At 43.1% G+C, this 143,534-nt stretch overlaps 4 protein-coding genes across 7 annotated transcripts; 1 reads left to right on the top strand and 3 right to left on the bottom strand.

The window, feature by feature from the left end:
* Window positions 1-48,226: 48,226 nt before the first annotated feature.
* On the bottom strand, window positions 48,227-93,433 carry LOC139172354 (mitotic spindle assembly checkpoint protein MAD1-like). 2 transcript variants are annotated; one of them, XM_070761392.1, is made up of 10 exons: window positions 93,357-93,433; window positions 89,427-89,586; window positions 86,439-86,579; window positions 80,465-80,644; window positions 77,796-77,920; window positions 76,931-77,012; window positions 75,175-75,305; window positions 74,142-74,256; window positions 73,365-73,426; window positions 48,227-48,705 (listed from the first exon to the last, which is right to left on the bottom strand). In XM_070761392.1, the coding sequence occupies exons 1-10, from the start codon at window positions 93,377-93,379 to the stop codon at window positions 48,615-48,617; spliced, it is 1,110 nt and encodes a 369-aa protein (XP_070617493.1). In that variant the 5' UTR covers window positions 93,380-93,433; the 3' UTR covers window positions 48,227-48,614. The 2 variants fall into 2 exon arrangements, with proteins under 2 accessions (XP_070617493.1, XP_070617492.1); XM_070761391.1 differs by having other exon boundaries at window positions 48,596-48,705; window positions 73,365-73,447.
* A 1,356-nt stretch (window positions 93,434-94,789) lies between these two features.
* Window positions 94,790-101,172, bottom strand: MRM2 (mitochondrial rRNA methyltransferase 2). The gene is made up of 3 exons (XM_070761363.1): window positions 101,057-101,172; window positions 100,174-100,463; window positions 94,790-95,943 (listed from the first exon to the last, which is right to left on the bottom strand). The coding sequence occupies exons 1-3, from the start codon at window positions 101,062-101,064 to the stop codon at window positions 95,492-95,494; spliced, it is 750 nt and encodes a 249-aa protein (XP_070617464.1). The 5' UTR covers window positions 101,065-101,172; the 3' UTR covers window positions 94,790-95,491.
* NUDT1 (nudix hydrolase 1) lies at window positions 98,835-105,557 on the top strand. Of its 3 annotated transcripts, none has more exons than XM_070761360.1 (4): window positions 98,835-98,949; window positions 102,227-102,386; window positions 104,853-104,998; window positions 105,088-105,417. In XM_070761360.1, exons 2-4 carry the CDS (start codon window positions 102,235-102,237, stop codon window positions 105,327-105,329), a joined length of 540 nt encoding a protein of 179 aa, XP_070617461.1. In that variant the 5' UTR covers window positions 98,835-98,949; window positions 102,227-102,234; the 3' UTR covers window positions 105,330-105,417. The 3 variants fall into 3 exon arrangements, with proteins under 3 accessions (XP_070617461.1, XP_070617462.1, XP_070617463.1); XM_070761361.1 differs by lacking the exon at window positions 98,835-98,949 and adding an exon at window positions 101,126-101,239 and having other exon boundaries at window positions 105,088-105,557; XM_070761362.1 differs by lacking the exon at window positions 98,835-98,949 and adding an exon at window positions 101,399-101,417.
* A 477-nt stretch (window positions 105,558-106,034) lies between these two features.
* On the bottom strand, window positions 106,035-140,391 carry SNX8 (sorting nexin 8). The gene is made up of 11 exons (XM_070761359.1): window positions 139,785-140,391; window positions 127,534-127,724; window positions 121,872-121,989; window positions 120,321-120,442; window positions 119,041-119,121; window positions 117,266-117,426; window positions 115,689-115,821; window positions 113,251-113,319; window positions 111,896-112,045; window positions 110,945-111,094; window positions 106,035-109,532 (listed from the first exon to the last, which is right to left on the bottom strand). Exons 1-11 carry the CDS (start codon window positions 139,828-139,830, stop codon window positions 109,419-109,421), a joined length of 1,335 nt encoding a protein of 444 aa, XP_070617460.1. The 5' UTR covers window positions 139,831-140,391; the 3' UTR covers window positions 106,035-109,418.
* Between the last annotated feature and the right edge of the window lie 3,143 nt (window positions 140,392-143,534).

Raw genomic sequence — 143,534 nt, 5'->3', positions numbered from 1 at the left:
TCTTTGATCTGACCGTCTCTGTCGCATGTCAATGACGGCTTGAGCTTCATCACCTAAGGACTCCAAACTACTGGCTGGGGAGAGCCCCCCCCCCCCCCCCCCCCCGGGCTCTCATGCTGTTCTCCTTCATCCCATTCCCTGACTTTCCTCTCCCCCGTCCGACTGTTCAGCCCCCTCCTCTTCGCTGTCATCCTCCCTCCAGGCATGGAGCCAGCAGAGACACAGCCGGCTGAACCACAACAAGAACATATTTAAAGGTGAAGGGACTCATTTCGGGAACCCAAGAACGTCAGGCTCACATTCCTCTTTTTGATATCAAAATAAAAGAAGACAGCTCTCCAATTAAGTGGCTCGGCCAAAACACACCCCAGGAGTTTGAGTTGCGATCCATCTCCTTAACCTGCTCGCTTTTTAACATTTCCATCCTGCCGTGTAGGGTTTCTTTCAATGTGCCTCTGTCCTGACATGATGTAAAATGCCAGGCTACAGCACGGACAACCAGGTGGGCAAATATTTTTTAAAAAAATAAAATTAAGATTTGCCAACCCAGCGTGAACTTACGATAAACAAATGGGAAGCTTTCTGCGATGCTGGCAGCCCGCTTGAAGGAGGCGTCGAAAGGCAGTTTAATGAAGGTAAACTTCAAAAAGAAGTTACCGATGATCCAAAGTTATGAATTAGGAGTGGGGGCATTCCTCCTCCTCACACCGGAATTTCTGCGAAAATGGGGCGATTTATTAAGAGAAGAGAGAAAGCAGAAATGGCGAGACCAGCGGGGAACGGATGTAGCTGCTATTTCTTTACGAGACAAGGGGGATTAATTTGCATCCGTCTGATCCACCACCAGAGCAATTATTCTGGATGGACAAGAACGCCATCCCATTACAGTGGTGCCTCTACCTACAAACGCCTCTACTTACGAACTTTTCTAGATAAGAACCGGGTGTTCAAGAACTTTTTGCCTCTTCTCAAGAACCGTTTTCCCAATTACAAACCCGAACCTCCAAAATTGTAAACGGAAAAGGCAGGGAGAAGCCACGTGGGGCCTCTCTAGGAATCTCCTGGGAGGAAATGGGGCCGGAAAAGGCGGGGAGGAGCCACCGTGGGGAGGGAGGGAGGAGCCTCTGTGGGGAGGCGGGGAGGAGCCTCCCATGGGGAAGCGGAAAGGAGCCTCCGTGGGGAAGCCGGGGGGAAGCCTCCATGGGGCCTCTCTAGGAATCTCCTGGGAGGAAACGGGGCTGGAAAAGACGGGGAGGAGCCTCCGTGGGGCCTCTCTAGGAATCTCCCTGGAGGAAACAGGGCCGGAAAAGGCGGGGAGGAGCTACGTGGGGCCTCTCTAGGAATCTCCTGGGAGGAAACGGGGCCGGAAAAGGTGGGGAGAAGCCTCCATGGGGCTTCTCTTAGGAATCTCCAGGGAGGAAACAGGGCCGGAAAAGGTGGGGAGAAGCCTCCATGGGGCCTCTCTAGGAATCTCCTGGGAGGAAACAGGGCCGGAAAAGGCGGGGAGGAGCTACGTGGGGCCTCTCTAGGAATCTCCAGGGAGGGAAACGGGGCCGGAAAAGGTGGGGAGAAGCCTCCATGGGGCTTCTCTTAGGAATCTCCAGGGAGGAAACAGGGCCGGAAAAGGTGGGGAGAAGCCTCCATGGGGCCTCTCTAGGAATCTCCTGGGAGGAAATGGGGCCGGAAAAGGCACGGAGAAGCCTGTCACTCATGTCTTCTTGGTCAGAGGAGCCTTCATCAGCAGATTCCACTGGGGGCAAAACAGGTCTGCAGCATGTGGCTATCTCCCCCACATCCACAGTCCTTGGGGCAGGAGCTGGGCCAGAGCTAACCACAACATTTCCCATGTAAAAAAGTCTGTTTCATTTAAAATTTGGCTCGTGGACACAAAGGTATCGGAAAGCAAAGCGAGCGATGGATCTGTTTTGGAAATAAAACTGAAAGCTTTTAATAAAACTGAGAAATCATATGGATAAAAGGTAGAATAAAAATTACCCCATGCCCTTACAGGGGATACATAACGGATATTCTTTATGGGTAACAATATAAGCAAATAGATTGATGAACGAAGAGCCAGCCGAGCTAAAACAAAATGAAATTCGCATTTGCATGTCATTACTGGAAACCTACCAGCTACCCAGGGGTGATAACTATTAAACAGTGCAGAAATTTTATTGCTTTTTTTTTTTTCCATCGCTCCTCAGGGATTTTTTTGGTTTTGGTTTTTAATGGCAATAACAATTCCCCCCCCCCTCCTTTTACATATAAACAGTGTGAGCTGTAAAAGATTCATTTTAATTGAAGACGCTCGCTGAAAGTTTAACATACAGGCCGTTAAGCTCTGCAGTCGCTTTGAAGGATGACAGACGGTTTGTGAATTCAACAAGTCCGCATTAGAGGGATAAACGGGAAAGAGGCAGCTTGGTCTAGTGGTTAAGGCACCAAGCAAGAAAGAGGGGGGGGGTGCTGAGACCATGAGTTCAAGTCCTGCCTTAGCCATAGAACCAGCTAAGTGATTTTGGGCCAATCACCAGGAGTCTGTGAGTTGTAGTCCCGCCTTAGCCATAAAACCAGCAAAGTGACTTTGGGCCAATCACCAGGAGACAGTGAGTTTTAGTCCCGCCTTAGCCATGAAAGCCAGCTGGGTGACTTTGGGGCCAATCACCAGGAGTCTGTGAGTTGTAGTCCCGCCTTTGCCATAAAACCAGCAAAGTGACTTTGGGCCAATCACCAGGAGACAGTGAGTTTTAGTCCCGCCTTAGCCATGAAAGCCAGCTAGGAGACTTTGGGCCAATCACCAGGAGTCTGTGAGTTGTAGTCCCGCCTTTGCCATAAAACCAGCAAAGTGACTTTGGGCCAATCACCAGGAGACAGTGAGTTTTAGTCCCCGCCTTAGCCATGAAAGCCAGCTAGGAGACTTTGGGCCAATCACCAGGAGTCTATGAGTTCTAGACCTGCTTTAATCATGAAAGCCAGCTGGGTGACTTTGGGCCAATCACCAGAAGTCTGTGAGTTCTAGTCCCGCCTCAGTCATGGAAATCAGCTAGGTAACTTTGGGCCAATCACCAGGAGTCTGTGAGTTCTAGTCCCGCCTCAGTCATGGAAATCAGCTAGGTAACTTTGGGCCAATCGCCAGGAGTCTGTGAGTTCTAGTCCCGCCTCAGTCATGAAAGCCAGCTGGGCGACTCTGGGCCAATAACTAGGAATCTGTGAGTTCTAGTCCCGCCTTAGTCATGGAAGTCAAGGTGGGTGACTTTGGGCCAATCACCAGGAGTCTGTGAGTTCTAGTCCCGCCTTAGATACAAAGCCAACTCACTGACTTTGGCCCAGACCCTCTCTTTCAGCCCAACCCCCCCCTCTCAGATGCTCCAGAAGGATGCTACGTCTTTCTCTTATTTCCCCCTCCATGAAAAACCGCAACTGTCAGAAGCCGTCTCACCAAATAGTTGTTGAGTAAACTCCCATGAAATACCACGCAAATTCAAATTAGCGTCTAAAGGCTAAGGAGCGGTAATGTGGGAAGAAAGTCCCCGCGGATAATTTCACGTCTCCCGTTGGGTTGCTGATTTATGGCAAAGGCCCTCCGTGGGAATGTGTGTGTGTGTCTCTCCCTGTGTGTGTGTGTACACACACAGACACGCTTTCCTGTGGAATGCCATAAATCAGTGACCCAACGGGGAGTCGTGAAATTAGCCAAAGGGACCCTCTCCCCACATGACTGCTCCTTCTTCGCCTTTGGAGCAATTCCAGCCGACGTCTCCAGGGAGCCCCCTTCACTCTCAACGGCCTTGACAAGTGGACTCCCTTTGCTTTTAATTTTTTTTATCACGGATGTTACAGCTGTGTTATAACCGATTCTCATTTACACTTGTCAGAGGGAGAGAAAAATCGCCTAATTAACTGCTTTGCCCATAAGAAGGAGGAGGAGGAGTTGGGGGGAGGAGGAGGAGGAAAAGAAGGAAAAGGAGGAGGAGGTGGTGGTGGAGGAGGAAGTGGTGGTGGAGGAGGAGGAGGAAAAGGAGGAGGAGGAAAAGGAGGAAGAGGAAAAGGAGGAGGAGGAAGTGGTGGAGGAGGAGGAGGAGGAAGAAGAAAAGGAGGAGGAGGAAAAGGAGGAGGAAGTGGTGGTGGAGGAAGAGGAGGAAAAGGAGGAGGAGGGGGAGGAGGAGGAGGGGGAGGAGGAGGAGGGGGGAAGAAAAAGAGGAAAAGGAGGAGGAGGAAAAGGAGGAGGAGGAGGGAAAAGAGGAGGAAGAGGAGGAGGAAAAGGAGGGTGGAGGAAAAGGAGGAGGAGAAAAGGAGGTGGAGGAAAAGGAGGAGGAGGGAAAAGAGGAGAAAGAGGAGAGGAAGGAGGAGGAAAAAGAGAGGGAGAGGAGAAAAGAGGACGGAGAGGAGGAAAAGAGGGGAGGAGGAGGAAAAGGAGAGGAGGGAGAGGTAAGAGAAGGAAGAGGAGAAAAGGAGGGTGGAGGAAAAGGAGGAGGAGGAAAAGAGGAGGAAGAGGAAGAGGAAGAAAAGGAGGAGTTGGAGGAAAAGGAGGAGGGGGAGGAGGAAGAAAAAGAGGAGGAAGAGGAGGAAAAGGAGGGGGAGGAGGAGGAAAAGGAGGAGGAGGGAGGAGGAGGAGGGGGGAGGAGGGTAAAGAGAAGGAAGAGGAGGAAAAGGAGGTGGAGGAAAAGGAGGAGGAGGGAAAAGAGGAGGAAGAGGAAGAAAAGGAGGAGGTGTTGGAGGAGGAGGGGGAGGAGGAGGAAAGGAAGGAGGGTGGGCTGCTGATGTATCCCCCTCCCCTTCTTTTCCAACGCTTCCCCTTTAAAGGTGGGAGATTTACAGCCCCCTGTCCGAGATGAGCTGTGTAAGAATCATTTTCTAATTACCCCGTTCTCTACCAGGTGGACTTGGAATCATCCAGTGGGGTTGTTTATTATTATTTTTTCTCTCACCCTCCCTTTCCTGCTCTTCTTTTAAAAATTAGGAAACGATTCCGTTTAAAGGCCCGGCTTGGCTTTGCAGCCGCTCGGGCAGAGAGTTGCATCTTTTCGCTCTCGAGTAATTGATATTCGATATCGGTTTATTAATGGCCCCGGCTGCGAGAACTCCTGGCAAAGCCAACAAGTAAACACACTAATTTTGGTCACCGAACAACAGTCACAGGGACGAGGGGAATTGCAGTAATAACCGCCTGTTTCCCAGGTTGCAATATTGAAGTTGTTTGTCTTCCAAAGCTAGTTTTTCATCGAGCGGCGAGAATTTTTTTTTTTGGGGGGGGGGGGGGGTTGTTCTTGTTGCTTTCCTTTTCTCTTCGGAAAGTCAAAGATTGCTAGACGAGTTCTTTACAGCTGTCTGTCCTGGCTATCCAAAGGTTCTCACTGGTACTGAATTGGGAACTCCAACTCTCAAGTTCTCCCCATCAGATCCTCATCATAAATGGCCAAAAAAAGGACTCTTGGGGAGGAGGGGAGGGGAGAGGAAACAAAGGGGGAGGAGGGGAGGATTGGAGGGGGGAGAGGAGAAGAAAGGAGAGGAGAGGAAGGAAAGAGAGGGGGGGAAGAGTGGGGAGGAGGAGGGAGAGTAAGTGAGTGACTGAAGGTTCAGACTGGTTCTACAGAACTAGTAGCGGGAATTTCACCCGCCCGCCGAATTCGGAGCAATCGCTGGCTGGCCATGCCCCCAAACTGTTGCTCTCAGTGGCGCCGTAGGAGCCGCCATCTTGGTTTCTGGCACTGGGCATGCACGCGCGCGCCCACATCGTGGGGGACAAAATGAACCAGGGGCAAAGTAAGTTAGAACCTGTTGTGGTTGGCTCGCATCCGGCTGCTTTGATCATGGACTTTGAGGAGAATGAACCTGATTCCTCTGGGTATCATAGGCCAGAGCAATCGGAAAGTGAGAGTGAGGGAGCTAGGGCCTGGGGAACCTCCAGAGACTACAGAACCCCTAGCTGTGCTAATGGTGGAGTCAGATGACGAGGGGGATATTGTGGACCCAATATTAGACGCTAGGGTAAGAAGAATGCGAGGGAGACAAGAATATCTCCAGCGATGTAGATCTAGGAATTGAATACTTCTATGCACAGCTTGTCATTACTGATAGCATAAAAGGGAGGATGGTGGGAAAGCTTGGTGTAGAAGTTCAAAGTAACTATGTGGAGAAAGAGAGAGAACCAGCAGCCAAAGAGTCTCTCTCTTAAATTCTTCTGCAATCCTGAAATCCTGTTTTTTTAAGCCATTTGTGAGTACTCGTCAATGCCGAAAACTAATGACTTGAATGTTTTACCTTGTGCTGGATGCTTGTTATGAACTGTGCTGATAACGGTCAACTTTTGGCAGTCGAACTGACATTCCTATGATTTCATTGCTGTTTCCAGCACGTTTCTTTGTAAATAGACAAAGTGACTTGGCTTTCGTGTCTTCATTGAGGATTAATTACTGACAATTAACTGGGCCAGATAGAACAAAACCCATCCCTGGTCCTAGTGCAAATGGGTGTGTAACCTTCTTGGAACTGCTGAAAGGATGTGAACTGGAGAGGGGTGGTGTCCTATCCGTCACAGTCACTCATGCCCTCATCACCTCGAGGCTTGACTACTGTAATGCTCTCTACATGGGGCTACCTTTGAAAAGTGTTCGGAAACTTCAGATCGTGCAGAATGCAGCTGCGAGAGCAGTCATGGGCTTTCCCAAATATGCCCATGGATCAGTTTCCGGTCACAATTCAAAGTGTTGGTTATGACCTATAAAGCCCTTCATGGCACCGGACCAGATTATCTCAGGGACCGCCTTCTGCTGCACGAATCCCAGCGGCCAGTTAGGTCCCACAGAGTGGGTCTTCTCCGGGTCCTGTCAACCAAACAATATCGCTTGGCGGGAGCCAGAGGAAGAGCCTTCTCTGTGGTGGCCCCGACCCTCTGGAACCAACTCCCCCCAGAGATTAGAATTGCCCCCACCCTCCTTGCCTTTTGTAAGCTACTTAAAACCTACCTCTGCCGCCAGGCATGGGGGAATTGAGATACCCTTTCCCCCTAGGCCTTTACAATTTTATGCATGGTATGTCTGTATGTATGTTTGGTTTTTTATTATAATGGGTTTTAATTGTTTTTAGTATTTGATTATTGTTATACGCTGTCTTATTATTGCTGTTAGCCGCCCCGAGTCTCCGGAGAGGGGCGGCATACAAATCCAATCAATCAATAGAAACATAGAAACATAGAAGACTGACGGCAGAAAAAGACCTCATGGTTCATCTAGTCTGCCCTTATACTATTTCCTGTATTTTATCTTACAATGGATATATGTTTATCCCAGGCATGTTTACATTCAGTTACTGTGGATTTACCAACCACGTCTGCTGGAAGTTTGTTCAGTAAAATAATATTTTCTCATGTTGCCTTTGATCTTTCCCCCAACAAACTTCAGATTGTGTCCCCTTGTTCTTGTGTTCACTTTCCTATTAAAAACACTTCCCTCCTGAACCTTATTTAACCCTTTAACATATTTAAATGTTTCGATCATGTCCCCCCTTTTCCTTCTGTCCTCCAGACTATACAGATTGAGTTCATTAAGTCTTTCCTGATACGTTTTATGCTTAAGACCTTCCACCATTCTTGTAGCCCGTCTTTGGACCACAAGAATCAATCAATCAATAAAAATAAATAAATAAATAAATATAAATAAATAAATAAATATAAATAAATAAATAAAAATATAAATAAATAAATATAAATAAATAAATAAATAAATATAAATCAATATAAATCAATCAATCGTCCTATGTCAAGGACTATCTGTGTTTTATTTCCAGTCAGTTTCAACTCTGGAACTGGAAGTCGCTAAAAGAGACGGGCTTGAAATGATCGGCTAACGTTTAAAAGGGGTTTCAGGGCCGATTTGTCTCCGTTCTGCTTTGCAATGTTCTGTCTGCCTCAACGAACATGCCAGGACCGGGGAGAATGGCAATTAATTATTTCTGACGCACGGACTTATCTGCTGTAAATGTGGCAGGATGTGTGCCGCTAATGAGCAATTTGAAATTAATTGTTTGTTGCTTCCGTGAAAAGTCGCTGGGCAGGCGCCGTAATCCCGTTTCTAAGGTGCCGAATACCGTCAAAGAAAAATAATAATAATAAAAATATAAATAAAAGTCTAATAAAAGTATTTAAACTCCATGGGAGGGCTCAGGGACGTCCGCGGACTCCCGCCAGGATCACAGCACCAAGGAGTGGTGCCTCCACTGAATAAATTACACAAATGCTGTATTTTAAAATGCAATTACCATCCGTGCGTCGTCTCGCTTAGCAAGCATATTCCCCTGGATGAGGAACAGGAGAAGCGGACAGGGGGAGATTTTGGCGCGAAAGCATTCAAGGGGACCTTTTTAATGAGCGGATGACAAGCAGGTTCGGCCAGCGATTCAAAACCTTCCTCCCCAAAGGAAGGACGTCAAGGAGGATAAATACGCGCATCCAATTTAAATCTCGTTTCCTCTACAGCGGAAAGCTGGAAAGTTTTAATGTCAGGCCAATCCACGGAGTTTTGTTTGCTTTACAGGAAGTCCTCAACATAGCCGCCCTGAGTCTACGGAGAGGGGCGGCATACAAATCTAATAAATAAATAAATAGGAACCACCACTGAGACCTGTTGTGGTTAGCTCTGGCCCAGCTCCTGCCCCAAGGACTGTGGATGTGGAGGAGACATCCACATGCTGCAGGCCTGTTTTGCCCCCGGTGGAATCTGCTGATGAAGGCTCCTCTGACCAAGAAGACATGAGTGACAGGGAGGAGGAGAGTGGGGCAGACAGCTCAGAAGGAGATCAATTATCTAGCTCCTCCTTGGATTCCGAACAAGAGTTCATGATACAGCCACGCATGCGGAGAGCGATGCATAGGCAGCAACAACTGAGAGATTATTATCAAAGAAAATGAGGCCACCTGTGGTTGGGTGGGGCTGTGGTCATTAGTGAGGCTGCTATAAAGAGCAGCCTGTGGGTTTGGCCATTGTGGAGGATTATCTGATCCTTGTGTTTCGTGACTGCTTTACTGACTTTGACCTTTTGTGTGCTGATTTTTCGCGCTTTGAAACTAAACCAGAGCAAAGTGTGTTTCACTTTGTGAAAGAAGGACTGTGAATTGCCTCACAGCTGCAAGCTAAGTATCTCAGAACTGATAAGGGACTTGTACAAATTACCAGTTTGTTTGGAGATGAGTGCTCTTTGCTATCCCAAAAGAGGGTTTGGTGTAAGTGAATTTTCATTATAAACAACATTGTTTTGAATTTTCAAACGTGTGTGTGTGTCTGACATTTGTACCTGCGAATTTTTGGTAGGAGTCTACCTGAGAGCCCGACAGAACAAGACCCAATGTTGTTGCTAAGTGAGACGGTTGATAAGAGAGTTTTGGGCCCTATTTTACAACCTCTCTTCTTATCACGATTGGTAAGTGAATCACTGCAGCTGTTTTAATAAGCTAGTTGGATGGTTAGTAAGGGAATGTGACTTCCCCGTTGGCTTTACTTATCGCATTGTTCACAAATGGGGATTGCCTTTGTTGTGAGTGCTCTTTGTCCAGCTTAGGTCATGCCTGATTCTGGAGACGATGAGCCAGGACCCTCAGGATACCCTGGGCCAGGGAGGCTTTCAGAGGAAGCTGAGGCCGAGAGTGAGGCAGACAGTGATTTGGGAGAGACAGAGGGGGCTGATGTTACAATGGGAGATTGGTCTCTGTCAGGTAGTCGGGAAGATTTATTAGGAGATGGTTCTTGGATTGACCCACGCTATAGAAGGATGGCAAAAAGGCAAGAGGATTAAAGTAAAAGGTATTAATCCACAGCCGTAGCTCTTTGGTGTCTGATGACCCTTCCAGGATACATATAGAAGGGTGGTTGGGAAATGGGAGGTGTGGTCTGACAACGTTGTTACATGGAACGGCCGAGAACTTTTGGCATCCCTGAACAGAAATGCTAAAATCATGGGCTTTTGTCTCCCAGAGATGTGAAAAACGGCCACAAGACCCTTTTAACATAGAAACATAGAAGTCTGACGGCAGAAAAAGACCTCATGATCCATCTAGTCTGCCCCTATACTATTTTCTGTATTTTATCTTAGGATGGATATATGTTTATCCCAGGCATGTTTAAATTCAGTTCCTGTGGATTTACCAACCACGTCTGCTGGAAGTTTGTTCCAAGGATCTACTACTCTTTCAGTAAAATAATATTTTCTCATGTTGCTTTTGATCTTTCCCCCAACTAACTTCAGATTGTGTCCCCTTGTTCTTGTGTTCACTTTCCTATTAAAAACACTTCCCTCCTGGACCTTATTTAACCCTTCAACATATTTAAATGTTTCGATAACGTCCCCCCTTTTCCTTCTGTCCTCCAGACTATACATGTTGAGTTCATGAAGTCTTTCCTGACATGTTTTATGCTTAAGACCTTCCACCATTCTTGTAGCCCGTCTTTGGACCCGTTCAATTCTGTCAATATCTTTTTTTCGGTGGCTTGTTTGAATGGTCACTAAAGGAAATGCTGTTAAGTGAGGATGACCTATCATTTGATTTGATTTGATTTATTGGATTTGTATGCCGCCCCTCTCCGGAGACTCGGGGCGGCTAACAACAATAATAGAACAGTATACACAATAATCCAATAGTAAAAACAATTAAAAACCCATTAAAGTAAAAACCAAACATACATTCAGACATACCATGCATAAAATTGTAAAGGCCTAGGGGGAAAGAGAATCTCAGTTCCCCCATGCCTGGCGGTAGAGGTGGGTTTTAAGAAGCTTACGAAAGGCAAGTAGGGTGGGGGCAATTCTAATCTCTGGGGAGAGTTGGTTCCAGAGGGCCGGGGCCGCCACAGAGAAGGCTCTTCCCCTGGGTCCCGCCATTTATCTGTTTCAATGCCAAGTGTTTCCTGCCTGTGCAGGATGTTCGACTAGAAGACCTCTATGGTCCTTCCCAACTGGTCCATTACTCCGTTCAAGTGGAAGCCAACAGTGGGGAATCATTTCTAACAAACTGGCATCACTTTCTTACGAAATCAGGAAGCGGCTTCCAGGGATTCATACCCAATCCATGCCGGTTTGGATTCCGTGTCTCATTAACATATCCGCCTTAATTGGCATTTCATCCTAGCATTGTCTCCCCCAGAAGGAACAAGGTGTAATTATGTTAAAGAGAGCAGCTCGGTTGGTTTGGAGTTTTAATTCATAGTCATTCATTGCCATCAGAATGAGCGCAGATGTTCCATTGCGCGCGACACGGAAAGAACCTACTTTTTTTTTTTCCTTTGAGTTGGGAAAACTTTTTTTTAAAAGTAAAAGTTATTTAAGCGAAGCGCGCCACGCGCCGTGGTTTTTTTTCTCCCTTTTGTTTTTCTCGCTGGCTCTACATCGCTCCCCTTTTCAAAAAACCCCCAGCTTTCTGTTTAATTGGATTTCTCGTGTTATTTTTTTTCCCCCAAAACCGAACAGCTGTGTTTAAAAATCTAAAGATCTTTGTTGAAGCACACAGAGGCACAGGAAACCGGTTCCAACAAAGCATCTTTTTGTAAACATTTGATTACCAGGAAAGACGGTTTTCGGAGGGATCTGTCACTTTTGTGTGTTGGTGAAAAATCTTCTCACCATTTAAAATTCCACTTAAAAATGGACACCCAAACATGTATCTTCTTTCTTTCCTTCTGTCTCTCTTTCTTTCATTCCTTCCTTTGCTTCCTTGCTTTTTTCCTTCCTTCCTTTAATTTCTTTCCTTCCTTCCTTTCCTTCCTCTTCCCTTCCTTCCTCTTCCTTTCCTTTCTTTCTCTCCCCTTCCTTTCTTCCTTTTTTCAGATGTCCCATAACAAAACTAATATACATTTGGATAACTGCACTGGTTGGAGTTTAAAGTGACCTATTGTTCTGTCGAGCTCTCTGGTAGAATCCTCCCAAAAATGCACAGATACAATTTCAGACACACACACGTTTGAAAATTCAAAACAATGTTCTTTATAATGAAAATTCACTTAAGCCAAGCCCTCTTTTGGGATAGCAAAGAGCACTGGTCTCCAAACAAACTGATAATTTATACACGTCCCTTATCAATTCTGAGATACTTAGCTTGCAGCTGTGAGGCAATTCACAGTCCTTCTTCTTTCACAAAGTGAAACACACTTTGCCCTGGTTTAGTTTCAAAGCGCGGGAAAATCAGCACACAAAGGTCAAAGTCAATAAAGCGGTCACGAAACACAAGGATCAGATAATCCTCCTCAATGGCCAAACCCACAGGCTGCTCTTTATAGCAGCCTCACTAATGATCACAGCCCCACCCAACCACAGGTGGCCTCGTTTTCTTTGATAATAATCTCTCAGTTGTTGCTGCCTATGCATCGCTCTCCGCATGCGTGGCTGTATCATTAACTCTTGTTCCGAATCCAAGGAGGAGCTAGATAATTGATCTCCTTCTGAGCTGTCTGCCCCACTCTCCTCCTCCCTGTCACTCATGTCTTCTTGGTCAGAGGAGCCTTCATCAGCAGATTCCACCGGGGGCAAAACAGGCCTGCAGCATGTGGATGCCTCCCCCACATCCACAGTCCTTGGGGCAGGAGCTGGGCCAGAGCTAACCACAACAGTAGCACCTTCGTATAATAAAAGCAAAAGTCCCTTGAATGACTCACTTAACAACAGAAATTTTGGAGGCCCCATTGTGGTCTTAAGGAAAGCCTGCATATACTTCCTTAGGGATGGGGATGTTTCCGGTTGCTGCATTAGTAACATTTAAGTCTGTTTATAACCAAATAAAAAACGACGAATAAATAAAGATTAGGCTCGTAACTTAGAACAGGCAGGGAGGACTTTTGAAGAAATTCCTTTGCGAGCAATTCCCGATGAAAAATGCTTCTTCATAAGCAGAGGGACAACTTTTTTTTCAGACCTCTGCATCACGCGTGGAGAAGAAATAGTGTCGTATCTATTATTCTGTCATCATAAAAGCATGCAATATTTCATTTTCTCTATCCTAATCGTTCTCGCACTCACGCTTCCCGCATTCAAAAAAACCCCAAAGCACCTGAAATACATATAAATATCTTTCAAAGCAAAAAAATCAGGCCGTGAAGTGTTTTCTTTTAATGTATGACATTATAATGTAATCTGTGATCACCGGACATAAACTTAATATTGTATTCCGAGTAAACCTCCTTTTTCCAAGAACAAACGAACTGTTTCCTGCCTTTACAAGGAGCACAAGTGTTTTCTAGATGTGAGATAACATTCTGGCTGAAATTAATCACACATCTTCAGACGTGAGAACGCTGAGATATGAAACGGTGCCTCAATTCCTTATTCTACGCCCTTCGGCTTTTAAAGGAGTAGTTTTCTAAAAACCGTTAAGAAAAGGATTATTTCTCTGTAAAAAAAAGATGAGTTGAATTCTCTAACTTTTATGATACGATTACCGTTCTGCACTTTTAAACAGATAATATAACATATTGCAACTCCTTAAATAGGCAAACGAAGGAGGTTCCTGAATTATGACGGCAGTAGGAACCACAATATATCCTGCCTGTCTGTCTGTGTCTATTCTATCTATCATCTATATGCTATCTATCTATCTATCAATCCATCCATCCACCCGTCCGTCCGTCCGTCCATCCATCCATCCATCCTCTATCATCTTAGCTATATATATCCAGCCATCCAACATATATATTATCCTACCTATCTTATCGATCTATCTATCTTATCTATCTATCTATCTATCTATCTATCTATCTATCTATCTATCTATCTATCTATCTATCTATCATCTTAGCTATCTATATCCATCCATCCATCTCTATCATCTATGTATCTACCTACCTACTATTTCTAATCTTTTTAATCTCTTATCTCTGTCCTATCATCTATCACCCATCTATCATGTATTCATCCATCATCTATCATCTTAGCTATCTATATCCATCCATCCATCATATATGTTATCTATCCTATCTCTATCTATCTATCTATTTCTAATCTCATCTATCTCTCTGTCCTATCTTCTATCACCTATCTATCATCTATCCATCCATCCCTTTCTATCAATCTATCATCATCATCATCATAATTAATAATAATAATAATAATAATAATAATAATAATAATAATAATAATAATAATAATAATTTATTAGATTTATATGCAGCCCCTCTCCGAAGACTCGGGGCAGCTCACAACAATAATAAAAATAATATAATATAGTAGAACAAATCTAATATTAAAAAACATATAAAACCCTATCATTATTTAAAAAACCAAACAACACATTCATACCAAACATAAAACAAAGTCCATTTATCATCTACCTACCTACCTACCTATCATCTATCATCTCCATCTATCATCTATCTACCTACCTACCTACCTACCTACCTACCTACCTATCATCTATCATCTCCATCTATCATCTATCTATCTACCTACCTACCTATCATCTATCATCTCCATCTATCATCTATCTACCTACCTACCTATCATCTATCATCTCCATCTATCATCTACCTACCTACCTATCATCTATCATCTCCATCTATCTATCTACCTACCTATCATCTATCATCTCCATCTATCATCTATCTACCTACCTACCTATCATCTATCATCTCCATCTATCATCTACCTACCTACCTATCATCTATCATCTCCATCCATCATCTATCTATCTACCTACCTATCATCTATCATCTCCATCTATCATCTACCTACCTACCTATCATCCATCATCTCCATCTATCATCTACCTACCTACCTACCTATCATCTATCATCTCCATCTATCATCTATCTACCTACCTACCTATCATCTATCATCTCCATCTATCATCTACCTACCTATCATCTATCATCTCCATCTATCATCTATCTACCTACCTACCTATCATCTATCATCTCCATCTATCATCTACCTACCTACCTACCTATCATCTATCATCTCCATCTATCATCTATCTACCTACCTACCTATCATCTATCATCTCCATCTATCATCTACCTACCTACCTACCTATCATCTATCATCTCCATCTATCATCTATCTACCTACCTACCTATCATCTATCATCTCCATCTATCATCTACCTACCTACCTACCTATCATCTATCATCTCCATCTATCATCTATCTATCTACCTACCTACCTATCATCTCCATCTATCATCTACCTACCTACCTATCATCTATCATCTCCATCTATCATCTATCTATCTACCTACCTACCTATCATCTATCATCTCCATCTATCATCTACCTACCTACCTACCTACCATCTATCATCTCCATCTATCATCTACCTACCTACCTACCTAGCTACCTATCATCTATCATCTCCATCTATCATCTACCTACCTACCTACCTACCTATCATCTATCATCTCCATCTATCATCTACCTACCTACCTACCTACCTAAAGCAAAAAACCCAATTCTTGGAAATACATGTTAAAGTCATCAAAGGCTGTTTGTCACATAAGGTACAAATAACCCACAGGAATAGTGATGCTCTTAATGAAGAGTTTTCACCATGTATATTGCTCAGTCTGAAGAAATAACCAAGTGGCTACAGGACAAATAGTCTGAAAATCAATGAGTTGGCGGACTATGGCAGTCACTTACTCAGGGCAAAGAATATTGACTAAGCCTTTCAAGAATAAAGCGACTTAAACCCAGCAAGCTCCGGGCACTTTAAAAACATGAGTAATAAGGGAATAAGTGAAGGTGATCTACAAAAGTTCCTTTGGTAAAAGGGGGGAAAAAAGCATCAAGCTGTTTGCACTACATTTCTTTTGTAACGCAACGCACTCAACTAGCACTTGATTCCCACAATCAACCAGCCGTTAATTAAATCAACCGCCGTCCACACAATTTTAGAATGCCGTGCAATCGGTGGGAGCCTTTATCTCTGACTTAACAGAGTTGGAAGGGACCTTGTAGGTCATCTAGTCCAGCCCTCAGCCCAAGCAGGAAACCATACACTCTTTCTGACATTGCTTTTACATTGATTCCTATGGGAAAAATTGCTTCTTTTTACAAACTTTTGGACTTAAGAACCTGGTCATGGAATGAATTACGTTCCTATGTAGAGGTACCACTGAATTTTCCAAAGCACCAGAGAGCCAGACAAGGAGCAACAGTTGGAAGCTGGCCAAGGAGATATTCAAGCTGGAAATAAGGAGAAACTTTCTGACAGTGAGAGCGATCCACCAGTGGAACGGCTTGCCCGCAGAGGTGGTGAACGCTCCAACACTTGTGACCTTCAAGAAAAGACTGGACTGCTATTGGACTAGCGTGGTGTAAAGTCTCCTGCACCAACAGGGGGTTGGACTAGATGACCTGCAAGGTCCCTTCCAATGCTAATAATAAATAAAATAAAAGTTTCCAGTCCATTATTCCTTGTCTGACCTTCAGGTGCTGTGGAAAATAGTTTGATCCCCATGTCTCCGTGGCAGTCCCTCAAATATTGGAACTGTTATCATGTCTGTTTTGCTCCTGATGGAATCTGCCGACGAAGCCTCCTCTGACCAAGGAAGCGTGAGGGACAGGGAAGAGGGGAGTTTGGCAGACAGTCCAGGAGGAGATCAATCATCTGTATCATCCCTAGATTCTGAACAAGAATTAATGACACATCCACGCATGCGTAGAGTAATGCATAGGAGACAACAACTGAAGGATTATTACAAGAGAAAATGAGGCCACCTGTGGTTGGGTGGGGCTGCTGTAATTAGTGCTACAGATAAAAGTGCAACCTGGTGTTTTAGCCTCATGGCAGTTTATCTGATTCATTGTTTCGTCAAGATCGTGGTTTTTGTGCTGTTCAAGATTGTGTGTGGACTCTCTGGACTTTAGAATTGGACTCAATTTCCCAGTTATTGGGTGAGCAATTGGATTGCATTTAACCTGTGCCTTGTGTGTACCAGAAAATCCCTTTGACATTTAAAAAGGGAGCTGTTTCTGTTTTTCTGTTTATAAAAACTTTTGGGTTTTCCTTTTATTGTGTGGTGTGTGTCTTCCTGGACTAATTACCCTGTAATTACGGGCGGCTGAAACACGCCGGCAGAACATATGTTAGGGTCCTTCTTTTCATTAAACTAGACATGTCCGGTCCCTGCAACCGTTCATTGTCAGCTGAAGTAGCCTGCAGTGCTGAGCTCTAACCACTGCACCATCCCGGCTCTTAACCATGACCTGAATGATGGAGAACCTCCGTTGGCATTCAGTGGGGGGAGGAGGGGCAGAATGCAGCTGCGAGAGCAATCATGGGCTTTCCCAAATATGCCCATGTTACACCAACACTCCGCAGTCTGCATTGGTTGCCGATCAGTTTCCGGTCACAATTCAAAGTGTTGATCATTACCTATAAAGCCCTTCATGGCACCGGACCAGAATATCTGCCAGACCACCTTCTGCCGCACAAATCCCAGCGGCCGGTTAGGTCCCACAGAGTGGGTCTTCTCCGGGTCCCGTCGGCTAAACAATGTCGGCTGGCGGGACCCAGGGGAAGAGCCTTCTCTGTGGCAGCCCCGGCCCTTTGGAACCAACTCCCCCCCAGAGATTAGAATTGCCCCCACCCACCTTGCCTTTCGCAAGCTCCTTAAAACCCACCTCTGTCGTCAGGCATGGGGGAATTGAAATTTTCCCTTCCCCCTAGGCTTATAGAATTTATACATGGTATGCTTGTATGTAAGATTGGTTCTTTAAATTGGGGTTTTTAAGATTATTTTTAATATTAGATTTGTTCACATTGTCTTTTTTATTGTTGTTAGTCTTCGGAGAGGGGCGGCATACAAATCTAATAAATACAAATACAAATACAAAGATGATTAAAATCAGATCCAATCGCATGCTGACCCGCTGTAGGAACCTGGTGACTTACGACCGTAATTGCCAGGCTCGGTGACTATCGTAACTCAAGGATGGGACATTATCTGTTCTGTTTATCAGATTGATTTTTTCAGGGCAGAATGAAATGTTGCACAGGTATCGATTCGGAAAATATATTCTGCAACGGTCCCCTGGTGTTAACCTCGCTAAATGCGTCAATAAAGCGATGGTTGCGGGAAAAGGGATACCCAGAAAGAAAAACGATGCCGCTGCTTCGAAGGATCAATGAGGACCACCCACCCTACGGAGGTGGTCCTCAACGGAGGACCAGAATTGCTGAGTGAGGTTTTGATTCCAACCTGTGATATGGGTGGAAGCAATGGGTGGAAACTAAACAAGGAGAGAAACAACTTAGAACTAAGGAGAAATTTCCTGACAGTCAGAACCATTGATCAGTGGAACAGAAGTTGCCTCCAGAAGTTGTGAATGCCCCAACACTGGAAGTTTTTAAGATGCTGGAGGCTGTTGGGGTCTGGATGGGTGTCAACAGACTCAAACTTAACCCTGATAAGACGGAGTGGCTGTGGGTTTTGCCTCCCAAGGACAATTATATCTGTCCATCCATCACCCTGGGGGGGGGGGGGCGAATTATTGACCCCGTCAGAGAGGGTCCACAATTTGGGTGTCCTGCTCGATCCACAGCTCACATTAGAGAAACATCTTTCAGCTGTGGCAAGGGGGGGCGTTTGCCCAGGTTCGCCTGGTGCACCAGTTGCGGCCCTATTTGGATCGGGACTCACTGCTCACAGTCACTCATGCCCTCATCACCTCGAGGTTTGACTACTACAATGCTCTCTACATGGGGCTACCTTTGAAAAGTGTTCGGAAACTTCAGATCGTGTAAAATGCAGTTGCGAGAGCAATCGTGGGCCTTCCTAAATATGCCCATGTCACACCAACACTCCGTGGCCTGCAATGGCTGCCGATCAGTTTCCGGTCACAATTCAAAGTGTTGGTTATGACCTATAAAGCCCTTCATGGCACCGGACCAGATTATCTCAGGGACCGTCTTCTGCTGCACAAATCCCAACGACCAGTTAGGTCCCACAGAGTGGGCCTTCTCCGGGTCCCGTCAACTAAACAATGTCGTTTGGCAGGACCCAGGGGAAGAGCCTTCTCTGTGGCGGCCCTGGCCCTTTGGAACCAACTCCCCCCAGAGATTAGAATTGCCCCCACCCTCCTTGCCTTTCGTAAACTTCTTAAAACCCACCTCTGCCGTCAGGCATGAGGGAATTAAGATATTCTTTCCCCCTAGGCCTTTACAATTTACGCATGGTATTTATTTATTTATTTATTTATTTATTTATTTATTTATTTATTTATTTATTTATTTTATTTATTTATTTATTTATTTATTATTTAGATTTGTATGCCGCCCCTCTCCGAAGACTCGGGGCGGCTCACAACAAGATAGAACAAATCATAAATAATTCAAATAACTTTAAAATATTTAAAGATTTAAAAGAACCCCATATACTAACAGACACACATACAAGCATACCATGTATAAAATTGAACATGCCCGGGGGAGGTGTTTCAATTCCCCCATGCCTGACGGTAAAGGTGGGTTTTAAGGAGTTTACGGAAGGCAGGGAGAGTAGGGGCAGTTCTAATCTCCGGGGGGAGTTGGTTCCAGAGGGCCGGTGCCGCCACAGAGAAGGCTCTTCCCCTGGGGCCCGCCAACCGACATTGTTTAGTTGACGGGACCCGGAGAAGGCCCACTCTGTGGGACCTAATCGGTCGCTGGGATTCGTGCGGCAGGAGGCGGTCTCGGAGATATTCTGGTCCAGTGCCATGAAGGGCTTTAAAGGTCATAACCATGTATGTCTGTATGTATGTTTGGTTTTTATAATAAGGGGTTTTTTTTTTAGTTATTTTAGTATTGGATTGGATTGTTACATGCTGTTTTTATCATTGTTGTTAGCCGCCCTGAGTCTACGGAGAGGGGCGGTATACAAATCCAATAAATAAATAAATAAATACAGAAATCTGTCTGAATTAGTGTTGGGTTTCCTGCCTAAGCAGGGGGTTGGGCTAGAGGACCTCCAAGATCCCTTCCTACTCTGTTATTATTATTATTATTATAATTAAATCTTCAATGGGCATCTACTTTTTAGAACAGCCGATGCTAAAAGAAAGACAGACAGACAGACAGATAGATGGTCAGGAATATTTGGCAGGCTGGGAAGATCTACGAAAGATCGGCCGCAACAAGAACCCCAAGAAATGCGGACGTTTTCAGAGTTGAATTTTGAGACAATCCAGCCTAGCTCCGAAATTCAAACACAATACGCTTTTGAGAAACAAACGGGAGGGAACTCTTAGAAATTTTGCAGAGGAAGGTGAGCGTCCAAACCCAACGTCTGCCGGCTAAAATCAAAGCCGCTGAAAAGGGCAAGACAGATCAATGCAGCTGAATTGATAGGCAAATAATATCCAGACTGGGGGGAAAAAACACCAATAAATATAAGGAAAGAGGTCATAAAACAATTGGTTTTTCAAGCAATGGATTGGGGAAAAATATGACGTCCAACAATTCTTAAGGGCTCCGGTTTCAAACAGGAAGTTTCCTTCTCAAGTTTCCTTCGACTCGCGGGATCTTCGGCGTAGAGTAGAGTAGAGTAGAACAGAATATAATTCTTTATTGGCCAAGTGTGATTGGACCTACAAGGAATTTGTCTTTGCTCTCAATGTACATAAAATAAAATACAGTGGTACCTCATGATACGAACCCCTCGCCATACGAACAATCCGAGATACGAACCCGGGGTTTGGAAATTTTTTGCCTCTTCTTCCGAACTTTTTCCGACTTACGAACCCGCTGCCCGAACCCGCTACCCGGAAGTTTGGCAAAAGTTCGGGTTCGGGTGGCCGCCGAGAAGCCCCGCCGCCCGGATGTCGCTTTTTGAAACAGCCGGGGGGCTTCGCACCGCTACTTCGCGAAAAACCGATCATCGCGAGGGGTCCTGGAACGGAACCCTCGCGATAATCGGGGGGACCACTGTATTGCTTTTATTGATACTGCAAACTGTCATAACTAGATTATTAATTGAGTTTTTAGATTATTTAATATTGGACTTTTGGAAGCTATTTTTGTATTTTGTACTTTAATATGTTGTAAGCCGCTGTGAGTCCTCGGAGAAGGACGGTGCATAATTCCAATCAATCAATCAATCAATAAGCAAGCAAGCAAGCATTTGAATTTCGATCATGCAACCACAGGGGCTGCATGGGTTGTTAAGTGTGGGAAAACAGTCATAAGTTGCTTCTTCTCAGCAGTGTTGTGCCTTCCAATGGTCACCAAAGAAATCACTGTAGGTTAGCATTTTAGCATTTAGCACTTAGATTTATATACTGCTTCCCAGTGCTTTTACAGCCCTCTCTAAGTGATTTACAGAATGTCAGCCTCTAGCCCCCCAACAATCTGGGGCCTTATTTTACCCACCTTAGAAGGATGAAAGGTTGAGTCAACCTTGAGCCAGTCAGGATCAAACTGCTGGCAGTGGGGCAGAATTAGCCTGCAATACTGCATTCTACCATTTTGCACAGGAAGGAAGGAGGGAGGGAGAAGGAAAGAAAGAAGGAAGGAAGGAAGGAGGGAAGGAAGGAAGGAAGGAAGGAAGGAAGGGCAATAGCATTTAGACTTATATTTCCTCTTTACTGTGCTTTCCGGTCCTCTCTAAGCGGTTTACAGGGAGTCAGCCTCTTGCCCCCAACAATCTGGATCCTCATTTTACTGGCCTCGCAAGGACGGAAGGCTGAGTCAACCTTGAGCCTACTGAGATTCGATCTGCCAAACTGCTGGCAGCCGGTGATGCGCAGAAGTCGCTTGCAGTACCGCACTCTAACCACTGAGCCACCGAGGCTCTCTTGTTGAGAATGAACCTATTTATTTATTTATTTATTTATTTATTTATTCATTCATTCATTCATTCATTCATTCATTCATTCATTCATTTATTTATTTGTCAAACAATTATAGGGTGATAATTTGTACATATAAAACATTAGATAAGTAATGATAAAAAGTAGACAATAGGACATGCCCAAAGCCACCAACTTCCACACCAAAAAGCAGGGGGGGAGGGAAACCTTATGGTCAATAAGAGGGGATTTTTATTTCATTGTCTTATCGATTTATTTTTGCAAAGCAACTTGGCTGGGTGCTGCTGACTAAGCAATTCACCAATTCCTGCAGCATTTCATTGACTCAGGTCAATCCAGTACCAACTTATTGGGGGGGGGGGGGGAGAGAGACCGGGGGGGAGGGAGAATTAAAGGAAGAAAGCAGGAAGAAACCTCTCCAGTATTTTTATTGTATGCCACATTTTCAAACATAATTTACACCCTCTGTTTGCGGCCGTCTTCATTAAAGGCTGATTCAAAGGAAGAGGTATGCGCGGAATAACTAATGCGCCGCTTGCTGGCTTGCTGGTCACCCACTGTATGTCTGTGTGTGTGTATGTGTGTGTATGTGGCTTTTATCAGCAGGCAGCAACCAACAATGTGGCAAAGATGCCCGCGAGGAGATAATTTCTCTGTCTTCCTGACTTAATAAGACTCCGAGTGGAACGGACAGGTGGAAATGTTTCGTTTAATATTTGGGCCTCTTCAGAGCCCAAATACAGTGCATGCATTTCAAGGGGGGTTATTATTATTATTATTATTATTATTATTATTATTATTGCTATTATTATTTATTAGATTTGTATGCTGCCTTTCTCCAAAGACTCGGAGCGGCTCACAACATACGTAACGACCAATGTGGAGCGGGACATTTCTGTTGCTAAGAGAAGGAGGAGGCATCTGTAATATGGCAAATCATTTAGCTTTACTAGATAAGTGGTCAAAGCAATGGAAACTGCAGTTTAATGTTTCCAAATGGAAAATAATGCACTTGGGGAAAAGGAATCTTCAATCTGAGTATTGCATTGGCAGTTCTGTGTTAGCAAATACTTCAAAAGAAAAGGATTTAGGGGTAGTGATTTCTGACAGTCTCAAAATGGGTGAACAGTGCAGTCAGGCAGCAGGGAAAGCAAGTAGGATGCTTGGCTGCATAGCTAGAGGTATAACAAGCAGGAAGAGGGAGATTGTGACCCCACTATACAGAGCGCTGATGAGACCACATTTGGAATACTGGGTTCAGTTCTGGAGACCTCACCTACAAAAAGATATGGATCCAATTGAACGGGTCCAAAGACGGGCTACAAAAATGGTGGAAGGTCTTAAGCATAAAAATTATCAGAAAAGACTCAATGAACTCAATCTGCATAGTCTGATCGCAAGCGGGCACCGGTTTGCTCCCAGCCAATCGACAGATCACCCGGTTCGCCCGAAGCAGGCTGAACTGGTAGAATCCCACCTGTATATTTCATTCTTAAACTATGAGACTATTCACACTTCACTTTCAGCTCCATACCAGAACTGGAAAGAGGTGGATGTGGAGAAGAACTCCTCGGGCAGCCCACTCCCCCAAAGCATCCTTCGCAGGGGGACTTCTGCCAAAGAACGGCCTGTGGTTTTTTTTAAACAAAAATTTAAATCATCCCTCCAGAAAAGTGTCCTTGGGTTGCTTTCGCAAGAATGGAAAAATCGATTCCTTGCAGAGAGAGAGAGAGAGAGCAAGAGCTGATTTAACTTTAGATGGATTTTTTTTTTTTGCCGTAAAAAGGGGAGGAAAACTCCAAGTGTATATGCTTTAACTTGCCTTCTCCTAAAAGAGAGAAGGAGGAGGAAAGGGCGCTGCGGAGAAGGAACAATTAAGAGGGTTACGGAATAGTCCAGGTGGCCGTGTACAATCATGTTGTCCCTGAAACTGTCATCTCTTTCTCTCTTTTTTTCTTCGCTCCCTCCCTTCATTTCTCCCTCTCTCCCCCTCTCTCCCCTCCTATCCTCTCCCTCCATCTCTCCTCGCTCTCCTTTTCCTCTCCCTCCCTCTCCTCTTTCCCTCCCTCTCTCCATTTTTCTCCCTCGTTTCCTTGCCTCTCCTTCACTCCCTTTCTCTCCCTCCCTCTCCTTCTTTTCTTCCCTTTTCCTATCCCTCCCTCTAACCCTCATCCCCCTTTTCCTCTCCCTCAGTTTCTCCCTCCCTCCCTCTCCTCCTTCCTGCCCTCTGTCTCTGTCTGTCCATCCTTTCTTCTCCTTCACTCCCTTTCTCTCCCTCCTTCTCCCCCTTTTGTCCTACTTTCTTTTCCTCGCTCCTTTCCTCTCCCCCTTCCCTCCTTCTCTCCTCCTTCCCGCCCTCTCTCTCCCCAAATTCCTCCCTCCTTTCCTTTCCCTCCCTCCCTCCCTCTCTCCCTCTTTCTTCCTCCCCCGTTTCCTCTCTCTCTTTCTCCCTTTTTCTCCCTCCCTCTCCCCATCTCTTCTCTCTTGCACAAGAACTTTCTCCCCCGCTTCTTTCCACAGAGGAAGCAAATCCATTTGTAGTTTTTGGGGGGGGAGAAAGAAAGAAAAAGAACCCTGAATTTGGGGTCTCTTTTTTGTTACCAAAGTCAGCACAAGGCACAGCAAGCAACCCAGCAGTCACATCCCATTGAAAAGCTAATTTATAACATCTTTATGGAGCTAAAGAGCCAGGGTGGCGCAGCAGGTAGAGTGCTGTACTGCAGGCTACCGAAGCTGACTGCAGATCTGAAGGTCAGCGGTTCAAATCTCATCAGCGGCTCAAGGTTGACTCAGCCTTCCATCCTTCCAAGGTGGGACAAATGAGGACCCGGATTGTGGGGGCAATAGGCTGGCTCTGTTTTTAAAAAGCGCTATTGCTAACATGTTGTAAGCCGCCCTGAGTCTAAGGAGAAGGGTGGCATAAAAATCGAATGAATGAATGAATGAATGAATGAATGAATGAATGAATGAATGAATGAACAGAAATCAGCATTGTGCCTTACGAGCAATGTGCCATCCAGTTCGCTACCTGAAAAGCTGCTCTCGGAGGCCACGAAGTGGAGAGGCTGGACATACGCTTTTGGGACGGAGTTTTGACCCCTGCCCATCACATATTACTATCCCCTCACCTCCAAAAATGAGGGCCTTTTTCAGGGTGGGTCTCTGTGTCTAGGCCTCCGGACCCTGGGAGCGAGCCTTCCATGCCTCTCCCCGCACCCCGTTATCTGAATGGCCCCCAACTCTGCTGTGGTTTAGAAGAGCTACGAAGACGGGGCTTGGCCCCCAGACCCCTCACTAAACTCCCCTTGTCCTTTTTAAAAATGTTTCACTCTAATTGTTTTGTTGTGAGCTGTCCAAGGTTCTGAAGAGATTGGGGATATGTAAGTTTAATGCAGCTCTTCTTCTTCCTTTCCCTTCTACTCTCCTTCTTCCTTTCCTTCCTTTTTCTCTCCACTGCCCTTTCCTTTCCTCCTTTCCTTTCTCCTCCTTTCCTTTCCTCCTTTCCTTTCCTTTCTTTTCCACCTTTCCTTTCCTTTCTTTTCCGCCTTTCCTTTCCCCTTCTTTCCTTTCCTTCATCCCTTTCCCCTTTTCCTTTCTCCTTTCCTTTTCTTTCTCCTTCTTTCCTTTCCTTCTTCCCTTTCTCATTTCCTTTCCTTCTTTCCTTTCCTTTCTTTCTTCCCTTTCCCATTTCCTTTCCTTCTTTCCTTTCTTTTCCTCCTTTCCTTTCTCCTTTTTCCTGTCCTTTTTCCTTTCCTTTCCCTTCCCCTCCTTCTTCCCTTCCTTTCCACCTCTTAATAAACAAACCGTGCTTACAACCGGTTCTTGGAGTGGTGGCAGTCCCACCATTCACCTGACTGCAGCCTGTGTGCTTGGCAATCAGTTCACCCCCTACAACCCATTGCAATGCTCCACAATAAACATGGTTTCCCCATCTGCAATCAGAAACCCAACGGGGAAGCCAGCAGCAAAAAAACCTCAAAGATAACTTAGGAAGATGCAACGAAAGACAGCTGGCTGGAGAATTCTGGGAGTTAAAGTCCACAAGTCTTAAAGTTGCCAAGTTTGGGGACCTCTGGACTAAATTATGTTCTCCGTTTGCTCCATCGCCTTGGGGAAAAAATCTCAGCGTTATAGCGTTTTCTGTGGACTCGGATAGCAAATCAGGAAATACAGTACTTACTTCTGTTTGATTATTAGTTTTTAAAAACACACACAGAACAAAGAAAAGAATTGTTGGCCTTGGAAGAAGAGTTGCGTGAGACAAACCAAAAGGTCGGGGAAACGTCCTTTAAGCGTTGTGCAAATAAACCGAAAGCCGGGAAATATATACTGGCGGAGCCTCGTCATTTGAAGTAGAGAAATGAGCCAGAGAGAAAGAAGATTAGAAGTGCTAATAATAGAAAAAGAGAGTGGGAAGGGACTTTGGAGGTCTTCTAGACCCACCCCCAGCTCAGGTAGGAATTTTTTTTTGTAGTATTCCTTGTGTAGGTAAAGGTCATACGGTTGGGCAAGCCCAGATAGGACCCGCATATGGATGCTCAGTTCACATTATGCTGTTAGCATAAGTTAGCATGGTTTTTTGCCCAGACCTTGCCAACACGGAATTTCTGGGCCTGGAAAGCTGAACTTTCCAGGGCAAGTTGTTCCAGGAGGGATGGGCTAGCTGGTGCCATCAAAACACATTCTTTGCCTGCCTTAAAATCACTCGACCAAAACAGTGGACTTGTCGTCTGGCAATGAGAACATGTAAATGATTTTGATGTCCCCCAGAGCTCAAATTTGTGGCTGCTTCTTTCTATCTTTACAAATTAACCGATGTTGGACAGGAGACTTGAGGGCTCCAAAGACAAGAAATTAATTATTGGATGTTTATCTAAGAGCCAAATAGGTTGGACGTCAACCTTCACCATGTGGTTGGAACAGGTCTTCTAAATCCATCCAGAAATAACTTACTTGTTCCTCCCTCTCCATAGTTTTCCATAGTCTTCAGAACATAAGAACCTAAGAAGAGCCCTGCTGAATCAGGCCAAAGCCCATCGAGTCCAGCATTCTGTGTCATACAGTGACCCACCAATTGTCCATGGGGATCTTGAGCAGAAAGAGAAGGCCAAACCTTCCCTTTCCCTTGACCCCCAACAAATGGGACCCAAGGGACTCCTACCTGCTTCAACCAACAAAGAGGCAGCACTTGGACATCCCTTTCAATAACCACCTATGATACCCTTGGCATCCATGAATCTGTCTAATCCTGCCTTGAAGCTCTCCAGGCTGACAGCTGTCACGACCTCTTCTGGAAGTGAATTCCATAAACCAATGACCCTCTGGGTGAAGAAATATTTCCCTTGATTTGTCCTCACTTTCTTACCTATGAGCTTTAGGGAGGGCCCCCTTGTCCTAGCATTGTGTGATAGAGAAAAGGATTTTTCTCCATCCACCTTTTCTATCCCATGCATGATTTTATACACTTGGATCAGGTCACCCCTTAAACGCCGTCTTTCAAGGCTGAAGAGACCAAGGCGTTGCAACCTGGTTTCCTAAGGGAGGGGCTCCATTTCCTTGATCATTCTTGTGGCCCTTTTTTGCACCTTTTCCAGTTTCAGTCTTACTCTACACCTTACTCCTTCTTCCATAGTCTTACGCATACTTACAAGTTATGCATGGTATGTTTGTGTGTATGCTTGGTTTTATAAATAAGGGGTTTTAGTTGTTTTATTATTGGATTGTCACATGTTGTTTTATCATTCTTGTTAGCCGCCCCGAGTCTCCGGAGAGGGGCGGCATACAAATCCAATAAATTATTATTATTATTATCATTATCATTATCATTATTATTATTATTACCCGACACAGATAGGATGTAAACACCCAGGATTGGATTAAGAACCATTTGATTTGATTTGATTTATTGGATTTGTATGCCGCCCCTCTCCGGAGACTCGGGGCGGCTAACAACAATAATAGAACAGTATACACAATAATCCAATAGTAAAAACAATTAAAAACCCATTAAAGTAAAAACCAAACATACATTCAGACATACCATGCATAAAATTGTAAAGGCCTAGGGGGAAAGAGTATCTCAGTTCCCCCATGCCTGACAGCAGAGGTGGGTTTTAAGTAGCTTACGAAACGCAAGGAGGGTGGGGGCAATTCTAATCTCTGGGGGGAGCTGGTTCCAGAGGGTCGGGGCCGCCACAGAGAAGGCTCTTCTCCTGGGTCCCACCAAATGACATTGTTTAGTTGACGGGACCCGGAGAAGGCCCATTCTGTGGGACCTAATCGGTCGCTGGGATTCGTGCGGCAGAAGGCGGTCTCGGAGATAGTCTGGTCCGGTGCCATGAAGGGCTTTATAGGTCATAACCAACACTTTGAATTGTGACCGGAAACTGATCGGCAACCAATGCAGACTGCGGAGTGTTGGTGTAACATGGGCATATTTGGAAAAGCCCATGATTGTTCTCGCAGCTGCATTCTGCACGATCTGAAGTTTGTGCTCCTGACCCTTTGAAATCCACTGTGAGCAGACTTGATTATCCAACAAATTCCTTCTTAATTTAAAAAAAAAATCACCTAAAGGGATGAATAATCAATTTTTAAAAGCCTTGCTATTTCCTTTCCCTTCCTCGTCTGAATCGTAACGCATTCCGCTTTGGAGAATTCTGGATAACACACAGGCCATGGCACATTCAAGCATGTAACATTATTAATCACTTTAAGGTTTTCTATCTCAAGTTCCCTTCATCAGATTTACAGTATCTTGGCATAGCTTATCTCACTGTACGCTGCATTTCATCTTTCGGAAAATTATTCTACGGTCCTCCAAGTCCTTCCGCTCTCCTCAATTCCCTTTATAGGGTTTTTCTTTTTTTTTGCTCAAGCAGACATAGAAACATAGAAGATTGACGGCAGAAAAAGACCTCCTGGTCCATCTAGTCTGTCCTTATACTATTTCCTGTATTTTTATCTTAGGATGGATCTATGTTTATCCCAGGCATGTTTAAATTCAGTTTCTGTGGACTTACCAACCACGTCTGCTGGAAGTTTGTTCCAAGGATCTACTACTCTTTCAGTCAAATAATATTTTCTCATGTTGCTTTTGATCTTTCCCCCAACTAACTTCAGATTGTGTCCCCTTGTTCTTGTGTTCACTTTCCTATTAAAAACACTTCCCTCCTGAACCTTATTTAACCCTTTAACATATTTAAATGTTTCGATCATGTCCCCCCTTTTCCTTCTGTCCTCCAGACTAGACAGATTGAGTTCATGAAGTCTTTCCTGATACGTTTTATGCTAAAGACCTTCCACCATTCTTGGAGCCCGTCTTTGGACCCCCTTCAATTTTGTCAATATCTTTTTGTAGGTGAGGTCTCCAGAACTGAACACAGTATTCCAAATGTGGCCTCACCAGCATTCTATATAGCGGGATCATAATCTCCCTCTTCCTGCTTGTTATACCTCTAGCTATGCAGCCAAGCATCCTACTTGCTTTCCCTACCGCCTGACTGCACTGTTCACCCATTTTGAGACTGTCAGAAATCACGACCCCTAAATCCTTCTCCTCTGAAGTTTTTGCTAACACAGAACTGCCAATACAATACTCAGATTGAGGATTCCTTTTCCCCAAGTGCATTACATTTGGAAACATTAAACTGCAGTTTCCATTGCTTTGACCATTTATCTAGTAAAGCTAGACATGAGAAAATTCTCCACCACTGGGTTTCCAGCGTGTTTCGGTGTTCAAATCCCTCCACCTTCTATTTATCAAGATATGCTACTCTCCTAATTATATAGAATAATGCTTCCTTTGCAGGTTAACAATATCTCACGGGCTGTTTTATGCATTGTCGCTTTAAGATTATCCATAGACTTTGGTATTTTTTTTTATTTAGGGCTTTTTTTACCCGGCCTTTATTATTGTTTCTAAAAAAATTCAAGGTGGAGAATATAACTAATACACCTCCCTCCTTCTATTTCCAGAGGGCCGGGGTCGCCTTCTCTGTGGTGGCCCCGGATATCCGGAATCAACCCTCCCTAGAGATTCGAATTGCTCCCACCCTCCTCGCCTTCCACAAGACATTGAAGACCTATCTATGTCGCCAAGCATGGGACAATTAATGTATCTGACCATTAAGAGTTATGTGTGGTTGTGATTGTATAGTATTGATTGTTTTTTAAGAGAGCAGGTTTTTAGTCATAGTTTTAACTATTAGATTTGTATTGTACTGTTTTATTGCTGTTGTGAGCCGCCCCGAGTCTTCGGAGAGGGGTGGCATACGAGTCTAATAAATTATTATTATTATTATTATTATTATTATTATTATTATTATTATTATTATTTTCCCCACAACACCCCTGTGAGGTGGATTTGGTCTGAGCGGGAGGGAACGGTTACCCTGCTGGTTTTTGTGCCTAAGGTGGAACTGGAAGGGGGCACGATCTGAGGTTAGTTGGGGGGAAAGATCAGAAGCCACGTGAGAAAATATTATTTGACTGAAAGAGTAGTAGATGCTTGGAACAAACTCCCAGCAGACGTGGTTGCTAAATAAACAGGAACTGAATGTAAACCTGCCTGGGATAAACATCGATCCATCCTATGATAAAATACAGGAAATAGCATAAGGGCAGACTAGATGGACCAGGAGGTCTTTTTCTGCCCTCAATCTTCTATGTTTCTATGTAATGTGATTGTGGAATACTGGCAAACGGTCAGAAACGTAGATGTGTGGATGTCAGAACGATGATGTGATCATTGCGGTCCAACAGAATTTTGGATCCACTAGTAAGTCCCCTTTCCAGGTAGGTCGTAACGTTGAACATTCGCTAAGCAACCTGTCGTAAATTAGAGGTTACGAGAAGAGGATAAGTGGACGCTGGCATTTTGAGATCCAAAGATCTGTATTAAAAACTCAAGGTGTCATTTATAGTGTCTGGGTCTATGTAAGAAGGGGATAATACATCCCATTTTATATTATTATTATTATTGCGCCTTCTTTTTATTTTTCTTTATTTATTAAATTTGCCTGCTGCACATTCTCACACCCAAGGCGACTCTGGACGGCTTGCAATATTTAGATTTAGCTTAGAGGCTTTCAAAGGATCTTGACGTAAAGCTGAAACCCCACAAAACCTGACATGGGCGCCAATTATTCCTAATGAAATGCAAAGAATCTTGATACACAGATGCTATGCATTTAATTGCCGGCTGTTGTGTTTCCTTTTTCTTCATCTGCATAACCATTTTTCCTCTCTTTCTTTATTTCTTTCTTTTTTTCTTTCTTTTTTTCTTTCCTTCCTTCCTTTCCCTTTCTTTCTTTCCCTCCTTCTCTTTCTTTCTCTCTTTCTCTCTCTCTCCTTCTCTTTCTTTCTCTCTTTCTCTCTCTCCTTCTCTTTCTTTCTCTCTTCATTCTCTCTTCTCTTTTTCTCTCCCCCTCACACATTCACTCCTTCTCTTTCTCTCTCCTCCGTCTCTCTCGTCTTTCTCACTTTCTCTACTTCCCTTTTTCTTTCACACACAGTCACTCTTTCTCTTTCTATCTCTTTCTCTCTCCTTCTTTCTCTCTCTCTTTTCTCTTTCTTTTTCTCCTTCTTTCTCTCTCCTCACATATTCTCTCCTTTCTCTCCCTCTTTTTCTCTCCTCTTTTTCTCCCTTTCTTTACTTCTCTTTCTCTCTCTGTCTCTCAGTTACTCCTCTTTCTATCTCTTTCTCACTCCTTCTTTCTCTCTCTCTTTTTCTCCTTCTTTCTCTCTCCTCACACATTCTCTCCTTTCTCTCCCTCTTTTTCTCTCCTCTTTCTCTCCCTTCTCCCTTTCTTTACTTCTCTTTCTCTGTCTCTCAGTTACTTCTCTTTCTATCTCTTTCTCACTCCTTCTCTTTCTCTCTCTCTCTCTCTCTCTCTTTCTCTCTCTCTCTCTCTCTCTCTCAGATTGGGCCACTATTTCTGTTGTGGTTCAGCCTGGGACCCCTCCGGGAATGGCTGATTTGCTGTCGGCTTCCAGCTCAGAGGGAGAGGCTGAGGACCAGGAGGTGCAGACTGACGAGGAAGCAGAATCCCAGGCTGAAGAAGAAGGACAGCCAGAGTTCCACCAGGGGGAGCTCTCCCCAGCAAGCAGCCTGGATTCCCTGGGGGAAGATGCTCATGACATCATAGATATGCGACAAAGGAGAGCTAATCAGAGACGAACTCAATTGGCTAGGTATTTCCAGCATTAGAGGTCACAGCTGGGTTTGGGTGTGGTGCTTGGGAAAGGATAAAAGGCGGCCCCACCCTTCCTGGCTTGTGGAGTTTTATCTTGGAGATTCGTGAGACCTGTCTGTGAACTTTGGTGGCTACAATCCTGGTTTGTGCCTTGGACTATTGAAACCTTGGGGGGGTGTGCCAGCAAGAAGCTTGTGAAATTGACTGGACATCAGGACCCTGTTGTAACGTATTGTAACCTGTCTGCTGTGAAGACAGGTTTTCCTTTGTGCTTATATTTTTCCTGCTATAAAATACTTTTGGATTTTACCAGAGTGTCTGGCTGTTTTTTCAGTGGGTGTGGAGGTCTGGGAAAACCCAGACAGAACAATTTCTATAAAAAAAAGAAGCTTTTTTGGAGAATTTAAAACAACTCCTCAATAAGCTGGATGGGATGTCTGGAAGTCTCTTCCTGGGTCCTTCTAAAGTTTAACCCTGCTGTTCTGTTTAAGAAAAGTAACAAATCTTATGTTCCCGGGTCACCCTGACCCGGACCGAAAACTCTTCATTTGCAGTGCTTATGTTTGGTCTTTTTGAAAGCTTTTTTCACTTGGAAAGTAGTCTGAACATTTCTGCACACAATGATATGAAAATTGAAATGAAAAAAGTAAATCTTATTGGTTTATTTTGCGGATATAATGCACGCCCCCCCTGTTTTTGTGAATTTTTTTTCAATTTATGGATAGTTTTGCTTGCAAAATGCATTCTATTTTACTAAAGTTGGTATGGGATTGGTAGCTTGAACATTTCTGAACATAATGATATGAAAATTGAACTGGAAATATTGATGCATATTGGTTTATTTTGTTGATGAAATGCATGCCCCCCCGTTTTTTTTAAATAGTCTTCACTTTATGGATAGTTTTGCTAGCAAAATACATTCTATTTTACTAAAGTTGGTGTGGGATTGGTAGCTTGAACATTTCTGAACATAATGATATGAAAATTGAAACTGGAAAAATTGATGCATATTGGTTTATTTTGCACATAAAGTATGTCTCAATTATTTCAATTTATATAAAAATTATGCTGTTAATTTCAAACTTACATACTTTTTTTTAGTAAAATGGATTTGTTTCATAAATTAGTTCTCTGGCTACAATGTGGTTGATTTTCAAAAGGATATTCCAAATATTTCTAGACAAAATATGTATAAACAGTGACAATAATGGCACACAGCAAGGCCGAGGGGGGGTGGCCCTTTTGTGGCAAAAATAAACCAATAAGAACCATTTTTTTCAGTTCATTTATATTTTTCTTATATTCAGAAATGTTCAATTTAGTATATCAAACCTTTTGGGGGAAAATTCCTTAGGGATTTGTAGCCTTAAAAAATAGAAATTGACACGAAATTAAAAAGGATGGGGGGAGGGCTTTTTGATCAAAATAAAAATATAAGTCTCAATTTTTCCAGTTCAATTTTCATATCATTATGTTCATAAATGTTCAAACTAGTTTTCCAGTTGAAAAAGTTTTCAAAAAGATCAAATTCAAGTACCCTAAAAAAAATATTTTTGGTCCGGTCACATACGAACAGAAACAGATTCAAAGTTATGATTTTTTTTTTGCCCAGAAAACAATTAGCCACCACCCCAAAAATATTTTTTGATGATCAGCATTGTTAAATTGAGTAAATGAATGCCTAAGATTTTTAAAGAATATTTCGGATTTGGAGCATAAAAAAATAAAAAGTGAAAATGGTTGCAAGCAGCCAAGGGGGGGGGGGGGGGGAGGCCTTATTTCTGATGTTAAAAAACCAATAAGAATCATTTTTTTCAGTTCCTTTATATTTTCTTATATTCAGAAATGTTCAAGCTACCAATCCCACACCAACTTTAGTAAAATAGAATGCATTTTGCAAGCAAAACTATCCATAAATTGAAAAAAAATTCACAAAAAACAGGGGGGGCGTGCATTATATCCGCAAAATAAACCAATAAGATTTACTTTTTTCATTTCAATTTTCATATCATTGTGTGCAGAAATGTTCAGACTACTTTCCAAGTGAAAAAAGCTTTCAAAAAGACCAAACATAAGCACTGCAAATGAAGAGTTTTCGGTCCGGGTCAGGGTGACCCGGGAACATAAGATTTGTAACTTTTTTTGCCCAGCAAAAACTAAGCCCCCCACCCCCCCAAAAAAATTCTCATAGAGAGAACCCCTGAAGTGATGGATAGTCATGAAATTTCAAGTTTCAGATATGCAGGGAAAAAATTTTTACAGGGACTCAAACTTGGCTTCGGGTCACATACGACCCGAACAGAACAGCAGGGTTTTAAACGAGAGTAAAAATGGGGATGAATATGCAAACGACTCGGCTGTCTCCTATTTTTGTATTATTTATGATGAACCGATGTTCACTTGAAATCACACAGCCTGCCTTGCTTAGAAATTCAAACTTGATGTTTTGGATGTAAGAGCTGGAAAACCAACATGGTCGCTTGGGATCTCCCCTCTAAATATGGTAGAACTTCATTTGACGTTCTCTAGAGAAATGGAGCTGGTAGACCCAGTTCACCCTTCAACCCATCTTCCCAGGTCTTTCTTTCTTTCTCTTTCTTTTTCTTTCTTTTCTTTGTTCTTTCCTTCCATCCTCTTACTTTCTCAACTAAAGATGAGAGATAGTTCAATATTTATTTATTTCTTCTTCTTCGTTCCTTCCTTCAATCCTGTTTCTTTCTCAACTTAAGATGAGTAGTTCAACATCTTTCCTTCTTCCTTTTTTCCTTCCTTCCTTCTTTCTTCCTTCTTTTATTTGTTCCTTCTTCCATCCTCTTACTTTCTCAACTAAAGATGCAAGATAGTTCAATATTTATTGATTTATTTCTTCTTTTTTCCTTCCTTTTTTTTTCTTTGTTCCTTCCTTTCATCCTCTTTCTTTTTCAACTAAAGATGAGAAATAGTTTCAATATCTATTTTTCTTCTTCCTTCCTTCCTTCCATCCTCTTTCTTTCTCAACTAAAGATGAGAGAGAGTTCAATATCTATTTTTTTTCTTCTTCTCCCTTCCTTCCTTCCTGCCTTCCTTCCTTTCCTCGTACCTTCCTTCCATCCTTTTCTCAAACTAAAGATGAGAAAGTTCAATATCTATTTCTTTCTTCTTTCTTCCTTCCTTCCTTTCTTCTTTTCCTCGTACCTTTTTCCATCCTTTCTTTCTCAACTAAAGATGAGAGTTCAATACCTATTTCTTTCTTCTTTCTTCCCTTTCTCCTTCCTTCCTTTCTTCCTTCCTTCCTTCTTTCCCTTGTACCTTCCTTCCATCCTCTTTCTTTCTCAACTAAAGATGAGAGAGTTCAATATCTATTTTTTTTCTTCCTTCTTCCTTCCTTCCTTCCTGCCTTCCTTCCTTTCCTCGTACCTTCCTTCCATCCTTTCTCAACTAAAGATGAGAAAGTTCAATATCTATTTCTTTCTTCTTTCTTTCTTCCTTCCTTTCTTCTTTTCCTCGTACCTTTTTCCATCCTTTCTTTCTCAACTAAAGATGAGAGTTCAATACCTATTTCTTTCTTCTTTCTTCCCTTTCTCCTTCCTTCCTTCTTTCCCTTGTACCTTCCTTCCATCCTCTTACTTTCTCAACTAAAGATGAGAGATAGTTCAATATTTTTTTCTTTCTTCTTCTTCGTTCCTTCCTTCAATCCTGTTTCTTTCTCAACTTAAGATGAGTAGTTCAACATCTTTCCTTCTTCCTTTTTTCCTTCCTTCCTTCTTTCTTCCTTCTTTTATTTGTTCCTTCCTTCCATCCTCTTACTTTCTCAACTAAAGATGCAAGATAGTTCAATATTTATTGATTTATTTCTTCTTTTTTCCTTCCTTTTTTTCTTTGTTCCTTCCTTTCATCCTCTTTCTTTTTCAACTAAAGATGAGAAATAGTTCAATATCTATTTTTCTTCTTCCTTCCTTCCTTCCATCCTCTTTCTTTCTCAACTAAAGATGAGAGAGTTCAATATCTATTTTTTTCTTCTTCTTCCTTCCTTCCTTCCTGCCTTCCTTCCTTTCCTCGTACCTTCCTTCCATCCTTTCTCAACTAAAGATGAGAAAGTTCAATATCTATTTCTTTCTTCTTTCTTCCTTCCTTTCTTCTTTTCCTCGTACCTTTTTCCATCCTTTCTTTCTCAACTAAAGATGAGAGTTCAATACCTATTTCTTTCTTCTTTCTTCCCTTTCTCCTTCCTTCCTTCCTTTCTTCATTCCTTCATTCTTTCCCTTGTACCTTCCTTCCATCCTCTTTCTTTCTCAACTAAAGATGAGAGAGTTCAATATCTATTTTTTTCTTCTTCTTCCTTCCTTCCTTCCTGCCTTCCTTCCTTTCCTCGTACCTTCCTTCCATCCTTTCTCAACTAAAGATGAGAGAGTTCAATATCTATTTTTTTTCTTCCTTCCTTCCTTCCTTCCTTCTTTTCCTCGTACCTTCCTTCCATCCTTTCTCAACTAAAGATGAGAAAGTTCAATATCTATTTCTTTCTTCTTTCTTTCTTCCTTCCTTTCTTCTTTTCCTCGTACCTTTTTCCATCCTTTCTTTCTCAACTAAAGATGAGAGTTCAATACCTATTTCTTTCTTCTTTCTTCCCTTTCTCCTTCCTTCCTTTCTTCCTTCCTTCCTTCTTTCCCTTGTACCTTCCTTCCATCCTCTTTCTTTCTCAACTAAAGATGAGAGAGTTCAATATCTATTTTTTTCTTCTTCTTCCTTCCTTCCTTCCTGCCTTCCTTCCTTTCCTCGTACCTTCCTTCCATCCTTTCTCAACTAAAGATGAGAAAGTTCAATATCTATTTCTTTCTTCTTTCTTTCTTCCTTCCTTTCTTCTTTTCCTCGTACCTTTTTCCATCCTTTCTTTCTCAACTAAAGATGAGAGTTCAATACCTATTTCTTTCTTCTTTCTTCCCTTTCTCCTTCCTTCCTTCTTTCCCTTGTACCTTCCTTCCATCCTCTTACTTTCTCAACTAAAGATGAGAGATAGTTCAATATTTTTTTCTTTCTTCTTCTTCGTTCCTTCCTTCAATCCTGTTTCTTTCTCAACTTAAGATGAGTAGTTCAACATCTTTCCTTCTTCCTTTTTTCCTTCCTTCCTTCTTTCTTCCTTCTTTTATTTGTTCCTTCCTTCCATCCTCTTACTTTCTCAACTAAAGATGCAAGATAGTTCAATATTTATTGATTTATTTCTTCTTTTTTCCTTCCTTTTTTTCTTTGTTCCTTCCTTTCATCCTCTTTCTTTTTCAACTAAAGATGAGAAATAGTTCAATATCTATTTTTCTTCTTCCTTCCTTCCTTCCATCCTCTTTCTTTCTCAACTAAAGATGAGAGAGTTCAATATCTATTTTTTTCTTCTTCTTCCTTCCTTCCTTCCTGCCTTCCTTCCTTTCCTCGTACCTTCCTTCCATCCTTTCTCAACTAAAGATGAGAAAGTTCAATATCTATTTCTTTCTTCTTTCTTCCTTCCTTTCTTCTTTTCCTCGTACCTTTTTCCATCCTTTCTTTCTCAACTAAAGATGAGAGTTCAATACCTATTTCTTTCTTCTTTCTTCCCTTTCTCCTTCCTTCCTTCCTTTCTTCCTTCCTTCCTTCTTTCCCTTGTACCTTCCTTCCATCCTCTTTCTTTCTCAACTAAAGATGAGAGAGTTCAATATCTATTTTTTTCTTCTTCTTCCTTCCTTCCTTCCTGCCTTCCTTCCTTTCCTCGTACCTTCCTTCCATCCTTTCTCAACTAAAGATGAGAGAGTTCAATATCTATTTTTTTTCTTCCTTCCTTCCTTCCTTCCTTCTTTTCCTCGTACCTTCCTTCCATCCTTTCTCAACTAAAGATGAGAAAGTTCAATATCTATTTCTTTCTTCTTTCTTTCTTCCTTCCTTTCTTCTTTTCCTCGTACCTTTTTCCATCCTTTCTTTCTCAACTAAAGATGAGAGTTCAATACCTATTTCTTTCTTCTTTCTTCCCTTTCTCCTTCCTTCCTTTCTTCCTTCCTTCCTTCTTTCCCTTGTACCTTCCTTCCATCCTCTTTCTTTCTCAACTAAAGATGAGAGTTCAATACCTATTTCTTTCTTCTTTCTTCCCTTTCTCCTTCTTTCCTTTCTTCCTTCCTTCCTTCTTTCCCTTGTACCTTCCTTCCATCCTCTTTCTTTCTCAACTAAAGATGAGAGTTCAATACCTATTTCTTTCTTCTTTCTTCCCTTTCTCCTTCCTTCCTTTCTTCCTTCCTTCCTTCTTTCCCTTGTACCTTCCTTCCCTCCTCTTTCTTTCTCAACTAAAGATGCAAGATAGTTGAATATTCCAAGGCTGTCAGCTTTTTCGATGTTTGCCTCTCCAGGCTACAAATGTGCCATTCTCCGCACTCTTTCCCCAATTTCTTTCGTAGTGGTAGGTTTATTTACAGGTTGATTCTTCAAGAGGCAGAAAAAATGGCCATTTTGATGACTCGCGAGCCCCAGTCTGCAGTTCCGCAACGGACAGGCACTGGGGTCTCTCAACGTTTTATGAGCAGCTATATTAAAATGAGTTAAATGTAATAGTTTGTTCCCCTGGCTACTAAAAATATAAGAGGGCAATCAAGTTAGCAGAACATAAAAATAAGTTAAGCCCTAAACATCCCCTTGCCTTTTTTCCTGTGTCGTATACAATCAGCCAGACCGACTGCAGAATAAAAGGGAATCTGGGACAATTTAAAAGGAAAAAATACAACTGCAATGGTTCTCATGACCTTTCTACATCGCACACCGCATGCAACCACATCACCCAATTTTCACACAGGTCAAAAGAATGACATTGCACTTCTACAGAGGAATCATTGAGTCTGTCATCTGCACTTCTATAACAGTCTGGTGTGGTTCTGCAACCCAACAAGACCGAAACAGACTTCAGAGGCAAATCAGAACTGCAGAACAAAACCATGGCTGCCCACCTGCCTTCCATTGAGGACCTGTAGACTGCACAAGTCAAAATGTGCCGCGGATGGATGGATGATTATTATTATTATTATTTATTATTATTTATTGGATTTGTATGCCGTCCCTCTCTGCAGACTCGGGGCGGCTAACAACAATGATAAAAACAGCATGTAACAATCCAATTTAATAAAACAACTAAAAACCCTTATTATAAAAACCAAACATACACACAAACATACCATGAATAACTTGTAATGGCCTAGGGGAAGGAATATCTTAGTTCCCCCATGCCTGGCGATAAAGGTGGGTTTTGAGTAATTTGCGAAAGACAAGGAGGGTGGGGGCCGTTCTAATCTCTGGGGGGAGTTGATTCCAGAGGGCCGGGGCCGCCACAGAGAAGGCTCTTCCCCTGGGGCCCGCCAAACGACATTGTTTGGTCGACGGGACCCGGAGAAGGCCAACTCTGTGGGACCTTATCCGCCGCTGGGATTCGTATGGTAGAAGGCGGTTCCGGAGGTACTCTGGCCCAATGCCATATAGGACTTTAAAGGTCATTACCAACACTTTGAATTGTGACCGGAAACCGATCGGCAGCCAGTGCAGGCTGCGGAGTGTTGCAGAAACGTGGGCGAATCTGGGAAGCCCCACGATGGCTCTCGCAGCTGCATTCTGCAAGATCTGAAGTTTCCGAACACTTTTCAAAGGCAGCCCCATGTAGAGAGCGTTGCAGCAATCGAACCTCGAGGTGATTCCCCCCGCGTCGAAACAGCAAAGGCAAGCTCCCCGCGCCACCCGAAATAAACCCAGGCCGCCGAGTGCAAGCGATTCACTCGGTGGCATCTAATGAAACTCTTAAATCTGGGATGCCAGATGCCCGCAGCTAACGCGAGGGAGCTCAGCAGATGCTTCTGATCTGTCTGGCACCAGATTTGAAACCCTGGGCGGGAAATTTGCTCGGAGGGCTCCCCAGGAAGCGTATGTCTATCTGTGGGGGTTTTCTCGGGGCCCCCCTCCTCCATTCCCCCCATCCTCAAAATTGCTAAATGGGCACAAACTTCTTCTCAAACTGTTTAAACTTTTCTCCATTTCCTACGTAACATTTTTAATCTCTACATTGGCCCCCAGGATTTATAATCTGGGCATCTCTGGTTTATGCCGCCCAAAATGATAGAAACATTGAAACGTAGAAGATTGACGGCAGAAAAACACCTCATGGTCCATCTCGTCTGCCTTTATACTATTTCCTGTGTTTTATCTTAGGATGGATCTATGTTTATCCCAGGCATGTTTACATTCAGTGACTGTGGATTGACCAACCACATCTGCTGGAAGTTTTTTCCAAGCATCTACTATTCTTTCAGTCAAATAATATTTTCTTACGTTGCTTCTGATCTTTCCCCAAACTAACCTCAGATTGTTTCCTCTTGTTCTTTGGGTTCACTTTCCTATTAAAAACACTTCCCTCCTGAACCTTATTTAACCCTTTCACCTATTTAAATGTTTTGATCGTGTCCCCCCTTTTCCTTCTGTCCTCCAGACTATACAGATTGAGTTCATTGAGTCTTTCCTGATACGTTTTATGCTTAAGACCTTCCACCATTCTTGTAACCCGTCTTTGGACCCGTTCAATGTTATCCATCTCTTTTTGTAGGTGAGGTCTCCAGAACTGGACACAGTATTCCAAATGGGGTCTCACCAGCGCTCTATATAAGGGGATCACAATCTCCCTCTTCCTGCTTGTGACACCTCTAGCTATGCAGCCAAGCATTCTACTCGCTTTCCCTTCCGCCTGACTGCACTGTTCACCCATTTGGAGACTGTCAGAAATCACGACCCCTAAATCCTTCTCTTCTGAAGTTTTTGCTAACACAGAACTGCCAATACAAGACTCAGATTGAGGCTTCCTTTTCCCCAAGTGCATTATTTCACATTTGGCCCGATCACATTGCTTAAGGCCTCCTTCTCTTCCGAAGTTTTTGATGCTGTTGGTTTTCGCCAGGATGGAGATGGAGAAGGAAAACGAGAGGAAGGCTACAAGCTCCATCTTCTGTCCACGAAACACTCCTGCAACTTGGAGATAAAATATTTCTTCTTTCCCCACCCACCCCCCTTTCCAATGCACCTGCTGCTTTTTCTGTTTCACCCCCACCCCTGCATTTATTCCAAAAGGCAGGAAACCCACAGCTTTAAACACATGATTTTCTGCTCAAAGAATAGCGGCGCCACCTGACAAGTTTTTTCCGCCTAGGCAAGGAAGAATTAATCTAAAACTGAAGTGCAACAGGCACGGCTCGACTTTGAAAAGGCTAGATTAAGCAAAAAAAAAATTGGGGGGTGTTGAAGAAGGGAGGGGGGATGCTGTTAAGGCAGCAAAAAATTAACATTTCCCCACAATGCGAAGTTTTTGTCAGGCAGCCACTCTGGTTGACACATGTTCATATATCTGTCGGCATTTACATGATAAGTCCCAATTTTCAGCCATTGTTGATCAAACCAAGCAAAATTTGGAAGGCAAAGTTTTTCGGGCCCAGATGCTGCGATAAATTATGCACATTCGTCATGTACGTTTCAGAGAGGCAAAAAAGCTTTCTTTTCTTTTCTTTCTTTCTCTCTTTCTTTCTTTTCTTTTTGGAGTTTTCCTCCTTGGGACCAATTTTGAGTATTTTGCTAGGCGCAGCTGAACTAAATTTCTTGCTGACGAAACTTCACAAGATCGCGAGAGATGAGGGTGTTTGGGATGGAGGGAGAGAGGGATGAAAGATAAATGAATGGGTGGAAGGATGTAGAAAAGGAGGATGGATAGATAGAGGGATGGCTAGACAAATGGATAGATGAAAGTTGGATGGATGAAGGATGGATAGATGCAGAAATGGAGAATGGATGGATTGATGGAGGGTTGGCTGAATGAAGGATGATGAATGGATGGAGAAATGAAGGTTGGATAGATTGATAGAGGGATGGCTGGATGAATGGAGGATGATGAATGGAAATGATGGATGGATGAAGGATAGATGTAGGATGCTTGGCTGCATAGCTAGAGGTATAACAAGCAGGAAGAGGAAGATTATGATCCCGCTATATAGAGTGCTGGTGAGACCACATTTGGAATACATAGAAACATAGAAGACAGACGGCAGAAAAAGACCTCATGGTCCATCTAGTCTGCCCTTATACTATTTCCTGTATTTTATCTTACAATGGATATATGTTTATCCCAGGCATGTTTAAATTCAGTTACTGTGGATTTACCATACTGTGTCCAGTTCTGGAGACCTCACCTACAAAAAGATATTGACAAAATTGAACGGGTCCAAAGACGGGCTACAAGAATGGTGGAAGGTCTTAAGCATAAAACGTATCAGGAAAGACTTCATGAACTCAATCTGTCTAGTCTGGAGGACAGAAGGGAAAGGGGGGACATGATCAAAACATTTAAATGTGTTAAAGGGTTAAATAAGGTTCAGGAGGGAAGTGTTTTTAATAGGAAAGTGAACCCAAGAACAAGGGGACACAATCTGAAGTTAGTTGGGGGAAAGATCTTAAGCAACATGAGAAAATATTATTTGACTGAAAGAGTAGTAGATCCTTGGAACAAACCTCCAGCAGACGTGGTTGGTAATTCCACAGTAACTGAATTTAAACATGCCTGGGATAAACATAGATCCATCCTAAGATAAAATACAGAAAATAGTATAAGGGCAGACTAGATGGACCATGAGGTCTTTTTCTGCCATCAGACTTCTATGTTTCTATGCATGGATGCAGAAATGGACAATGGATGGATTGATGGAGGGTTGGCTGAATGGAGGATGATAAATGGATGGATGGGTGGATGGATGGATGAAGGGATTCACTTAATGACTGAAAGTGAGCTCTTTGGGGTCACATTGGTATTTTCCCCCCAGTCCCAATTTATGGTCGCTAAGTGAGGACTGACTTCCAAAGGCATCCTACGTTCTTCCCGGCACATTTAGGCTAATTTTTACACCGCCACCTGAGAGATGATAGCAATTAATCTAATTGTAACGAGTGGCTATTAGCGATGGCGAGCTAGGCAGTGAACGGAAGGGCTGAGAAAGCCGGGAGAGAATTACGGCGTCTGTACTCAAGCCGGTCGGTGTAGCCTCAGCCCGGAATCGTAATGGACTGGCGGAAGGCAGGCAGGCAGGCAGGCGAGGAAGAAGCAAAGAGCTTTTCCCTCCAACGGTGCCAAAATAGCTCAGAGCCCCATCATTACGCTCCTGGCTGGCTTTCCACACAAGGCCTGCCAGATAGGAGGACTCCCAGCCTTGGGTCTAAACAAAGCCTAGATAAAGAGCAAGAGAGAAAGAAAGAGGGAGGGAGGGAGGGAAGGAAGGAGAATAGGAGGGAGGGAGGGAGGGACGAAAGACGGAAGGAAGGAAGGAGAATAGGAGGGAGAGAGGAAGGAGGGAAAGAAGGAAGGAAGGAGGGAGGGAGGGAGGGATAATGGAAGGGAGGGAGGAGGAAGGGAAGGAAGGAGATTAGGAGGGAGAGAAGAGGGAGGGAAGAAGGAAGGATGAGAGATGGACAATATGAGGGAAGGGATGTGGAGGTGGAAAGGGAAGGAGGAGGGGAAGCATGAAAGAGAGAGGGAGAAGGAAGAAGGGAAGGAAGGAGATAGAAGGATGGAAAGAGAAGGAAAGGAGGGAAGGGAAAGGGAGGGAGAAGGAAGGAAGGAAGGACTAAAGGAAAGACTGAAGGAAGAAAGGAAGGAAGGAAGGAAGGAAGGAAGGAGTAAAAAGCTCTGAAGGTAAAATTCCTTTCCCAATTTATCCACATGCCTTTCTTCAGAATCCACCCGAGCCAAAGAGACCAACCTTCACCACAAAAATGCTTCGGGCATCCATGGACCAGAGAGATCATCTAACTAGCAGCAGAGCCAGCTCTGCAATCAAAACCGTGGTGGCATTCCAAAATCATTAATCTGACCTGGATTATGAGCTCCATCAGGAAGGGAAGCCTGTTCCAAGGACATTTACCACTTTTGCCCAGAAAATACGACCAGGCACCTATTAGCTTTCAAATCCACAGCTCCATCTTTATCAATGAGCCAGCCAAGATGCTCCAAAAATGGCTTTATTTTAAATCAGTGGGCTTAATTCAGGATCCCCCTCAAGCCTCCTCTTCCACCAGAGACACCCGAATAATCAAATAACAATGGACCAATCGCCATTTTTATCCAATTTATCGTGCGGTAAGCATCTCCTATCTTCACAACGGCGGCTGGCGTGGGTTGCGACATGCCAACAGAGTGACAATATAAGCTGCATTTGTTTACTTCAATAAAGTTATCTGAAATGGAAGTGAAGAAGAAGAGAGATGGACTTAAGAAGCCAAGCTAGAGAAATAATATTGATTCCACTTTCATTCCAAAGCGGGAAGAATTGAACCAGCCTACAGTTATGGTACGAATGAGAAACTTTAGATATACATTTTTGAATTGTCAGGAGTGCGTGTGTAAATTTTGCGTTTCTTCGGACAGATAGCGTACGTGTAGCAGTGTTTCAAAACGGCGTCTCTAAGGGATGTACGTTACAAGCAGCGTGTCCTCATTGAAATTCTCACTGCGGAGAAAGAAACTGTTGGGAACATTCACCAACATTTGTGTGCAGTTGATGGAGAATCTGCAGTCGACAGAAGTACGGTTAGTCGCTGGGCACAGAAGGTGAGGCCATTAGAGGTCATTCGCCCAGTGCAGAAATGGCTTCGTGACCAGAACAAGGAGTGGTACCGACAGGGCATACACGTCCTTGTCTCTCGCTGGAGGAAGGCCGTAGAACGGGACGGAGATTACGTGGAAAAATAGGGAGGGTAGAAGAAACATCATTCTTCCTTGTGTATAAGTTTCATTGTGTTCAATAAATAAGTGTTGAAGAAAAAAAATGCGGTGCATTATATTCTGGGCGACCCTCGTATATATTATCAATATTCAAGTCAACTGGACAGGACTGGGTATGAAAACTAAATAAGAACATTTCGAACACATTTGTATCAGGTGCGTTCCGCTTCACCTAAATCACAAATTTCAGGGGTGGCACCCCAGAATTGCAACCCCCCACTGACTCATCCGATAAAGTAACAATCAACTCGAACACAGTCCATCCTCGAATTGCGGCCATTTGTTCAGCAACTGTTGGAAGTTGCGACGGCGCTGAAAAGGGGTACATATGCGGGCGGCATACATTTAATTAAGTAAAAATTAAACAAATACAGTGGTACCTCTACTTACGAACTTAATTTGTTCCGTGACCAGGTTCTCAAGTAGAAAAGTTTGTAAGAAGAAGCAATTTTACCCATAGGAATCAATGTAAAAGCAAATAAGGCGTACAATAGAAGAAACCACAGGGAGGGTGGAGGCCCTGTTTCCTCCCAGGAGATTCCTAGAGAGGCCCCACAGAGGCTCCTCCCAGCCTTTTCCGACCCTGTTTCCTCCCAGGGGATTCCTAGAGAGGCCCCAAGGAGGCTTCTCCCCACCTTTTCTGGCCTTGTTTCCTCCCAGATGTTTCCTAGAGAGGCCCCACAGAGGCTTCTCCCCACCTTTTTCCAGTTAGTTTCAGACGCTCGGGTTTGTAAGTGGAAAATGCTTCTAATCTAGAAAAGTTCGTAAGTAGAGGCGTTCTTAGGTAGAGGTACCACTCTAAATGACATCCTTCTTCTGAAGATAAAAGCCAAAGCAGAGGCCATCTCGGACTTAATAAAAAAACAGCCAGGCCACGCCAACAGGATGACCATGTAGTCTGACCATCAATGACCCAAACTAGTTTTTCTGCGGCATCCAGAAACCTACGTGGAAAGGCCTCTCCCGCCCAGATGAAGTTCTCCTTAAAGACCCACCCGAAAAGCGGCTGAGAACATGCCGTGAAGATCCTAACACGTCTTTGCAAGAAGTAGAACAGTTCTTTGCAAGTTCATCTCGCTATAATCACCGATGATTGCACACAGTGGACACCAAATAATAAAAGGAATGCGCGGGAGCCAAAAGGGATAGCAGCAATAACCAAGAATTAATTAAGACGATGCTGTTGGCTTGCTGGTATAAACGGGCTTGGTTGCCATCATAATGGACCTTCGATAGCGAGGCTGCTAAAACTACATCTTGCCCCTCCGGACTCGTAAGCCGTGGAATATCACTAAATCTACAGAATATCACGGCCAACTCTACCCTTTCTTGCTCCGAGACGTAATGTACTTTTAGGACATAATGTCCTAAGTCCAAACTACCGATGATGAAACACAACCGATGAGACATTACGGCCCTCAAACAAAGCACACAATGCAATTATTATTTTTTAAATACAATGGTACCTCAACCTACGAACGCCTCTACTGACAAATTTTTCTAGAGAAGAACTGGGGGTACAATTTTTTTTTGCCTCTTCTCAAGAACCATTTTCTGCTTACAAACCTGAGCCTTTGAAACTGTAACCGGAAAAGGCAGGGAGAAGCCTCCGTGAGGCCTCTCTAGGAATCTCCAGGGAGGAAACAGGGCCGGAAAAGGCAGGGAGAAGCCTCCGTGGGGCCTCTCTAGGAATCTCCTGGGAGGCAACAGGGCCGGAAAAGGCGAGGCGAAGCCTCCGTGGGGCCTTTCTAGGAATCTCCTGAGGCAACAGGACCGGAAAATGCGAGGAGAAGCCTCTGTGGGGCCTCTCTAGGAATCTCCTGGGAGAAAACAGGGCCAGAAAATGCGGGGAGAAGCCTCTGTGGGGCCTCTCTAGGAATCTCCTGGGAGGCAACAGGGCCGGAAAAGGCGAGGCGAAGCCTCCGTGGGGCCTTTCTAGGAATCTCCTGAGGCAACAGGACCGGAAAATGCGAGGAGAAGCCTCTGTGGGGCCTCTCTAGGAATCTCCTGGGAGAAAACAGGGCCAGAAAATGCGGGGAGAAGCCTCTGTGGGGCCTCTCTAGGAATCTCCTGGGAGGCAACAGGGCCGGAAAAGGCGAGGCGAAGCCTCCGTGGGGCCTTTCTAGGAATCTCCTGAGGCAACAGGACCGGAAAATGCGAGGAGAAGCCTCTGTGGGGCCTCCCTAGGAATCTCCTGGGAGAAAACAGGGCCAGAAAATGCGGGGAGAAGCCTCTGTGGGGCCTCTCTAGGAATCTCCTGGGAGGAAACAGGGCCGGAAAAGGCGAGGAGAAGCCTCTTTGGGACCTCTCTAGGAATCTCCTGGGAGGAAACAGGGCCTCCACCCTCCCTGTGGTTTCCCCAATTGCACGCATTATTTGCTTTTACATTGATTCCTATGGGAAAAATTGCTTCTTCTTACCAACTGGTCATGGAATGAATTAAGTTCGTAAGTAGAGGCACCACTGTAAAACAAATCCTTCCACCTCTGAAGTTTCGTGCTGCTCCCAAATTTCCTGGGAAATTTTTCCGAGCTTGGGTTCTTAAGTAGAAAATGGTTCTTAAAAAGAGGCAAAAAAAAAATCTTGAACATCCGGTTCTTATCTAGAAAAGTTCTTAAGTAAAGGCGTTCTTAGGTGGAGGTACCACTGTACCGTCCTTGGACTGTAAACCTAGAAGGAACAAACTGCCAGGATCTCGGATCAGGCTGCCTGGTTTATTGTTGAAGCCAGTCAGATGCCACCTTTGCAACAGCCACCTGTCCTTCTCCAAGTGGTTTCCACATGAAAGGCAGTAAACTTCTTGTGATTTTTTTTTTAAAAAAAATTGCCCATCAGATCTTTTATGTATCACATAATAAAATTTGCTTTTAAGAAGTTTCAGATGGTGTTCTGGGAATTTTGAAATAAAGCCACAGTTCAAATATAGGCATTCAGTCGCCACTTAAAAGAGAATAAAACATTACAGACGAACGGAGAGATCTTGGTATTTAGAAGTGGAATTTGGACAGTGTCTGGGAAGAACTTGAAAGTGACGATTTCTAAGAGTTTTCGCTCTTTCTTTGCACTCATTGGCCCTTTCAAATCCAAACTTTCTCTTAATCGTTCTTCCTTTTCCCCTTTTTTTAACATTTAAACTAACTGTCTGGGAGGAACAGACAACAGGGGAAAGCAAGAATTCTCTTTTTAATACATAATAACATTCCTGCTAATTAATGCACAAGCGACCATTTGTATTACAGACTAGGGGTTCAATGCTTGGATAGGTGGTGGGGGATTGTTACCCTCCCATTTTTATTTATTTTTAAGAATTTTTTTTTTTACAAATATATATAACAAACAAAACAGTGGACGTTGCGTGACAAGTCAGTTTACATTTCTCATGATATTCATTCATGCTTATTCATACTTATACAGCTGATATTAACAATTCATTTATAATTTCTATACATCTTTTCAAATAGGTCTTTTTCCTTTCCCCTCCAATATTTAAACTTCTATTTCTTTCTCCTTAACGTGTTACGTCTTTTATTTTAACGGTCTATTTTGAACTTTTCTATTTTTTGCATCCAGCAGCATTTATCATAGCCTGAATCGTCTTTTTAGTTCATATGTTAATTTATCCATTTCAGCGCATGGAATAAATGGTTCCCCGTCCCATTGAAGTCATGTTCAGCCCAGGCAAGATCAATGGGGCCCAACCGCCTTTTCCCAACTTAAAAAAAGAAGCAGAGGTAGTCTATCGCTTGGCCTTCTGACCATGTTTCTAGAGCTCAGTGAGGACCTGATTTAGAGAATAGCATCTTTCGGCCTGGGGATTAACCGAGGTGCATCCTGTCCTCCAAACCATCAGAAGGGCAATTAACCCAGTTACAAATGCAAAGTCCTTTACCTGCTTGAGATGGCAGCCTTCTGTTCTTTCAGGATCAGCTCCCGTTGCTGAAGGCCAATGATGTGCCTGGAGAGATCGTCGGGGCTCCTGAATAATTGGAAGAGATAAAAGAGGGGTGAGCAGGCTAAAAAAAACAGCACTGCTTTCTTCTATCAGAAAGGCCCAGGTGGGTACATGGGCGGTTAGGAGGGGGGAGGATGTACCATGGCACTTAGGGGATATTTAAACAATTTGGGTTGAGGATGGATGGATGGATGGGCGGGAAGGAAGGCAGGCAGGCAGGCAGGCAGGCAGGCAGGCAGGCAGGCAGGCAGGAAGGAAGGAAGGAAGGAAGGAAGGAAGGAAGGAAGGAAGGAAGGAAGGAAGGAAGGAAGGAAGGAAAATGTGAGAGACATGAAGGAAGGAAAGCATGAAAGAGGGATGGCGAGAGGAAGGAGGGGGAAAAGGAAGGAAGGAAGGAAGGAAGGAATTGCGTGAGGGATGAAGGAAGGAAAGCATAAAAGAGGGAGGGAGAGAGGAAGGAAGGAAGGAGAGGGAGGGAAGAAGGAAGCTAAAGGAAAGAGGGAGAGAGGGAAAATGTGAAAGATATGAAGGAAGGAAAGCATGAAAGATGGAGGGAGGGAGGAAGGAGGGGAAAAAGAATGAATAAATGAAGGAAGGAAGGAAGGAATTGAGTGAGAGATGAAGGAAGGAAAGCATGAAAGAGGGAGGGAGCAAGGAGAGGGAGGGAAGAAGAAAACTAAAGGAAGGAGGGAGGGAAGAAAAATGTGAGAGATATGATGGAAGCAAAGCATGAAAGAGGGAGGGAGGGAGGAGGGGAAAAAGAATGAAGGAAGGAATTGAGTGAGATATGAAGGAAGGAAAGCATGAAAGAGAAGGGAAGGAGGAAGGATCTGATAGAGAGAGATGAAGGATGGAATACATGAGAAATGGAGGGATTGAGGAAGGAAGGGAGGGAGGAAGGAAGGAAGGAAGGAAGGGAGGGAGGGATTCCCCAAACAGAGAAGCACACCACTTCAAAACTCTTGTTTATTGTTCTGTTCTCCAAAGACCTTCCGTCACAAGCTTGCCAGAAAAGCCACTGCTCATTAAGGAAGACTCTTCACTCTGTTTGAAAACACTGGGGGGGGGGCTGCATGGGAAGGGCGGGGAGAGATTCTAATTGTTTTAAAACTAATTGCCTCCCATCAGATAGGAAGAGAGCGGAATGGCCTTATCAAACGGTACAAACAGGGCTTGGATGATGCTCCTTTTGTTCAGCGGATGCGCCGTTTCCCTTGGGGGGGGTAGACAAAGCCCCCCGTTTAATATCAGCCGTGTCAGCTATTGATAGCTGACGTTCCCACGAAGGAGATGTTGTCAGTGGAGAGATGTCAGCCTCAGTTGATGGTCGGAGATTATATTTGAAATATGCCGGTTTGCAAACAACCCCTTGCCGGAATCCCCCGCAGGGCAGGCAAGAGAATGAAAAAGATAAGATAAAAAGATAAAAAGATTTCGCGGGTCCAACATTCGCGGAAAGTCTACACCACCGTTTTTCAAAAAATATTAATTAAAAAATACTTTGCGGGTTTTTCCCCCTATACCATGGTTTTTCCCGCCAGATGATGGTAGTGATTTCTGACAGTCTCAAAATGGGTGAGCAGTGTGGTCGGGGCGGTAGGAAAAGCAAGTAGGATGCTTGGCTGCATAGCTAGAGGTATAGCAAGCAGGAAGAGGGAGATTGTGATCCCCTTATATAGAGCGCTGGTGAGACCACATTTGGAGTAATACTGTGTTCAGTTCTGGAGACCTCACCTACAAAAAGATATTGACAAAATTGAACGGGTCCAAAGACGGGCTACAAGAATAGTGGAAGGTCTTAAGCATAAAACGTATCAGGAAAGACTTCATGAACTCAATCTGTATAGTCTGGAGGACAGAAGGAAAAGGGGGGACATGATCGAAACATTTAAATATGTTAAAGGGTTCAATAAGGTTCAGGAGGGAAGTGTTTTTAATAGGAAAGTGAACACAAGAACAAGGGGACACAATCTGAGGTGAGTTGGGGGAAAGATCAAAAGCAACATGAGAAAATATGATTTGACTGAAAGAGTAGTAGATCCTTGGAACAAACTTCCAGCAGACTTGGTTGGTAAATCCACAGGAACTGAATCTAACCATGCCTGGGATAAACATATATCCATCGTAAGATAAAATACAGGAAATAGTATAAGGGCAGACTAGATGGACCATGAGGTCTTTTTCTGCCATCAGTCTTCTATGTTTCTATCGCCAAACTTTCCTCCGTGTTTAATAATTATTATTTTAATAAACTTTAATAAATAAACATGGTGAGTAATAATCTAAATGGTAGCTAAGGGAATGGGAAATTGTAATTTAGGGGTTTAAAGTGTTAAGGGAAGGCTTGTGATACTGTTCATAGCCAAAAATAGTGTATTTACTTCCGCACCTCTACTTCGCGGAAATTTGACTTTCGCGAGCAGTCCTGGAACGCATCCCTCGCGAAAGTCAAGGGAACACTGTAGATTTATTTCATTTTTTTCCTCCCCCCGTACGTCGGGATGCTATAGCATCCACAGAAGGGTAAATGAGAAGTTACCCCTACTAAAGATTTCAGCCGGCGAGAAAAAGGACCCCCACGGTTCCCGCAGGCTCCTGAAACAACTCCGTCAGGCCCAAATGATCCTGGCCTTTCCCCACTGCAAATTGGGAGGGGGGCCAGCATTCATGCGTGGAGTGTAGGTTTCGCATACCCGGTGTTGCACTGCCCTCTGTTGAACCGAAAGGCTGCCAAAGATTCCTGCAGAAGCAGCGATGGGTTCCTATAGGTATGGTCAGGTACGCAGAACCCTCCTTACTGGGCTATCGCAGTAAATGATTTTGAATGTGTATAATTTTAGAAGAACTGTGCGTGTGTTCGTGTGTGAATTAAATAGTATATGTTCAGTAATAGTAAATAGATGGGGAAATTGTATCGCTTTGAGACGAGGAGAGGCCAGGCACCCTAACCTTAATCTTAGGTAGGTAGGTGGGTGGGTGGGTTAGGTAGGTGGATAGATAGATAGATAGATAGATAGATAGATAGATAGATAGATAGATAGATAGATAGATAGATAGATAAGGTAGGTAGATAGGTAGATAGGTAGATAGGTAGATAGGTAGATAGATAGATAGATAGATAGATAGATAGATAGATAGATAGATAGATAGATAGATAGATAGATAGATAAGATAGGTAGGTAGGTAGATTAGGTAGGTAGGTAGAGATAGATAGATAGGTAAGTAAGTAGGTAGGTAGATAGATTAGGTAGGTAGGTAGATAGGTAGATAGATAGATAGATAGATAGATAGATAGACAGACAGACAGATAGATTAGATAGATTAGATAGATAGATAGATAGATAGATAGAAAGATAGAAAGATAGATAGATAGATAGATAGATAGATAGATAGATAGATAGATAGATAGATAGATATAGATAGATAAGGTAGGTAGGTAGGTAAGATAGATAGACAGACAGACAGACAGACAGATTAGATAGGTAGGTAGGTAGGTAGATAGATGAGAGAGAGAGAGAGAAAGAGAGAGGATGATTTATATGCCGCCCCTCTCCGAGGACACGGGCTGCCTACTCCTGCTTTAAAGTGTATGAAACAGTGTTTACTTTAGAAATAGCACAGTCAATAATAATATTACAAGCCTGTCTTTTTCTTACATATCAGACATACATTACAGCTTATAAATCCATCAAACTATCACAGAGCTTACTACAGCAGTCAGAGTGAATCAGCAGAAGGAACGGAGAGAGCAGAGGGAGAGAATTATACTTTCTGGCTCCCTCTAATGGCAATCTGCAACATTACCTCTTAAAGCTGTAGTACTTCAATACCAATATTCATTGTTAGCTTGTTTATACTAACATTCTCTGATGGATCAAGGGGTTGGACTAGAAGACCTCCAAGGTCCCTTCCAACTCTGTTATTCTGCCAATATTTCCTATTTTTGTGTCTGTCTCTGAAATAAACCAGTCTTCCCTTCTTCTTTCCCTGCTGATAGGAAACAATTAACATCGGATGTAAATGCTCTGATCCTTTAGCAATTTTATCCTGGGGCCTTTTTTTTTTTTAAACAAAATGAATCTGGTTAATCAATTGCTGACCATTAGACATTAGAAGCATAAAATGGAAAAGTGTATGATTAACCGAGGAAACCTAATAGAAATCGCGCAATTTTACAGAGGATTATATATATATATATATAAATATAAAAGAAGGTTAGAGAGATTTAATTGCCTGCATCTAATTCGTTACCTCAATTCAAGGGTCAGCCGTAGTAGAATTCGAGCCCATCTAATTAAAATTAGCCACAGGCTCACCAGGGCCAGAAGGATGGGCTAATACAGCGTATTTCCTCGGCAAGGGAAAAAGGGAAGTTTTAAGACAACTTGTTCTGTAAAACAGACAGATGTGCGTGCAAAGGATTTAAAAAGACAGGCCCCAAAAATAGAGAATGTGGAAATTTGCACCCCGGCGCTGTAAATATCAAATATAGTTTGTCTGATTTCCATGTACAATGTAGTAAATAAATCTTGCTAAAACAAGCATGGGTTTAGCAGGATACGCGACTGAGGCTATAAATATGAAAGGGACACCGATTGGATAAGGGGAGAAAAATTTGTTTTATTTACTCCTGTTTGAGCTTTGGCACAAGGATTGCAATTTCTGGCGGTCCTGTCTGTCTGTCTGTCTGTCTGTCCGGCCGGCCCTCTAGCCAGCCAGCCATCTGTCTGTCTGTCTGTCTGTCTGTCTCTGTCTATCTGTCCATCCGTCGATCCATCCATCTATCTATCCAGCCAGCTATCCAGCCAGCCATCTGCCTGTCTGTCTGTCTGTCAGTCTGTCTCTGTCTATCTGCTGTCTATCTGTCCATCCGTCGATCCATCCATCTGTCCAGCCAGCCAGCCAGCCAGTCAGCCATCCAGCCATCTATCTATCCAGCCAACTATCCAGCCAGCCATCTGCCTGTCTGCCTGTCTGTCTGTCTATCTATCTATCCGTCCATCTGTCTGTCCATCTATACATCCATCTATCTATCTATCCAGCCATCTATCCAGCCATCTATCTGTCTATCTGTCCATCCGTCCATCCCATCCATCCATCTATCTATCCAGCCATCTATCTATCTGTCCGTCCGTCCGTCCATCCATCCATCCATCCATCTAGCTATCCATCTGTCTATCCGTCCATCCGTCCGTCCATCCATCTATTAGATTGCCGCCCTATTCTTCGGACTTTAAGCATGCTCCAAAGGTGGAGAAAATTTTGCTTGCTCCAAAAGACGGAAAAAAATTTGTGTTATTTACACCAGTTGGAGCTTCTGCACAAGGATTGCAAATTCTGGCGGTCCCAACCTTTTTATTATTTATTTATTAGAGTTCTATGCTGCCTTATCCCTCGGACTTTAAGCTTGCTCCAAAGATTTTGCTTCATGGACTTTCAATTTAAAATCAAGAAACATGGCATTGAATGGGCTGCAGACGTAAAACGCCCCCCCCCCCAAAAAAAGTATGAATCATGTATATATATAAGGGCCAGTAAATTCGCTGTTTCCCTGTGTTGACTGAACCCATGAATCATTAGCACATAAAGCATCTTCCTACATCAATAATAGCCCTCCTGACAAAGACCCTTTCGCCTGCCTCATTATTAGGGGCAAGCAACTTTTAGATAACAGAGAGGAAAGATTAGGTCTGTATGTTCACATTAGCCTATCATTAGTTCTAGGCAGGGAAATACATAAATCATACTTAAGCCAAGCTCTCAAAGGCTCTTTTGAAGTATGGTTAATTCTAAGCATTTTAAAATGATACTGAAATTTTTAAAACCACTCCAAGTGACATGTTAACTTGATGGCAGGAAGCTCTTAACTACTTGTTCGCTTTTGGGTTGGGAAACATTTCCCAAAATTGGCATACAAAGGGAATTTAATGGTAAAACCCTGGCTAAGATTTCACTTTGGATTCATGAGGGCTTGCAACCTGAGATTCATTTTTTTTGCCTCCTAGGCCAGCGTGCTACTAACCTGTGTTAGTGTACACACTGAGCCTCTCTTGGGGTGTGAGGTCAATTTAGGGGTAGCGATTTCTGACAGTCTCAAAATGGGTGAGCAGTGTGGTCGGGCAGTAGGAAAAGCAAGTAGGATGCTTGGCTGCATAGCTAGAGGTATAACAAGCAGGAAGAGGGAGATTGTGATCCCCTTATATAGAGCGCTGGTGAGACCACATTTGGAATAACACTGTGTCCAGTTCTGGAGACCTCGCCTACAAAAAGATATTGACAAAATTGAATGGGTCCAAAGACGGGCTACAAGAATGGTGGAAGGTCTTAAGCATAAAACGTATCAGGAAAGACTTAATGAACTCCATCTGTATAGTCTGGAGGATAGAAGGAAAAGGGGGAACATGATCGAAACATTTAAATATGTTCAAGGGTTAAATAAGGTCCAGGAGGGAAGTGTTTTTAATAGGAAAGTGAACACAAGAACAAGGGGACACAATCTGAAGTTAGTTGGGGGAAAGATCAAAAGCAACATGAGGTGGAATAATAATAATAATAATAATAATAATAATAATAATAATAATAATAATAATAATAATATATTGGATTTGTATGCCGCCCCTCTCCGTAGACTTGGGGCGGCTAACAACAATAATAAACACAACATGTACAATCCAATAATAAAAAACAACTAAAAACCCTTATAATAAAACCAAACATACACACAAACATACCATGCATAACTTGTAATGGCCTAGGGGGAAGAGCTATCTCAACTCCCCCATGCCTGGCGGTATAAATGAGTCTTGAGTAGTTTACGAAAGACAGGGAGGGTGGGGGCAGTTCTAATCTCCGGGCGGAGTTGGTTCCAGAGGGCCGGGGCCGCCACAGAGAAGGCTCTTCCCCTGGGGCCCGCCAAACGCCATTGTTTAGTCGACGGGACCCGGAGAAGGCCAACTCTGCAATCCCTGCACTCGGACTGGTCCTCGTGATGAACTTGTGATTGTGGGGATGTGGTATGAACCTTAACCTGGTTGGAGTACTGGAAGGAAGTTAGTATCGGAATGGCAATGGCGTGGCCAACAGGGATCTGATAATAAATCGAACCTTTATTGGAGAATTGGACTGGAATCTGATTTATTTCTCAGGTGCTATTTGGGGCATTGACGTAAGGCGTTGACGATTAGGTCCCACAGAGTCGGCCTTCTCTGGGTCCCATCAACTAAACAATGTGGGTTGGCGGACCCCAGGGGAAGAGCCTTCTCTGTGGCGGCCCCGACTCTCTGGAACCAGCTCCCCCCAGAGATTAGAACTGCCCCCACCCTCCTTGCCTTTCGTAAACTCCTCAAAACCCACCTTTGTCGTCAGGCATGGGGGAATTGAGATATCTCCCCCGGGCCTATATAATTTATGTATGGTATGTTTGTAGGTATGTCTGCTTAAAAATGGGGTTTTCTTAACTACTTTAAATTTTAAATTGTAAATTATTAGATTTGTTATGAATTGTTTTATTATGCTGTGAGCCGCCCCGAGTCTACGGAAAGGGGCGGCATACAAATCAAATCAAATCAAATCAAATCAATCAATAAATAAATGCTTGTTAAAAAGGAAGTTCTCCCCAACAGATCCAGGTTTTTCTCCGTTATAACCGTACCTATCAAAGTCATAATTAAGGGGCAATTAAGGTTCTTGGCACAGGAAGCTGGTATCTTGGCTTTGGGTAGTACATTAAAAATAAATAAAAGCGATTTCTGGATTGTTCATCCACGCCATGCGCAGGCTGGATGGATCTGCTCACAAGCATACCAAATAGTGAATTAAAAGACACAGCTGATGTCAGTGTCTTAACAGCCAAAAAAAAGAGAGACAATCACAGTCACAATCCCGTAAATCTTAAATCTAGAATCTCCCAACTGTTATAAATCAAATGGCTGGAATGCAATTATGCAAAAGGCTGAACTTTTATTTTCACTGGGACCTATAAATTATTTCGGGGCATAACAACCGGCGTTTTAATTTCAAATGCAAAATAGGAAACAGCTCTAGAAGGAGATTGGAAACAGTTAGAGAAGGAAAGGGTTTTTTTAAAAAAATAAAATAAAATAGTAACCAAGGTAACCTTGAAGAAGGTTTTCACAAAATCCAGGAGAAGTTTTAGTTTAGATGATAGGTAGGTAGGCAGGCAGGCAGGCAGATAGATAAAAGATGATAGATGATGAATGATATATAGATGATAGAGATAGACAGACAGACAGACAGACAGAGACAGACAGACAGACAGACAGACAGACAAAAGATGATAGATGATGGATGAATGAATGGATATAGATGATAGATAGATGATAGAGATAGATAGACAGACAGACAGACAGACAGACAAAAGATGATAGATGATGGATGAATGAATGGATATAGATGATAGATGATAGAGATAGTTAGATAGATAAGATAGACAGACAGACAAAATATGATAGATGATGGATGAATGAATGGATATAGATGATAGATAGATAGAGATAGTTAGACAGACAGACAGACAGACAGACAGACAGACAGAGAGAGACAGACGATGATAGATGATGGATGAATGAATGGATATAGATGATAGAGATGATAGAGATAGATAGATAGACAGACAGACAGACAGATGATACAGATAGATGATGGATGGATGACAGATGACAGAGACAGACAATAGAATAGATAGATAGATAGATAGATAGATAGATAGATAGATAGATAGATAGATAGACAGACAGACAGACAGACAGACAGACAGACAGACAGACAGACAGACAGACAGGTAGACAGACAGACAGGGAGAGAAAGAGAGAGAGAAAGAAAGAGGGCGAAAGAAAGAGACAGAGAAAGAGAGAGAGGGAGAGAAAGAAAGAGGGAGAGAAAGAAAGAGGGAGAGAAAGAGAGAAAGAAAGAGGGAGAGAGAAAAAAGAGACAGAGAAAGAGAGAGAAGGGGAGAGAGGGAGAGAACACAATCTTCCATCTTGATTGTCACTTTCTTGTGAAGCATCCCGCAAATTCAGCTTAAGAACTTTTGGGGGGGGGGCTGAGTTTTACGCCTCCCTAGACACATGTAAACAAAATGAAGAAATGTCAGATTCACAGTCGCTGCCTCTTCCGTAGCTCAAGGAGGATTAAGAGGAACTTCAAAGCCGCCCGAGATCCAATTAAAAGGCTGTGACCCCCCCAGGGAGGCAGGAAGCGCCTTCTGATTAGCGAGATGCCCCCTTTGAACTGTTCCAGCTGGGGGAGGAAACGGCTTCCTGAACTTCAAATAAACACAGCTACAGCCTGGCTGCTGGAAATGAAGTTTTGATCATGTCTAGGGTTGAATGTTTCCCTTGAAGGAGGACACAACTGTTAAATGTCTCAGGCTGCGCGGGAGATTTAGAACTCAAGCCCAAAAATACAGATGAGAGTCACAGATGGAGGGCCTGTCCTCAAGAGGCCTTCTTCCACCCTTCCTTTCTTCTTTCCTCTTTTCCTTCCTTTCTGACTTTTCTTTCCTTCTTCTTTTCTTTCCTCCATCCCTCCTCATCCTTCCTTCCTTCCTTCCATGCATCATCCATCCCTCTTCTCTTTTCCTTCCTCTTTCCTCTTCCTTTCCTTCTTCTTCTCCTTTCCTTTCTTCCTTCCTTTCCTCTCTCCCTCGCTCCTTCTCTGACTTTTCCTTTCTTCTTCGTTCATTCCTCCATCCCTTTTTCTTTCCTTTCCTTCTCCCCTGCATCCCCTTTCCTTCCTTCTTTCTTTCCTCCATCCCTCCCCATCCTTCCTTCCATCTTTCTTCTCCTTTCCTCTTCTTTTTCCTCTTCTTCACCTTTCCTTTCTTTCTTCCTTCCTGCTCTCCCTCCCTCCTTCTCTGTCTTTTCCTTCCTTCTTCCATCACTCTTCCTTTTCTTTCCTTCTTCCTTGCTTCCTCCCTCCATCCCCTTTCCTTTCTTCTCTCTTTGCTTTCTCCATCCCTCCCCATACTTCCTTCCTTCCTTCCATCCCTCCCCATCTTTCCTTCCATCCCTCTTCTCTTTTCCTTCCTTTTTCCTCTTCTTCTCCCTTCCTTCCCTCTCTCCCTCCTTTAGGATACATAGTGCACAAACAAGAAATTGATTCGCATACAATTGAAAAAAGAAACTGAGAGCATGTTTTATATTAAAACTCAATTATAATTTGATTCTTCACAGGACATTACAACCTAAACAGATATAAGTAGAATTTTACACTTATTACTCATCAAGCACAGTCATGTGTGACATCATCTTATAGGTCAAAAAATGAATTGTTGTAATAAATGTTGGCTGTACTTTATGCTACTATAATTACCTTCATCAATAAGATACAAATTACTCATTGCTTTTTCACAGCAAACATAATTACCCTTTGAAATGAAAAATTTTGAACTGGAGCTTACATATTTTAGCTACTTCTGCAGGGCAGCTACAATTAACACATAACCTACATTTTCTGAAATGGAATAAAATGGAGAATTCTCCTTTGGGAGAACAGTTTGGGTAGGGGTTTTTTTCCCCCCCATTTTATTTATCATTTCTCAGGCCCAATTCCGACATGCACACAAGAAATGGAAACTAAGGCAGAACAACAGAGAAAATATCACGGAGGAGACCAAAGAGAAAAACGGCTTTAGAACTTGCTGGAAGAAATATGACGCCTAAACGAAGTTTGCAATGCCTTTCCTGGTGTTATGAGTTAAGGGGCTAAATGAATAATGCGTAGGTGGGACAGAATATTGTCAAAACTTGAAAGTAATTATTAGAGAGACATCCCTGGTTTGTGCAAAATTGCACTGATGCATTAAACCTAAAATACAGTGGTACCTCTGCTTACGAACTTAATTCGTTCCGTGACCAGGTTCTTAAGTAGAAAGGTTTGTAAGAAGCATTTTTCCCATAGGAATCAATGTAAAAGCAAATAATGCGTGCGATTGGGGAAACCACAGGGAGGGTGGAGGCACTGTTTCCTCCCAGGAGATTCCTAGAGAGGCCCCACGGAGGCTTCTCCCCGCCTTTACCAGCCCTGTTTCCTCCCAGGAGATTCCTAGAGAGGCTCCATGGAGGCTTCTCCCCGCCTTTCCCGGTTACAGTTTCGGAGGCTCAGGTTTGTAAGCGGAAAATGGTTCTTGAGAAGAGGCAAAAAAAAATCTTGAACACCTGGTTTTTATCTAAAAAAGTTTGTAAGTAGAGGCGTTTTTAGGTAGAGGTACCACTGTATACAATATGCATTTCATCCTTTAAGACATGCATCCTACCCAACTGATAAGCTGTCAGCCTAAACTAGGGCTCCCCAAAGGAGTCAATATCAACCCCAAGGGTCACTCCAAAGATTTGATATATGGTTCGGGGTCAAAAGGAGGTCAATACATGACTGTGGGGGTCAACACCTGCATGAAAACAACCAAGTTCAGAGAGCATTCTGACGAGGCAGATAAGAAAAATCAGCACCAATAGAAGAGAAGAGTTGAAGGTTTAATTGCTGTCCTTGGTGCTGAACGTGGTGGTTTGCTTGCCAACTTTTCATGACTCAATTAGGTAACATCATCAGTGTTAGAAGTGAGTGGGAATTCATCATCATAGCATGGGTGATGTTACCTACCATAGTTGGGTGATGAATTCTGGGTGTTGAAGTCCACAAGTCATAGAAGAGCCAACTTTGCCTACCCCTGGCTTAGCCTGTTGGGTGAACTCAACCACTGATTTGCCAACCCTAGTTCACTGCTCAGTACGGTGGGTCAACTCAGCCGCCATGCTTTTTAACAAACCAAGATTAGATATACTAAGAGTTACAAGTTGGGACAGGGAGTCCTCAACTCACGACAGTTAGTTTAGTGAACCTTCAAAGTTTTTCCTGAGGCTGACAAGGATCACTGGCGTTCTTCTGGCTTTCTTCTGGCATTCTTCTGGGGCTAGCTTTGAAGAGTGTTCAGAAACTTCAGCTCGTCCAAAATGCAGCCGCGCAAGCAGTTTTGGGCCTTCCGAGACATGCCCATATCTCGTCATCACTCCGCGGACTGCATTGGCTACCGATCCGTTTCCGGACACAATTCAAACTGTTGGTTATGACCTATAAAGCCCTACATGGCATAGGACCAGATTATCTCCGAGACCGTCTTCTGCTGCACGAATCCCAGTGACCGGTTAGGTCCCACAGAGTTGGTCTCCTTAGGGTCCCGTCGACCAAACAATGTCGGCTGACGGGACCTAGGGGAAGAGCCTTCTCTTTAGGGGGCCCTGCCCTCTGGAATGAGATTTGCACTGACCCCACCATCCTCGTCTTCCGAAAGAGTTTAAAAAACTCATCTTTGCCGCCAGGCCTGGAGTTCCTTAGATCTTCCAATGAATGCTTTAGTTTGACTGTTGAATGAATGATATTGATAGTTTTTTAATTAGAATTTTAAGATTGTTTTTTTTAATCTATTAATTGGATTGTTACTAGTTTCTTGTTTTTCTGTACATGCCGTGAGCCGCCCTGAGTCCTCGGAGAGGGGCGGCATACAAATCCAATTAAATCAAAAATCAAATCAAATCAATGCCCATTTCTAACTGGCAAAACTCACTTCACTGATGTGTCACTTTGCAACGTAGATGTGCAGCTCGGTCGTGGTCATAAGTCAGGGAGCACCAGTATAGACCATGTCTAATAGGCTTAAAAGATCCGGAGGGATGGATACCCATCAAGTTTAAGCAAAGTTGGTAAAAATTCTATTAATTCCCACTTTTAAAAAATGAGGCTGGGTGTCCTCCTCGAACCACAGCTCACATTAGAGAAACATCTTTCAGCTGTGGCGAGGGGGGCATTTGCCCAGGTTCGCCTGGTGCACCAGTTGTGGCCCTATTTGGATCAGGACTCACTGCTCCCAGTCACTCATGCCCTCATCACCTCGAGGCTCGACTACTGTAATGCTCTCTACATGGGGCTACCCTTGAAAAATGTTCGGAAACTTCAGATCGTGCAGAATGCAGCTGCGAGAGCAATCATGGGCTTTCCCAAAAATGCCCATGTTTCACCAACACTCCGCAGTCTGCATTGGTTGCCGATCAGTTTCCGGTCACAATTCAAAGTGTTGGTCATCACCTATAAAGCCGCACGAATCCCAGCGACCGGTTAGGTCCCACAGAGTCGGCCTTCTCTGGGTCCCGTCAACTAAACAATGTCATTTGGCGGGACCCAGGGGAAGAGCCTTCTCTGTGGCGGCCCCGGCCCTCTGGAACCAACTCCCCCCAGAGATCAGAATTGCCCCCACCCTCCTTGCCTTTCGTAAATTTCTCAAAACCCACCTCTGCCGTCAGGCATGGGGGAATTGAAATATCTTCCCCATGTATGGTGTGTTGTGTGCATGTTTTTTAAATTATGGCTTTTTAACTTCGTATTATTAGATTTGTATTGTACATTGTTTCTATCACTGCTGTGAGCTGCCTCGAGTCTACGGGGAGGGGCGGCATACAAATTTAATAAATAAATAAATAAAGAGGAGAAAAATATACATCAGAAACGGAGACAACCTTTGTTCCCTGCCCCCCATCCACCTGCGATCACATTATGCCCCAAAGGAGACAGTTGGAGAGGATTTCATTAATAAATTTATTTTTTTCCCCTCTTCTCGTTTTCAATAGCGGGGAAGGAGGGGAAAAAAATATATGCAAATCCATTTGTAATTAGGTTTAAAAATTCCATTTCATGGGATAATCAGACTTCAAAAAACTCAATTTTAGTTTTAATCAGATTTTAACAAGGATATTAACTCCGTTTCGTTCACGAGAGAGAGGGAAGTGGCAAACTCAACGCAAATGTATTCAAGCTTAGCCTTAGGAGATAATTAAATAAAATTAATTTGGCAAGAATTGTCTGTAAATGGAGGCATTCCAGATAGCGGAGCGCGCTTCTGAAAGAAACAAACCCCGGTCTCATTTCCATACGAAGGGACACAAAGCTTATTGTTCAGGCAGGAAAAAGGGGATCAGGAGCCTTCTACGAACTATGGGGAGCCCCGAAGCTCTTTCCAGAGGACATAGCCTTCCAGAGGCTGGCATGGATTGCCCTCTTCGGATAAGCCTCTTAAAAGTCACCCAGGAAACAAGGGTGTGAAACGCAACTGACAAAAACACTCACACAAAAGGATCTTAAAGCCATCCGGCGGAGAAGCCAAGCGAGGAGGCTCGGAGAAAAGACGACGGAGGAGAAAAGGGAGAAGGAGGTTTTAGTTTCCAAAAGACCAGGTGGTGGAAATGGATGGAAACATATCAAGAAAGAAGCAACCTGGAATTCAGGAGAAAAGTCCTAACGGTGGAGACATATCACCGGTGGAACACAAGTTGCCTTCGGAGTAGCAGTAGCAGTAGCATTTAGACTTATATAGCACTTCACAGTTCTTTTGCAGCCCTCTCTAAGCGGTTTACAGAATCAGCCAAGTGACCCCAACAATCTGGGTCCCCATTTTATCCACGTTGGAAGGAAGGAAGGAAGGAAGGAAGGAAGGAAGGAAGGAAGGAAGGAAGGAAGGAAGGAAGGAAGGAAGGAAGGAAGGAAGGAAGGAAGGAAGGGCAATAGCATTTAGACTTATATACTGCTTCATAGAACTTTTACATCCCTCTCTAAGCGGTTTACAGAATCAGCCTCTTGCCCCCAACAATCTGGGTCTTCATTTTATCCACCTCAGAAGGTAAGAAAGTAGGAAGGAAGGAAGGAAGGAAGGAAGGAAGGAAGGAAGGAAGGAAGGAAGGAAGGAAGGAAGGAAGGAAGGAAGGAAGAGCAATAGCATTTAGACTTCTATACCACTTCATAGAACTTTTACAGCCCTCTCTAAGCAGTTTACAGAATCAGCCAAGTGACCCCAACAATCTGGGTCCTCATTTTACCCACCTCGGATGGAAGGGAGGGAGGAAGGAAGGAATAGCAATAGCATTTAGACTTATATACCGCTTCCTAGTGCTTTTACAGCCCTCTCTGCGCAGTTTACAGAATCAGCCTCTTGCCCCCAACAATCTGGGTCCTCATTTGACACAACTCAGAAGGAAGGAAGGGATGGAGGGAGGGAGGGAGGGAGGGAGGGAGGGAGGGAGGAAGGAAGGAAGGAAGGAAGGAAGGAAGGAAGGAAGGAAGGAAGGAAGGAAGGAAGGAAGGAAGGAAAAATAGCATTTAGACTTACATACCACTTCATAGAACTTTTACAGCCCTCTCTAAGCAGTTTACAGAATCAGCCAAGTGACCCCAACAATCTGGGTCCTCATTTTACCCACCTCGGATGGAAGGGAGGGAGGAAGGAAGGAATAGCAATAGCATTTAGACTTATATACTGCTTCCTCATTTGACACAACTCAGAAGGAAGGGAGGGAGGGAGGGAGGGAGGGAGGGAGGGAGGGAGGGAGGAAGGAAGGAAGGAAGGAAGGAAGGAAGGAAGGAAAAATAGCATTTAGACTTACATACCACTTCGTAGTGCTTTTACAGCCCTCTCTAAGCGGTTTACAGAATCAGCTCTTGCCCCGAACAATCTGGGTCCTCATTTGACCCACCAAGGAAGGAAGGAAGGAAGGAGGGAGGGATGGAGAAAGGAAAGAAAGAAGGAATAGCAATAGCATTTAGACTTATACACCTTTTCGTAAATGCTTTTACAACCCTCTTTAACTGGTTTACAGAATCAGCCTCTTGCCCCCAACAATCTGGGTCTTCATTTGACCCAACTTGGATGGACGGAAGGAAGGAAGGAAGGAGGGAGGGAGGGAGGGAGGGAGGGAAGGAAGGAATAGCAATAGCATTTAGACTTATATACCACTTCATAGTGCTTTTACAACCCTCTTTAAGTGGTTTACAGAATCAGCCTCTTATCAACGACAAATTCCAATTCCTGAGCTGTGCAACATGGGAGCTGGTTCAACCTACAATGAGGAGGCCAGGCTGGGAATTGCTCATGCAGATACCTCACTGCCTGCAAGCAAAAAAAAAGTCACCCAAATGCTTCTCCTAAGCCAACTCCAATTAACAAAATATGCCAGCTTCAAAGTTCTCGCCCCGCCACCCGTCCGGATATATGCCTTTCTCTGCTCCATTAAACGATGAAATTCAATGGAAACGCAGCCACCGTCGGTGTTTAAACTTGTGAGAATTCGCTCTGCTGTCCATATATATTTGTATTTATGCAGAAAAAAACTGGCAGAGCCGGCCAGCCGAACCACAGCTAGAGCGTAAATATGGAAGCTCAAAAAACCGGTCTTCCGAGCCATTAAATTAGACAAAAGAATATCGCTAGCTAAATCGCGCCCATTCCTACCTCGTTCTCAAGAAGAGACGCCAAAAAAGTGTTTAACTAGATTTTTTTTTCCCCCCCAGTGCATTAGCCGGTAGGTGGGGTGGGAACCAAGTTCTTGTCCTTCAAGGCATTTTTAAAGAGAAGAAACAGAAAGGAAATATGTAGGTATTAAGTCTTCAACCTCTTGAAATTTTTTTTTTTTAAATGGTGGTCAATCTTCCCTGTCCTAAAATCACAAGAGGTAAGTTGGCTGAGAGTATGTCTTCTCTAATTTATGTGCCATATTGGTATTTCAGTTGTTTTCGGGGGTGGGAGAAGTGAGAGAGGAGAGACATGAGACAAGATGGATGGATGGATGGATACATATGATAGATAGATAGATAGATAGATAGATAGATAGATAGATAGATAGATAGATAGATAGATAGATAGATAGATAGATAGATAGAAATGATAGATAGATAGAAAGAAAGAAAGAAAGAAAGAAAGATAGATAGATAGATAGATAGATAGATAGATAGATAGATAGATAGATAGATAGATAGATAGATAGATATGATAGATAGATAGATAGATAGATAGATAGATAGATAGATAGATAGATAGATAGAAATGATAGATAGATAGAAAGAAAGAAAGAAAGAAAGAAAGATAGATAGATAGATAGATAGATAGATAGATAGATAGATAGATAGATAGATAGATAGAGACAGACAGCATTGGCATTTAGTCTTATATACCGCTTCGCAGTGCTTTACAGCCCTCTCTAAGCGGTTTATACTGGGTCTTCATTTTGCCCACCTTGGAAGGATGGAAGGCTGAGTCAACCTTGAGCGTACTGAGATTCGATCTGCCAAACTGCTGGCAGCCAGTGATCAGCAGAAGTAGCTTGCAGTACTACACTCTAACCACTGCACCACCAAGGCAGGTAGGCAGGTAGATAGATAGATAGATAGGTAGGTAGGTATAGATAGGTAGGTAGGTAGATAGATAGAGGTAGGTAGGTATAGATAGATAGAGATAGAGATAGAGAGATAGAGAGATAGAGAGATATAGATTAGATGGATGGATGGATGGATGGATGGATGGATAGACAGATAGACAGATAGACAGATAGACAGATAGACAGATAGACAGATAGACAGATAGACAGATAGACAGATAGACAGATAGACAGATAGATAGATAGATAGATAGATAGATAGATAGATAGATAGATAGATAGATAGGTGAATGATGAGGCAGCAGCCATCTCGATCACCGGAACATAGAGACTTTAATAAAACCACTTAGCTTTCGTTAGCGTGCTGCTAACTTCGTCAGAGTTTTTAAAATGCCGTGGGAGACAAACATCTTTATAAAGCATTACTCAGTCTGCTCATTGCCCGCGTCACGGGGCCACACCCTTCCCTCCCCCCTGCGGTAAGCCTAATTGTGGGCTTAATCCTGCTGGCTAGATAGATAGATAGATAGAAGGATGGATAGGATGGATGGAGGTAGGTAGGTAGGTAGATACATTAATTCATTAATTCACTCATAAGATTTATGTAACTTATCAGTGACTCTAAGTGGTTTACAGACAATAAATTCGGATGCACATAAAGGGAGCTCTAATGTTCTGCTGAAATGAACCCACTGTTTGTAAATATTTTATTTTATTCTCCCCCAGCTCCAGGGAAGCCTTTGGAGCCTGGGGAGGGCGAAACACGAGCCTATTGGACTCACCAGAAGTTGGGAAACAGGCCATTTCCAGCCTCCAGAGGGTCTCCGGGGGGGGCGGAGCTGTTTTCGCCCACCCCAGGCATTGAATTATGGGTGTGGGCACTTGCGCATGGACGATAGCTCACCCGCACGATCTTTTGGCAGCCGAGGAAAAAAAGGTTCACCATCATTGGTGTAGGGTCTCCTGTTTCGGTGTGGGGGTCGGACTAGATGACCTCCAACTCTGCTAATCTGTTAAACGTGTCATCTATTGAAGAAGAAGAAAAAAACCGAGGGCCCAGAAAGTTGTCAATCGTAGGGTCGGCACACCTGAAAAATCTTCCCGTGTGTTGTGGTTAGCTCTGGCCCTGCTCCTGCCCCAAGGACTGTGGATGTGGGGGAGACATCCACATGCTGCAGGCCTGTTTTGCCCCCGGTGGAATCTGCTGCTGAAGGCTCCTCTGACCAAGAAGACATGAGTGACAGGGAGGAGAGTGGGGCAGACAGCTCAGAAGGAGATCAATTCTCTAGCTCCTCCTTGGATTCAGAACAAGAGTTAATGATACAGCCACGCATGCGGAGAGCGATGCATAGGCAACAACAACTGAGAGATTATTATCAAAGAAAATGAGGCCACCTGTGGTTGGGTGGGGCTGTGGTCATTAGTGAGGCTGCTATAAAGAGCAGCCTGTGGGTTTGGCCATTGTGGAGGATTATCTGATCCTTGTGTTTCGTGACTGCGTTACTGACTTTGACCTTTCGTGTGCTGTTTTTCCCCCGCTTTGAAACTAAACCAGAGCAAAGTGTGTTTCACTTTGTGAAAGAAGAAGGACTGTGAATTGCCTCACAGCTGCAAGCTAAGTATCACAGAACTGATAAGGGACTTGTTCAAATTACCAGTTTGTTTGGAGACCAGTGCTCTTTGCTATCCCAAAAGAGGGCTTAGGTTAAGGGAATTTTCATTATAAAGAACATTGTTTTGAATTTTCAAACGTGTGTGTGTCTGCAATTTGTACCTGTGAATTTTTGGGAGGATTCTACCAGAGAGCCCGACAGAACACCGTGAAAACGGCCCTACCTCTCCTTGGGGCAGGCAAATTTCGCCACTCGCTCACGAGATCGCTAATTAGCTTCGCTCCGCGGTGGATGAAACGAACCGTGGCAGCAAAAACAGCTTCCATCTCACATCACTTAAGCTTGGAAACCGAACGCAGAGGAGACGGCTGCATCCTTTTTCCCTAGGAAATGGTTTTGGTTTTTTTAAACGACTGGTTTGATGGGCACAACCGACTGCTGAATCGCAGAGCCTGGCATCCTTCGGTGCCAGGTTTTAGAGGAGCTGGCAAAGCACCTCGCCCCCGATTCCAAAGAGGCAATTCTCCAGAAACCCAATAGCTTGACAAGGTTTGTCAACAACAAAACAGACTAACAATCCTGGGCCTAGAAAGCCTGGAACTACGGCGCCTAAAACACAATTTGAGTATTGCCCACAAGATCATATGCTGCAACGTCCTACCGGTCAATGACTACTTCAGCTTCAACCGCAACAACACAAGAGCACGCAACAGATTCAAACTGAATACGAACCGCTCCAAACTTGACTGTAAAAAATATGATTTCAACAACCGAGTTATCGAAGCGTGGAACTCATTGCCGGACTCAATTGTGTCAACCCCTAACCCCCAACATTTCTCCCTTAGACTCTCCACGATTGACCTCTCCAGGTTCCTAAGAGGCCAGTAAGGGGCGTACATAAGTGCACTGGTGTGCCTTTCGTCCCCTGTCCAATTGTCTTTCCTTTCTTTCACCTATCTTATATATTCTCTTCCTGTCGTTTATCCTCTCCTCTAAGTTCACTTTCACCCTCTTTTATATTACCACATAGCCGCCCTGAGTCTTCGGAGAGGGGCGGCATACAAATCGAATAAATAATAATAATAATACCACATGTCAATTTTTCTTCCTATGTATTTGTGTATTGGACAAATGAATAAATAAAATAAATAAATAAAGAGGCCCTCCCTTTGATCACCAACACGACCGATGTCTAGATGTTCAAACCTGCAAGCGAACTCATCAAACTGGCTATTTAGGAACAATGATGCCCCAATGGACAGCGGTTTGCTAAGGTATATAACTCCTGATAGTATATGTTTTATTTTTTCCAAATTTTGAGCCAATCGTATTCTTGCAGCTGTTTTCATGTGTAATTATTTAAATATTGCATTTCTTTTTTTCTAGGTTTCAGGTAATATTCCTAATAAAATGGTGAAAAAAGTCAGGTTCTACGTTTAGGCAACGAAAAACAAAACGCACAGGTACAGTATAGATGGTGCATTGCTCAACAGTAGTAATGGTGAGAGGGATCTTGGAGTCCTGGTGGACAACCATTTAAATAGGAGCCAGCTGTGTACAACAGCTGCCAAAAAAGCCAACACAGTTCTAGGCTGCTTGAACAGAGGGATAGAATCAAGATCACGCAGGCATGTTTAATCCACAGATTTACCAACCACGTCTGCTGCAAGTTTGTTCCAAGGGTCTACTACTCTTTCAGTAAAATAATATTTTCTCACGTTGCTTTTGATCTTTCCCCCAACTAACTTCAGATTGTGTCCCCTTGTTCTTGTGTTCACTTTCCTATTAAAAACACTTCCCTCCTGAACCTTATTTAACCCCTTTTCCTTCTGTCCTCCAGACGTTGGATAACCATTTGCTTGAAGTAGTGTAGGGTTTCTTGCCTAGGCAAGGGGGTTGAGGTACGAAAGGTAAAGGCAGAAATTGGGGTTTGCAATTCTTAAAAACCTGTCTGCTCTCGAGCAGGACTGTTCGTCCAAGTAAGTTGTGGGTGGTGGGAGAGAAATGAGTCTCAGGCTTTGCATTGTTTCAAGCCGACTCGTCATCCAAATGGAAATGCGACTGTAATTCCAGCCCAGCTGCTGTGACTTCCGACACGCTGGGAAGAATGCTAAGGCAGCTATCATAAGAGGGAACGGCTTTCATTTTAGCAGCAGGGCCTTCGTTTTATTAAGGATGATTGGCCCCCCACCTCCCCCCAAAAAAGTGCATTAACCGAGTTCGGAGCTGGGGGGGAAAAAGAGAGAGAAAATAGAATTCCTAGAGCTTCAAATAAGGCACTTAACTTCTTTGATGCACAAAAGGGGAAAATGATAATTGTGCCGTCTCACAATCTTGCGCTCTCTTCGCTTTAAGACAGCGAAAAGTACAGGGTGAAGTTTTACCAGGGAAGCAAGGAAGTGCAAATTAGCAAGTTCCTTTCTCGCTTCCGTCCAAAGCAACACCGCACACGTCACCGGTAGTTAAATCAAAGGCCTGGCATTGCCATGAACTGGGTTCAATCAATGCAAATAGAACTTTATTAATTGCATATGGACTGTTGTTATGCCCTTTGCTAAAAGGGGCATTATAAATAAACGGTGTTGTTGTTATTCTTATTGTTATTATTATTATTAGTCTGCGGAGAGGGGCGGCATGCAAATCTAATCAATAATAATAATGATAATAATAATGATGATGATGATGATGATGATAATAATAATAATAATAATAATAATAATAATAATAATAATAATAGAGATCCTCTTTCCCCCTAGGCCTTTACAATTCTATGCATGGTATGTATGCATGTATGTATGTTTTGGTTTTTATATTAATGGATTTTTAATCATTTCCTAATATCAGATTACTATTGTACAGTGATCCCCCGCTCGTTGAGAGGGTTCCATTCCAGGACCCCCCGCAACGAGCGGGTTTTCGCGAAGTAGCGCTGCGGAAGTAAAAACACCATCTGCGCATGTGCAGATGGTATGGTGTTTTTACTCCCGCAGCGCTAGCGAGGAGCCGAAGACTGGGGGCGGCGCGGCTGTTTTAAAATGTCGCCGCCGGCATGGGGGGCTTCCTAGCAGCCCCCCAAACCCGGGTTGGGGGTCCGGGGGGTGCTGGCAAGCCCCCCATGCCGGCGGCGACATTTTAAAACAGCCACGCCGCGCTGGCTGTCGCCGCTTTCGAGCTGAGTCCCGGAGCAAATTCGCTCCGGGACTCAGCTCAAAAGCGCCGACAGCCAGCGCCAGCGAACGGCTTGTCCGCGCTGGCTGTCGCCGCTTTCGAGCTGAGTCCCGGAGCGAATTCGCTCCGGGACTCAGCTCAAAAGCGCCGACAGCCAGCGCCAGCGAACGGCTTCTCCGCGCTGGCTGTCGCCGCTTTCGAGCTGAATCCTGGAGCGAATTCGCTTCAGGACTCAGCTCGAAAGCGGCGAGAATGAACGGCGTGGGTGGGCGAAGGGCGGGCGGCAGCGAGGAGTTTGCGTGGGCGGTGGGGAAACTCCTTGCTGATGCCCGCTGCTCGCCCTCCCACCAGCAAGAGGGGGAAGACCCAGGGAAGCCGCCCAGCAGCTGATCTGCCGGGCGCCATCTACGCATGCGTGCCCATAGAAAAAAAGGGCACACATGCGCAGATGGTGTTTTGACTTCTGGGTTGAAAAATCGCAAATTACCCTGTTCGCAATGGTCGGGGACGCAATAACCGGGGTATTACTGTACACTGTTTTATTGTCGCTGTTAGCCGCCCCGAGTCTCCGGAGAGGGGCGGCATACTAATCCAATCAATCAATCAATCAATCAAATAAATAAATAAATGAACAAACAAATAAAATAAATTAATTAAATTAAATTAATTTAATTAATTAAATAAATAAATAAATAAATAATATACAACACAGCAAACAAGATCACTATGTTGGATTTCGTATTTCATCTCCAGTCAGGCACCTCCCAAGCACCTAGGACATTATTATTATTATTATTATTATTATTACTATTATTATTATCAACAATACAACACCGCAAACGAGGTCACTATGCTGGATTTCGTATTGCATCAGCAGTCGGGCGCTTCCCAAGCACGTGATGTAGCGGCGAATTATGTTTGCCGATCCCAGTAAAGCGGCCTTTTGCAATTGACAGATGGAGATTTTGTCAATTCCAATGGTTTTCAAACGTCCGCTGAGATCCTTTGGCCCTGCGCCCAGCGTGCCAAGGACCTCTGGGACCACTTTCACGGGCTTATGCCAGAGTCGTTGCAGCTCGATTTTTAGATCTTCGTATTTCACTAATTTCTCTAGCTGCTTCTCCTCAATTCTGATGTCTCCTGGGATTGCGATGTCGATGATCCATACTTTCTTTTTCTCCACAATCAGGGTGTCTGGTGTGTTCTGCTTCAGAATTCGGTCAGTCTGAAGTCGGAAGTCCCACAGTAGTTTTGCTTGCTCATTTTCGACCACTTTTTCGGGCTTATGATCCCACCAGTTCTTTGCCACCGGTAGATGGTAGTTCCGGCACAAGTTCCAGTGGATCATCTGTGCCACAGCATCATGTCTATGCTTGTAGTCAGTCTGTGCGATCTTTTTGCAGCAGCTGAGTATGTGATCGATTGTTTCATCTGTTTCTTTACAGAGTCTGCACTTTGGATCGTCTGTTTTTTTTTCAATTCTGGCTTTGACAGCATTTGTTCTAATGGCCTGTTCTTGTGCCGCCAGTATTAGTCCTTCTGTCTCCTTTTTGAGTGTTCCACTTGTAAGCCATGACCAAGTCATATTATTACTACACTATTATCATTATCATTATTATTATTATTATTATTATTATTGAAGAAAAATTGTGACTGTACTGTATACCGATATGTAAACGTTGTAGAAGAAGAAGAAACATAGAAGACTGATGGCAGAAAAAGACCTCATGGTCCATTTAGTCTGCCCTTATACTAAAAAGGCAGATATAATAATAATATAATAACATTACAGTGTTCCCTCGATTTCCGCGGGGGATGCGTTCCGAGACCGCCCGCGAAAGTCAAATTTCCGCGAAGTAGAGATGCGGAAGTAAAAACACCATTTTTGGCTATGGACAGTATCACAAGCCTTCCCTTAACACTTTACACCCCTAAATTACCATTTCCCATTCCCTTAACAACCATTTACTCACCATTATTACTGGTACTCACCATTGAATAAGACACTTAGTGATCCTGATATTTATAAACATAATTATTTATTAACAATAATTATTTTTTGTTGTTATTTATTTGCAAAAATTATTAGTTTGGCAATGACATATGACATCATTGGGTGGGGAAAACCGTGGTATAGGAAAAAACCCACTAAGTATTTTTTAATTAATATTTTTTGAAAAACCGTGGTATAGGCTATTCGCAAAGTTCGAACCCGCGAAAATCGAGGGAACACTGTATTATAATTTTTTGTAAAAAGCAAACTCTGTTATTTCTTAAAACCAATAATAAATATTTTAAAAAGAAAAAAGAAATAGCAATTCCATGTTGCTTTAATAAAAAAGATATTTGCAGAACGTCATTTTTTTGGGGGGGGGGGAAGGAAAGAAGGACGTGACTTGCTCTGCTGCCTGATCAAAACATCTTGCTCGTCTTTGCCCATCAAACTTAAATGAAGAGCTTAATTATCTGTAGCGAGAAACATCTCTATGCCATTCCTCTCCCACTGCAAAATTACCCCATTAAAACACGAATATGAGGAACTGGAAAAATGTCGCCTCCTTCGCCGATTCGGCTTCTCCAGGAACGGCTGTCAGGGTGGAACTCCGGAGCCCCCAAAATATTTTAACTCTCCCGTCCCCAATCTGGTAGGAAACACACCCAGTGCAAAATTGCGGTGCTGTTTATCACTTACCTGATATCTAAGCCCATGCTCTGGTCTAGCCTCTCCCATTGGCTCAGCTTCTCCTGAGCTTTCTGAAGGAGCAAAAGGAAATACTGATTTTATGTATTTATATTTTATTTTATTTTATTTATTGGATTTGTATGCCGCCCCTTTTAAAAATTCCAACTATGTCATTACATCTGCAATTACCCACAACACACAAACACACGCACACATGCACACAACATTTCACCTTACATTTCAAAGTGTTGGTCATGACCTTTAAAGCCCTACATGGCATTGGACCAGAATACCTCCGGAACCGCCTTCTACCGCACGAATCCCAGCGGCCGATAAGGTCCCACGGAGTTGGCCTTCTCCAGGTCCCGTAGACCAAACAAGGTCGTTTGGCGGGCCCCAGGGGAAGAGCCTTCTCTTTGGCAGCCCCGGGCCTCTGGAATCAACTCCCCCCGGAGATTAGAACGGCCCCCACACTCCTTGTCTTTCGCAAGTTACTCAAGAACCACCTATATCGCAAGGCATGGGGGAACTAAGAACTTTTTATATTTTACGTTTGGTGTGAATGTGCTGTATGGTTTTTAATGATTGGGGTTTTTATATATTTTTATTATTAGATTTGTTCCATTGTTATACTGTTTTTATGACTGTTGTGAGCTGCCCTGAGTCTTCGGAGAGGGGCGGCATACAAATCTAGGAAATTATTACTATTATTATTATTATTATTATTATTATTATTATTATTATTATTATTATTACATGTCACCTGTAGCCCGCGCAGGATTTTACCTCCTTCTCCAGTTCCAAAGCCACCCGCTCCGCCTGGGCTTTTTCGAATCTCTCAAGCTTCCTTTGCAGACTCTCGACTTCTTCTTTCAGCAACCCGTTGTTTGCTCTCATTTCCCTGTGAACCCGTCCCCCAAAACAATCGTGGTTAGAAGAGAAACTTTCAATCAATTTTGCTGGACTGCACCCAAAATGAAAAACTGACACAGGTAGAGACAAAGGAAACCCTAAGGCATCCTTGTAGCAACAGCATTTAGACTTATATACCGCTTCGTAATGCTTTCACAGCCCTCTCTAAGCGGTTTACAGAATCAGCCTCTTGCCCCCAACAATATGGGTCCTCATTTGACCCATCTTGGAAGGAGGGAACGCTGAGTTGACCTTGAACTGGTCAGGATCGAACTCCAGGCAGTGGGCAGAATTAGCCTGAAATATTGCAATCATTGCACGAAGGAAGGAAGGAAGGAAGGAAGGAAGGAAGGAAGGAAGGAAGGAAGGAAGGAAGGAAGAAATAGCAACAGCATTTAGACTTATAGACCGCTTCATAGTGCTTTTACAGCTCTCTAAGCGGTTTACAGAATCAGCCTCTTGCCCCCAACAATCTGGGTCTTCATTTTATCAACTAGGAAGGAAGGAAGGAAGGAAGGAAGGAAGGAAGGAAGGAAGGAAGGAAGGAAGGAAGGAAGGAAGGAAGGAAGGAAGGAAGGAAGGAAGGAATAGCAATAGCATTTAGACTTATATCCCGCTTCCTAGTGCTTGTACAGCCCACTCAGAATCAGCCTCTTGCCCCCAACAATCCAGGTCCTCCTTTGACCCACCTCGGAAATCAACCTGGAGCTGGTGGTGAGATTTGAACTGCTGAACTACAGCTAGCAGTTAGCTGAAGGAGCCTGCGGTGTTGCACTCTTAAGCACTGTGCCATCCCGGCTTTAAGAAGTCGTCATGCTGACGGTTCACCACAATCAGATCTAAATGTTCTGTCGCCTTCTAAATGTCTTTTGAAATAGCCCCTAAAACTCTTTCCCCCGTCCTTTACCTAAGATAGGCGTTCTCCTCCCTGAGTTGCTGCACTTCCCGTTCCATTTGGGGAAACTGAGCCAACTCCGTCTTCATGTTCTTCACGATGACCGCATCTTCCTCTTGCAGGGAGAGTTTTTGCTCCAGTTCCTGGAGAAAAAGGGGCCAAAAAGAAATAATAAGCTCTTCAGAAGACAAATAAACAAGGATGATACTCTGTAATAACAATAATAATAACAACAACAACAATAATTACAGTTGCTCTCAACCTTTCTAATGCCATGACCCCTTAATACCGTTCCTCATGTCGTGGTGACCCCCAACCATAAGTCGAGCACCAATTTTCCCAACGGAGTTCCGGAGAGGGGCGGCATACAAATCAAATAATAAATAATAAATAATAAATAATAAATAATAAATAATAAATAATAAATAATAAATAATAAATAATAAATAATAAATAATAAATAATAAATAATAAATAATAAATAATAAATAATAAATAATAAATAATAAATAATAAATAATAAATAATAAATAATAAATAATAAATAATAAATAATAAATAATAAATAATAAATAATAAATAATAAATAATAAGCAATAAGCAATAAGCAATAAATAATAAATAATAATTACAGTTGCTCTCAACCTTTCTAATGCCACGACCCCTTAATACCGTTCCTCATGTCATGGTGACCCCCAACCATAAGTCGAGCACCAATTGTCCCAACGGAGTTCCGGAGAGGAGCAGCATACAAATCAAATAAATAATAATAAATAATAATAAATAATAAATAATAATAATAAATAATAAATAATAATAAATAATAATAAATAATAATAAATAATAATAAATAATAATAAATAATAATAAATAATAATAAATAATAAATAATAATAATAAATAATAATAAATAATAATAAATAAATAATAAATAATAATAAAAATAATACAGTTGTTCTCAACCTTTCTAATGCCACGACCCCTTAATACTGTTCCTCATGTCATGGTGACCCCCAACCATAAGCCGAGCACCAATTTTCCCAACAGAGTTCCGGAGAGGGGCAATCAAATCAAATCAACTCAACTCAACTCAACTCAACTCAACTCAAATCAAATCAAATCAAATCAAATCAAATCATAATAATACAGTTGTTCTCAACCTTTCTAATGCCGCGACCCCTTAATACCGTTCCTCATGTCGTGGTGATCCCCAACCATAAGTCGAGCACCAATTGTCCCAACGGAGCTTGAAGCTGATTGGCAGGAAGGTCAGAGGGACACCCCCACTGGAAACGCCTGATTGGTCGGATTGTAAAAATACGTTCCAAGGCGGCAGAATAGAAGCTTTAGTTCATAACACCCTGGTGCTTTCCTAAAAGTAGGTGGGTGGAGAATTAAGGAAGAGCCTTCTCTGTTGCTGCCCCGGCTCAATGGAATCAACCCCCCCCCCCCCCAATGTCCATACTGCTCCCATTTTGCTGGCAGGGGGGGCGGGCATGAATTAACAACTATCATGGATGAATGTTTAGTATGCATGTTGTTGTGATCGGCTAATTTATGGGTTTTTAATTAGGGTTTTATAATTTTTTAGATTTTAAATTTGACTTCTTTTTTATCACTTTGTATTTATATATTGGTGTTGTAAGCCGCCCTGAGTCCTTCGGGATTGGGTGGCAAAGAAGTTGAATTAAATAAACAAATTAATGAATTAATTTAATTGAATCAAATCTCCAGGTAATGCAAAGAGGAAGCACGTAAAAGGTCTCACCTGAATCCTCTGCTCTTTCTTGGACAGGAGCTCTTCCTTTGCCTGAAGGACTTGGATCTGCTGAGCGGCTTCTTGCCATTTCCTGTCGAAAGCGGGGGATAAAATATTCATTTATCACACACAGGGCTGTTTAAGATGGGTGGACTTCAGCTGAGCTCCAAAACTCCTTTCATGGTTCATGATGGAATTTCTCCATCATCCAGGTTGTGGCGGGCTGGCGCAGCAGGTAGAGTGCTGTACTCAGGCCACTGAAGTTTACTGTAGATCTGTGGGTCAGCGGTTCAAATCTCATCACCGGCTCAAGGTTGACTCAGCCTACCACCCTTCCGAGGTGGATCAAATGAGGACCCGGATTGTGGGGGCAATAGCCTAGCTCTGTTAAAAAAGTGCTATTGCTAACATGTTGTAAGCCGCCCTAAGGAGAAGGGCGGCATAAAAACCGATTAGATAGATGATTGATAGATAGATAGATAGATAGATAGATAGATAGATAGATAGATAGATAGATAGATAGATAGATAGATAGAATAGGTTGATGAATGGATGGATGGATGGATGGACGGACTGACGGATAGCTGGATAGGTGATAGAGATGTAGTTGGGAAGATAGAGAGAGAGATATTAAGGGAGAGGGAGAGATGGGAAAGGGGGACGGAGATGAAAAGAGAGAGAGAAGGAGAAGGATAGATAGATAGATAGATAGATAGATAGATAGATAGATAGATAGACAGACAAATAAATAAAATTTTCAAGAGTTATCCATTTTCAAGGCTACTTTTTCTGATGATTACAGTCCTTGGATTATACTTTGTCGCAAAATACGTTTAAGAATCAAATTCCCACCCCTTGTCGCTCATCCGCTTACTTGTGAAGTACATCCAGCTGTTCGGTCAACTCCTGGTTTTGGGACTGTTGCTTCTTCATCTCCATCTCCTGATTCATGGTGTTCCACTGTGACTCTGATACTTTTCCCTTCAAGGCGCTGATGGTCTGAGGAAGAAAGAAAGAGTTGGGTGTTCTTGTCCCAATAAGATTGGGTCAAGTGTCCGTATTCCAGTTGTCGAGTCTTGACCTGATCTGAAAAGACGGCCACCAATCTTTTTAATAATAATAATAATAATAATAATAATAATAATAATAATAATAACAACAACAACAATTATTATTATTATTATTAATTAGATTTGTATGCCGCCCTCTCCGCAGACTCGGGGCGGCTCACAACAATAATAAAACAGTATACGATGTAACAAATCTAATATTAAAAGAAAGCATCTAAAAACCCGTCATTTAAAAAATCATACAACACAAGCATACCATACATAAACTATATAAGCCCGGGGGGGAGATGTCTCAATTCCCCCATGCCTGGCGATATAGGTGGGTTTTGAGCAATTTATGAAAGGCAAGGAGGATGTGGGCAGTTCTGATCTCTGGGGGAGAGCTGGAAAGAAATTTACTCGGAGCAAGTTAGAGCAATGAAAAAAACTCTGCAAAGACTTAGGACTTGGAAAACATTCTTTGCAGAGTAACAATGAAAGAGCTTGCAAGATAAGAGCTGGGAACATCATTAGCAGCTGGAAAGAAACTTACTCGGAGCAAGTTAGAGCAATGAAAAAAACCCTGCTTAGGGCTTGGAAAACATTATTCCCAGAGAGAAACAATGAAAGAGGCTGCAAGGTAAGAGCTGGGAAGATCGTTAGCTACTAGTTAGGGCTGGGAAAAAAGCTACATTCAGAGTATAAGACGCACCCGAATTATCAGCCTCTTTTAGGGAGGAAAAAAGTGCATCATATACACTGAAAAAATACGGTATTTATTTTTAAAATTTGCGTGTTCGCTGTGCTGTCCAAATTGATACCTTGAAGATTCTGGGCTCGGCGGAGAAGAAATAAAATGCTAAAAATGTACATGAGACCCAACGACATCACTGATCTGGACCTTTTTAATATACGGCCGCCTGTCCTTTGTTCCCTCCGATGCTCCCTTGAGTCTTGTTATTTACTAAAAGGACTTGCAAGGGGAAACGTTCAAAGGAAGCCTGCTCCATCTAGCAAAGACCCCATCAAAGGGATGCAAATGGAGGCTATTTCCTCCCCACTCGGGCTCTTTCAAAAGAGAGCTTGTGTACATCCTCCCCGCGACGGGATAAGCAACAGTGATGGCCTTAGGTTTGGCACAGAGCCGGATAAGCCAGTTTTCAAACCTAGATTACAGGTGGGCTAGAGGGGGAAAAAAGATCTGAAGCCGTCTTTTCTGCTATTCTTGTCTTTGTAAAGCAATTACAGAGTCTTCGCTTCGTAATTTCTCTCCAATTTGGGGCCTTTTCGCCATTAAGTGGGTGCGTAGGTAGGTAGGTAGACAGACAGACAGACAGACAGACAGGCAGGCAGGCAGAAAGACAGACAGAGAGAGGGACAGGGAGAGAGACAGAGGCAGAAAGACAGTAGATAGATAGATAGATAGATAGATAGATAGATAGATAGATAGATAGATAGATAGATAGATAGATAGATATAGATAGATATGATAGGTAGGTAGGTAGGTAAGTAGATAGATAGATAGATAGATAGATAGATAGATAGATAGATAGATAGATAGATAGATAGATAGATAGATACAGATGATAGATAGATAGATAGATAGATAGATAGATAGATAGATATGATAGGTAGGTAGATAGATAGATACAGATGATAGATAGATAGATAGATAGATAGATAGATACAGATGATAGATAGATAGATAGATAGATAGATAGATTAGATAGATATGATAGATAGATAGATAGATAGATAGATAGATATGATAGACAAACAGACAGATGATAGATAGGTAGGTAGGTAGGTAGGTAGATAGAGATAGACAAACAGATATAATGAATCTATCTTTCTATCATGTATCTTTCTGTATCTCTGTCTATTTATCTCTCTATCTTTCTATCATCTTTCCGTATCTATTTTATCTACCTATCTCTATCATCTATCTTTCTGTATCTATTTATCTATATACCTATCTTTCATGGATAGATAGATAGATAAATAGATAGATAGATAGATAGATAGATAGATAGATAGATAGATAGATAGATAGAATGAATAACAGAGCTGGAAGGGGCCATGGAGGTCTTCTAGTCCAACCCCTACCATTCCCAACAAATGGCTGTCCCGTCTCTTCTTCAAAGCCTCCAATGATGGAGCAGCCACAGCTACTGGTGGCAAGTCGTTCCGCTGGTTAACTGTTCTCCCTGTCAGGGAATTTCTCCTTATTTCAAACTGTCAATTATCCTTATTTATATCCCTGCGAATTCTCCCTCTTGAATTGATTTAACAATACAACTTCTTAACCTCCTGCTGTCCCAGCCTTAAATCTGCTGCCTTTCGTTTCAAGGAAAAGAGACCACTTAGTGTAATTGGGGTTTTTTTTAAATGTCACCTAACCCCTGCAACACAAACATTAATTAGGACTGTGACTCCCGTAAGCTTCAAAATGTTGTCAAAGACGTTTTCACCAAATTAACAGCTCGGCCCTCACTTCATTGGCCTCGGTCAGTTTGGTCTCCTTCTCCTGCAGCTTCTTATTCAGGGCTTCTATGTTCTTCTGGCAGGTCTTGTTGGCCTCGAGTTGCTCCTGGAGGGTGTTTTTTGCCTCGGTTTCCCTTTCCTGATACTGCTTGATTCGCTTATGCAGATCCTGATTGCGATCAGCTTCCCGCTGCAAACAGAATAAAACATGGGATAAATTGTAGAATGGGTTATAGAAGGCGATAGTAATAGTTAAAACAGATTGATAATTGAGAACTGTAGAGCAGTGTTTCCCAACCATGGCAGCTGGAAGATATTTGGACTTCAACTCCCAGAATTCCCCAGCCAGCAAATGCTGGCTGGGGAATTCTGGGAGTTGAAGTCCAGATATCTTCAAGTTGCCATGGTTGGGAAACCCTGCTGTAGAAGAAGCACTTGTATATGCCATATTTTTCAGTGTATAAGATGCACCTTTTTCCTCCCTAAAAGAGGCTGAAATTTCAGGTGCGCCTTATACTCTGAATGTAACTTTTTTCAAAGCTTTTTTTCTTTGTTACTCTCTCTGAATAAGGTTTGTTGGTGTTCTTCCAGGCATTTCATGACCCAGCTAGGTAATATCATCCCTGCCATGATGATGAAACTGTTCCCCTTTAACACTGATGCCGTTACCTAGTTTGGTCATGAAATGTCTGGGGGAGGGGGGAAATCTATCAAGCTCCGAGAGCATCCATCAACGTTTTCATGTGTTATATTCCAGAGTCTGAATTTTAATATCCTGTTTTTAAAAAATTGTGCTCGAGTCATTTTCAAAGCATTGATTTGATGCTTTTTATTGTCAATCAGTGCTTTTATGTATTGTAGCCTCCTTCCAGGTTGATCGTGGCTTATTTTGTCATGCAAATTAGCAGAATCTAGCCATTATACAGTCCTTACCGCAATCAACTGCTATTCCATTCTCCATCTAAACACTTTTTGCCCCACTGTTCCTGCGTAACGCTTGTTCTCAGGCAGCGAAAGCTTTCTTTTCCATTCCTCCTTTTTTACGTACCATCTGAAACCATTTAGGCCAATTTTCCTTCTATATCTACCCCCCCCCCCCCCCAAAAGAAAAAAATCGCCCACAGGACATTTCAGTCTTCCGTTTCTCCAATGTTCTAATCTCATTTCAAACTGTGGCATTTTGTAGTTGAGTAGACTGCATTTCGAATGAAGTCCTTCTAGCTGAGAGCTTCTGTTTTACAATGGTTTCCTTCCTTCCTTCCTTTCCTTGTACCTTCCTTCCATCCTCTTTCTTTCTCAACTAAAGATGAGAGATTGTTCAATATCTATTTCTTCCTTCCTTCCTTCCTTCCTTCCCTTGTACCTTCCTTCCATCCTCTTACTTTCTCAACTAAAGATGAGAGATTGTTCAATATCTATTCCTTCCTTCCTTCCTTCCCTTGTACCTTCCTTTCATCCTCTTTCTTTCTCAACTAAAGATGAGAGATTGTTCAATATCTATTCCTTCCTTCCTTCCTTCCCTTGTACCTTCCTTCCATCCTCTTTCTTTCTCAACTAAAGATGAGAGATTGTTCAATATCTATTTCTTCCTTCCTTCCTTCCTTCCCTTGTACCTTCCTTCCATCCTCTTACTTTCTCAACTAAAGATGAGAGATTGTTCAATATCTATTCCTTCCTTCCTTCCTTCCTTCCCTTGTACCTTCCTTCCATCCTCTTTCTTTCTCAACTAAAGATGAGAGATTGTTCAATATCTATTCCTTCCTTCCTTCCTTCCCTTGTACCTTCCTTCCATCCTCTTTCTTTCTCAACTAAAGATGAGAGATTGTTCAATATCTATTTCTTCCTTCCTTCCTTCCTTCCTTCCCTTGTACCTTCCTTCCATCCTCTTTCTTTCTCAACTAAAGATGAGAGATTGTTCAATATCTATTCCTTCCTTCCTTCCTTCCTTCCCTTGTACCTTCCTTCCATCCTCTTTCTTTCTCAACTAAAGATGAGATTGTTCAATATCTATTTTTTTCTCCTTCCTTCTTTCCTTCCTTCCTTCCCGTGTACCCTCCTTCCATCCCCTTACTTTCTCAACTAAAGATGAGATAGTTCAATATCTATTTATTTCTCCTTCCTTCCTTCCTTCCTTCCTTCCTTCCTTCCTTCCTTCTTTATTTGGACTTACATGTCGCCCAACTCCCAATTATTTTTGAATAATTACCATATTTTTAGGACTATAAGACGCACCAGTGTATAAGATGCACCAAAATTTCAAAGATGTAAATAGGGGGAAAAAATTTGGAACAGCCCTTTGAAGCCAACTAACCCCCCCAGCCCCCCCCCCCCCCAGGGTCCATACAGCTCCCACCCTACTGGTCTTCCAAAAAGCCTTAAAAGACCTGGCTTTGCTGGCAGGCCTGCAGGCCATAAGACCATAAGAAGAGCCCTGCTGAATCGGGCCAAAGCCCATCGAGTCCAGCATTCTGTGTCCCACAGTGGCCCCCCAATTGTCCATGGGGATCTTGAGCAGAAAGAGAAGGCAAGACCCTCCCTTTCCCTGGACTCCCAACAAATGGTACTCAAGGGAACCCTGCCTGCCTCAACCAACATAGAGGCAGCACTTGGACATGTTTCAATAACCACCATGGATACACTTGGCATCCATGAATCTGTCTAATCCTGCCTTGAAGCTCTCCTCACGACCTCTTCTGGAAGGGAATCCCATCAACCAATGAGCCTCTGGGTGAAGAAATATTTCCCTTTATTTGTCCTTGCTTTCTTACCTATGAGCTTTAGCGAGGGGCCCCTCATCCTAGTATTGAATGACAGAGAAAATAATTTTTCTCCATCCACCTTTTCTATCCCATGCATGATTTTATACACTTCAATCAAGTCAACCCTTAAACGCCGTCTTTCAAGGCTGAAGAGACCAAGGCGTTGCAACCTGGTTTCATAAGGGAGGGGCTCCATTTCCTCGATCATTCTTGTTGCCCTTTTTTTGCACCTTTTCCAGTGGGTGGGTCAGAACTCAGAGTGGGACCATCACTGCTTCAAGAAGTGGGGTTCCTGGTGGGACTTGTGCAGGAGAAAGCTATTGGTGGATGACCAAGATCTCTCCCTCCCTCCCTCTCTTTCTTCTCTGGGGTTAATCGAGGAAGTCGATATGGCGGCATGTAATCTAACCTGACCCATGTTTTGAGTCCTGGCCAAATTCTGATTTGCTTGGTGTGTATGTCCATACGACGGCATAGTTTTTAACTTAATTGGGGTTTTACTGTTTCTATTGGCTTATATTTCACTTACTGTATTATCATCCCAGCTACCCTCCCTCCCACCCACCCTATCGCCATGTCTGATTTATTTCCTCCCAACGAGAATCGATTAGCATTGAATGGAGGAAGCGCGTAGCTGATTTGCTCTGCTGATCAAAGTAAAACAAGCCACGGATTTGCATGCTAAACAAGGATTATGCAAACCAGTTTCAGGTTCCATAGGATTCCTCAACACCCGCCATCTCAAGCCAGGCAATTGCCAGATGGCTGGAATAGAGGCCTTCCTTTTGGGGGGGGGGAGGGTCCCCCCTTGGTAGCAGCATTTTAAGGGTCTCCACGACTGGGCAGGAGTTGAAGTAAGGGCAGAATAATCCTCGGAAGCTCTTAAAATCTGGAGTAGAAAATACTCTGAGCAAACTCTCCAACTAATGACACATATAATAACAGCAGCCAGAACATCACATGCTCAAATGTGGAAAAGGGACAAGATCACGAGTCAAAAAGAGGGCGGGGAAAATATTTACTGACCCCTCTCATCCTGGACATAAACTGTTTCAACTCCTACCCTCAAAACGTTGCTACAGAGCACTGCACACCAAGACAACTAGACACAAGAACAGTTTTTTTCCGAACGCCATCACTCTACTAAACAAATAATTCCCTCAACATTGTCAGACTTTCTACTAAATATGCACTTCTATTCTACTAGTTTTTCTCATCATTCCTTTCACCCATTTCCTCCCATGTTGACTGTATGACTGTAACTTGTTGCTAATATCCTAAGATTTTTATTAATATTGCTTCTTCATTGCTTATTTGACCCCTATGACAATCATTGTGTTGTACCACATGATTCTTGACAAATGTATATTTTATTTTATGTACGCTGAGAGCATCTGCACCAAGACAAATTCCTTGTGTGTCCAATCACACTTGGCCAATAAAATTCTATTCTATTCTATTCTATTCTATCCCATCGGAAAATAACATTATTGAGAAAATATATAAATGTGTAGAGATGGACGAAATGACTGATGAATTTAAGGGAGCAAAGGATAAAGAATCTAATAAGATATGGAACAATTGGTACAGATGGATCCAGGATTGAAATAGGACAGAATGATACAATGAGAACATAGAAACAGATATACACATAGTACTGATTTGGGCAATAGTTACAGATGAAATAATTATTCATGTGCGAATCTATCTGCTTACCTGTTTGATTTATTGATACCTTCACATATTTCTACTATTCTGTCCTATTTATTACAAATACATATACATACATACATACAAAGTGTGCAATAGGGTTGATATTCCTGGAGGGGTCTGTAATATGGTAAATGATTTAGCTTTACTAGATAAATGGTCAAAGCAATGGAAACTGCAATTTAATGTTTCCAAATGTAAAATAATGCACTTGGGGAAAAGGAATCCTCAATCTGAGTGTTGTATTGGCAGTTCTGTGTTAGCAAAAACTTCAGAAGAGAAGGATTAGGGGTAGTGATGTCTGACAGTCTCAAAATGGGTGAGCAGTGTGGTCGGGTGGTAGGAAAAGCAAGTAGGATGCTTGGCTGCATAGCTAGAGGTATAACAAGCAGGAAGAGGGAGATTGTGATCCCGCTATATAGAGTGCTGCTGAGACCACATTTGGAATAATACTGTGTTCAGTTCTGGAGACCTCACCTACAAAAAGATATTGACAAAATTGAACGGGTCCAAAGACGGGCTACAAGAATGGTGGAAGGTCTTAAGCATAAAACATATCAGGAAAGACTTCATGAACTCTGGAGGACAGAAGGAAAAGGGGGGACATGATCGAAACATTTAAATACGTCAAAGGGTTAAATAAGGTTCAGGAGGGAAGTGTTTTTAATAGGAAAGTGAACACAAGAACAAGGGGGCACAATCTGAAGTTAGTTGGGGGAAAGATCAAAAGCAACATGAAAAAATATTATTTTACTGAAAGAGTAGTAGATCCTTGGAACAAACTTCCAGCAGACGTGGTTGGTAAATCCACAGTAACTGAATTTAAACATGCCTGGGATAAACATATATCCATCCTAAGATAAAATACAGGAAATAGTATAAGGGCAGACTAGATGGACCAAGAGGTCTTTTTCTGCCCTCAGTCTTCTATGTTTCTACATACTGTACATACATATACATATAAATATATATTTCTTTTTTCTTGCTTGCTTGCTATCTTTACTCTACTGAATTGAATGCATTGCATAATGAATTGTAAATAAGAATTGTAATGGAAACGGGTCATGATCTGCAAAAGACCATCAAGCTGTATCTTTTATTTTGTAAAATTAATAAATATTTTTTTAAAAAAAATCCTCAGAAGCTCTTTAATTAAGGTTAGACCTCAAAACCACTTCCATTTGTCGGGAGCTAGGCAACGAAGTGGCAAGTACATTTTAGCCTAAGTTGTGCATATCGGGGCAAAGAACCCCAATTATAACTACCAACTGATAGGGACCCAGCTTTGAGACAACCCAAGAAAGGGATCTTGGGTTTTGGTGGACAGCTCAATGAAGATGCCAACCCAGTGCGCAGCAGCAGTAAAATTAAAAAAAAGCAAATTCCATGCTTGGCACGATTGGGAAGAAATGAGACCCAAAGCGACAGAACAAACTACTCAAACAAGTCAGGTTACAAATCCGTCAGGGCAATGGAGAAACACCCCCCCCCCCTTCATGTGGCCCCCCAGCTCACCTCAAATTTATTGGCGTTCAGGTTGGCTGCCTTCTCGAGTTCAATCCGAGCCCTTTTGTGACTTAATTCCATCTGCATCTTCTCTCGTTCCATCTGCAAAAGCCGGGCGCCCGAATGGATTTGCCCGGCCTGCTCTTCCAGCTGATACCGGTGCCGAAAGGGAAAAGAGACCAAACAGTAATCCGAATGAAGCTATGGAAGGAGGTTTGCCGTGCCTGTCTCTGGAAGGAGGGTGGGGTGGGAGGGCTTGGAGTTATCTATAGTATTTTAAAAGCGCTTTCCACCCACCCACCCACCCTGACTCACCCGTAGAGATTATTCTCTGCCAGGATATGGACCAAATCACAACTACAGTGGTCCCTCTACTTACGAACTTAATTTGTTCCGTGACCAGGTTCTTAAGTAGAAAAGTTTGTAAGAAGCAATTTTTCCCATAGAAATCAATGGAAAAGCAAATACAGTGGAACCCCGACATAAGAGCTGCTCTACTTAAGAGCAACTCGAGATAAGAGCTGGGAGGGGAGAGATATTTTTGTTCTACTTACAAGCCCAAATTCGAGATACAAGCGCCAAGGAGCTGTCTCCTGAAGCCAAACGCTAACTTCCGCGTTCGGCTTCAGGAGACAGCTGCGAAGCGGCGCGCGTGTTTTAAAAGGTTGCAGCCGGCCTGGGGGGCTCGGGGGGGGGCTTGCAGCTTTCTTTCTTGCTCTTTTTCTTTCTCTCTTTTACCTTCCCTTCCTCTATTTCTTCTTTTCTTTCTCCTTCCCACCTTCTTCCCTCCCTCCCTACCTTCACTCATTCCTCTCTTACTCTCCCCTTTCATAAGTTTCCTTGCTTCCTTCCTCTGTTCCTGTCCCTTCCCCCTTTCTTTCTTTCTTTCTTTCTTTCTTTCTTTCTTTCTTTCTTGCTCTTTTTCTTTCTCTCTTTTACCTTCCCTTCCTCTATTTCTTCTTTTCTTTCTCCTTCCCACCTTCTTCCCTCCCTCCCTTCACTCATTCCTCTCTTACTCTCCCCTTTCATAAGTTTCCTTGCTTCCTTCCTCTGTTCCTGTCCCTTCCCTCTTTCCTTCCTTCCTTCCCACCCTCCGTCCATTCATTCACCCATTCCTCTCTTGATCGCTTAAAGCCGGTCCCTGGTGCGAAAAGGGTTGGGGACCTCTGTCCTACAGGATTGGGTGGCAGAGAAGTTGAACATATGTAAATTTAAAAGTTTAAGAAAGTTTATAAGTTAAGTGAAAGAAACTTCATTATTCATTTATATGTACATGTACATTTCTTCATTAAAAACATGTCTTTCTGCATAATTTAGACTAACTTTGTGAGTTTTTTGAGGGCTGGAACCAATTAAAATTATTTACATTAATTCCTATGGGGAAAAGTCGTTCGAGATAAGAGCTGCTCGACTTAAGAGCCCAGGTCCGGAACGAATTAAACTCGTATCTCGAGGTACCACTGTAATGTATGCGATTGGGGAAACAACAGGGAGGGTGGAGGCCCTGTTTCCTCCATGGAGATTCCTAGAGAGGCCCCACGGAGGCTTCTCCCCACCTTTTCCAGCCCTGTTTCCTCACAGGAGATTCCTAGAGAGGCCCCACGGAGGCTTCTCCCCGCCTTTTCCGGCGCTGTTTCCTCACAGGAGATTCCTAGAGAGGCCCCACGGAGGCTTCTCCCCACCTTTTCCAGCCCTGTTTCCTCCCAGGAGATTCCTAGGGAGGCCCCACTGAGGCTTCTCCCTGCCTTTTCCAATTTTTCATAAGAAAGTGAAGACAAGAACAAGGGGCCACAATCTGAGGTTAGTTGGGGGAAAGAGCAGAAGCAACGGGAGAAAATATTATTTGACTGAAAGAGTAGTAGATGCTTGGAACCAACTTCCAGCAGACGTGGTTGGTCAATTCACAGGAACTGAATTTAAACATGCCGGGGATAAACATATATCCATCCTAAGATAAAATACAGGAAATAGTATACAGTGATCCCCCGATCGTTGCGAGGGTTCCGTTCCAGGACCCCCCGCAACGAGCGGGTTTTCGCGAAGTAGCGCTGCGGAAGTAAAAACACCATCTGCGCATGTGCAGATGGTGTTTTTATTTCCGCAGCGCTAGCGAGGAGCCGAAGATTGGGGGCGGCGCGGGTGTTTTAAAACGTCGCCGCCGACATGGGGGGCTCGCTAGCACCCCCCCTAACCTGGGTTGGGGGTTCAGGGGGTGCTAGCGAGCCCCCCATGTCGGCGGCGACGTTTTAAAACACCTGCGCCGCTTTCCAATGAGTCCCGAAGTCATTGGAAAGCGGCGCGGGTGTTTTAATACGTCGCCGCCGACATGGGGGCCTCGCTAGCACCCCCCCGAACCCCCAACCCGGGTTTGGGGGGGTGCTAGTGAGCCCCCCATGTCGGCGGTGACGTTTTAAAACACCCGCGCCGCTTCGCAGCTGTCTCCTGAAGCCGAACGCGGAAGTTAGCGTTCGGCTTCAGGAGACAGCTGCGAAGCGGCGCGCGTTTTAAAACGTCGCAGCCGGCTTGGGGGGGCTTTCCAGCAACCCCCGAGCCCGGGTTGGGGGCTCGGGGGTTGCTGGAAAGCCCCCCCAGGCCGGCTCCGATCGTTTTAAAACAGGCGCGCCGTTCTCCGCTGACTCCTGGCGAACTTCCCGGGCAAAGGGCGGGCGAGCGGGTGCTGGGGGGGGCTTCGCCCTCCCGCCAGCAAGAGGGGGAAGACCCAGGGAAGCCGCCCAGCAGCTGATCTGCCCGGCGCCATCTACGCATGCGTGCCCATAGAAAAAAAGGGCACGCATGCGCAGATGGTGTTTTGACTTCCGGGTTCAAAAATCGCAAATTACCCTGTTCGCAATGGTCGGGGACGCAATAACCGGGGGATCACTGTAATGGCAGACGAAATGGACCAGGAGGTCTTTTTCTGCTGTCAATCTTCTATGCCTCTATGATTAGGTGACCAGTTTCCTTGCCAAGTGTGACCACTGAGGAGCGCTGCCTCACCATCATTTGCTGGTAGTGTGTCTGGAGTGTTCCTGGAGACGACTGTGGGGCGTCTTGGATAGACGATTCCTCCATCGAAAGGGACATGAACTTGTTGTACGACTTCAGGATGGAGAAGACGGTGGTGTTGCCCTCGGCCTCCTCCATCTGCATCTGAGTTCTACCGTTCAAACAATTAAAAACATAATTTTAAAATTAAGAATATTCTTCTTCGCGCACAATTTAACGCATCCCAAACTGTAACCCTTCAAATCAGGTTAAAAAAAAATTAAAGCTGACTTCTTCGATTAGAGAGAAAATGACTAATATAATAATAATAATAATAATTTATTGGATTTGTATGCCGCCCCTCTCCGTAGACTCGGGGGGGCTAACAACAATAATAAACACAACATGTACAATCCAATAATAAAAAACAACTAAAAACAAAATATATTTGTTGCCGTCAAAAAAAGAATTATTTGCAGCTCAGGGCTGAACTAAGAAATCAAATATAGCTGGATGTCTGTCTGTCTGCCTATCTATCTGTCTGTCTGTCTGTCTGCCTGTCTATCTATGTATGCCTGTCTGTCTGTCTATCTATCATCTCTATCTATCTATCTATCATCTCTATCTATCTATCTATCTATCTATTTATCATCTCTCCCTCATCTATCTATAATCTCTCCCTCATCTATCTATAATCTCTCCCTCATCTATCTATCGTCTCTCCCTCATCTATCTATCTATCTATCTATCTATCTATCTATCTATCTATCTAACTATCATCTATCTATCATCTATATCATCTGTATCTATCTATCTATCTACCGTATCTATCATCTATCTATCTATCATCTGTATCTATCTATCTATCTATCATCTATCTATCTATCATCTATATCTATCTATCTATCTATCTATCTATCTATCATCTCTATCTATCTATCTATCTATCTATCTATCTATCTATCTATCTATCTATCTATCTGACCTGCATGCTGTCCTTCTCCAAGGACTCGGGGCGGCTCACAGCACATAATATAACAATACAAATCTAATTAAATTTAAAGTTACAATCTAAAAATCCAATATTTAAAAACAATCATATCAGTTCAATCACACAACATATATCTCATTTTATTGGCCAGGGGGCTGAGATCTAGTAGCCCCAAGCCTGGTGGCATAAATGAGTCTTAAGACTCTTACGGAAGGAAAGGAGTATGGGGGCAGTGTGAAATCAGTGGGAGCTGATTTCAAAGGGCCGGGGCCGCCACAGAGAAGGCTCTTCCCCTAGGCCCCACCAAGCGACATTGTCTACTCGACTGGACCTGGAGAAGACCAACTCTGTGGGACCTAACCAGTCGGTGGGACTCATGCGGCAGAAGGCGGTCCCGCAAGTAATCTGGTCTGATGCCATGCAGGGCTTTGTAGGCCATCACCAACACTTTGAATTGTGTCTGGAAACCAATCGGCAACCAATGCAGACTGCGAGTGTTGGAGAAATATGGGCATGTCTAGGGAGGCCCATGACTGCTCTCATGGCTGCATTGTTACCTAGTTGAAATGCCTACAAGAAAACACCGAAGCTCAGATAGCAATAAGGACTCCAATCCTCTCCCAACTCTGCACAAAACCACACTCCCTTCTATCTCTGATGGCGTTACCTAGTTGAGTGGTGAGATGTCTGCAAGAAAATAGTCAAGCTCAGAGCACACCAATTTTACTGCTGTCTGGAGATCTCTAGCTGTAGTTCAGCAGTTCAAATCTCACCACCGGCTCAAGGTTGACTCAGCCTTCCATCCTTCTGAGGTGGATCAAATGAGGACCCAGATTGTTGGAGGCGATAGGCTGATTTTGTAAACCGCTTAGAGAGGGCTGTAAAAGCACTGTGAAGCAGTAGATAAGTCTAAATGCTATTCCTTCCTTCCTTCCTTCCTTTTCCTTCCTTCCTTCCTTCCTTGGTGGATAAAATGAAGACCCAGATTGTTGGGGGCAAGAGGCTAATTCTGTAAACTGCTTAGAGAGTGTTGTAAAAGCACTAGGAAGCAGTAAATAAGTCTAAATCAGACCTGGGCAAAATGCGGCCCGAGAATATATATAGAATAGAATTTTATTGGCCAAGTGTGATTGGACACACAAGGAATTTTGTCTTTGGTGCAGATGCTCTCAGCGTACATAAAATAAAATATACATTTGTCAAGAATCATATGGTACGACACTTAATGATTGTCATAGGGGTCAAATAAGCAATGAAGAAGCAATATTAATAAAAATCTTAGGATACAAGCAACAAGTTACAGTCATACAGTCAACATGGGAGGAAATGGGTGATAGGAATGATGAGAAAAACTAGTAGAATAGAAGTGCAGATTTAGTAGAAAGTCTGACAGTGTTGAGGGAATTATTATATTTATATTTATAATATAATTAACTCAGTTCTACCCAATAATATATAGTATCGGGTAGAACTGAGTTAATTGTATTAGTCCGGCCCTCTAAAACCATCCCAATTTCTCCTGTGGCCCTATGGCAAAATTAATTGCCCACCCCTTGTCTAAATGCTATTGCTATTCCTTCCTTCTTTCCTTTCCTTCCTTCCTTCCTTCCATCCATCCATCCTTCCAAGGTGGGTAAAATGTGGACCCAGATTGTTGGGAGGCAATAGGCGGATTCTGTAAACCTCTTAGAGAGGGCTGTAAAAGCAATTAAAAATATTTCCTATTTACATTTTGTGTTTGCTTCCTTCCTTGCTCCTCTGCAGGTTGTGTTGATGACTTTTGCCTCTTTTTTTGCAACACTTGCCTTTTTTCGTTTTCCACTTGGATCAGTTTGGGAACAACAATCACAATCGCAATGTCCCAAATGGAAACAAAAGGAACCAAGTGTTGCATGCATGAATAAATAAATAGGCAACAACAGAAGCAAAATCATAACACACAACTTGCAAAGGAACAACAATGAACCTTGTGTGTTGCAATCACACTTGGTCAATAAAGAATAAAGAATTCTATTATTGAAAGAATTCTATTATTGAATCCACCAAAGGCCAGTCAGGGGCACCTTCCCTATCCTGAGACCGGCTCAAACCTGGGCTTTCAAACCCATCATCCCCTGCCTGCACATTGACCCTCCTGGAGGGTTTTGTAGTCCTTTTGATACAACTTTGTTTTTGTTTATTTATTTATTTTTGCATGGCTTTTCCTATGCTCCCCCATTTATTTCATCCAGGCAATTCCAGCTAAGAAAACTGGAAAAGCAATGTGATCTATGGGTTCATCTTCATCCCAATTTCATTAGTGTCATTAGATTCGAACCCCCTGGGCAACGAATGTACAGTGGGCTTGTTTGAATGGACATGTGTGTATGCTAATAGGCTATTTTAAGTTTTTTAAATGCAATTCTTAATTTTAATTCATTTTAATTAATCTTATCTTGATATACTGTTTTTATATGTTGCAAGCCGCCCCGAGTCTTTGGAGAGGGGCGGCAGCATATAAATTTAATTTAATAAATAATAAATAAAAATAATAATTTATCTTTTCTGCCCAAAGTGGTGTGTGTGGTTGTGTCTCCAAGCAAAACTTGGAATGGGGTCAGCCCTCCTGCTAAAAATAATCGGAGATAGAGGGGGGAGGCGCCTGCTCTCCGACTGCGGTCGGGCACTCTGTACATGCCCAGGAGCACCCTCAGCACACCAACCGAGGAAGCAGCCGTTGTGGGACGACGGGAGTCCGGGGACCTCGCTCTCCTGCTCGAGGGAACCCCGACGGCGGAGGAGGAGAAGCCCCTGAACCCGCCCGCGAACCCCGAAATTCGGGTCCCTGAGGCGATCAGACGACACCCCTCCGCCCCGGACGCCGCCCGCCCGCCCTCTGCCGCTCCGCCCGCGCGGGAACCACGTGACTCGCCCCCCTCCCTCCCCGGATTCGCTCGCTCGCGCGCACTCACCCTCCCCAATCGGCCATGGCCATCTCGGCTCGCTCTCCCGCCCTCCCTCGGCGCCGCGAGAGTTGGCCGCCCAGCTCCCGCGAGATTTTGCTTTCCCCCCCCCCCCGCATCTCGGGCGAGAAGCGCGCTCTTTCCGCTGCGCGCCTTCGCTTCCCGGGCTGCTTCGCTTGGCTTGCGGTCGCAGTGCTCGGAAATCAAAAGAAGGTGGCGGCGCGCCCTTGTGGCCGAGGATGGTATTTCTCCCAAAAAGTAAAAAAAAGTCTTGTTTGGAGGAAAGAGAATATTCAAACTTGCATCCTTGAGTTTTTAGGCTTTTCATTAAAAAAAATTATTAAACATGAATTATTAAATCTGCCTATTAAATTATTTTAATAATTAATAAATTCGTCATTAATTCTGCCTATTTAATTGTTTTAATTAATAATAAATACATTCATTATTAAATCTGCCTATTAAATCATTTTAATTAATAATCCAATTATTAAACCTGCCTATTAAAAGGCGGACATGGAAATTTATACAATTTCCTTCTTCTACTTTTGCGTCATCATTGCTGTTTGAAAAAAAAACTTTTGTTTTTTTAAATTGCTGATCGGTTTGATACAGTCCGATGATATTTTATATTGTTTTACTATTTTTTTATAATGCTTGTGTTGCTTTACGTGGTATACTGTTTTATGTTACTTTTATATCGTATTTATTTATTTATTTATTATTAATTGCATTTATATGTCACCCCTCTCCGAGGACTGTATTGTTTGTTATGCCATTATTGTTACTTTTCTACATTGTTTACACAAATGTTTGTGTGATTTTACGCTGACTTTACATTGATGCTATGCCGGTTTGTGGATCGTTAAGTGAGGGCTTTCAAGGTATTTATTTCAATAAGTAAATAATAAATAATCTTTTTGATGCAAGGTTTTGACCGCAGGGGTTGCTAGAGAGAGGCTGCAGATGTCTTAATCTGGGAACGGTCCCTGCAAGAATTTATTTCCAAATGGACACAAGAGAGAGAGAGATTGACGGAAGACTTAATTATAGATAAAATATATACATGCGTGGAGATGGACGGACTCACTAACTCAATCAAGGGAAACAAAATCATGGAATCAAAACGAACACGGCAAAAATGGCATGAATGGGTTCCAAACAGAATATAGAAATAATATAATATGAAACAACAGTACGATTGAAAAAATCCACAGCTACCTTGTAAAAAAATTTATTTACCTTTTAGTGAATGTAATAAATATTAGAAAATAAAAGTATGAAATGGAATGTATATAATGGAATGTAACAGGTAAAAATCTACTATAAGAATGTTAATAAAGATGGTTTATAGTCTGTAAAATAGAATAATGTGTGATTTGAACTATATGTGAAAACTTAATAAAGAAAAGTTTTTTAAAAAGAGAGAGAGAGAGATTGGATTTTGTTCTAATTGTTATTTATTTATAAGTAACACTATACACAAACTTCTCCAGCACTTATGGAAGATCTGTAACTCGGGGACCCTTGATTGTCTCTGGGCTTGGTGGTTTTTCTTGTAGACGTTTCGTGACCCAACTAAGGAATATCATCAGTGCCAGAAAGGGGTTGAGGTTTCCACTGAGAAAACCATCAGGCTCAGAAAGCACCAAAGACCCCACTTCTCCACCAGCCTGCAAAAGTTCTATCTGTAATTCGTCACCCTGCAAACAGAAAATGCAGCTCCCCTTTAGCACTGATGTTGTTACATAGTTTGGTCGTGAAATGTCTGCAAAAAAATTGCTCTGAGAGCATCCCGCAATGTTATACAGTAGTACCTCTAGATACGAGCTGCTCTACATGCGAGTATTTCAAGATATGAGCCACGAGGGGAGAGACATTTCTGTTCTAGTTCCGAGCTCAAATTTGGGATACGAGCCGAGTGTCCACTAGGTGGCGCAAGAATCCTTGCTTTTGGTTATCTCGGAGGGGAAAAAAGTTATTTGTTCCAGATACGAGTTGCCTCGAGATACAAGCTCCCTTATGGAACGAATTATGCTCGTATCTAGGGGTACTACTGTATTCCACAGTCTGAATTTTGATCCATTTGAATTCTTAATATCTGGTGCTTCAATCCTAAGCGATGCCCCCCAGCATGCGTGAAACTACTCAAGGTTATTCCGCTGCAAATTTGACACGTCTCGGTAGGTTTTCGCTAAGAAAAAAGTCTCGGCCGATTCTTTTCTGCTTGCTTGAGGCTTTAGGGTCTTCACTTCTTGGAAGTCTTGCAACAGCCGGCTTCGGAGGAGGTGGGTCTCCTTGCCATCCCAGAATTTACACAGCAGGATCCCTCCGGGCTGCAAAATGCCTCGGGCCAGATCCAGAAGGGACAGGCAGAGTTGAATCAACTTTTGATGGTCAAATTCCCGGATGCCGCTTGCGTTCGGGGCCATGTCGCTTAGGATAACGTCTGCTTTGCCTTTTGGCAGGAGGGTTTGGATCTCCTTGTGGGTGCCCGGATCTGTGATATCGGCGTGCGGGAGAAAAATTGCTCCTTCCAAGGGGAACAGGTGAAGAAGATCAACTCCAAGGACAAAGCCAACAGGCTGTTTTGGGTCTAGAGGACACAAAACGCAGGTTAAAATACAGTGCTCAAAAAAATAATAAAGGGAACACTTAAATAACAGATCAAACTTCTATGAAATCAAACTGTCCACTTAGGAACCAACACTGATTGCCAATCAATTTCACATTTGGAATACTGTGTTCAGTTCTGGAGACCTCACTTACAAAAAGATATTGACAAAATTGAACGGGTCCAAAGACTGGCTACAAGAATGGTGGAAGGTCTTAAGCATAAAACGTATCAGGAAAGACTTCATGAACTCAATCTGTATAGTCTGGAGGACGGAAGGAAAAGGGGGGACATGATCGAAACATTTAAATATGTTAAAGGGTTAAATAAGGTCCAGGAGGGAAGTGTTTTTTAATATGAAAGTGAACACAAGAACAATGGGACACAATCTGAAGTGAGTTGGAGGAAAGATCAGAAGCAACGTGAGAAAATATTATTTCACTGAAATAGTAGTAGATCCTTGGAGCAAACTTCCAGCAGACGTGGTTGGTCAATCCACAGTCACTGAATTTAAACATGCCTGGGATAAACATAGATCCATCCTAAGATAAAAATACAGGAAATAATATAAGGGCAGACTAGATGGATCATGAGGTCTTTTTCTGCCGTCAGTCTTCTATGCTTCTATGAAATCAAACTGTCCACTTAGGAATCAACACTGATTGGCAATCAATTTCATTTTATTGTCAGCACATTCAACCAATTTCTTCCCTTTCTTCCCCACCATCCCCAAGGTTATTCTCACATTTTATTATGATATCAACATTCACAAAAAAGACACTTGTGATGCTTAGTCAGAATACCAGGGAGAAAACAATTTTTTTCCCCTTTCCTTTTTAACTGCCGGTAGACTGATGACCAATACAAGGGCAAGTAAATTCTGACATGTTTACGAGGAAAAGAACACCGAGGATATAAAGACGAAAGCGTTCACTAGAGGGTTGTCCTCCAGGAGCTTTTTGTATAATGACATATTGCCTGGGAACCTAGAAATCACATAATGGCCACCGATAGGCAAATTTATGGGGCAAGTGAGTCCAATTGCTTTTAAAGACAACTACACCCCCTGAATTATCAAGTGAACGAGACCGATACATCTACTAATCCGCCGGTCATTGTAATGGTAGCGTGAGGGAACTTTAGAGTACACTATTACCCAGAAGTCCTGCTACGTAATAAATCTTTTTTTTAAAGGCTCTGTATAAGCGGATTCTTACTTTTTAACCGAAAGCTGTTTCCCAGTTTCTAGGAACTATGAAATGCAAAGCAGTCAATGATCTACTTACTGGTTGTTCAATCCGTAAAGCATGAGTAAGGCAGAACTGGTGTGTTCTTCCGAGGGATTAATAATAGAGACCTCTGTTACTCCATTACTTATTACGGAGAAGTATTGAGTAACCTTCGTGGCTGAGTTTACACACTTCATTAAGCTAAGGTTTTGTTAGTTATGTATCTGTCGAGAATCTCAATCATCCACAGTCCTACGGGACTGGGCAACATATAAGTCAACTAAATTAAATCCAGGTCATGGTTGTACCAAGGTGTTTTTCCAAATGCAACTGGACTTCCTTGGTTTTCTTTCTTTCTTTCTTTCTTTCTTTCTTTCTTTCTTTCTCTGCCTCTTTTTTCTTTCTTTCAACTTTCTTCTTTCCTCTTCCTTCCTTCCTTCCTTTCTTTCTCCCTCCCTTCTTCTTTCTTCTTCCTTCCTCCTCCCTCTTTCTTTTCTTTCTCTCTGCCTTTTTTCTTTCTTTCAACTTCCTTCTTTCCTTTCTCCCTCCCTCTTTCTTTCTTCTTCTTTCTTTCTTTCAACTTCTTTCTTTCCTCTTCCTTCCTTCCTTCCTCCCTCCCTCTTTCTTTCTTCTTTCTTTCTTTCAACTTCTTTCTTTCCTCTTCCTTCCTTCCTTTCTCCCTCCCTCCTTCTTTCTTCTTCCTTCCTTCTCTTTCTTTCTTTCTTTCTTTCTTTCTTTCCTTCTTTCTTGAAAACGCTTCACTTCTCATCCAAGAAGCTGAACTGAAGAGGTTGCTTGGATGGCAAGTAAAACATTTTCAAGGGAGGAAAAGGCAAGTAAGTCCAGTTGCCTTTTCAAAACCACCTTTGGGACTTAGCTATGTCTATTGTACAAGCCATAGTTGGATGGTTCATACATGCACTGAGCCAATAAACCAGAGTTTATCAAAAAGCAGAACTAAATAAGCCAACTTATGACTTTGCAAAATCTGTGAACTGTAAGCTTCTCTCTATGCGCGGCTGGCAAGGAAAACAGGAAAACCAATTTGCATTCCCTATCCATGGCACTTAAAAAAAATTACAAATTACTGAAAGTCACCCACGACTAACCTCTTAATCAATTCTATCATTTTATTTTTAGCACCTTCCTAACAAGCAGGGTTTTTTTTTTTATGAGCAAGGCTTTCTGTAAGGATCAATAATTCAGAAATGCTCATCATCAATCACTGTCTTGTACCGTCGTCAAAATCACTCCAGAGTCAGCCAACAGTAACGTTTTCTGCTGTCAGGGCACTTTTGCCTGACATTAATTAATTAAATTGAGGCTTTTCAAGACTGCTCTCACCATCATTTCCCAGAGGGGAAAACCCACAATATTAAAATGAAGCCTCGGGTAGAGTTTTTTTTTTAAAAATCACATATTCAAATGGAAGGAAATATTTCTCCAGCCATAAACTGTCAATACTTGGGGAAGAAAAACACGCTTGGCAATATTTATTGGAAAGAAGGAGATTAATATAAATAGATCTAAAACAATCACACTTTATGATACATTATGAAGGCTGAGACAACCCCGTTCCCCTCCACTATCCCACTCTCACACACAGCAGAGAAAGCAGGAATGGAAAAAAAATTGAATCAGAAGAAAAACACATTGATAGCTTTGAAATATTCCAGCTACTTCCTAAGCAAAGCTGCCAGTTTGCTCAAATGCAAAAAAAAACCCCAAACCAGGCAGGATTTGGGGAAAAATAAACAAGGTAAGTCTTGGGCATTTTGCTTCCACTTTCTCAATCACGATCTCTGGGTTTAATGACACTTGAGACAGAGAAGTAAGTGCCTTTTCTCTATTCGGGTTGCGGGAATGTCATTATAATCATAAAATATATAACTTTGGTTTTTCGAGAGGCCAAAAGTAAATCCCAAGAGGGACAAAGCTATAGATATACTGGCAATCTTTGACTGCAAGAACAAAATTTCTGTTGCTAAATCTGACATTTGTTAAGGGAGTTTTTCCTCACTTCCAATCTGCACATTTTCTCAGTATTATTTTGCTTCTCGATCACCAAACAGGGAATAGAGGATGTGATAACAATCTGGAAAGAGGTGCCAAAATATGTTTGCCTTTACCATTAGAGGGACTTTTACCATACAGACCACTCTGTTCTAGCACTGGAAATAAATATTCAAGCTAAGAAAAATGCAGGGATTGAAAAAGCAGAGGAAGAGAGAGAAAAAATTACAAACGTCACAAGAAAGTGATTTTAAAATGCAAAGAGCAACAAGGCAGTTAGAATAGAGTCAGAAAACTAAAGTTATTTATGGAAATTCAGTGGGATGAACCTGATGTAGGTGTTAAACCTGAAATTAGAATTAAAAAATAACTGTATAGGTGGTTATTGAAACAGATGTCCAAATGCCGCCACTATGTTGATTGAGGCGGGTAGGGTTCCCTGGGGTCCCATTTGTCGGGGGTCAAGGAAAGGGAGGCTTTTGCCTTCCCTTTCTGCTCAAGATCCCCATGGACAATTGGTGGGCCACTGTGTGACACAGAATGCTGGACTCGATGGGCTTTGGCCCGATTCATCAGGGCTCTTCTTAGGTTCTTATGTTCTAGGGGCCGTACATTACAGAGCTTTAAGTGTGAGTTCTAGTCCTGCCTTAAAAATGAAAACCAGCTGGGCGACTTTGGTGCCAATCACCAGGAGAAGGTGAATTCTAGTTCCACGGTAGTCATGAAAGCCAGCTGGGTGACTTTGGCGGCAATCAACAGGAGATCGTGAGTTCTAATTCCGGATTTAGGCATGAAAGCCAACTGGATGATTTTGGACCAGTTCCTCTTTCCCCAACCAATCCATATTCCCTTGCAGGGAAGAATAATCCATCAGAAGCCATGAGTGAGACAAAAAAAGTGACACGATCCCAAACTATGGCTGGCTTAGAACAGGTTGCAAATCACTGAGCAGCCTTAGGCGTCCACTCACCAGATCCTGTGGCGTTGACCCTTTCAACAGCCACCTGAGCCCAGGCTCCAGGGGCCGTCCCACAGTCGAGGACATGCAGCCCCGGGCGAAAGAGGTGATGTTTGTCGTCAATCTCCAGCAATTTGAAGGCACTTCGGCAACGATAGTTCCTCTGTTTGGCTTTCTTCACAAACGGGTCTCGGAAATGTCTCTCTAGCCAGCGATGCTCTGCCCCAGTTTTGGATTTCAGGTGTTGCCCCGTTGTGTGGATTTTCTGGATCTGGAGTAAAACGGTGGGCAGGATCCGATGTCTGCAAGGGAGAAAAACAAGTGGGAGTGCTGAAAATTAGCAGCAGGTATAAAAAAGGGAGGGGGAAGGGAAGGGAAGGGAAAAGAAAGGGGAAAGGAAAGGAGGAGAAAAAGAAAGGAAAGAAGAAAGGAAAAGGGGAAGGAGAAAAGAGAAAGGAAAACAGAGAAAGGGAAGGGGGAAGGGATGGAAAGGGGGAGGAAAAAAGAGGAAGGAGAAAGGGAGGGAAGGAAGGAAGGAAGGAAGGAGAAAAGATAAGGGGAAGGAGAAAAGAGAAAGGAAAACAGAGAAAGGGAAGGGGGAAGGGAAGGGATGGAAAGGGGGAGGAAAAAAGAGGAAGGAGAAAGGGAAGGAAGGAAGGAAGGAAGGAAGGAAGGAAGGAAGGAAGGAAGGAAGGAAGGAAGGAAGGAAGGAAGGAAGGAAGGAAATTGGGCAGGCCAGAGGAAGAGCTGCAACTCAACAGCCAGGATGAAAAGGCCTCTCGGCCCACCCCAAGAAAAGGGGCGGGGAAGACCCCTGCTCCCCAACCCCGAGCAATAGAAACAGGAATTGGGGGCGGGGGGGGGGAGGCACCAGGTTGCATTCGGCGCCGCTCACCGGCTCATGGTTTCTCCCGCCACTTCCGGGATCTGGGGGACACTTTTCGACTGTTGCACTTAGTCCGACGGCCACAATCGTCCCCTCCGGAAACATCGCCCCGCCTCCTACTGCCCGTTGCCCTGCACGTGTTTGCTTTGTTTTCGTTTTAATTGCATTTGAAAAGCGCTCCGTTCCTTTCAGGTTTGCAAGGGTGGCGTTGAGGAGGGTCGGCTTGGGGGTCTCCTTCCCCCCCCCATTTTGTTAGCAGGCCTTTGGCATAAACAGCGGAGAGGGAGGGAGGGTTCTGCAAGGCTTTGTCTTCACAGTTGCGTTTTGCATCTCTTGTTTTCCCCTCGTTTAAAGAGTTTAAAGGCGAAAGGTGGGCTGGGGGGTCGGGGTCGGGGAGCATACCTTCCATGGAGCCTTCATGGAAGTTAAAAAACAGACGCCTTATTAAAGCATGCTGGCCGGGGAATGCTGGGGGTTGAGCTCCACCCATTTTTAAGTGGCTGAGATTGAGAAAGACTGGTCCAGCAATCCCTTTCCTTCCTTCCTTTCCATTTCCTCCCATTCTTTTCTCCTCCCTCCCTCCCTCCCTCTCATTTCCTTTCCCTCCCTCCTTCCTTCTATTCAATTTCATTCCATTCTTCTTCTCTTTCCTTCCTTCCTTCCTTCCTTCCATTTTTCTTCCTTCCTTCCTTCCTCTCATTTCATTTCCTTCCTTCCCTTTCTTCCATTCCAATTCCTTCCATTCTTCTCTTCCTTCCTCTCATTTCATTTACTTCCTTCCCTCTTTCCATTCAATTTCCTTCCATTCTTTTCCTTCCTTCCTCCCTCATTTCCTTCCTTCCTTCCCTCCTTTCTTGTATTCCATTCTTCTCTCTTCCTTCCACCTCCTTCCTTCCTTCCTTTCTCCCCACTTCCTTCCTTCGGTCCTACTCATTGCCTCCTTCCTTCCTTCCTTCCCAGTAAGTTGCACCTGTGTGGAATAGAATATATTGGAACATTTAAAGACGCTCCAGATGTTTCTTTCTTCTAGTGCTTTGGCCATATTCCTGTCTCACTTGCGACGCATAGCACCAGTGACCTCCGCTGTCCCCTTTCTCTTCCCCTCTCTTGCTTCCTGCAGTATTTCTGTGGATTTGCCCACTGATGTTTCTCCCCACCCACCCCTTATTCTTGACCTAGGGTGCAGCATGCTGACGACCAAGCTGTACACGTTGGTGTTGGTGATGCAGCCGCAGCGGGTCCTGCTGGGCATGAAGAAGCGCGGCTTCGGGGCCGGCCTCTGGAATGGCTTTGGGGGAAAGGTGCAACTGGGGGAAACAGTGGAGCAGGCAGCCCGAAGGTGAGAGGACAACCGAATGCATCCACAGGCAGTCTTCTCTAATTCTTTGGAAGAGACTCATTAGAGTTTAGAATTCTTTCCTGGCCGAGTGTGAATGGACACACAAGGAATTTGTCTTTGGTGCAGATGCTCTCAGTGTACATAAAAGAAAATATAGATTTGTCAAGAATCAAAGTAGAATAGAATTCTTTATTGGCCAAGTATGATTGGACACACAAGGAATTTTGTCTTTGGTGCAGATGCTCTCAGTGTACATAAAAGAAAAAGAGACATTTGTCTAGAATAGAGTAGAATAGAATAGAATAGAATTCTTTATTGGCCAAGTGTGATTGGACACACAAGGAATTTGTCTTGGTGCAGATGCTCTCAGTGTACATAAAAGAAAAAGAGACATTTGTCTAGAATAGAGTAGAATAGAATAGAATAGAATTCTTTATTGGCCAAGTGTGATTGGACACACAAGGAATTTGTCTTGGTGCAGATGCTCTCAGTGTACATAAAAGAAAAAGAGACATTTGTCTAGAATAGAGTAGAATAGAATAGAATAGAATTCTTTATTGGCCAAGTGTAATTAGACACACAAGGAATTTTGTCTTTGGTGCAGATGCTCTCAGTGTACATAAAAGAAAAGAGACATTTGTCAAGAATCATGAGGTACAATACTTAATGATTGTCATAGGGGTCAAATAAGCAATGAGGAAACAATCAAGAATTGGAATGGAATGGAATAGAATAGAATTCTTGACTGGCCAAGTGTGATTGGACACACAAGGAATTTGTCTTTGGTGCAGATGCTCTCAGTGTACATAAAAGAAAAATATGCATTTGTCAAGAATCATGAGGTACCACACTTAATGATTGTCATAGGGGTCAAATAATCAGGAAACAATCAATATTAATAAAAATCATAAGGATACAAGCAACTAGTTACAGTCATACAGTCATAAGTGAGAGGAAATAGGTGGTAGGATTGATGAGAAAAAACTAGTAGTAATGGTAGTGCAAAGTTAGTAAATAATTTGAGTGTTGAGTGAATTATTTGCTTAGCAGAGTGATGGCATTCGGGGGGAAACTGCTCTTGTGTCTAGTTGTCTTGGTGTGCAGTGCTCTGTAGCAATGTTTTGAGGGTAGAAGTTTAAAAAGTTTATGTCCAGCATGTGAGGGGTCAGTAAAAATATTTTCACTGCCCTTTTTTTGACTCGTGCAATATACAGGTCCTCAATGGAAGGCAGCTTGGCAGCAATTGTTTTTTCCGCAGTTCTGATTCTCCTCTGAAGTCTGTGTCGGTCTTGTTGGTTTGCAGAACCAAACCAGACAGTTATAGAGATGCAGATGACGGACTCAATGATTCTTCTGTAGATTGCAGTTTTGGAATTGCACAACACAATCACCCTTGTGACTTGCTCCACTTCTACTTTGTGGGCCAAATGGAGTTGAGATGATTCATTGCTGGATGATATTTTTCTTTTCTTTTAATTTAATTCTTTTCTTTTAATTTCACTTGGGTATTTTTTTTAGCTCAATCATCACCCAAGCAGAAGGACTCGCCTAGATGCTGGGTTCTATTAAATTAAAAATTGGTGAAATGACTTCAGGGAATGTTTTGGGAGAGGCCACAAATAGGCGTGGATTCACTGCGTCTCATCACCTGGGAGTCATTTCACCCATTATTATTTAGCACATGATGAGAATGTGAGAAAGAGACGTAAACATAGATGCACAATTCAAAGCAAAAGGCACCTGTAGCATCCCTGAAGCCACACATGCTCTCTGGGCGGTGTCAAAACCTGGGATATTTTACCCAATTCAGTTGTCTCAGCTACTGACTTTTGCTCTTTTCGTTCTAACTTGTCTTCTATGGACCTCACCTCTGCATTTAAGAGATTACTAAAAGGGAATGTGTACTTGCACTAATGTGCCTGGCATCCGTGTCACATTTTAGTTTGTTCATTTTGTTTACTCGAGTTTGTAATTTTTGTTTGACGAAGGAAAAAGAAAGAGGAAGGAAGGGAGAGACTGGAAGGAAGGGAAGGAAGGAAGGAAGGAAAGGGAGGGAAGAAAGAAAGAAGGCAGGAAGGAAGGAAGGAAAGGGAGGGAAGAAAGAAAGAAGGCAGGAAGGAAGGAAAAAAAGAAAGAAAGAAAGAAGGCAGGAAGGAAGGAAAAGGAGGGAAGAAAGAAGGCAGGAAGGAAGGAAAGAAAGAAGGAAGGAAGGAAAGGGAGGAAAGAAAGAAGGAAAGAAAGGCATGGACCTACACTATATGATTATTAGAAGATTGCTTGGGTTTATGGCCTGTTTTCATCTAAATTTAAGATTCATTAAAACTCACAGCATTTGCTCCCAATTAGGACCAGAATTTCCACTGCTAAGCAAATCAGGTTTTTTTTAGTGGCATCATAATCACAAGGAACAAGTGGAAACCAAGAATCTCCACTCTTGCAGACTGTCTTCTTCTGTGTACATTTTAGGGAGCTTCAGGAAGAGAGCGGTTTGACCGTGGACACTTTACAGAAAATGGGCCAGATTACCTTTGAGTTTGTAGGCAACTCAGAGCTGATGGAAGTCCACATCTTTCGCGCTGACAGTTTCCATGGAAGCCCCACCGAAAGTGACGGTAGGAAAATGGGACATGCATGGTTTAACTGCTTTTAATTGTTGGTTTTAAATTGTTTTAAAAGTTTTTTTATTCTCTCCCATTGCAAGAAATGCGCCCTCGGTGGTTTGACGTGGACCAGGTACCGTTCAAGGAAATGTGGCCGGATGATATCTATTGGTTTCCTCTTCTGCTCCACAAAAAATATTTCCTGGGCTATTTTAAGTTTCAGGGGCAAGAGACTATCTTGGAATATACCCTGAAAGAGGTGGAGAATATGCAAGAAAGATTTCCTGATGGAGACATAAAGGATTTAATTTTGGCAAGCAAGGAACCACTACCGGCTCTGTAGCAAGACAATTCTTCTGCCCAACTCATTGATGGCTCACTTTTTTGGAGGTAGAACCCTCTGGAAATTATTTGTTTTTATGTACAGAAATGTGTTCTGTGACCAATGAATACTAAATTATGGGAAAATATGGTGAAACCGGAAAAAGAAATGTCAATATCATGAAGAAAAACGCTTTGACGTTGCAATAAATTCATTCAACTTAAAAATAAACTTTCAACTTTTTAATAAGAGCTTTATATTTCTCTTCTTACAAATAGATATTTTTTTTGCAACTTTCGAGGCAGGGGGGCCTGGGGTTGTCAGACTCCCGTAAACATTTAATAAAGTCTACCAAGTGGGAATAAAGACATTCTGCCGTTTAATAAAGTGCTTCGTTTAAAAACAAAAAAACACAATACTTTTTCCAAAGCGGACACTCTTTTTACAAACGTCAGATTACATGCCAGGAGGCTGGATGAAGTCAGCCCACCCATCCACCCCCCCAAACCAAAACCGTGACTTGGAAAACACAGAAAAGACCATTTACTTGCCTGAGAATTTGGCGTTTTGGTCCCTACTGGTGGGCTTCTTTTATTCTGAAGTCTTAAAAATCATCTTGCTTTTTTTTAAAAAAAAAAGTTCCTTGGTCCCACTTTAAAGAGATCTTCCCCAAAAATTAACTCCAGGATCTTCTTTTTTCTTGTAGAGAACAGATGGCTATTCGTGTAGCAGTTAGATTTTATTTTATTTTTAATCCAGCAGAACAAGCTTTTTATACAGTTGCTTATTTAACTAGGCATGAACCAAACAAATACAGTATTTCTCTTTTTATAAAGCTTCAGGACTGCTAGTCCCTGGCTAATTTAATCATGACTCTGAAGCTAAGCCAGGTTCGTTCTGATTAGTAAGATGATTGTCTAGAGGTTTAAAAACCTACATTGGTTTTTAAGGCACTATGTTTAGCTGGTCAACATATTCAGCCAAGCTTTGGGTAGCTTTTGGTGAGGAACATGAATGGATGCCACAAATTAATCTTTATAGCACAGATTCTCAATCTTGGCCCCGTTAAGACTTGTGGACTTCAACTCCCAGAATTCCCCAGGCCAAGGTGGCTGGTTGGGGAATTCTGGGAGTGGAAGTCAACCCATCAGCTACTTCTGTTGATTGCCAGCAGTTTGGTAGTTCAATTCTCACTGGCACACGGTTCAGCCTTCCGTCCTTCCGAGGTGGGTCAAATGAGGACCCAGATTGTTGGGGGCAAGAGGCTGATTCTGTAAACTGCTTAGAGAGGAGTGTAAAAGCACTAGGGAGTGGTATATAAGTCTAAATGCTATTGTTCGTTCTTCCTTCCTTCCTTCCTTCCTTCCTTCCTTCCTTCCTTCCCATGGTGGTGCATTGATTGCAATATTTCAGGCTAATTCTGACCACTGTCAGGACTTCGATCCTGACCAGCTCAAGGTTGACTCAGCCTTCCATCCTTCCGAGGTGGGTCAAATGAGGACCCAGATGGTTGGGGACAAGAGGCTGATTCTGTAAACTGCTTAGAGAGGAGTGCAAAAGCACTTGGGAGCTGTATATAAGTCTAAATGCTATTGCTATTCCTTCCTTCCTTCCTTCCTTCCCATGGTGGTGCATTGATTGCAATATTTCAGGCTAATTCTGACCACTGTCAGGACTTCGATCCTGACCAGCTCAAGGTTGACTCAGCCTTCCATCCTTCCGAGGTGGGTCAAATGAGGACCCAGATGGTTGGGGACAAGAGGCTGACTCTGTAAACATCTTAAGAGAGGGCTGCGAAGAACGGTGGAGCAGTACAAAAGTCTTGTGCTATCTTAAAAGTTGGCGAGGTTTGAGAAACATTTGCTTTTAGAGCAACGCAAAGCATCCTGTCTCTTAAAACTCCTGGGTTTGCGTTCATTCAAAAGGAACGCAGGTATGAGGTATACACATGAGAAGGAGCGATTTATACAAATGCTGGACACAAACTTATCTTTGAAAGCTAGTCAGATGCCAGCTACAGTGGTACCCCTATCTAAGAATGCCTCTGCTTACGAACTTTTCCAGATAAGAACCGGGTGTTCAAGATTTTTTTGCCTCTTCTCAAAAACCATTTTCCACTTACAAACCTGAGCCTCCAAAATTATAACCGGAAAAGGCAGGGAGAAGCCTCCGTGGGGCCTCTCTAGGAATCTTGGAAGGAAACAAGGCTGGAAAAGGCAGGAAAAAGCCTCTGTGGGGCCTCTCTAGGAATCTCCCGGGAGGAAACATAGCCAGAAAAGGCAGGGAGAAGCCTTCCTGGGGCCTCTCTAGAAATCTAGGAGGAAACAGGGCCAGAAAAGGCAGGGAGAAGCCTCCATGGGGCCTCTAGGAATCTCCTGGGAGGAAAGAGGGCTGGAAAAGGCAGGGAAAAGCCTCTGTGGGGCCTCTTTAGGAATATCCTGGGAAGAAACGGCCAGAAAAGGCGGGGAGAAGCCTTCCTGGGGCCTCTCTAGAAATCTAGGAGGAAACAGGGCCAGAAAAGGCAGGGAGAAGCCTCCATGGGGCCTCTAGGAATCTCCTGGGAGGAAACAGGGCTGGAAAAGGCAGGGAAAAGCCTCAGTGGGGCCTCTAGGAATCTCCTGGGAGGAAACAGGGCTGGAAAAGGCAGGGAAAAGCCTCCGTGTGGCCTCTCTAGGAATCTCCTGGGAGGAAACAGGGCCTCCACCCTCTCTGTGGTTTCCCCAATCGCACGCATTATTTGCTTTTACATTGATTCCTATGGGAAAAATGGCTTCTTACAAACCTTTCTACTTAAGAACCTGGTCACGGAGCGAATTAAGTTCATAAGTAGAGGCACCACTGTACTGACGTCTGTAAGCCAGCATACGGCTGACATGTGCTCCTGTGTACCAGATATCTGGGTAAACAGTGTTGGCCCATTTGGGTTTGGTCCCTCACACATCACTTCTTTTTGTTAAAAGAAGTTTGCTACATCATTCAATGGCTTTTGGGAAGTCCATCCAAATGGTCATTAAAACAAGCTGGCCTAAGTCAGAGCTACAGAACTAGCTGTAGTTCTAAGAAGTCTTGAGAGCTTTCAGCCGAGGCAAGGCTGGGAGTGTGTTTTGAGAGATGAATTCATGGGCCTAGTCCTCTGTGAGGCAGCTGGCCATTTCTTATGTGGCACGGAGTCACGTAGCTACCTGCCTACGTGTCCTGAACGTTGTGCTTCTGTTCCATTGAAAGATCTGGCTTTTTGAAACAAAATAAGATTTTTAAAAACTCATGATAGTCGCTTTGCTCAGAATGCTCTTTTAGGGAAATTGTCCCTTTAATTGCATGGTGCATATACCGTATTTTTCAGAGTATAAGAGGCACCTTTTTCCTCCCTAAAAGAGGCTGGTAATTTGGGTGTGTCTTATACTCGGAATGTAGCTCCCCCCCCCAGCCCTAACTAGCTATTAACAATCTTCTCAGCTCTTATCTTGCAGGTTCTTTCATTGTTTCTCTCTGCAAAGAATGTTTTTCAAGCCCTAAGGCTTTGCAGGGTTTTTTTCATTGCTCTAAACGTTTATTTCCATCCCTAACCAGGTACTAACAATATTCCCAGCTCTTACCAGCTTACAAGCTCTTTCATTCTCACTCTCTGCAAAAAATGTTTTTTTTTAAAGCCTTAACCAGGGGATAAAATAATATGCTGAAACTGACCAGACTAAGGACGCTGGCCAGATGAATACCTGGTAGGCAGATTCTTTTTCCATATTTTCCTCCCCCTTATACTCCGGTGTGTCTTATACTCTGAAAAATACGGTATTTGCTGCCCGGCCCTAATCCCCATGGAATTATGGGTTCTATTCCTGGAATGGAGTGTGTCACTCAAGCCTATCTGACAGTTTTGACAGAGGGCAGGCCCCCCATTGCCAAACCTGCCCCAAGGGCTGTTGTGTTGAGCTTTCACAGTCAAAGTTAAAAATGACAAAAGACAAAAGAGAGAGGAAAAACCCCACATCTGTACATATTTGGAGTGTGTGGGGAAACCCCCCCCCCTTCAAATCAGGCTCTGGGAGGCAAAAGAAGAATACCTGGGCAGCCCCCTCCTTCCAGTTACTCCCATCCTGAACCCCCAAAACATTAACTGGGAAGGAAATTGTCCTCTTGAGCAGACAAAGGGAGCATCAGCACATCGCTGCTTCCCGCGAAGAGGCAGCTGAGCTTGGGCTTCAGTTCGTTCCAGACTTCACACATCTGCAAAGAAGAAAGGAGAGAGGCAGAAGCGGTCAGCAGAAGGGCCGGGAAACCCTTGACGGAGAGAGACATTGGCGGCCCTCGGAGTGGCTTGAGGAAAACAATAGAATTCTTTATTGGCCAAGTGTGATTGGACACACAAGGAATTTGTCTTTGGTGCAGATGCTCTCAGTGGACATAAAAGAAAAAGAGACATTTGTCTAGAATAGAGTAGAGTAGAGTAGAATAGAATAGAATTATTTATTGGCCAAGTGTGATTGGACACACAAGGAATTTGTCTTTGGTGCAGATACTCTCAGTGGACATAAAAGAAAAAAAGACATTTGTCTAGAATAGAGTAGAGTAGAGTAGAATAGAATAGAATTCTTTATTGGCCAAGTGTGATTAGACACACAAGGAATTTGTATTTGGTGCAGATGCTCTCAGTGTACATTAAAAATATACATTTGTATAGAATAGAATAGAATAGAATAGAATTATTTATTGGCCAAGTGTGATTGGACACACAAGTAATTTGTCTTTGATGAAGATGCTCTCAGTGTACATAAAAGAAAAAGAGACATTTGTATAGTAGAGTAGAGAATAGAATAGAATAGAATAGAATTCTTTATTGGCCAAGTGTGATTGGACACACAAGGAATTTGTCTTGGTGCATATGCTCTCAGCGTACATAAAAGAAAATAGACATTTGTCAAGAATCATGAGGTCCAACACTTAATGATTGTCATAGGGGTCAAATAAGCAATCAGGAAACAATCAATATTAATAAAGATCATAAGGATACAAGCAACAAGTTACAGTCATATAATCATAAGTGGGGGGAGATGAGAAAAAACTAGTAGTAATAGTAGTGCAGCCTTAGTAAATAGTTTGACAGTGTTGAGGGAATTATTTGTTTAGCAGAGTGATGGCATTTGAGGGGAAAAAAAACCTGTCCTTGTGTCTAATTGTCTTGGTGTGCAGTGCTCTGTAGCGATGTTTTGAAACAGTTTGTGTCCAGGATGCAAGGGGTCAGTCAATATCTTCACGACTCTCTTTTGGACTCATGCAGTCTACAGGTCCTCAATAGGAGGCAGGTTGGCAGCAGGTTTTTTAAATATTAGGATTTGTATTTTACATTGTTTTTTTTACTATTGCTGTGAGCCGCCCCGAGTCTGCGGAAAGGGGCGGCATACAAATTTAATAAACAAACAAACAAACAAACAAACAGTTTTTTCTGCAGTTCTGATTCTCCTCTGAAGTCTGTGTCGGTCTTGTTGGGTTGAAGACCAAACCAGACAGTTATAGAGTGCAGACAATAGACAGATATTGAGGAAAACAAGGGAGAGGAATGCAGGAGCTGGCCAGACATGACAGCTGTTGGACACACAAACGCACAAACACACACACGGCCCCGCCTGGAAGGCCCTCACCTCTTTGTGGCCCTGGATCTGGGAGTTGACGAAGGCCCCCAAGATGTGAGAGGTGAGCGGAAGGTAAATGTGGACGAGCTGAGTCTCTTGGTGAAGGCAGTAGAGGGAGAAGTAGTTACGCTGCTCCATGGTCAGGATGGCGTTCTCTTGCTGGGGGCGGGTGGAGGAGGAGGAGAAGCAGAAAGAAGGAAAGGAGAAAAGAGGGGAGGAAAATAAAGAAAAAAGAGGGGAAGGAGTAGAAGAGAAAGAAAAAGGAGATGGAAGAGGAGGAGGAGAAAGGGGAAGGAGAAAAGAGGGGAGGAAAATAAAGAAAAAAGAGGGGAAGGAGGAGAAGAGGAAGAAAAAGGAGATGGAAGAGGAGGAGGAGGAGGAGGAGAAAGGGGAAGGAGAAAAGAGGGGAGGAAAATAAAGAAAAAAGAGGGGAAGGAGGAGAAGAGGAAGAAAAAGGAGATGGAAGAGGAGGAGGAGGAGGGAAAGGAGAAGGAAAACACACATTCAGGATTGGATCTGTTTCTTTTTCTCTGTTAAACCACAAACGATAACTCCTGCAAAGAACACACCCACAAAACCTCCCTTTTTCTTCATGCTGCAGAATTCCCCTAAGACTCTCAGCTGTGATCGAGGTCTCCTCCTGCGTCTGCGCAACTGTTCCTGTCTCCCCATCATCATCATTATTATTAATAGTAGTAGTATTATTATTAATTAGATTTGTATGCCGCCCCTCTCCGAGGACTCGGGGCGTCTCACAGCATATATAAAAACAGAACAATAATTATTAAATCCAATTAATATTACAATTTAAAAACAATTAAAATAAAAAATGAAGAGCGAGTTTGTTCCAAGCATCTACTACAATTTTTTTTTTAAACCCACCACTTTCAGGGTGCAGAAACCTCGATCTTGCCCCTGGTTGGCCAGCCTGGGTTCTAAAGCGCCGAGAGTCGTTCTCACCTCCACAATCCGGGATTCCAGCTGCTCCACCGACTCGGCTTCCTTGTTCTGCACCGTGGCGCTCATCATCTGCTTCTTCATCAGGCTGTACCTCTGCAAGGCCCTCTGGTGCTTGTGCAACACGCCCTTCTCGTGCCTCTCGCACAGATCCTGCAAGGGGGCTGAGTTGTATCTCTTGATCTGCCTGTCTCTGTTTCTCCCTAGCTCTTACCTACTGGAGCTCTCTCTAGATCTCTGCAGGCTTCTCCCTCTAGGTCTGCCTCTTTCTTTATCTTGTCTGTCTGTCTGTCTGTCTGTCTGTCTGTCTGTAGGTCTGCCTGCCTGTTCATCTCTACCTTTGTAGATGTCTTCCCCCCCACAACACACCTTATCTATCAGAGTCTAGAGACAGAGACAGAGACAGACAACTATACAGGTAATTAATAAATATCTAATAAATAAATCTAATAAATAAATATAGATAGAGAGGGATAGATAAACATAATCTATCCCTCTCTAACTGTATAGTTGTCTGTCTGTCTACCTCTTCCTACCTATTATGTATCAGTCTATGTCTATCTATGTGCATCTATCCCTGTCTATCTCTCTGACTGACTATCTATCCATCCATCCATCCATCTATCCTATGTATTCTATCTATCTATCTATCTATCTATCTATCTATCTATCATATCTATCTATCTATCTCTGACTATCTATCTATCTATCTATCTATCTATCTATCTATCTATCTATCTGACTATCTATCATCTCTGTCTGTCTATCTATCTATCTATCTATCTATCTATCTATCTATCTATCTATCTATCTATCTATCTATCATCTATCTATCTATCTATCTATCTATCTACCTACCTACCTACCTACCTACCTACCTACATCTATATCTATCTGTCTGTCTGTCTGTCTCTTCCTCTATTATCTATCAGTCTATGTCTATCTATCTATCCATTTCCCCTCCCCTCCCCCTCTGCCTGTCTGGGTCTCTTCCTGTATTATACATCAGTCTATGTTTATGCATTTTCTACCTATCTATCTCTATCTATCTGTCTGTCTCTTCCTCTATCATCTATCAGTCTTTGTCTATCTGTCTATCACTGTCTATCTATCTATCTATCTGTCCATCTCTTTCTCTATCAGTTTATATCTTATTTATCTGTTTATCTATCATCAATATCATCTCTCTGTGTATTTTTGCCTGCTCGTCTCTAGACCTGTCGACCTGTCTCTCTCCATCCATTTTTCGCAATTTTCATTCCTTGACTCTCCTGATTCGGACCCCCCCGCTTCCCCCCCCCCAGCCATGTCTCCGACTTTCTCTCCCCCCACGGATGGGTTGAAAACACCGGACTCACTTTATAAGACTGCAGCAAGTCCAGGAAAAGGTTGAGTTTCTCCACCACGTCGTTCTCTTCCTGTTTGCCCTGCACAGGAGAACCAAAGAGAACCCTGTGATAGGGGAGGGGGCAGCGGCGTCCCCTCCCTCACCCAACTGCCCCCCACCAAAGGCAGGAAGTCGGTGGGAAGTGACCCCTTAGAGGGTGGAGGGTCTGCAGAGGCATCTTTCAACAGCGAAGATAAATGGAGAAGGGGTTGAGAAGATGTAGAGCAATCCAGGTGGAGAGAGCAAGAGCGACGGGGGATAGATGCGCAGGTATTCTGTGTATGGGCATGTGTGTGCGCGCATATATCCATACACACACACGCACATACATATGTACACACGCACACATAGGGCTGGTCCTCAGCTGGTCGGCCAGAATTGGCAATGGAAACGTCCGTCAGTAAGCGATGCAGTTGTTGAATGGAAACCTCCCCCCATCACATTCCAGGGTCTACAAAAACGGGCTACAAAAATGGTGGGGGGTCTTCAGCATAAAACTTAACAGGAAAGACCTCATGACTTCAGTAGCCACTTAAAAGGGAATAAAACATTACAGACAAACTCAGATCTTGGTATTTAGAAATGGAATTGGACGGTGTCTGGGAAGAACCTTGAAAGTGAGGATTTCTAAGAGTTTTCCAAATGTAAAATAATGCACTTGGGGAAAAGGAGTCCTCAACCTGAGTATTGTATTGGCAGTTCTGTGTTAGCAAAACCTTCAGGAGAGAAGGATTTAGGGGTCGTGATTTCTGACAGTCTCCAAATGGGTGAGCAGTGTGGTCGGGCAGTAGGAAGAGCAAGTAGGATGCTTGGCTGCATAGCTAGAGGTATGACAAGCAGGAAGAGGGAGATTGTGATCCCCTTATATAGAGCGCTGGTGAGACCACGTTTGGAGTACTGTGTTCAGTTCTGGAGACCTCACCTACAAAAAGATATTGACAAAATTGAACAGGCCCAAAGACGGGCTACAAAAGTGGTGGAAGGTCTTAAGCATAAAACCTATCAGGAAAGACTTCATGAACTCAATCTGTATAGTCTGGAGGACAGAAGGGAAAGGGGGGACACGACTGAAACATTTAAATACGTTAAAGGGTTCAATAAGGTTCAGGAGGGAAGTGTTTTTAATAGGAAAGTGAACACGAGAACAAGGGGGCACAATCTGAGGTTAGTTGGGGGAAAGATGAGAAGCAACGGGAGAAAATATTATTTGGCTGAAAGAGTAGTAGATGCTTGGAACAAACTTCCAGCAGGTTCGGTTGGTAAATCCACAGTGACTGAATTTAGACATGCCTGGGATAAACATACATGAGATTAGATCTTGCCCCCTTGACCAATAAATGTGATGCATGGTGTGATTGGATTGTCTGATTGAGTAACATATAGGGTTTTTAGCTGTAGTTTTTTAATGTATTAGATTTTCTACGCTCTGTTTCTATATTTATTCTGTGAGCCACCCCGAGTTTACGGAGAAGGGCGGCATACAAATCTAAATAATAATAATAATAATAATAACAACAACAACAACAACAACAACAACAACAACAACAACAACAACAACAACAACATAGAAACATAGAAGTCTGACGGCAGAAAAAGACCTCATGGTCCATCTAGTCTGCCCTTATACTATTTTCTGTATTTTATCTCAGGATGGATCTATGTTTATCCCAGGCATGTTTAAATTCAGTTACTGTGGATTTATCAACCACGTCTGCTGGAAGTTTGTTCCAAGGATCTACTACTCTTTCAGTAAAATAATATTTTCTCATGTTGCTTTTGATCTTTCCCCCAACTAACTTCAGATTGTGTCCCCTTGTTCTTGTGTTCACTTTCCTATTAAAAACACTTCCCTCCTGAACCTTATTTAACCCTTTCACATATTTAAATGTTTCGATCATGTCCCCCCTTTCCCTTCTGTCCTCCAGACTACTAATAATAATAACAACAACAACAATAATAATATTTTAGATTTAATTGGATTCGTATGTGGCCCCAATCCGATGACTCGGGGCGGCTCACAGCACAGAAAAACAGTAATAACAATCCAATTAATAGTACATTAAAAACAATCTTTAAAATTCTAATGAAAAACTATCATTGCAATTCATAATATTCACCCTAAGATAAAATACAAGAAATAGTATAAGGGCAGACTAGATGGACCAGGAGGTCTTCTTCTGCTGTCAGTCTTCTATATTTCTATGATTACTCTGCGGAGAGGGGTGGCATACAAATCTTAATAATAATAATAATAATAATAATAATAATAATAATAATAATAATAATACTCTGCACACTCCTTAACACGGTCAATGAATCTCCAGAGGGGGAGGGCGACCAGACCCATCGTCCTGGGCAACCACCATCCTCTCCCACAAAAATCCCTCCCCCTCCCCTGGCCGGGCTCACCTGTTGTACGGCTTTGTCGGCCAGCATGGCAAATTCCACGGAGAGGCCTTTCAGGGCCTGCTTCAGGTTGCCCCAGGCGCTGTGGTTCAGAGCCGCCCAGGAAGGCAGCGGGGTTGTGTCCGAGCCCAAAGCACTGCCGGAAGAAGGAGGGGGAAGGGTATCCGTGAAGACCCAGCCAAAACTTTGCACCAAACCTGCATTTACATTCAGCATCCAGCCCCCTCAAAGCGGTTTACGGGGTCGGCCTCTGGACCCCCAACAATCCGGGTCCTCATTTTAACGTCCTCGGAAGGATGGGAGGCTGCCACAACTTGGAGCCCATCAGGATTGAACTCATGGCAGTCACCAGAGTCAGCAATGTTGCATTCTAATCATTGAATCACCTTCACTCCCTCGCTCCCTCCCTCCTTCCTTTCTTCCTTCATCCCTCCCTCCCTCCCTCCCTCAAGCTATCCTTCGTCACTCTCAGTCTTTCCTTCCTTTCTTCCTCCCTTTCTTCCTTCTTTCCCCCTCACTCCTTCCTTTCTTTCTTCATCCTTCCCTCCCTCCCTCATGCTATCCTTCATCTCTCTCTTTCTTCCTTCTTCCCTTTCTTCCTTCTTTCCTCCCTCCCTCCTTCCTTTCTTCATCCTTCTCTCCCTCTCTCATGCTCTCTCCTTCATCTCTCTCAATCTTTCCTTCCTTCCTCCCTTCTTTCCAACTCCCTCCCTTCCAACTTAGCACTCAGACTTATATACTGCTTCATAGTGCTTTACAGCCCCTCTCTAAGCAATTTAAAGAATCAGCCTATTGCCCCCAACAATTTTGGGTCCTCATTTGACCCACCTCGGAAGGACGGAAGGCTGAGTCAACCTGGAGCCTGGTAAGATTCGAACTGCCAAATTGCAGGCAGCCGGCAGGCAGCAGAAGGAGCCTGCAGTACCACTGCACAACCACAGCTAAATAAAGGCCATTTGCGAAATATCTAAAATTGAAGAGTGGGGGCTACTGGAAACTTTGAGTAACCCCAGGAGGTCTTGTCCTAACTTCGAAGAATCGCTACCGGTCATAAGCGGAGGGCTACCTCTAAAGAGATTTATTATTTATTTATTTATTAATCAGATTTGTATGCCACCCCTCTCCACAGACTCGGGGCGGCTCACAGCAATAATAATACAATGTAAACAAATCTAATATTTAAGTTTAAGTTAATTTAAAACCCCAATTTAAAAACCAATCATACATACTAACATACCACGCATAAATTTTATAAGCCCTAGGGGGGAGGGAAAGTCTCAATTCCCCCATGCCTGACGACAGAGGTGGGTTTTAAGGAGCTTGAGAAAGGCAAGGAGGGTGGGGGCAACTCTGATATCCGGGGGGAGTTGGTTCCAAAGGGTCGGGGCCGCCACAGAGAAGGCTCTTCCCCTGGGTCGCGCGAAACGACATTGTTTAGTTGACGGGACCCGGAGAAGGCCAACTCTGTGGGACCTAACTGGTCGCTGGGATTCGTGCGGCAGAAGGCGGTCCCGGAGATTGGGTCTCAACCCCAAGGCTGGAGCTTAGAAAATAAGTGGCTCAAGTCTACGGCCGCTCACCTGAGCTCCTTCCCAAAGAGGAGAAGGTCCGAGGCATTGTCCACTGCCCGAGACGCTATCCGCTCGGTCCGGTCCCTGAGTTTGTAGAAGCTGTTGTAGATGTTCCTGATCAATTCTCGGCTGGCCCCAAATTGGATTTGGATGTCCGTTGGCAGGTATTCCTGAAAGACAGGTGGGAAAGATCAAGAGACCCAACGACATGGGGATGCCAGGAGGGCGCCAGGTTGGGGATGCCGGCAGCCTAGCCAGCTTCCATATACCGTAGTTTTCCGAGTAGAAGATGCACCTTTTCCCTCCCCTAAACGAGGGTGGAAATGTTGGTGCGTCTTATACACCGAATAAAGCCATTTTTGGTGCCCAGAGGATTCGGGAGGCCTGCAAAATGTTCCTGGGGACTGGGTGTGTGTGTGTGTGTAATTTTTTTATTTATTTATGATTTATTTGAATGCCGCCCCTCTCCGTAGACTCGGGGCGGCTAACAACAGTAATAAACAGCATGTAACAAATCTAATTTTTAGAATAATTTAAAAACCCTTATTAAAACCAAACATACACACAAACATACCATGCATAAATTGTATAGGCCTAGGGGGGAAAGGGTAGTTCAATTCCCTCAAGCCTGACGACAGAGGTGGGTTTTAAGAAGCTTATGAAAGGCAAGGAGGGTGGGGGCAATTCTGATCTCCCGGGGGAGCTGGTTCCAGGGGGTCGGGGCTGCCACAGAGAAGGCTCTTCCCCTGGGTCCCGCCAGACGATTATTAATACTAATACTATTATTAGTATTATTATTATTGGAAACGAAAACACACACACACAAACACAAAAACGGGGCATGGAGAAGGTTTGAGGGGCCTGTAGAGTGATCCTGAGGGCTGGGGTTGGGGGGCAAAAACTTTTTGTGTGGGGATTTATCTCTTCAAAATGTTGGTTTGTCTTATACTCCGGTGCTGTACTGTGAAAAATACGGTAACTGGAAGAGCCTTACATAAGCTGGAGAAGTTGGCCCTAGGTTTTCCAGTCTTCCCCAGCCCGTCCTTCTCAACGTTTGCTACTTCGGGAGTTGGGTGGCATATAAATACAGTGGTCCCTCTACTTAGGAACTTCATTCATTCCGTGACCAGGTTCTTAAGTAAAAAAGTTTGTAAGAAGAAGCAATTTTTCCCATAGGAATCAATGGAAAAGCAAATAATGCATGTGATTGGGGAAACCACAGGGAGGGTGGAGGCACTGTTTCCTCCCAGGAGGTTCCTAGAGAGGCCCCACGGAGGCTTCTCCCCACATTTTCCGGCCCTGTTTCCTCCCAGGAGATTTCAAGAGAGGCCCCACGGAGGCTTCTCCCTGCCTGTTCCAGCCCTGCTTCCTCCCAGGAGATTCCTAGAGAGGCCCCACGGAGGCTTCTCCCCGCATTTTCCGGCCCTGTTTCCTCCCAGGAGATTTCTAGATAGGCCCCATGGAGGCTTCTCCCGGCCTTTTCCGGTAACAGTTTCGGACACTCAGGTGGGAATTTGTTCTTGAGAAGAGGCAAAAAAAATCTTGAACACCCGATTCTAATCTAGAAAAGTTGTAAGTAGAGGTGTTCTTAGGTAGAGGTACCCCTGTATGTTTAATGAATAATAAATAAATAAATACTTTAATATGGGTGGACTTCTCCACTCCTCTTAAAAGGGCCAACATTAGAAATCCCATCCCAAGTGACCAGGATATTCCGAAGGGAAACCTTCTACTGAAGCCACACCATGTCCGTGTCATTAATAAGAGGTCCATTCAGACAATACCTTTGCCTGCATTGCAAACTTGCAGGTCATGAATTCGTCCCCCACACCTTGGAGCAACTCCCTCAGTTTGTTCTGAACATCCTAGAATGACAACAAGGAGATAAATATTAGAATCCGGATGGCGAAAATAAGAAATGGTGACAGCACTATATAATGATAGAACGCAAAACTTAGTTATTTATACTAGCTTAAACATATAGAATTTATTTTTAGATTATGAGCTTGATAAGGTAAAGTACTGATAAGTTTTTCTTTACCTTATATATACTGCTCCAAAAAAATAAAGGGAACACTTAAACAACAAAATATAACTCAAAGTAAATCAAACTTCTATGAAATCAAACTGTCCACTTAGGAAGCAACACTGATGGACAATCAATTTCAAATAATAATATCAATATTATTAGATTATTATTATTATACTAGAAGCATATCTAATAATATTAGATTATTATTATTATATTAGAAGGATATCTAATAATATATGATGATGATGATGATTATTATTATTATTATTATACTAGAAGCAACACTGATGAACAATCAATTTCAAATAATAATAATAATTTATCCAAGGATCTACGACTCTTTCAGTAAAATAATTTGCGGAGAGGGGCGGCATATAAATCCAATAAATCTAATCTAATATTTTCTCATGTTGCTTTTGATCTTTCCCCCAACTAACCTCAGATTGTGCCCCCTTGTTCTTGTGTTCACTTTCCTATTAAAAACACTTCCCTCCTGAACCTTATTTAACCCTTTCACATATTTAAATGTTTCGATCATGTCCCCCCTTTTCCTTCTGTCCTCCAGACTAGACAGATTGAGTTCATGAAGTCTTTCCTGATACGTTTTAGGCTTAAGACCTTCCACCATTCTTGTAGCCCGTCTTTGGGCCCCTTCAATTTTGTCAATATCTTTTTGTAGGTGAGGTCTCCAGAACTGAGCACAGTATTATTCCAAATGTGGTCTCACCAGCGCTCTATATAAGGGGATCACAATCTCCCTCTTCTTGCTTGTTACGCCTCTAGCTATGCAGCCAAGCATCCTACTTGCTTTCCCTACCGCCTGACTGCACTGTTCACCCATTTTGAGACTGTCAGAAATCACGACCCCTAAATCCTTCTCTTCTGAAGGTTTTGCTAACACAGAACTGCCAATACAATACTCAGATGGAGGATTCCTTTTCCCCAAGTGCATTATTTTACTTTTGGAAACATTAAACTGCAGTTTCCATTGCTTTGACCATTTATCTAGTAAAGCTTCTCGGGCACACTTACCGACCCGCTGAAAGAGAGGAAGAACTTTAGAAGGACATCTTCCGAAAAAGGAGGGTGTCGAGCCACCAGGTTGATGAAGCGCTTCAAGGCACGGCGTCTGGTCTCGATAAATTCTCGATCGGCTGGAGGACAGGAGAAGGGCCAGGTTGAGGGACTCTCAATTTTCAAAACCTCCCTGATAACTTTACTCCTAAAAGGACTAAAGTCCCGCTTCTTCTACTAATTCCAGCCACGTCAATTAACGTGAAATTAGTTCTGACTCCATCAGAGTATCGCCGTAATGTCGCTCCTAATGAATGACTGGATTTCTTTGAAACCTTGGCTCGCGGGTCACGAATTAATTAAGGCAACTTTCGGAAACTTCACACTATGCTCAATAGGAGACTTCTAAACCCAGGCAATGCCATCTGCCGGGGCCTAGATGAAGAGCCTTCTCTGTGGCGGCTCCGGCCCTTTGGAACCAGCGCTCTCCAGAGATTCATACCGCCCCCACACTCGGCCTTCCGCAAGGTTTTAAAAACTCACCTTTGCCAGCAGGAGCACCTAGCTGCGGTGATGATATGAATACAGAATTTATGACATGTGAATAAATGTGGGTTATTGGGTTTTTTTTAAGAAATGGGGTTTTAGATTCATTTTAAATTAAGATGTTTTTCTTTATATTTAGTATTTATCGCTGTTGTGAGCTGCCCTGAGGCTATGGAGAAGGGCAGCATAGAAATCAATCAATTGATCAATCAATAAATAAATCAATAAGCGGGGATTGCAATTCCCAACACAATGCCTTGGTTGACTAGGAAGTTTGACAGTCATACAGTGGTACCTCTACCTAAGAATGCCTCTACTTGCGAACATTTCCAGATAAGAACCAGGTGTTCAAGATTTTTTTGCCTCTTCTCAAGAACCATTTTCCACTTATAAACCCGAGACTCCGAAACTGTAACCGGAAAAGACAGGAAGGAGCCTCCATGGGGTCTCTCTAGGAATCTCCTGGGAGGAAACAGGGCCAGAAAGGGCAGGGAGAAGCTTCCGTGGGGCCTCTCTAGGAATCTCCTGGGAGGAAAGAGGGCCGGAAAAGGTGGAGAGAAGGCTCCATGGGGCCTCTCTAGGAATCTCCTGGGAGGAAACAGGGCTGGAAAGGGCAGGGAGAAGCTTCCGTGGGGCCTCTCTAGGAATCTCCTGGGAGGAAACAGGGCTGGAAAAGGTGGAGAGAAGGCTCCGTGGGGCCTCTCTAGGAATCTCCTGGGAGGAAACAGGGCCGGAAAGGGCAGGGAGAAACCTCCGTGGAGCTTCTCTAGGAATCTCCTGGGAGGAAACAGGGCCTCCACCCTCCCTGTGGTTTCCCCAATCTCACACCTTATTTGCTTTTCCATTGATTCCTATGGGGAAAATGGCTTCTTCTTACAAACGATTCTACTTAAGAACCTGGTCATGCAACGAATTAAGTTTGTAAGGAGAGGGACCACTGTAGTTCCAACCCATTTGGAAAAATCAGGCTGGGGAAGGTCCTCACTGATGGGTTACCTCCCACCTCTTCCCTTCCAAGCTTACCTCCTAACATCCTCTTGGGAGGCAATCCGGGGACCATACGGTAGGGGAACTTCTGAAGAAGCATCTCGTGGAAAACCACAAAGTCGTTATACCGTCGGTAAACGGAGCACCGAAAACGCTGTAGGGAGAATGAAGGACCCCTTTTAAAATTGGCTTAGGGAAAGAAAAATGGAACATATTACCATGCATGGTGGACCTGCCCAGTGGCGAAAAAAAAGTTGGAATAAAATTAAAGACTATTTAGAGCAAATAACTGGTCGACAAATCCCTTTAAAACCAGAACTATACCTACTCGGAATTATTAGACCAAAAGTATCTAAGGAAGATTGATGATGATGATAATAATAATAATAATAATAATAATTAATAATAATAATAATAATAATACTGTCTGGTTTCTTTTTCTACACCAGACATTGTGATCGTGGAGAAAAGGAAAGTATGGATCATCGACATCACAATCCCAGGAGACAGCAGAATTGAGGAGAAGCAGCTAGAGAAATTAGTGAAATACGAAGATCTAAAAATCGAGCTGCAACGACTCTGGCATAAGCCCGTGAAAGTGGTCCCAGTGGTACTTGGCACGCTGGGCGCAGGGCCAAAGGATCTCAGCGGACATTTGAAAACCATCGGAATTGACAAAATCTCCATCTGTCAATTGCAAAAGGCCGCTTTACTGGGATCGGCAAACATAATTCGCCGCTACATCACGCAGTCCTAGGTGCTTGGGAAGTGCCCGACTGGGGATGAAATACGAAATCCAGCATAGTGATCTCGTTTGTTGTGTTATACTGACATAATAATAATAATAATAATAATAATAATAATAATAATAATAATAATAATAAAAAATTAGATTTGTATGCCGCCCCTCTCCAAAGACTCGGGGCGGCTCATAGCAATGATAAAAAACAATATTATAGTGAACAAATCTAATATTAAAAAGAAGTACAGTATATAAAAACCCTATCATATTTAAAACCAAACAACACATACATACCAAACATAAAATATAAAGAGCCTTGGGGAAAGGTGTCTCAACTCTCCCATGCCTGGTGGTATAGGTGGGTCTTGACCAATTTACGAAAGGCAAGGAGGGTGGGGGCAGTTCTAATCTCCGGGGGGAGTTGATTCCAGAGGGCCGGGGCCGCCACAGAGAAGGCTCTTCCCCTGGGGCCCGCCAGACGACATTGTTTAGTCGACGGGACCCGGAGAAGGCCGACTCTGTGGGACCTTATCGGCCGCTGGGATTCATGATACTTAATAATACATATAATTACAGCTGCCAGTCTTGTGCAGACCTGGAAATTAAACAACGTCTCCTCAACACTAAATTTAATAAATGATATTTACGAAATCGCAGAGATGAACAAGATGAGATTGGAAATACAAGAAGTTCTACCAATCAGAGGTTTACTCTTCCAAGCTTTTGGATCTGTGTTGGATTCCCTCTACTTTTGATTTTTGCTGTTGTTATTTAGAAACATAGAAACATAGAAGTCTGACAGCAGAAAAAGACCTCATGGTCCATCTAGTCTGCCCTTATACTATTTCCTGTATTTTATCTTACAATGGATATATGTTTATCCCAGGCATGTTTAAATTCAGTTCCTGTGGATTTACCAACCACGTCTGTTGGTAAATCCAAGGATCTACTACTCTTTCAGTGAAATAATATTTTCTCACGTTGCTTTTGATCTTTCCCCCAACTAACTTCAGATTGTGTCCCCTTGTTCTTGTGTTCACTTTCCTATTAAAAACACTTCCCTCCTGAACCTTATTTAACCCTTTCACATATTTAAATGTTTTGATCATGTCCCCCCTTTTCCTTCTGTCCTCCAGACTCTACAGATTGAGTTCATTAAGTCTTTCCTGATACGTTTTATGCTTAAGACCTTCCACCATTCTTGTAGCCCGTCTTTGGACCCGTTCAATTTTGTCAATATCTTTTTGTAGGTGAGGTCTCCAGAACTGAGCACAGTATTATTCCAAATGTGGTCTCACCAGCGCTCTATATAAGGGGATCACAGTCTCCCTCTTCCTGCTTGTTATACCTCTAGCTATGCAGCCAAGCATCTTACTTGCTTTCCCTACCGCCCGACCACACTGCTCACCCATTTTGAGACTGTCAGAAATCACTACCCCTAAATCCTTCTCTTCTGAAGTTTTTTCCTAACATAGAACTGCCAATGCAATACTCAGATTGAGGATTCCTTTTCCCCAAGTGCATTATTTTACATTTGGAAACATTAGACTGCAGTTTCCATTGCTTTGACCATTTATCTAGTAAAGCTAAATCATTTACCATATTACAGACCCCTCCAGGAATATCAACCCTATTGCACACTTTAAAGTCATCGGCAAATAGGCAAACCTTCCCTACCAAACCTTCCCCTATGTCACTCACAAACATATTAAAAAGAATAGGACCCAGAACAGACCCTTTTTTTTCTATTTTAACTTTAACATTTACTGCCCGGATCTCCTTATTGAGACGGGCAGCTAGCGAGTTAAAGGACTCTGGAATGAACCTGTTTATCCGTTCACTCTTTGTTCAAACGTCCAAAGAATCCATCTCAGCCTCCCTTCGCAACAGATCTAAACAAACTACAACGGCTACATCTTGCAGCAATAAATCCTCTTGAAAAGCTAAATGATGCAACAAACTGGACGCTTCCCCCTCTCGACTTCACTGCTGGAGTTTGAATCACTCTGAAAAAAAAAATTGCTAAGAAAAACCTGCCAACAGCGAATGTAGAAGGAAAGAAGAAATCATTTCTTTCACGACAATTGAAAGCCCTGCTTTAAATCGGGGATTTTCACCAGCCAGAGGAAAGGATGGAAGTCGGTCGATTCAACTGCCCATCGGTGACTGAAGTGGCAGAAATTGATTCAACTTTGTCAATTCCCTAAAAGCACTCCAACTGTATTTATAAATGGATTAATGTTCCGTCCTTTCTTCTACCTGGCAAACCCCACCGACTGCGAATCTTAACTTCTCAAAGTTTGCACATAGTATTTGTACACTACAACATTAGTATTTGCACACTACTTGCAGATTACACTGGGGAACGATTTGTAAGGCAATTTCTGTTGACTTTGATTGTTGACAACTAAAAAAGTTGTTAACTTTTTTTATAGTTAATTAGGCATGCTGGTTTCAAATTCCAACCCAATCCATCCAAATCTTTATTATTTATTATACTGATTTCAGAGAGACTCCACAATAGCGGAAAAGGAGTCCTTTCTTCTTGTTGTCCTATAATTCGTGTTATTATAAAATGTTAAGTAATCCATTATATTATTTGACAACAGCTCTAACCAAAGGTTAACCCTTAACCCTTGGCAGCCTGGCTGGTTGGGGAATTCTGAGAGTTGAAGTCCACCCATCTTAAAGCTACGAGTCTACGGAGAGGGGCGGCATACAAATCTAATAAATAATAATAATAATAATAATAATAATAATAATAATAATAATAATAATAAAGCTGCCAAAGTTTGGGAAACACTGCGTTAGAGATTTATTATTTATTCATATATATTTTTCTTTTTGGGGAGGGTATACTTAAAGGAGTTATAAAATACCTGTCTGCAAATTTGAGAGTGGAGATACTCTGGAAAGGTTTAAGAGGGTGAAAGAGGAAGTAGAAATAGTATCTATCTGTCTGTCTGTCTGTCTGTCTGTCTGTCTGTCTGTCTGTCTGTCTATCTATCTATCCTGCTCAAAAAATAAAGGGAACACTCAAAGAACACTTAATGTCTGCTTAAAAATGGGCTTTTTAAACTATTTTAAATTTTAAATTGTAAATTATTAGATTTGTTAGGAACTGTTTTTATTGTATTGTGAGCCGCCCCGAGTCTACGGAGAGGGGTGGCATACAAATCTAATAAATAAATAAATAAACACATCCTAGATCTGAATGAATGAAATATTCTCATTGAATACTTTGTTCTGTACCAAATTGAATGTGTTGACAACATTTATTTATTTTTATTTATTTTATTTTATTTTATTTATTTTGTCCAATACACAATAATATACAATGAAGCTTATAGAGATATAGTAGAGAAGATATAGGAGATATAGGAGAGACCATAGGACAGGGGACGGAAGGCACTGTAGTGCGCTTATGTACGCCCCTTACTGACCTCTTAGGAATCTGGAGATTGTGAAATTGATGGTCAATCAGTGTTGATTCCTAAGTGGACAGTTTGATTTCACAGATGTTTGATTTACTTGGAGCTATATTGTGTTGTTTAAGTGTTCCCTTTATTTTTTTGAACAGTATACTGTATCTCTATCTCTACCTACCTACCTACCTACCTACCTACCTACCTATCTATCTATCTATCTATCTATCTATCTATCTACTATCTATCATCTGTCTGTCTGTCTGTCTGTCTGTCTATCTACTATCTATCTATCTACTATCTATCTATCTATCTATCTATCTATCTACTATCTATCTATCTATCTATCTACTATCTGTCTGTCTGTCTGTCTGTCTGTCTATCTATCTATCTACTATCTATCTATCTATCTATCTATCTATCTACTATCTATCTACTATATCTATCTATCTATCTACTATCTATCTATCTACTATCTATCTATCTATCTATCTATCTACTATATCTATCTATCTATCTATCTATCTACTATCTATCTATCTATCTACTATCTATCTACTATATCTATCAATCTATCTACTATCTATCTATCTACTATCTATCTACTATATCTATCTATCTATCTATCTATCTATCTATCTATCTATCTATCTACTATCTATCTATCTACTATCTATCTATCTATCTATCTATCTACTATCTATCTATCTACTATATCTATCTATCTATCTATCTACTATCTATCTATCTATCTATCTATCTACTATCTATCTACTATATCTATCTATCTATCTACTATCTATCTACTATATCTATCTATCTATCTATCTATCTACTATCTATCTATCTATCTATCTACTATATCTATCTATCTATCTATCTATCTATCTATCTATCTATCTATCTACTATCTATCTATCTATCTATCTATCTATCTATCTACTATCTATCTATCTACTATATCTATCTATCTACTATCTATCTATCTACTATCTATCTATCTATCTATCTACTATCTATCTATCTATCTACTATCGATCGATCGATCGATAGACAGACAGACAGATATGAATTTGTATATGGTGAAGAAAAAAATTTAAAAAATTTAAAAAAGAGATTTATTATTATTATTTATTATTATTATTATTTATTAGATTTGTATGCCGCCCCTCTCTTTTTAAAAAGAAGTTTATATCCTATTAACTATGATTTCTAAAATGTCGATGTAAATTTGCGCAAGGTGGGGGTACAATTTGCATTCCAAAACTAAGCACGGCATTGATAACTGCAAAATATAGAGAATTCTCTCTTTTTAGAGAGACGAAGCTCTTCCAAGATACAGTTGGTTTTAGCTCTACAAGCTTCAGCTAAAAAGCCGAGAGCAATTGCTTCCCTCTTCCCTCAGGGCCAATCTTAAATGCCTTTTCTCCAAATACAGCCCCTTATATTCCTCAAATTCCAGCCCGCCTGGAGGATCGACCAAGCGTCTCCAAGCGGAGCCCACGCATCAAATTTCTTCCTCGTCACCAACCTTGCTGGAGACTTCATATTCCACGTGCTTCAAAAACAGCCCTTTTTTCTCCGGGATGAGCTGCACTTGAACGGTGTCTTTGCTCAAGAGCTCCTGTAAGGTGTGAGCGAGGACCAAGGGGCTTCCTGGAGGCTTCTGCATCGGAGGGTCTTCCGAATCTTTGGGGTCGCTGGCGGGAGGTTCCCCCAAGTCTAAAGAGGAATGCAAAAAATAAAATAAAATAGATGCTCTAGGTGGAAAAAAAGGCAGGGGGAAGAGACCTTCTCGTGCTACCCAATCTGTAAACTGCTCTTGCACGAAACAGGCGCATACCTAGGTTGGAGAAGTTTTATCTCTACCTGCCAGAACTACCCAGAAATGTCTCCAACCCCACACCTTCGCCTCTTCAGAAGCAGTTGGCTCCGCTCGGCCAGGTGCCAAATAAAATCATTTGAAGGAGCCAGCTGAGAGGCTGGTAATTCCCGTCGAACTGGCTCCTGCAAAGATAAAAAAAAAAAACCCCGAGCAGCAGCACTTAAGCTGGCATTCTGGGTGCCTGTTCACAATCAACTTTGGGACGGTGGGAGGGAGAAAAAATGTGAAGATTTCTGGAGGAGGAGGAGAGGAAGAAAGAAAAGGAGAAGGAAGAAGAGGAGAAGGAGAAAGGAGGAGGAGAAGCAGGTGGAGAAGTAGAAGAGGAAGAAGAAGGAAGAGGAGAAGGAGAAGGAGGGTGGAGGAAGAGGAGGAGGAGGAGAAATAAGAAAGAGAAAGAGAAGGAGGAGGAGAAAGGAGGAAAAGAAGAAGAAGAGGAAGAGGAAAAGGAAGAGGGAGAAGAAGGAGAAGGAAGAGGAGGGGGAGAAAGAGGAGGAAGAGGAAGGAGAAGAACAAGAACCACAAGAAGAAGAAGAACAAGAAGAAGAAGAACAAGAAGAGGAAGAAGAACAAGAACAACAAGAAGAAGAAGAACAAGAAGAAGAAGAACAAGAAGAAGAAGAACAAGAACAAGAAGAGGACAGGAGAAGAAGCACAGTCCCCACACTTCCTATCTGCTCAAAATGTCCATGGCCAAATTTTGGGAAGCCCAAGAAGGTTGGGTGAAGGACAGATGTGTGCGTGCGTTGGAGGCCATTCTGCTCCACGTGGTTATTATTTTATCTGCAAGGGCCTTTTCCAAGGGGAGCCTCTCCAGATGTGAACGGTGGGAATCCCTAGAGAGCCAAAAGGCCGAGGTTGGAGAACGCAAAATAATTCAAGGCGAAGTTTCCACCCATCTCACTGAACCAGCTGGAACACGGCTTGGGGATTTGGCTCTACTGCGTCAACACAACCGCCGGAGTTTTGCATAGGAGCCGATTACGGTTTGTTCCCAAAACCATGGCTAAACTAACCATGGGTAACGGCAATGAGTAAACCTGGATGAAGGTTCTTACAGGCAGTCCTCAATTTACAACAGGTCATTCAGCGACCGTCCAAAGTGACAACGGCACTGGAAAAAAGTGGCAGACACATTTTGCACAGTTAAGAGCATGGCAATATCCCCGCGGCGGCCACGGGATCAAAATTCAGGCGCTTGGCCACTGACGGTCATGTTCCAGGGTGGCGTTATTGCAACTTTCGGACAAAGTCAATGCAGAAGCCAGATTAACTGGGTTTGTTACGGTTTGGGGGTTTTAATTATTGTTGTTCTTTGACTTCTTTTTTATTATTGTATCATTGCATTGTTTTTTATTGTTGTAGGACACTCTGTGTCCTACGGGATTCGGCGGCATAGAAATAGAATAAATTCAATTCAATTCAATTCAAAAGCGGCAGAAATTCATTTAACAACCGCTGCAAGAAACGGCGAGGAAGGGTCCAAGACTCGCTCAACAAACGTTTCGCTCAGCAGAGGGTTTGGCGTAGCGGTGAAGGCGCTAGGTTGGAAACCAGAAGACTGTGAGTTCTAGTCTACATGGGGCTACCTCTGAAAAGTGTTCGGAAACTTCAGATCGTGCAGAATGCAGCTGCGAGAGCAATCATGGGCTTTCCCAAAAATGCCCATGTCACACCAACACTCCGCAGTCTGCATTGGTTGCCGATCAGTTTCCGGTCACAATTCAAAGTGTTGGTTATGACCTATAAAGCCCTTCATGGCACCGGACCAGAATATCTCAGGGACCGCCTTCTGCCACACGAATCCCAGCGACCCGTTAGGTCCCACCGAGTTGGCCTTCTCCGGGTCCCGTCAACTAAACAATGTCGGTTGGCGGGCCCCAGGGGAAGAGCCTTCTCTGTGGCGGCCCCAGCCCTCTGGAACCAACTCCCCCCAGAGATTAGAACTGCCCCTACTCTCCCTGCCTTCCGTAAACTCCTTAAAACCCACCTTTGTCGTCAGGCATGGGGGAACTGAGTCATCTCCCCCGGGCATATACAATTTATGCATGGTATGTTTGTATGTATGGTTGTTTAGTAAATGGGGTTTTTTAAATACAGTATTTTAAACTATAATTTAGATTTGTCATGAATTGTTTTGTTCTGTTGTGAGCCGCCCCGAGTCTGCGGAGGGGGCGGCATACAAATCTAAATAATAAATAAATAAAATAAAATCTCCGGGACCGTCTTCTGCCGCATGAATCCCAGCAACCAGTTAGGTCCCACAGAGCTGGCCTTCTCCGGGTCCCGTCGACTAAGCAATGTCGTTTGGTGGGACCCAGGGGAAGAGCCTTCTCTGTGGCGGCCCCGACCCTCTGGAACCAACTCCCCCGAGAGATCAGAATTGCCCCCGCCCTCCTCGCCTTTCGTAAAGTTCTTAAGACCCATCTCTGCCGTCAGGCATGGGGGAACTGAGACATCTCCCCAGGGCCTATACAGTTTATACATGGTATGTTTGTGTGTATGTTTGCTTTTAATAATGGGGTTTTTAGTGTTTTTTAAGTTATTAGATTTGTTCTTACATTGTCTTTGTTATTGTTGTGAGCGGCCCCGAGTCTACAGAGAGGGGCGGCATACAATTCTAAATAATAATAATAATAATAATAATAATAATAATAATAATAGTCCCCCTTGGGCACTGAAACAGCTGGATGACCTCAGGTCAGTCTGTCTCTCCAAGCTCTTAGAAGGAGCCAATGGCAGACTTTCTGGAAAAACCTCACCAAAAAAACAAGGACTTGTCCAGGCCATCTCTCCGAGAATCAGACAGGATTGAACAGAAATTTTTTCTTTTTAAAAAATAAAACGGTTTGAAAGCCAAAACATTCTTTTAAGGTTACGATGCCATGTGGCACAATCTCTCAACATCTATCCAGGCGAAGGCGTTCGAAAGCACGCAGAACACAAACCGTGCACCCAGCAACACCCCCAAAGTCCAAAGTCCCTTTCCCAGAGATGAAAAATTCTTCCTCCAGAAGGAAGAGGGTAAACTCCCACTTTGGAAAATACTACATTCCGATCTTGCAAAGCAGAGGAAACACAGAGCTCCCCAACATGCAAACCCAGGTGTTTCCTTGCCGTGGTTATCGCCAAAATAAACCACGAAAAGCAGTTTTTCTCCAGGTCTCATCTATTTCTAGGGTTAAAGAGAGGGAGGGGGAGGCAGGAGGAAAGAGAAAGAAAGGGAGAGAGAGTGAGAAAGAGAATGAAAGTGTAAAAGAAGGAGAGGAAAAAGTGTGGGTGAAAAGAGAAAGAGAGAAGGGGAGAGAATGAGAAATAGAGAAAGAAAATGAGAGAAAGAAACAGAAACAGAGAGAGAATGAGAAAGAGAGAGAAAAAGAAAAAGAGAGAGAAAGAAAGAAAGAAGAGAGAGAAGACGAAAAGAATGAGAGAGAAAGGAGGAAAAGAATGAGAGTGATAAGGGAAAAGAGAGAGAAGAAAGAGGAAAAGAGAGAGAGAAAAAAGAGGAAAAGGGGGAAAGGAGAAAGAGGAAAAGAGAGAGAGAAAAAGAGAGAAAGAGGAAAAGAGAGAGAAGAAAGAGGAAGAGAGAGAAGATGAAAAGCATGAGAGAGAAAGAAAGAGGAAAGAAGGAGAGTGAAAAAGGAGAAGAGAGGGAGAAAGAGGAAAAGAGAGAGAGAAAAAGAGAGAAAGAGGAAAAGAGAGAGAAGAAAGAGGAAGAGAGAGAAGACGAAAAGCATGAGAGAGAAAGAAAGAGGAAAGAAGGAGAGTGAAAAAGGAGAAGAGAGGGAGAAAGAGGAAAAGAGAGAGAGAAAAAGAGAGAAAGAGGAAAAGAGAGAGAAGAAAGAGGAAGAGAGAGAAGACGAAAAGCATGAGAGAGAAAGAAAGAGGAAAATGATGAGAGTGAAAAGGGAAGAGAGAGAAGAAAAAGGAAAAGAGAGAAAAAGAGAGAAAGAGGAAAAGAGAGAGAAAAAGAGAGAAAGAGGAAAAGAGAGAGAAGAAAGAGGAAGAGAGAGAAGATGAAAAGCATGAGAGAGAAAGAAAGAGGAAAGAAGGAGAGTGAAAAAGGAGAAGAGAGTGAGAAAGAGGAAAAGAGAGAGAGAAAAAGAGAGAAAGAGGAAAAGAGAGAGAAGAAAGAGGAAGAGAGAGAAGACGAAAAGCATGAGAGAGAAAGAAAGAGGAAAATGATGAGAGTGAAAAGGGAAGAGAGAGAAGAAAAAGGAAAAGAGAGAAAAAGAGAGAAAGAGGAAAAGAGAGAGAAAAAGAGAGAAAGAGGAAAAGAGAGAGAAGGAAGAGGAAGAGAGAGAAGATGAAAAGCATGAGAGAGAAAGAAAGAGGAAAGAAGGAGAGTGAAAAAGGAGAAGAGAGGGAGAAAGAGGAAAAGAGAGAGAGAAAAAGAGAGAAAGAGGAAAAGAGAGAGAAGAAAGAGGAAGAGAGAGAAGACGAAAAGCATGAGAGAGAAAGAAAGAGGAAAATGATGAGAGTGAAAAGGGAAGAGAGAGAAGAAAAAGGAAAAGAGAGAAAAAGAGAGAAAGAGGAAAAGAGAGAGAAAAAGAGAGAAAGAGGAAAAGAGAGAGAAGGAAGAGGAAGAGAGAGAAGACGAAAAGCATGAGAGAGAAAGAAAGAGGAAAGAAGGAGAGTGAAAAAGGAGAAGAGAGGGAGAAAGAGGAAAAGAGAGAGAGAAAAAGAGAGAAAGAGGAAAAGAGAGAGAAGAAAGAGGAAGAGAGAGAAGACGAAAAGCATGAGAGAGAAAGAAAGAGGAAAATGATGAGAGTGAAAAGGGAAGAGAGAGAAGAAAAAGGAAAAGAGAGAAAAAGAGAGAAAGAGGAAAAGAGAGAGAGAAAAAAGAGGAAAAGGGGGAAAGGAGAAAGAGGAAAAGAGAGAGAGAAAAAGAGAGAAAGAGGAAAAGAGAGAGAAGAAAGAGGAAGAGAGAGAAGACGAAAAGCATGAGAGAGAAAGAAAGAGGAAAATGATGAGAGTGAAAAGGGAAGAGAGAGAAGAAAAAGGAAAAGAGAGAAAAAGAGAGAAAGAGGAAAAGAGAGAGAAAAAGAGAGAAAGAGGAAAAGAGAGAGAAGAAAGAGGAAGAGAGAGAAGATGAAAAGCATGAGAGAGAAAGAAAGAGGAAAGAAGGAGAGTGAAAAAGGAGAAGAGAGTGAGAAAGAGGAAAAGAGAGAGAGAAAAAGAGAGAAAGAGGAAAAGAGAGAGAAGAAAGAGGAAGAGAGAGAAGACGAAAAGCATGAGAGAGAAAGAAAGAGGAAAATGATGAGAGTGAAAAGGGAAGAGAGAGAAGAAAAAGGAAAAGAGAGAAAAAGAGAGAAAGAGGAAAAGAGAGAGAAAAAGAGAGAAAGAGGAAAAGAGAGAGAAGGAAGAGGAAGAGAGAGAAGACGAAAAGCATGAGAGAGAAAGAAAGAGGAAAAAAGGAGAGTGAAAAAGGAGAAGAGAGGGAGAAAGAGGAAAAGCGAGAGAGAGAAGAAAAGAAGTCACAATGGAATGCAAACCCTCAGCAAAAGGCAATAACTGGAAACAGGATAAGAAGGAGATTCCACCCCAAATCAAAGCATTCTAGCTTGTTTACTGCTGTTTTGTTTCCTTTTTTAAAAAAATCCAGATTGTCAGAGGGGAAAAATAGGAGACGTTTAAAAATAATTTTAAAAAATTGCCTTTGCAATTTCCCATCCAGAGTTTCTGATCAGGAAAAGTTTTAGGGGTTCTCCTCCCCACCCCACCTTCTCAGGAAATCCCCCCACATTCTTCTATTAACATTTCTAGAATTCATCAGAAAATGGAACTGAAATGATTTCGGAAAGTTAACACAGCCTAACATACTTCTGCAATTTTTTTTTTGGCCCAGGGAAAGAAAAAATAAAAGAGATTCCTGCCAAATAATTTTCAACAACGTGAAACATCTGGGGGGGGGGGGAAATATATATTTTTTTCAGTTTGGCCGAGGTTTTTTTTTTTTTAAAAAAAACCGGCTGTGCAGGATCCAAGGCACAAAATAACCTGATTTCGATGCCAACCTGACCACCAATGTACGGCATCAGCCTTTAAGCCGAATAGCCAGATTCATTTCTTGGGTTCGAATCCTGCAAAAAAAAACCCTCTCCAATTAACCTCTCCAAATTTCAGCCCCAATCCATTCCAGGCCTGTAAAGAAACCTTAACAAATATTATCACAATGTGTGTGTTTTTTTTTAAATTATCCCAGTGTTGAGTTACATGAAAACCTCTCCAGATGTTGGAAAGGGTCACTTTAAAAAAAATAATAATCTTTTGCTACTGAACTTACAGCTTGGAGCTCGGGAAGGGTGGGCTGGGGTAGGCAATGGCCTCCTTGCGGCTTACGACTTGGAAGAGCCGAGTTCAAAAACCGCTCAGCCAAAGTTCATCCACTCGGGAAGAGCAATTTCGTTGCCTTAAATCTGTGACTTGTTTTTCAACTAACTTTTTGGCCTTTGGATCCAAAAAGTAACCACCGTTTTTGTCTATCACGTCAACTTTTTAAGCTACAGGATACCCTGAAAAGTCATACAAATTGTGCATATAAAGGAAAGTCAAAACTTACCAAATATACTGTTTACAAAGAATAATTGTATTCCTACAAAGGCTATAATAGTTACTGCAAGTTAAATTGTGTCCATACAAATATTTGTTTGTTTGTTTTTTACCAAATGGTGATTATACACAATAAGGTAAACATTTTTCTTAGTGTTTGATATGCTTGATGCTCCAACTCCTGTATTGCTACAGTTAACACAACAAACAGGCCCAGAAAAACACCTGTGTGCATGCACAAACACACACTGCATCGCCAAGATATTTAATGACCAAACCCCTACATGCAACAGACCCTAACCCCTAACCCCAACCAGTAAACTCATTCCATATGCTGAGCAGAATACTGTATTTTTTGGAATATGAGGCACCTTTTTCCTCCCTAAAAAGGGCTGGGTGTGTCGTATACTGAATGTAGCTTTTTTTTTGTTTCTCTCTCCAAAGAATGTTTTCCAAGCTCTAAGTTTTTGCAGGTTTTTTTTTCATTGCTCTAACTTACTCCAAATAAGTTTCTTTCCAGCCCTAACCAGGTGCTAACGATGTTCCCAGCTCTTATCAGCTTGCAAGCTCTTTCATTGTTACTCTCTGCAAAGAATGTTTTCCAAGCCCTGGGTTTTTTTTTTCCATTCTCTATTTGCTCTGAATGTTTCTTTCCAACCCTAACCGGGTGCTAACAATGTTCCCAGCCTTTACAGGCTTGCAAGCTTTTTCATTGTTACTCTCTGCAAATAATGTTTTCCAAGCCCTAAGACTTTCCAGGTTTTTTTTTCATTGCTCTAACTTGCTCCGAATAAATTTCTTTCCAGCCCTAACTAGGCGCCAACAAAGTCCTACGTCTTTGCAAGGTTTTTCCCCCATTGGTCTAACCTGCTCCAAATGTTTCTTTCCAGGTGCTAACGATGTTCCCAGCTCTTACTGGCTTGCAAGGTCTTTCATTGTTACTCTCTCTGAATAAAGTTTTTTTAAGCCCTAACCAGGGGATAAAATAATGGGCTGAAGCTGACCAGACTAAGGACGCTAGCTGGATGAATACACGGTAAGCAGATTCTTTTCCCTATTTTCTTCTCCAAAAACTAAGGTGTGTTTTATACTCCGAAAAATATGGTATGTTCCCCGCTGTCTGGAGCCTAAATATTGGAAATGTTAGCACAAGATCCCTAAGGCACCTTGGAGGCTTTAAGCTCCCCAGGGGAAAACAATGGAAGAAAACAAACAGAAGCCACAAAGGAGCAGATTTGAGAGCCTGAGGAGAAGCACAGACAGCGTGGAGTACCTACTCCAGGATCAACATTACTCCATGGAGAAGCATCCCAGGAAAATCCTTGTGTCTTGAGCTGGCTTTTTCGCTTCTCCAACCCCACCTGTTGTACCTTAGGGGCCTTCCCTTTCAGCCTCTAAAATCCAAGATTCCCCCACCATCCTTTTCCCAGCTCAAAGCGTGGTTAGAGTGCAGCACTGCAGGCTACTTCAGCTAACTGCTAACTGTTGGTTTGTTTGTTTGGTTGGTTGGTTGGTTGTTTGATTTGTATGCCGCCGCTCTCCATAGACTCGGGGCGGCATATAGTTCAGCAGTTGAAATCTCACCACCGGCTCAGGGTTGATTCAGCCTTCCATCCTTCTTAGGTGGGTAAAATGAGGACCCAGATTGTTGGGGGCAAGAGGCTGATTCTGTAAACCACTTAGAGAGGGCTGTAAAAGCTCTAGGAAGCGGCATATAAGTCTAAATGCTATTCCCCTTCCTTCCTTCCTCCCATCCTTCCGAGGTGGGTCAAATGGAGGACCCAGACTGTTGGGGGCAATATGCGGATTCTGTAAACCACTTAGCGAGGGCTGTAAAAGCTCTATGAAGTGGTATAGAAGTCTAAATGCTATTCCCCTTCCTTCCTTCCTTCCTTCCTTCCTTCCTTCCTTCCATCCATCCATCCATCCTTCCTTCCTGGGTGGGTTGGTGGGTAAAATAAGGACCCAGATTGTTGGGGGCAAGAGGCTGATTCTGTAAACCACTTAGAGAGGGCTGCAAAAGCACTAGGAAGTGGCATATAAGTCTAAATGCTATTGCTCTTCCTTCCTTCCTTCCTTCCTTCCTTCCTTCCTTCCTTCCTCCCTCCCTCCCTCCCTCCCTCCCTCCCTCCCTCCCTCCCTGGGTGGCTAAAAGGGGGACCCAGATTGTTGGGGGCAATATGCAGATTCTGTAAGCCACTTAGAGGGCTGTAAAAACATTACGAAATGGTATAGAAATCTAAATGCTATTGCTATTTTTTTTTGGCTAAAGGGAGAGGTAAAAATGCTAGAGATAAATACAGGCGCCCAAATCTTAGCACTGTTAAAAAATTGGTCGGATGTTTGTCAGCCCGACCGAGAAGCTCAGGGACAGGAAAAAGAAGTTTTCTAGGAAACGAGATTGCAGATTGCATCCAGTCTGGGGGAGGGGATGACGGAGGTGTGTGTTGTGGGGGAGGGGGGGAGAAATATGATGCATCAGACACTTTCTCATGTTAAAAGCCAGAAAGTCCAAAGTTTACAGAGTGCATCTTATTTCCTTTGATCTCATCCAGTTCCTGCTTAGAAAACTCCATCCAATCCACGCAGCACAAGGGGAAGTTGGGAAATACGACACTTGAGTTCATTCCATAGAAAATGTTTAAAAAGATGACCGCGTAAGTGAGCCAATCGGCATAAGACAAAATCAAATCCAGGCTTTTACCAGCCAGCACCAAAAAAAAAAAAAAAAAAAAGCCAGAAAATGACAACCAGGCAACTTAACACAGGCAAGCGCGTTAAAAGTTGGGTTGGATTCACGCCCTATCAAGCCATCTTTGGGTTAATGCTAGTTTATTGAGGATTTATTTATTTATTTATTTATTAGATTCGTATGCCGCCCCTCTCCGTAGACTCGGGGCGGCTCACAACAATAAAAAGAACAATGTAAGAACAAATCTAATAATTTAAAAACCGCTAAAACCCCATTATTAAAAGCAAACACACACACAAACATACCATGTATAAACTGTATAGGCCCAGGGGAGATGTCTCAGTTCCCCCATGCCTGACGGCAGAGATGGGTTTTAAGAACTTTACGAAAGGCAAGGAGGGTGGGGGCAGTTCTAATCTCCAGGGGAAGCTGATTCCAAAGGGTCGGGGCCGCCACAGAGAAGGCTCTTCTCCTGGGTCCCGCCAAACGACATTGTTTAGTCGACGGGACCCGGAGAAGGCCAACTCTGTGGGACCTAACCGGTCGCTGGGATTCGTGCGGCAGAAGGTGGTCTCGGAGATATTCTGGTCCAGTGCCATGAAGGGCTTTAAAGGTCATAACCAACACTTTGAATTGTGACCGGAAACTGATCGGCAACCAATGCAGACTGCGGAGTGTTGATGTAACATGGGCATACCTTGGGAAGCCCATGATTGCTATCGCAGCTGCATTCTGCACGATCTGAAATTTTCGAACACTTTTCAAAGGTAGCCCCATGTAGAGAGCGTTACAGTAGTCAAGCCTCGAGGTGATTTTATTATTTATTATTTATTTATTATTTAGATTTGTATGCCGCCCCTCTCCGCGAACTCGGGGCGGCTCACAACAAAAAATATAAACAATCGTGAGGGCATGAGTGACTGTGAGCAGTGAGTCCCGGTCCAGATAGGGCCGCAACTGGTGCACCAGGCGAATCTGGGCAAACGCCCCCCTCGCCACAGCTGAAAGATGTTTCTCTAATGTGAGCTGTGGATCGAGGAGGACGCCCAAGTTGCGGACCCTCTCTGAAGGGGTCAGTGATCCCCCCCCCCAGGGTTATGGACGGACAGATGGAATTGTCCCTGGGAGGCAGGACCCACAGCCACTCCGTCTTATCCGGGTTGAGTTTGAGTCTGTTGACACCCATCCAGACCCCAACAGCCTCCAGGCACCGGCACATCGTTGACTGGACATGGGGATAAAGCACCTTCGGTTGGGCTAACGCAGCATGAAAAACCACCAAGCAGTTTCCAAGCCACAAAGTTTGGCCTTATCTAGATGCGGCCATACCCTCCTACACAGCACATGGGGCTGTCACAACAGTTGTGCAAAGTCATGATAGGCAACTCATGATCCACATAAACAGCTCGGCTCAACCACATGTCAAGAAGGCAGCAGAATTAACCATGAGGATAGGTCAGTTGACATAAATGGCAAGTTGACATTAATGGTCAAGCAGATCTTGCTGAGCTGCTTCCAAAGGCAAATCATTTCAGCCCAACCTCTAATCCAGGCTTCTCGGAACTTTGGCACCGTCTACAAAGGAATCATTGAGTTTGTCAACTGCACCTCTATAACGGTCTGGTTTGGTTCTGCAACCCAGCAAGACTGACAAAGACTTCAGAGGAGAATCAGAACTGCAGAAAAAACAATTACTGCCAACCTGCCTTCCATTGAGGACCTGTAGACTGCACGAGTCAAAAAGAGGGCGGGGAAAATATTGACTGATCCTTCGGATCCTGGACATAAACTGTTTCAACTCCTACACTCAAAACATTTTGCTTAATTTTTTAATGATGTTTTTAAATGTATTTTATATCTTGTTATAAGCCACCCAGAGTCCTTCGGGAATTAGGCCCCATAGGAATACAATAGGTAGGTAGACTAGATTAGATTAGATTAGATAGATAGATAAATAGGTAGATAGATGATAAATAGGTAGATGACAGAAAGGTAGATAATAATAAGTAGATAGATAGATAGGTAGGTAGGTAGGTAGGTAGGTAGGTAGGATAAAAACAACCTCCTTTAAAAAGAATGGGGGGGAGCGCAGAGGCCCTCCTTTTCAAAATCTGAAATTATAGGGAGGGAGAGCCCCGTAGAGGTCTTCCTGCCTCGGAGCCCTCCAACCAGGCGATGACTACACCTCCCATCCCGCACAGCTGCCTCGATTCCGCCCTTCCACGCCTTCGCTTTCCCTGAGCCGCCTTCCCAAGGTTAGGCGCAGCGCTTACGAAACCCGAACTGCTGCGCAAGGAGAAGAATTTTTGGGGGGGGGAGGCGTTAAAGCCCCACCCGAACCCGCGCGGCCGGGCCGAGCTCCTTCGCCCTCCGGCTGCGCCGCCGAGGCTCCTCCAGATGGGAAGAAGAGACCCCGAGGATGGGAATCCGGGAGCTGTCCATGCGCTCCAGGTGCCCAAAACCCGGCCGGGGCGCGTCGGGGTCTCCAAGGCTGAGGATCGTCTCGCCCATCGTCCCCAGCCCCGGGGGTCGACTAAGGAGAGGCCGGGGCTTTGGAAAGAGAGACAGACAGGCGCAGCTGGCCGAGGCGGAGGCTGCAGGGGGGCGCGCAAAAGGGAAGAGCGCGCGCCGTGCGCCTTCTGGCGAGGCTGCTTACCGGCGGCTCCTCCCGGGCTCGCTTCGGGCCCTTCTTCTCGGTCCATCGCTGGCCTCGGTCATGTGAGCCTCCGGGGGAGCGTCCCTCCTCCGGGCTCTCCGGCCAGGGGGCTGGTGGGCCGGGCCGGGGAGGCGCTTCCGAGGCGGGCCGACACGTGCTGCTGCGGGATCGCTTTTTTTGCGCGCGGCTTTGCGCCCCCGCCGCCTTGCTGCAACGGCTCGGCTGGGCCTTGGAAGCGGGGAAGGGGCTTCTTCAACGGGCTGGAAGGAGGGTGGTAGTAGTAAGAGACACCCCCCCTTTTTTTTTTCTCGGGCTAAGCGCCCGCGAGGAGACGTACAAACCCGAGGCGCTTTGCAAGGCTGCGCAGACTTTGCAAAAACTCCCCGCAAGGAAGTCCCGCGGGGCTGAAGGGGGGGGGGGGGGTAGGAAGGAGGAGCAGGTTTGCACGAGGCTGGGTTGAACGATAAGGCGATTTCCTCCTCCTCCCCCCCCCCCCTTTCCAACACCTTTCGGCTGGTGCAAGCGTGGGCACCCCAAACCCCAGTTGCAATTGGCAAGGCCGGATTGGAGCGGAAGGCTCTGACTTAGCAGATGTGCGTCAATGGGGGGGAGGGAGGGGGGAGCGCTGCCTGGAACGCCCAGATGGGGGCAACTGCCAGCCAGGGTTGCACAGTTGATTGTGCAAAAAAGAAAAAGAAAGAGCCTGGGGTAGACTCTTCCTTAGCTGTACCTAAAAGGGACACACCCTTTCTGGAGGTGATGGGTGGACTTGGCATGCTGTATCATCAGCGGCTTTTAAAGACACAGAGGGTGTTTTAAAATCACTTTTGAAGACACAAACTTCAACTGATAATTAAAACTGCAGAAAAAACAATTGCTGCCAACCTGCCTTCCAATGAGGACTTGTATACTGCACGAGTCAAAAAGAGGGCTGGGAAAATATTTACTGACCCCTCGCATCCTGGACACAAACTGTTTCAATTCCTACCCTCAAAACGACACCACAGAGCACTGCACACCAAGACAACTAGACATAACAGTTTTTTCCCAAACGTCATCACTCTGCTAAACAAATAATTCCCTCAATCCTGTCAAACTCTTCACTAAGTCTGCACTACTGTTACTACTAGTTTTTTCTCATCATTCCTATCACCCATTTCCTCCCACATGACAGTAACTTGTTGCTTGTATCCTTAAGATTTTTATTAATATTGATTGTTCTTCATTGCTTATTTGACCACTATGACAATCATTAAGTGTTGTATGCTGTTTCTTTTATGTACACTGAGATCCTCTGCACCAAGACAAATTCCTTGTGTGTCCAATCACACATGGCCAATAAAGAATTCTATTCTGTTCTGTTCTATTCTATGACAATCATTAAGTGTTGTACCTCATGATTCTTGACAAATCTATATTTTATGTACACTGAGAACATCTGCACCAAAGGCAAATTCCTTGGGTTTCCAATCATACCTGGCCAATGAAGAATTTTATTCTATTCTATTAAGAGGGGTGGACTTCAACCCCCAGAATTCCCCAGCCAACACCAATTGAAGGCCACCCCAAAGTTGCCAAGGTTGAGAAAGACTGCTGGAATCTAAAACACCATAAGAAAAGTAGATAAAATAATCTTCATTGTCACTTATACTGTGTTGACACTGCACATCTTAAAAATGAAGTTCTGATGCCCATATCTATATATCATAGAAACATAGAAGACTGACGGCAGAAAAAGACCTCATGATTCATCTAGTCTGCCCTTATACTATTTCCTGTATTTTATCTTAGGATGGATATACGTATGTTTATCCCAGGCATGTTTAAATTCAGTTACTGTGGATTTACCAACCACGTCTGCTGGAAGTTTGTTCCAAGGATCTACTACTCTTTCAGTAAAATAATATTTTCTCATGTTGCTTTTGATCTTTCCCCCAAATATGTATATATATGTATATGTTTTCATAGATTTTCACGGGTACAGGTATGATGGTCTTGGTATATTCGGGTTTCTTCCCGTGTAGGATTTGGAAAACGTCGCCAGAAATTTATCATATATGTATATCTACATATATCTACACACATACAGTACATACACACATATACATATGCTGGGAAAGGAAGGGACACAGAGAAAGGGAAGGGAGAATTGGCTAAGTGTGATTGGGCACATAAATATTTTTTCTTCAGTGCATAAGCTCACATATAAAGCACATATGTGCACATACCGTGTTTCCCTGAAAAATACGACTCTGTCTTATTTTATTTTTTTTGAACCCTGAAATAAGTGCTTGGCCTTATTGCCATGCACTCAAAACCCAATTGGGCTTATTATCAGTCTTATTTTGAGGAAAGCAAAGTATAAATGTATATATACACACATCTATATATATTAATCACAGCCCATTTTGCATAAATAGGAGAAAAGGGATTCTTGACAGTTAATAAGGTTGATGCTAAATGGTAGAAACTAAGCTACCAGTATTAGAGAAGTAGTTGCTCTGCTTCAGATACCACTTTCTATTTAAGAACTTTGCATTAAACTCTTTTGATCTGGCTAAAGAAAAAGCAGCTTACCAAAAAAAGTCAAAACTTTTTCTTGATCAGTATGTTGTACTATATTGTTCAACCATTATAGTGTGATTCTGGAAGATTAATAAGTACAGTGTCATGTTGATCTGATTCAAAAACTGTTATTTGAAAGCCACTTTGTTGGTACATTGATATTAATATTCATTTTCCAACAGTGGTATTTTAACAGTTTTACTTTGCTTTTTGTCGTAGGAGTTTTCCCTTCCCGTGGGTCAATGTCCCTCTTATCAGTTTAGCAAAGAGCCAATGGATTTGAACTTAACTGTGACTGTATTATAAACATAAAATTTTGTCTGTCATATTCGAGGGGGGGATAATCAGAATTAAAGTGCTTATAAAATTATCCATGATTTTTGTTTTGCTGCATCGCTTGTATAAGGAGAAACCTGGCAAGGCAACAGAATACCTTAATGGCAGAAGCCAGCCTTCTCCAGCCCCAAGCATCTGATTTCCAGATATTTGAGACACTGAATGCCCTAATTCCCAGCCAAAATGTCATATTGGAAATTGCAAAAGTTGCAAAAAAAAATATTATTCTTGTGCAATTGGAGGCAACCTAGTTAGGGATATATGCATGGTTAGTCCTAAGTGGATTTTCAACAAAAATAAATGCCAGTTAATGCAGAAAAGAATAGAGCACCGGTATATAAAATAATTACAACTCTTAATTAAAGGTTAATATACCTTTCCTGCATAGGACCTAATGGCTCACAGTACTTTTTGTGTTAAGTATCCTGTTTCTTTAAGAGAAAGATCACGTGAGCAAGAAACAGCTGATGTGGCGGAGTCTGGCCGATACCATTCCAAGGGATTTTTTTTTCTTAAATGAAGCATCGAGAAAAACGCCCATCACAATATAGGATTGTATATACTATTCAATTTGTAAAAGGGAGTACATACTCCAGGCATTGCTTATCTTAGGGATTTGGGGATATGTGCCAATAATTAGCTAAAAGCTCCCCTACGATACACTTGGTATGGTCCATAGTCCCGATACGTCAAATTCCTAGACGATACCATTGTGGACCCTTGAAAGGGTGATGATATGTAACTATGGTAAAGCATTCCTTGTTCAGCGCTACTGTATTTTTCTTTTTTTCATAAACCGCCTTCCTAAATAAAGGATTCCCTACTCCGTTCAACGACATAAGCGTAAAG

Source organism: Erythrolamprus reginae, chromosome 9, assembly GCF_031021105.1.
Source record: "Erythrolamprus reginae isolate rEryReg1 chromosome 9, rEryReg1.hap1, whole genome shotgun sequence".
NCBI lineage: Eukaryota > Metazoa > Chordata > Lepidosauria > Squamata > Dipsadidae > Erythrolamprus > Erythrolamprus reginae.
The sequence above is the reverse complement of the archived record's forward strand: the minus strand, read 5'-3'. Positions and strand labels throughout refer to the sequence as shown.

Coding starts and splice junctions, on each gene's coding strand:
- LOC139172354 (XM_070761391.1), bottom strand. CDS start 93,379: ATGGCCATGGCCGATTGGGGAGG. Junction 75,306..76,930: donor AGAAAGAGCAGAGGATTCAG/GTGAGACCTTTT, acceptor CTTTTTCTCCAG/GAACTGGAGCAAAAACTCTC. Junction 73,448..74,141: donor CTTTGGAACTGGAGAAGGAG/GTAAAATCCTGC, acceptor ACATAAAATCAG/TATTTCCTTTTGCTCCTTCA.
- MRM2 (XM_070761363.1), bottom strand. Junction 95,944..100,173: donor GGTCAACGCCACAGGATCTG/GTGAGTGGACGC, acceptor TGTGTCCTCTAG/ACCCAAAACAGCCTGTTGGC.
- NUDT1 (XM_070761361.1), top strand. CDS start 102,235: ATGCTGACGACCAAGCTGTACACGTTGGTGTTGGTGATGCAGCCGCAG. Junction 102,387..104,852: donor GTGGAGCAGGCAGCCCGAAG/GTGAGAGGACAA, acceptor TGTACATTTTAG/GGAGCTTCAGGAAGAGAGCG. Junction 104,999..105,087: donor AAGCCCCACCGAAAGTGACG/GTAGGAAAATGG, acceptor TCCCATTGCAAG/AAATGCGCCCTCGGTGGTTT.
- SNX8 (XM_070761359.1), bottom strand. CDS start 139,830: ATGGACCGAGAAGAAGGGCCCGAAGCGAGCCCGGGAGGAGCCGCCG. Junction 120,443..121,871: donor TCCCAAGAGGATGTTAGGAG/GTAAGCTTGGAA, acceptor CCTGTCCTCCAG/CCGATCGAGAATTTATCGAG. Junction 119,122..120,320: donor TCCTCTCTTTCAGCGGGTCG/GTAAGTGTGCCC, acceptor TTGTCATTCTAG/GATGTTCAGAACAAACTGAG.